At 35.7% G+C, this 144,179-nt stretch overlaps 1 protein-coding gene across 8 annotated transcripts; it reads left to right on the plus strand.

Annotated features, from left to right (window-relative positions):
• Positions 1-28,457: 28,457 nt before the first annotated feature.
• LOC145689943 (uncharacterized) lies at positions 28,458-101,057 on the plus strand. 8 transcript variants are annotated; one of them, XM_081764306.1, is made up of 3 exons: positions 28,458-28,577; positions 67,597-68,479; positions 92,520-101,057. In XM_081764306.1, the coding sequence occupies exons 2-3, from the start codon at positions 67,932-67,934 to the stop codon at positions 93,961-93,963; spliced, it is 1,992 nt and encodes a 663-aa protein (XP_081620432.1). In that variant the 5' UTR covers positions 28,458-28,577; positions 67,597-67,931; the 3' UTR covers positions 93,964-101,057. The 8 variants fall into 8 exon arrangements, with proteins under 8 accessions (XP_081620432.1, XP_081620429.1, XP_081620434.1 ...); XM_081764303.1 differs by having other exon boundaries at positions 28,573-28,709; XM_081764308.1 differs by lacking the exon at positions 28,458-28,577 and adding an exon at positions 36,876-37,099.
• Positions 101,058-144,179: the final 43,122 nt, after the last annotated feature.

Raw genomic sequence — 144,179 nt, forward strand, 5'->3', positions numbered from 1 at the left:
ATTTTACAGGCGGATTACAAGTTACTAATGTGAGACAAAAATGCAAAGCTCTTTATATGCGTAATGGATTGAAGTTATTTATTGATTCTGACTCACACACATCGCAATGGATATCGTGCTGGACGGTTTCATTAACTGAAAATAATCCGCCATACATTCGCTTTTTTCGTTATTGCCCTGCATATGTGCGGGAACTCATTTCCGCATGGGCATATGTTCCACCGTTACCCGAGGCTTGCACCATGTCCACTAAAATGTTGTATGGTACTTTACTCACCAGTGTTATGTGTCATGCTGTGCCCCGAATTTGTCATAAGTTTCCCACCTATGACTGGCATGTGATCTGGCGAAATGTGCACACCAAAATGTTATCTTCGGACATTCGTAGTGTTTGGTTGTCTTTTATTCATGACTTACACCCTACCAATGAACGACTTCATACTATTCATCGTTCTGAATCTCCTAATTGTGTGCACTGCGGTCGACTGGATACTCTTTTACATCGTGTGTCTGAGTGCACTGATACGACTCGCATCTGGAACTCTTTATGTGGATTACTTGCAGTGATTTGTCGTAAACCAGCTAACTATTTTGACCGCCGTATACTTGCCTTTCCGGACTACGTGTGGTACCCCAATACAAAACTCAATGCCGTTAATTGGCTTATCGGGCATACTATCTATTATACTATGTCCTATACGCCGAAGTGTACAGTGGAGGAATATTATTTATACTTAAAATATGCTCATCAGACTTTTCCTATGATCAATCTGCATGAAACATCTGTGTTTGCTAATTTCCTCAAAGTGATCTTGTAAGTTTTCATAGTATACTGGTCTCATGTAAGGTAACATCAGTGTTAGCAATGTACTAGTTATTACAGTTCAATATATATATATATATATATATATATATATATATATATATATATATATATATATATATATATATATAAGTGGCTATCAAAAAAAAGTGGTAGAGCGTTCACCTCTGGTGCTTGGGGTCCCGGGTTCGATCCCAGCCCTCACCAAGTGAACTTTGTGGTGGACAAACACCGTGTGGTTGGGTTTTCTCGGGGTTCTCCTGTTTCCTCCCACTTTCTTCATTCCACCATTTCATTCATTTCTCATAATCACCGTCTCTTTTTGCCTAACCAGCATAACCGTGGGACGTAAAACTCAAAGATTTCTAATGTGCAACAAACGTCCATTATTCGATCTTTCGAATGGGCAACACTCCTAAATTTCACCGCATGTTTTATGATTCCAACTTGCACTTTGCAATTGTTCCCATGGCTCATGTTTTCTAAATTTATTACGTTTTTAAGAGTTGCGATTTGTCAGTTCATGAATAGTGTTGGGATAAGATTCCACAATCTTTGTGAATTTTGAAGATTTGCAATGTAGTTATCTATTTCCTTCACCTGCCGTTCAAAAACTCGTTTACTGACATGAATAATCGCACAACGAAACAACTCCAACTTTGCATTCAAGTAATACCGAAGACGTAGCTTGTAATGGATAGTAGATGAGATGAGAAATCAAACAAAAATTCATTTCAAAAGAAAACGAAATATCATTGTTGTGTAAACCAATGGAGTCTTGTTTTGTTTTATATTTATTTCTTTATTTTTTGTCTATTTATTTATTTATTTATTTTCTAAGGCATATTTTTAGCTAGTCAGACATAAATGTCATTCGTTTTCTAGCGACTGTTGTCGAAGGCGGAAACTCGATTATGATACACCTCTTAATAAACAAGTTAACTCTTTTCATATTATGGTCATGGTACAGTTCGCAGCATAAAACCTGCAACATGAGCATGCAAGTTTACTGTGAAACGACGAAGTCTTTTGCTCCAAAATAATTGTGCATGAGAGGACGCCGAAGTTTCTCCTGGCGTGATTCGTGCCATTTAGAATTATATTGTTTCCCTGGGCTGTTAGGCGTAGTTTCACAATAAACTTATGTGCTCATGTTGAGGGCTTTTTGCTGCGGACTATACAAACAGCGTGTTGGGAACAGTCATATTTCGCCTCTTTGATGTATCATTGCTGCTGTTCCTCTAAAATTGTATTTATTAATTTATTAATAATATGTTATTGTTTGCCATTTGCACAACATGTAGGCTACATTTCCTGATAATTTTGTGTTCATATAACAACAATTTGTTATAATTTCATTTGTATTTCTTCACGTCACATACGTTCATAGGATTCTCATGTATTCTGGTTTGAAATAAATAATTACATCCTTCTTTTTATAATAATCTTTTTATCCTTCTGAAATTACTCTTGACAATTATATTAACAAGTATGTAAGTATTAGTACAACGTATTTTTTTTATCAGGAATTCTTCGTCTGTCAATTGGCAGACTTATCGCATTTATGGCCAATTAGGTCCGGTTTCGAGTTCAAATAGATGACAGTTTCTCAGATGTAAGCCGAGAAGTGGTTTGGATTGTGCTTTAAGCTTATGTTACCCCTTCCAACATAACCCCGGCTGTTGCATAGCAACTCCAAGACGAAACAAACTTGTTTCTCTCCATATGTGATATAAATACACAGAGCAAATTATTTCACTAAATAAAAGGTTTAAACAAAAAAGGTCTTTGTTTTTTTTTCAATAAAAAACATGGTTTTTGCAAACCCTGGCTATGAGCGAGTTTGGCAGAACATGAATTTGACAACTGTTAATGAAAGGTTTGTATTTTAGTAGGTACTATACTCTCGCCCTATATTAGGTATTAGTATGTAGCACTAGCCCAGTTTGAGACAGGAAAGATCCTTCGATAATTCCACATGCTCTCTGATGCCAGCAGACTTCTTTTTATTGAAAATTAAGAGTTCTTGCATTATTTGAAATGGAGCGATCTAAATACAACTTTTCACATCGGAAGTAACAAACGTAAGTGTGTTTTACGATTGTGAAAGTAAACACACCTCTCTTTAACTAAATTGAAGTCAGAGGGCGTCATTTAGAGGGATCAGGGAGGAACAGCTGTCCTCCCTGGGTTTGAGATTTATATAGATTTTATCAATAGAATAGTAGTACATCAGTGAAAGATTGCTTAGCCCTACTGAAGATTTCGTGGACGAAGTTATTGATGTGTATGCAGCGAAGACGCCAAGGCGAATAAGAATCAGAAGTATCAGAAAGATGAGAACTTTTTATTACAATATTTCTACGCATGTTTGTTTCAGAAAAATTAAAATATTTGAGTTATTTTTAATCTTCTTTTATCAAACTTCTACATTAATAACGAACAGTAACTACTGTAAATAGGAAATAATAACAAAATAACATCTGTAAATAGCAATTAAAGTTTAGTCTAAATATATTTTTAATATTTTAATAATAAAATATTATAAAATTAAGCGATTGTTTTTTTCTTAATTATAATCTTACATTGAATATTTATCCGAAATTAGTCTCAATATTAGGTAAGATGTGAAGGTGAATGGAATTATTAAATGTGCTGCTTTCTTGCAAAAATGCAGAAAAACATCCCTCCTCCTCAAAGAGTTCACATTCCCCCCGGGTGAGAATGTCTGAATTCAGCACTGTATAGATGTTTGTCGAGGTTCTATCAGTTTATGGACTCTGGTTGCAAGATCATTTATGTAGACGAAACTTAACAATATATACGAATGTGATGGAAAGAGGTTGGAATGACTGTTCTTGCTCTTGCGCTCTCAAACTTTCTTTCTCCAGAGGGAAACGTATCATGATTTTGCACTCGGGGAGTGCAGAAGAATGAGTTCAGAATTGTTTCTTACAATCAGAAACATCGGCGATTCAAAAGCGGATTCTCACAATGACAGAAACACAGTTTTTTAAAAAATAGTTCAACCACAGATTAAAAAAAAAACTTACCAATTGATAAGAAATGTATGACAGTGTTGGATAATGCAAGCTACCATTCACGTCTTAAACGCCGTATAGTCACAATGTCTACGAATATTTCGGACGTAGTGGATTTAATGAATTATCATAGCATTCATGTTCCACAATACCTCTCATTAAAACTACTAGTAGAGGTGATCAAAGACTCGAATATAGAGAAAGAATTTGTTATTGATAATACAGCACAAGAACATGAAGTTTTACGTTTGACACAGAGACATTTCAAAAATAGAACTTCACAATATCGATAATCCTGTTTTCCTGGATAGTATGATAGATTATTCCCCGTGCCGATATCTGTTTTGTACAAAATTTGAGTGATTGATAACTATCAATTTTAAAAGTTGCAGGGGCGTTTACAGATAAATTGTTTACTCTGTATATGTACTTTCGTGCTTTGAACTTGTCATTGCCGCATTCTTGACTGATCATTTTCTGATAGGATGCTACGACGTCAGTTATAAATATACATGTTCTACGGTAATTTCCTTTTATATTGAAAAAAGGTGCTTATGGAGTCTGTAAGAAGGACGTAAAATAATATGTCTGAGGATTAACAATTCAGATATTTGTCAATTCTTATGGAAACTCATCAGATACCTGCATTGGCAATGGTCAGGCGGTGACTGCAATGTCTGGCTATTGGTGTTGGTGTGTAAGGCTAAGTTCCATACTACGTTAGAAGCAGTAGAACTGCAGTGTTCAGCGAACTAAGTACAAAGTGATAGTTACAATGGGCGTCGTCTTATTTCCAAAAGGGCAAATTTTAGGCGTGGATTATGTAGTGAAACAGAATGACAATAAAATATGCATTGGGTGTATCGTGATGGGACAGACTCCAGAGTGGTGACGGTCTACAAAACTTAAGCGGAGGAATAGTACTCGAAATAAAACTCTCAATAACACGTCACTCCGAGAATTAAAGTGGATTCTCACTCAGGACCATAGCGCGACTCTGAGGCAAGTTACTGAACACCGAATAGGATCTCCAACAGCCTGTGCCAACAATCACAGGCCACTTAGAATTTCATGAATGAGAGAAGGCTCGGATTTCACAGGTGAAGAGACTCGTAAAGGATCGCAATGCTTTGACATGGCAATAGTGGTGTCACAAACCTGCAACATGGGACGTTTATGACTGGAAACGCCATTCGCCTTGTTTGAAACAATTGGCCTATTAATACGTGACGCATGCCCAAAGAATCGGTTGAACCAAAGTGTCTCCAATCAACCGTGAAACATAGCAGAAGGACCGTAATGCTGTCTGTGAACAGCAATATCCTATTTTTCAGTAGGTCCTGTGCTGACGCTTACCTCGCATGTCACTGACGTGATTATCACTATGTTAAGGGTTACCTGCATCCTATGGTCGATTTTTTCTAGCTACTGACAGCATATTGTAGGATGGCAAATAATGTGCCCAAATTGTGCAACTAGAGCATTTGTACGTTAGTTTGCGAAACATTGGGATGAGATTTCGGACACCTTGTCTGGACAGCCCAATCCCGAACCTGAACGTAATTAATAATCTGTGGTTAGTCTTACAAATACAAAGCCGACACAATTTTCGCCTTCTTCTCTCAAGGAAGTTAATGATGCCCTGGACGCGAAATGCCGTCATATTTTACTTAACACCATTCACCATCTCTGAATCTATTCCACGTTCCGTCAGAGCTATTCTGAGGGTGAAAGGAGATAGAATGCGGTATTAATCTGGTTATCATGCGTTTTTATTGAATTGATAATTATGTGTATAGTATTCCTAAGAGCAGTTTCGGTTAGTAAAGAGGAATTCAGGCGAAACGGTCGTATATGTATTAGTTTACATGAGGTAGAAAGGAAAAATTCACAATTTAATTAGGTATAATAGTAGTTGCTGGAACATATCAGTGTATGTAAATAAATAAAACGACTTAATGCTAAGTAGTTTTAAGTATACTGAACATGTGATGTGTGAGAATTGCTTTTCAGGTATTGAAATGTAGCTAAGCAATTTAAATAAGAGCGCAGTAATCCGAGTTGCAATTGAAAATTTCTTATGTACTTTCAAAGCTTGCACCAATCTATAGAAAAGTAGTGACAGATGTTATCAGAGGACAAAGAAAGTTGCTCTCATAAAATTGCTGCTTTCGAGTATGCACCTTTCTTAGACTCTTACATCAAAAGGACAATAAAGTTGTATCTTTGTGATTGGCTGTAAAACATCCCTTTGGAATTAAAATTGACTCATACATCAATTGGTGCCGATGTCACATTCACAAGTGATGCTAAGAAGAAGAAAATTTCCCTTGTCGCAGGGAGAGTTAAGAAAGATTTTTTTAAAGAGGAGCGAAAGGGAGCATATGAGATACAATATAGGGAAATTTAGCTTTTCAATATATGTTACATTACGGTACGCACTACGACAGTACGACTAAAGACAGCGGAATTCTTTCCAGAATCCCACCGTTTGCATAGAATACAAATACTCGTATAACAAACTCTTCATTGCTGTCCCAACAAGCCATCCGCGATCTTTCTAGAGAATATCATTCTCAAATACAGAGGATGGAAAAAAGTATGGAAACATCTGAAAAGAGGTGACCATTTCAAACAAGATTTGCGTCTCAACGATAGATGTCGCTGTGGTTACCAGCTCATACTTAGGTATACAACAGTGCGAAAAGAACAAATGGGTCATTTACAGTTAAGAGGCCGATCCGTGCAGGTTATCGTGAATCATGTCTGAACTGACTGTTTGAAAGATGACAAATTGTGGGTGTGCGTACGGCGATAGTTCCCGTGACGAAAGTAGTGGAAATGTCTGGTGTATCAAAAGGCACAGTCCCAAAGATCATTGCCGCCTACGAATGTTTCGGAAAACTGCATCACGGAAGTACCAGCGTGGACGCAAGTGTGTGTTGCGTGACAGAGACAGACACACAAAGAGTAGGATTGTGACCAAACAGAAAATCACAACGACGCCAAAAGTAACAGCTGAGCTGAATACAACGCTTACAAAGCGTCTTAGATCAAAACAACCAAAAGAGAACTCCAGACGCAGGATATTTACGGCACATTTGCAAAATTTCCAAACCACTCGTGACTCTTGACCATACTGCTAGACTGAGACTGGTGCAACGCCCATAAAAACTGGACAATGGAGAAGTGAGAGACTCGGCTAGTTGGATGAGTCTTCCTTTAAATTGTTTCCGAATGCTGACCGAGATTACAAGTAGAGAACGCCAGCACAAGCGTACGATAAAGACTATATATTACCGAGAGTGAAGCATGGTGATGGTTCAGTGATGATTTGGCTCGCAATATCCTGGTATTCTGATGGCCGCATCTTCACTTTGTGTGGACATGTCACTGCTAAGGAATGCGTAACAATTTTGAGTGTTCAACTGCATCCCATGGTACAAACATTGTTCCGAGATGATAATGTCATGTTTCATGATGACAGAGCCCCTGTTCATACAGCTCACATCGTCCTGGACTGATTTAATGAGCATGATGATGAAGTGTCACATCTGTCATGGCCTCTATAATCCACAGACCTCAACATCATTGATCCCTTGTCGTCGTCAGTTTTGAAGACGTAGTTGCGAGCCTGCTACCTGCCACCGTCGTCTCTATAACAATATGCAGCTGCTCATGCGGAATATTGGTATAACACCCCTTTGATAACCATATGTATGATCTACATTTCTCAATTCCCCGTCGAGTGCAGAACGTTCTACGTGCCAAAGCTGGTCTTACTCGCTATTATTAAAAATAATGAGCAATTTTTTAGGTGTTTACATATTTTTGTCTATTCCCTGTACGCCTTTGAAATACGAATGGATCAAGGAACGAAAAGAAGTCAACTGCACCGGTTGCTTATGAATTGGGTGGCCATAGTAGAAAGAAAATTTTTCAGGGATGGTGTTACAAATGGTGACCCCGCAGTGCTTCGGTTCAATGACCGAAGGTAAAGGGCTGAGAACAGTCATCGTGGGTAAATGAAATGCACATAATCGAAGTTGAAGTACTACGATTTTGTTGTCCTTTGATCCAGACAGTGGACCAATGCAAAGAAAAGAGTGGCTGTAGAAAGAGAATTTTTGATCATATCTGCGAGAAATTTAAATCTAAGGCCATGTCCAAAAGATAGAAGTGTGCATTCTAAGTACGCTTATTTCCGGAAGTGACGTCACCTAGTGTGCGTCAAAAGGTCCAAGTTCACAAGTCTGCGAGTGCATAGTACGTAGTGTGCGAGGATGTACACTACGTTAGCACACTTGCGTACTTAAGATGAGAGTTCTTCGTAGTAGGAACAACAATAATGTCAAAGTGACTTAATCAAATTTTAAAATACGTGTTTTTACAATTTTTGTTGAGGTGAATATATTTGTCGGCTGATCTAATAATAGTTTACTTGATAAATATACAAATTAGTGATTTTACAAGTGGAATATAAAAATTCTACGCAAAAAACAAACATTTACGTTGTGTTCTTTGAGTATACAATGGAATTTAAAATAATATAGGGAGAGAAACCAAATAGTTTCTTTAATAATGCTATAGAGGTATTTGTGTTTAAATATTACATGGTTTATGTAGCTTAATTGAAATAACTCCACTATCGGTAATAGAGCTATTTGCACGTAAATGGCAAATTTTAATGGCGTATGAATTAAAATGTTAAGCTCTAGCATATAATAATGAATTCCTAGATTATTCATTTCTCTATAGCTACAGCGACAGCTGGCTGAAAATATTAATTCGTAGGTAGATGGGCCTATTTTTCTAGTTTTGATTCTAAACAAATTCATTTCAAATCTACGATATTTCCTTGCACTTGAGAAACTGTAATATACCAATTTCCATACATTTTGCATTTTTGACAGCTGCCCAAAAGTGAAATACAGATCCAAAATTTCTTTCTTGACATTCATCAAAGATTTCACAAATTCCTCTTGGTAAGTCTTTACTTTGGCCATTTCATTTTTTTTTATTCGATTCAGGGATTTGATCTTTCGGTTCCGGTTTTGAAATCTTGCCTGTTAGCTCATATATACATATAAAAGTTAGGAACTTGGTTGGTTCCTTTCTGTACCAAAGTTTAATATTTAATTCACATAGTATTGCGAGCGAGCGTCAGCGAGTGAAGGCAGGTTAGAGGCTCGCAGGGCACGTTCTTTTCAGTCTTGATTACGAATCGGTTCATTGAATGAAATGGCCAAAGTAAAGACTTGCCTTCCTTTTAATTCATATAATCCCATTACGGTACCCATTATGAATTGATTATGAACAAATAATTCCTTCCGTATATTTGAACAATGAGAACCACTACATTGCATACTGTATTTTTTTTTTATAAAACCGTCTCTTCATTTTCATAAAATTCTTATTAGATTAAAAGTAGCTTTTTATGGTTATATTTGGACGAGGGGATTTGTTTCGTTACTGAGTAACCATCTTCGTAATGGGATGCATGTAGGTGGGACAGCAGATATATTTCAAGAAAGATGTAGGACGCCGAAAGCATAGTGAAGTGCACGCTAATGTTGAAGTGTATACAATGTACATAACTCAATTTAAGCGGGCTTATAAAATAGTAATCTTATATCTTTTTAACATATTACCGGTACTTTGATTAGGGATATCCACCTTGAGTACACGCGATCCTTATAAATTGGTATTTCATAGTGACATACAGCTTTTTCCTGTAAATTTTGATCCTCATATTGTTCATCTCCACCACTTTTTTCCTTGTCATCCTTGTAAGTGTTAATTTTTGGTGTAGATTAAGAATATGGCGGACTATTTTGAAGATTTACGGGTGTAATCTATAGATTCACAAAGAAAGAGTAACATATAAGGAACTGCAGCATTAGCAAAATGTGGTAGAAATAGTCTAATCAGTATGCCTGTAACTGAAGCAATACAGTAGAACGACGACAAGTATAGTGCCATTGTTGTGTATCTACCGTACATAAAGGAATTATACTCAATATGAACTCTCTCCCAAAGTAGTTTTGAACCACATTATTGTAGATAGCGCTCCCCTCGGTACCTTCGGTGTCCTAACGCTCTTGCAAATTGCCTACTTTGACCTGCAATAAAATTCCTAAGCTACTTCGCAACAGTGTCATCAGCGCCCTAACCACTAGTGCTACTTTTCTTCCAGGGACTAATAAATATTCCCTCGCGCAAGCATGCCTAATAAAATAGAACATCGCCAATAGTTGAGTGGTTTTTATGCTGATAAATATTTGCAGATACGGCAAAGCTGCTGTTGGCATACATGAAAATAACTGAAGTCACTTTATGGTTGCCACATATTGTCAATCTGTACGATATACTTATGTTTAATATAACTGAAAAGTCATTTATATATATATATATATATATATATATATATATATATATATATATATATATATATATATATATGGTCAATTCCGCGGTAAGTCACCCTACGAAGGGAAAATTTGAAGTTTCACCTTGGCCTAGATAAGTATTGAAATTCATTTTTAAGAATGCTGAATTTTTCATACATGAACAAGATGATACCAACGTTGATTTGTAGATGGCTCTGCAGGAGGTAAAATATGACCACTTTCATGTCGCAGAATATCGTACGTAAATTTGGATTTTAACATAAAATTTTTTAATGCTAATTCCTGTACGTAAGTGAAGATCGCGTATGGAATTTATTAAGATAATGTTTGTGTTTACATCAATGACATTGTTTTGCACATAATTTAATAATAGCAAGAAAATTATAATAATTGATTTATTCAAGTAGGCTGTCGTGTAAGTCACAAGAAAACATGAATAAGTTTATGTATTTATATATATAATTAAACAATAAAGCTGTAATTCTAAATTTTCTTCATATGGACAGACGGTAATCAAAAGCCGTGCAGAAAGTTCCGAAATAATATGTGTAATTCCTTTAAATACATAATATAATATGTCGTGTAGGTCACATTTCTTTCCCTGTCGTGTAAGTCACATTATGCGTGTCGTGTAAGTCACATTTTGTTGCATTGTTACCACATTGCCAATAGTAGGTAACTGCAGTAAAACGTATAAATAGTGAATTGATAACTCAATTAATGTATTAAGTGCCATGTTAAGTGTAAGAGAATGAAAGATAAGGAGGATAAAAGCAATATTATGAAGTATGGGTGTAAAGCGTACTTGACTGGAATATAAATGTAACAAATGAATGAAAAGTTAAGCAATATGAATCAATGTGATCTAGAAAGAAGTTTTAAAAAACGTGACAGGAAGTATCTATTGTCTCTCGAACAATGCCGGCATATGTGGTTCCGAAGTTTCTAGCTTCAGCTACTTTCAGTACTATTATTGGTTTTCTCGTACTCTTTCGTTGTTTTGGAAACATGCTTGTAAATTGGTATTTATTGCCTTTAGCCATCTAAAGCTCAGTCTGGTATAGGACGGAGGTAGGCATGTGGGAAAGGATTCGTTCAGATCTATTGAAAGAATATCATCTCGATATTTGCTTGGTGGGAATGAGGAACACCTCAGAAAGGATTGCCAGCTATATGTTTTAAACCTGCAACCTACCAAGCCTAATCTAGCACGCTACTACCTGTACTTTGTCACGCTTCCTTGGTAGAAAACATGCTTATTCCAACAAAAATATGTCACAACAAAGTTTACTTTAAGATTATGAGATTAGGACATGTCAAATGTGTAACACTCGTCTTTTCTATTGCATTTTCAGATATGCCTAGTTCAGAAGCTGAATGAAAACGGAAATAGATAGAGAAGTTGAAAAGAATGATATTGCATCTAACGGATTTTAGTGGAAATTACTGTTTTATGTACCAAGAAAAGATACAAACCACTCACTGGATATCACACAGTTGTACAATGTAAATTCCGATAATATATTTTCCTGAAGAAAATGAAATCATAGAACATGATTCGTGCGTAATTATATCTGATTGTATGCATCAAGATATGTTTGCAGTTGCTTGTTTCAATTCTACACTTATGGAAGATTTTGAAAGTCGTCATCTGGGTTTTCCGATCAACAATGTGAATTATCAGTCGGACGATGGTGCACAACATTATTCACTTTGCAGAAAGTTGAAATGTCTTGGCATTTTTCAGCTACGAAGTATGGGCCGAACATTAATGTAATATACTATAGTAAATTTTTGAGTGGATGCGCCAAAAATGGAAACATCATAAGAAAGAAATATGTAATATTACAAAAAAAAAAAAAAAAAAAAAACGAAACTAGCACTATCATTGTGTTTCAGCGTATACTATTAAATGTTCTCTCATCTAAGGTATTTCTTCACAACGAAAGAAGTTTGACTTCATTCCAGAACAGTTCATTGCGAAGGAAATAAACGCAGAGAAGTGATGAAAATACTCTACTGGAGACAGGGTATTAGTACTCTTCGCCGGAAAAAGAAGTATTAAATATTTGTTAAATGTGGAGAAAAGAATCAGAAGAATGGTATGTAACATTTCTTCGCCATGAAAGTAAAGAATTTTATTGGCCGCAACAGAAAGATTAGGCCTATGTTGCATTAACAGACGTCGATCAGAGACATAAATTAGAATTTGACAAATTTTGCTCGAATAAAAGAACTGTTAACTTCTTGTTTTGCCTGTTAACTTCCTTTTATCTCTCTAAATCATTAATGCTACTCTATCCGCCAATAGATTTTGAAAGTGTATTTAAACGAAGACATGATGTTAGACTTGTCGTGTAAGTCACAAATTTATGTCGTGTACGTCACGTTATATTTGTGGCATATATTTTAATATAAATACAGAAAATATAATAATTTTCTTTTGGTCTTGTAGCTTGGTATCTACTTAATGTATAAAAAAAGTTTTAGCTTCCTTGTAACAATAGAAGAACAGAATTTTCAGATAGTTAACCGTTATTCAAAACACGATGTCTCCTACTGTCGTGTAAGTCACGTATATATTTAGAGACTTGTTTCAGCCATTTTGTTTACATATTTAAATGCTGCAAATAAAAATGAATGAAGGACTTATTGCCCCTTATTTATAACCTAAAACTTGCCCATGAAAATATCTTATAACTTTTCAAATACATAATATTTACTGCCGTCTGGCGTCTGTTGTCGTGTAAGTCACAAATGGAATTAGCCATATATAAAGATAATTTTATCAGGACTAGCTCGAGAGAGTAATGCTCCCGGAAGTAGAAACGAGAAACACATTTCTGATTGGTTGGCGTTATCCACTTCTTACTACGTTGCATTCAAATAGCAGACAACAAACGCTTGCTGCTGTCGGCCTCAGTGGCCGAGTGGGCTAGCGCTATATGCTAGTAATAAAATCCTCTTTTGGCGCGAGTTTAAACCCCGCCCCAGGAAAGTTTTTTTTTTACATTTTTAAAACACTTATTAAATTAAAATAATATGAAAATAATACTTAAAAAAGTGATTTATTTATTTTTTTGCAGATAAGTAGTTGTAGTACTTATGCCCTTGTACTCCATGATATAGGGTCGTTTTGTTCCCCTTGTACTTCATGATATAAATTTTGTGACCAACTTAAAACAACTGGCTAGGATATCGCGTAAAACAGCTGTCTAGAGTAGCGCGCGGAAAAAGTAGGCCTACTTCCGGGAGTATTACTCTCCCGAGCGGGTCGTATTTTTTCTAGTACGCGAAATTCTCCCTTCTTTTATTATCAATGTTCCATATTCCACCACGATGAGGCGCTGTAAACAAGTGTGGATCAAAAGCTAATTTGACGAAGTGTATACTATTTAGTGTGCACTCCATTGGTAGACTTCAATTGTGCTTCCTCGAAGTGTGCACTATGCACTTTTGGACACGGCCTAAGTTCCTAATACCAGTGAATCACAATCACTACTCACTGCTTAATGCTTTGTTAAAATGTCTATTAGTCCATTAGTCGTTTGCAACATTTTCGTTTCTATCGTGATCCGTTCTCTTTCTTGCACTTTATAATGATATGAGTTTTCGCTTTTCAATAGTACTTTGTTTTTATGTTTATAAGTCGAACGATAAAAAAAGGAGCATTTCGTCGGAAAAGAAAGCTACGAAAGTTAAAAGAAGATAACAGCCCAGCGCAGGCTCTAAAAAGTTTCTTTCCAGCTCTGCACCAAATTTCGAAAGTGATAACCATAATATTATCACTAGAAAACACTAAGTAAATATACTTTTAGGAAACTTAGGAAGATACTGTTCAACATGGTTATTTTGCACCAGATTAAGGGAACTTTAAAGAAACTCGCATGTAAGTTACAAACGTAATGATTTTGAACACAGTATTTTAAACAAGTAGTGCTCCATGCTGAGTTGTTTTGGCGTATGATTAGCGTCATACTAAAGGTCTGACTACAGCAGGCAGCATATGTTGGTCCAACACTTTAGTATTCACTAATCACACGTCACATCGATTCTGCAAGAAGCCATAATACTAGGTATATAAGAGAAACTTTAGTGCAAGTTCATTAGTAAACATTCAGTATGATCATAGTGAGAACTTATTTGTTTGGTTATTCCTTATGTCCAAGAATATCATCCCACCCGTAATCAGTGAGCGATTTACGGGGTTTGGGACTTTCAGGCTGATGCCCACCCAAATTGCATAATTTATTTTTTTTAAATGCTAATGTAAGTCATTTCTATGCGTATAATCATCAGGCCTCCCCAAAAGTCTAGTAAGTGTTGAAAAAAAACGAAACCATTCTCAAAAAACGAAACCACCTTTATCTGAATCCGCTAGTGTTCAATAATTTATTTTTCAAGAAGAAATCCATTCTGGTACCTGCCGGAAACCGCCTTCTACTAGTTTTATCATTTTTATGACTAGAACGTTTCACATTCCAATTTCAACTATTGCATCGAAGTCTCTTTATACAGGTAGTATTTTACGAAACTGATTTAACTTTGACGGAAATTCTTGTAGGTGATATTTTTCAAATTATTGAATAGAAAAGGTGCTTCTCCTGGTGACAGGCTTTAGCTACAAGTTATTTTATACTTGAAACGGCAGCGCAGAACTGTTTGATTTTTGAAACGGTAATCAAAAATGGCAATGCTGCTTTCAGTCGCTCATGTTAACTGCATTTAAACTCTTTCATCCTGTCTGCCGTCTTCTGAGGCACAGTTTTACAATCAAGCGTTTTATCCATTGCAGTGTGTATACTATATATATCTGTGGAAGTGGAATGAAGAGAATTGAATTTCTATGTAGGTGTAGTCAACGTTCTTGTTTCACATTGCTGGTGTTCAGTGCAGGACTCGCCACGTTGGCTACTCCGCAATCGGCAAGGGCCGGAGCCCCGAGGTGCAGGACCCGTAGTCCTTGGCAGAATTTTTGCTATTGTAAATGTTTTCTTGAGTTTTCCTACCAAAAATGTTGCGGTTCCGGTACATAAATTCCCGGAAAACTCCCATTTGTGGGAATCTTCCCGGGCATTTACCCATCACTAAGTATACCCACTGGAATGGATACATATGCTAAACTATCAGAATGGCAATTGGTAATTCATAATAAGTATCGATACTTGTACCATCATTCTAATATCAATGTTTGTAGACAGCATGGAGTTTTGTGTAGGAAGAACAATATACAAATACTGAAGGGAAAACATTGAACAGAAACGTTTTGTTCGTATGTTGAACATACGTTTTTGTATGTTGTGCAAAGTATCCTTACTTATGGGGTTACTTTGCACCAAAGTTTACATTTCAGTAACTATGATCATACTGAATGTTTACTAATGAACTTGTACTAAAGTTTCTCTTATATATCTAGCTATTACGGGCCTTATGCAGAATCGTTCTGAAGCGTGATTAGTGAATACTAAAGTGTAGGACCAGCATATGCTGCCTGTTGTAGTCAGATGTTTAGTATGATTCTAATCATACGTCAAAACAACTCAGCGTAGAGTGATTATTACAATAATCACTCTACGCAACTCAACATGAGGCCCTACATGTTTAAAACGCAGTGTTCTAAATCATTACGTTTGTAACTTACATGCGATTTTCTTTAAAGCTCCCTTAATCTGGTGCAAAATAACCCCGTTGGACGGTATCTTCCTAAGTTTCCTTAAAAGTATATTTACTTAGTGTTTTCTAGTGATACTATCATGGTTATCACTTTCGAAATTTGGTCCAGAGCTTGAAAGAAACTTTTTAGAGCCTGCGCTGGGCTTTCGTAGCTTTCTTTTCCGACGAAATGCTCCTTTTTTATCGTTCGACTTATAAACATAAAAACAAAGTACTATTGAAAAGCGAAAACTCATATCATTATAAAGTGCAAGAAAGAGAACGAATCACGATAGAAACGAAAATGTTGCAAACGACTAATGGACTAATAGACATTTTAACAATCATTAAGCAGTGAGTAGTGATTGTGATTCACTGGTATTAGGAACTTAGATTTAAATTTCTCGCAGATATGATCAAAAATTCTATCTCCACAGCCACTCTTTTCTTTGCATTGGTCCTCTGTCTGGATCAAAGGACAACAAAATTGTAGTACTTCAACTTCGATTATGTGCATTTCATTTACCCACGATGACCGTTCTCAGCCCTTTACCTTCGGTCATTGAACCGAAGCACTATGCGGGGTCACCATTTGTGACACCATCCCTAAAGAATTTTCTTTCTACTATGGCCACCCAATTCATAAGCAACCAGTGCAGTTGACTTCCTTTCATTTGTTAATCGATTCGTATTTCAAAGTAGTACAGGGAATAGACAAAAATATGTAAACACCTGAAAAAATGCTCATTACCTTTAATAATAGCGAGAAAGACCAGCTTTGGCACGTAGAACGGTCTGCACTCGACGGGGAATTGAGAAATGTAGATCATACATATGGTTATCAAAGGGGTGTTATACCAATATTCCGCCTGAATAGCTGCATGTTGTTATAGAGACGACGGTGCCAGGTAGCAGGCTTGCACCTTCGTCTTCAAAACTGATGACGACAACGGATCAATAATATTGAAGTCTGGAGATTATAGAGGCCATGACAGATGTGACACTTCATCATCATGCTCATTAAATCAGTGCAGGATGATGTGAGCTGTATGAACAGGGGCTTTGTCATCAGGAAACATGACATTACCATCTGGGAACAATGTTTGTACCATGGGATGCACTTGAACACTCAAAATTGTTACGTATTCCTTAGCAGTGACATGTCCACACAAAGTGAAGATGCTGCTGTAGTGCCCTTAGTAATTGTGTTATTTTATAATGGTAATACTTTTAAGTAGTATTGTTAACTCTCTTTTGTAAGATCTGGCAACATTGATACTTCCGCTTCTGTGGAGGGAAGACGAGCGGGTGACTTCCGCTGTACTACGAAGAAAGAGATTGTGTACCGCATGGCTTCTCGATATCTGTAAAAATGAAGCCTAAAATTATAGTTAATTTAGGCCTCTCGTAGCCATCCTCCTTTCATTAGTAATCAACAGTTTTGACAGAGCAACATTGAGTGTAAATGAAGTTTTACGGTTACTTTTTCATCATAATTTTGGTGTGCAATTTCCAAGAGGAATTTATAAAGAAGAGCAAGTGGTCTCCCACGTGTTTTGTTACAGCTACAAGTTTTTGTCTGTCAGTGTGTGCCTCTCCATTAATTATATTTTAAGTTTCTGTGATCGTCCTAGTGACATTCTCCATTTAATACGATAATGGCAATTTTCGTGAAGTTTTTCTTAGTTGTGATAATGTATGAAATCATAATGAAGCACTAAAAACTTCTGTGGGAACCCGCCCCATGCACGCTCTGTCCGGTATCATATCAGTGAAGGAAGCAATGTATTCAACCTCTAGCACAGAATCATCAAGAGTCCAGATCTTTACAAGGATTGTAACGAATCAGCAATGTACCTTCCCAGGAAGTAACTTGGTTTTCACGTGCAAACGACTTAAATGCTGATTCCCATTCATATATTTGCTACAACACTACTTCCTTGAACTTAAACATGTACTTCAACAAAATATGGCTTCTTTACATTCTAGTGTACTTGTTACTGTACCAAGTATTGGATTCTATAGCTACTTATGGCATTTTAGTTGCAAGTAGCATGTTTATTCCAAACCAATATCCTTTCATATGTGTTGTTGTGAACCAGTGCAGTCTCTTAAGTGAGCAGTGTTAGTCTATTAACAAGCAGCTTGTAGAGTGGTGCAGAATTTATGCCAAACGCATATTCAGTTGGAATAATTTAGAGGCATTTTAGTGGCCCATAGCCCAGGTGAATGAGCAGCATGAAGAATCTACCCGTTATTTTCGCCGCCGCTCGCTCAGTGTTTAGTCGAGCGACAATGCAGTTCTGGGACATGTTATTTTACACTACAATACATTTCTTTGGAGTTTTCATACTTCTTTCCATTATTAAGGAGTTACCTTGGAGCCCCCTTTGGTTCCGCCCAGCCTTGGCTCAGGATCAACTGGTGGTGAGATGAGATGCTGTTGTGTTAGTGTTTCGTATATGAAGATGGGCAGTTTAAAGGTGTTTTCCTGATAAAGGTTGCCTTCGTAGCAACCACATTCGTCATTTTTGATGAGTATGTTGTTTTTAGTTATGTTCAATTATGTTTGAGCATGTTTGTGCGTATTGAAGCTCACCTTTGATATAGCCTGTTAATTTATCAGGCCCAGTTAAGCTCTTCGAAAGCTTACTTTTTCTAAGCCCTCTTTAGTGTTTATAATGTTCAGTGCTCTCTGAGTTGAGTGAAAGTGGCATATTAGCCAGTGCTTTCTCATAATAATAGTGAATCCTCCAGCTATCTCTCCAAGTTCATTTCAATGGTGTTCTTTGAAGAACTGTGTTTACAAGTGTGGTGCACTACTTAATTATCTTGTTTTTATGTTGCTTCATAGCTGCAGTAAGCTGTATCCTCTACTATTTGTCAGTGCTACTTCACGAATAGCTGTTTTGTGTTCTCACTGGTGCTAGGTGTCCCTTATTATCTCCATATAATGTTCGCCACTCGCATTTTAGTGCAGTTGTGTTGTTTACACAAAAGTGTCTTTATCTTATCTTATCCTATTGAGCATCAATCCTGAATACATGCATCATTCATTAGTAAGTATGCTTTGTGCATATTCTCAGGTAAGAATCACAATGTTGAATAAACAAGCTTAACACTATAGGTGTTCACGGCAGCTTCACTCTCACTGGGGTGGAGCATAATGTTGCCAGTTCAATCAAGAAAAGGGCACAGAATGCCCATATGTGGAATGTAAATCTCATAGTAACAGGTAATCAGTCTCAATGGGTTATTAGATGAATGTGTATAATTTTATTGCATACCTTTTCTTAGTGGTAACAATTTTAATACTGAGTTTTGCACTTATGTTTGGATAGTGCACATGTAGGCGCGCCCCTGATGGTGGGTATACGCGGGGTAGTACCTTATAGCTATATTATTATCCTTGAAGTGTAGTTGCAGTGTACAACAATTAACAATTATGATACGATATTATCTTTTGCATAATAAATGTAAACTATTTCTTTCATCATCTTCAGAAGTGACAATTCTTCTGGAATTTGGTAAGAATCTAACTTGCATATTTTTATGAAGTGTGTTAATGTTTCAATCATTATACAAGGGAGGTGAAGATGGTTGTCCCTCCTCAATTGTTTATAGCTGCAAGAATTTTGATGTAATCATGCGTCAGTAACTGAATATTTTCACGCATGACTTTTTTTTATTGTTTTTATAAATATACGAATATATGTTCTCATGCATGATAGTATATGTATCTGTTATGAAGTACCTGTTCTATATCAAGCTTCCATGGCCCTAATACCAACTTTTGATCAAATAATAAATAATCTTTTCCATTTTAAGTGTTGTTGTTCAAGTGCAAGTCCCTAGTAGCTAGCTAAGTTTAATTTAAGGTTAGCTATTTCTAAATTATGGTATATGCAGGAGCAAGAAGAGGAAGGGGGGTTTGTTCATGCCTTCTCGTAGAGCTGGTGTGGGCAAGCCTCGTGTTGTCGGACGTTGTCTGTGCGCCCTATACTTCATTACCATATCATCTTTCACAGACTGGCGACCCCTTGATACTCAGTTTTCTGGATTTTCTTTAGTCTGCGTTCTAAGTACGTTAGACGCCTTCCGCTCTGTAGCACTCAGAAGTTCCGGGCCATCCTCTGGGGCGCTACACTGCCATCAGAATACCAGGATATTGCGAGGCAAATAATCACTGAACCACCACCATGATTCATTCTCGGTAATATATAGTCTTTATCGTACGCTTGTGCTGGCGTTCTCTACACGTAATCTCGGTCAGCATTCGGAAACAATTTAAAGGAAGACTCATCCAACTAGCCGAGTCTCTCACTTCTCCATTGTCCAGTTTTTATGGGCGTTGCACCAGTCTCCGTCTAGCAGTATGGTCAAGAGTCACGAGTGGTTTGGAAATTTTGCAAATGTGCCGTAAATATTTGCGTCTGGAGTTCTCTTTTGGTTGTTTTGATCTAAGAGGCTTTGTAAGCGTTGTATTCAGCTCAGCTGTTACTTTTGGCGCCGTTGTGTTTTTCTGTTTGGTCAAAATCCTACTCTTCGTGTGTCTGTCTCTCACGCAACACACACTTGCGTCCACGCTGGTACTTCCGTGATGGAGTTTTCGGAAACATTCGTAGGCGGCAATGGTGTTCGGGACTGTGTCTTTTGATACACCAGACATTTCCGCTGCTTTCGTCACGGAAACTCCCACCGTACGCACACCCATAATTTGTCATCTTTGAAACAGTCAGTTCAGACATGATTCACGATAACCTGCACGGATCGGCCTCTTAACTGTAAATGACCCATTTGTTCTTTTGGCAATATTGTATACGTAAGAATGAGCCGGTAACCACAGCGACATCTATCGTTGAGACGCAGTTCTTGTTTGAAATTGTCACCTCTTTTCAGTGTTTTCATACGTTTCTCCATCCCCAGTATTTGACAATGGTGTTCTATAGAACGATCGCGGAACTGGCCCGTATTCAGGGGGCGACTAGGGAGGGCTCAGCCCCCCTAAATTTTTTGCAGCCCCTTAACTAAAATCATAGTTCGAATTAACGGGAAATGCCGGGGAAATTCCCCTTCGGTAAAAATTTATGCCCGACTCGTATCACAGAAGTAACGTAACATCCCGGTCTGGGATAATTTTTCGCCTTCTACATTTACAGCAACAATACATAAGCACCCCCCTTTCGTTCGAAAGTCTAATTCGAACACTGACTGAGATGTTGAAAGAAATTGTATTTCCAAATGCACTTTAGAGTGCTAAATTAAAATTTACTTTGATTGTCCTCATTTAAAGTATTGGCCTATTTATGCGCTACGCTTCTTTGTATTGCTAATATTTCTTTGAGCGTTAGACTTTTTTTTTTTTTTAATGCTTCATGTGCAAACGATCCTCGCTGCAGGAGAAAAATAATTTATGGTTATTCTTTCGGCAAACACGCATTTGTGTTCAGAAACAACATACTTTTACCTTAATCTGCGGATGAAGAGTTTACTTCTTCCTGTTTTTTTTTTTTTAATTTGCAACTGAAAACATTCTTTTGCTGTGAGTCGTTGGCTTTCGGTCAGTATATGAGAGATTGAAAAGACAGCACCCCTCAACAGGGGGTCGTAACTGCTTCGCTCTAATAATCACACAGGTGTATGGGTTTGTTTCGTGTATATTGGGCATGGAGAGTGAGAGGGGGGGGATTTTGACTACGTTTTATGTCACGTGATAACGGAGTGAGAAAAGTTTCCTTTTCTGAATTGTATTTACTCTTGTTGTGTTGTGAGTTGAACATGGTTGTAATTGAAAGTTGATCGATGCTGGTTTCTGAAGATGCACCAAATTGACTTCAAGAATGAGAATTGTAGTGTAGCAGCAACTTGACTATTTGTTAAATAACTTGGAATAAGTAAGTAATATTTTTAATATATCTTTAAACTAAAGATAAATTCGATTCACTTAATCTTTATCGGGGATGAATTATTAGATACTTTACTAAAATAATTTAATAATTGTTGCCAATCTTTTTTGCCAGAATCAAATGTTCATGCAGATCATCAGACGTAAGCCTAATCATCCAAAGTTACTATTTTGTAAAAGAATACCGTGCAATCTTCTGGTATGTAAACAAAAAATGCAGCGGACTAAACGGAGGTAGTAGTTGCACTTATAGGAAAAACAGAATTTTCAATTAAAAATTGAACCTTATTGGATGACAATATGTATAATGCTTTATAAATCTGAAATTTGACCTTTGACTTAAAACAGGGTGCGTTGGAGAGATTAGCGTCCCTCTTCAGCAGGGAGGCTAGGACATACTTGCAGGGAGGCTATATAGACACGGGACTTATAGCTTAAAATAACATCCAAATCACTATCGGTTTGAATCCGAGGACTCCCAGTACGGCTTGAACCCGAAACCAGACGCGCTGAATCCATGAGGCTACGGGGTAGCCCACAAAAGTAGCAATTTGTTAATGTAGTTTCATTTTGAAGACAAGATATCTTCAATAGAAATAAGTAAATAGCTGTTTAAATCATCAGTTTTTAACTGAAACTTTTTTAGTACCTACGGAAGCAACTGATCTCGAATTCTTATTTGTACAATGTAAAGAAGAATTTCATGTATACTTTGATATGAATTGTACTATACAAAGAAAATTTAATGAACTGTTACTTCTCTTATCAATTTCGTTTCGAGAAAGGAGGTAACTGCGCTAGAACAAGGAACTTTTTTGGAGTTATTTCTTATTTCAATGCTCGAGTACCAAAACATAACAGATTATTTTTACTTAAACATGACTTTAGTAGCAATTGCCCTAAATGATTGTTGATGGTATGTTCCAAAGAGTCTAGAGCAGTGGTTCCCAAAGTAGAGTCCGTGGACCCCAGGGGCGGACCGCGGACCCTAAAAATTGAAATGTGTTTTGATAAAATGGAACTCACAGCTGTTATGCAAAAAGTATTTTTTTCAGTTGCTAAAAGAAATCAATTAGAAATTATACCTACGTTTGTAAATTTGAATATTTTTTTTTTACTAAATTTCTGCCCTGAAGCCGGTCAACTGTTATATAGGACTACTTCAGGTGAGAGGAATTCCTTCTTTGTTAGGGCATTTTTTAAAAAGGAGTTGTACATTAACTACACCGTGCCGATCTTATTTTGTTGAGTTAAAACAAGGACATCACCAGAAATCTCGATCTGGACACAATTGTTCTACGATTAGCAGCATCCAGAACAAGGAGACGTACTTTGATTGTGTTGTTAGTGATTGTTCAAAAGCTCAACTTGTTTCTACTATAGTGTGCGAACATGAGGAGTGTATATATGCGTGTTGTGTTTCTTAATATTATGGAATTTATAAATTTGTAGATAGCAAAAACCCATAAACATATCATTATTTCTTTCGAACATCACCATAAAAACTGATCAAAAATGTTTAGAAGTACAAGTGTAAAATAAATCGCGTGATATTTGAAGAAATATAAAGTTTCACATCAAAGGAGATGTAAATAATAATACAGGTAAGATGTTAATTTTATTTTTCCAATATGCATATATTTGTTTAGGCCACATGTATTTCAAAATATTGATTTAAGACTTTGAGACCCTTCTCTGTAGAATCTTTTCGAAGATAGTATTACATATCATTACTCTCTAGATATTTTCAAGTTTCACAAATATTTTTTTTTTCAGTCGATCAAAAATTTAAGAAAAACGTATTTCCTGTACTAATTCTTTGGAAATTTTAATGATTAGTTCGTTCGGCCAACAAAAATTTTAAAATATTTTTTTTTATTTCCTTGAAGATGAGAAAACGGAAGAAATATTTTGTTGCCATAACAAATAAATAAAAAGGAAACACACAGTATTCTAGCTTTCAGGTACAGTTGTACTGACGTTATAAGGGAAAATTTTAATAATAATTCCTTCACGCTGTAGTTTTAGTTTTAAGAGCATAAGAAATTATTCATCATCATACACAGCGACAGATTTTATATGTATAATGCCTGTCTCTCTCTCTGTGTGTGTGCCCACCCTAATTTACATTTAGTCCCTCCTAAATTTGGAGGCTGGCTACGGGTCTGTCGCGGAAGGGTTGTTGGGAAAGCAATGAAGAGTTTGTTATACGAGTATTTGTATTTTATGCAAACGGTGGGATTCTGGAAAGAATGCCGCTGTCTTTAGTCGTTCTGCCGTACCGCGTATCGTAATGTAATATCTATTCATATTCATATTCATATTTATTTGCCTGTTCATAGCTTACAAATGAGGATAATCCTCAATTAAGGATTACAGTTGTCAGATATGATTTACATTCTCTATATATTATCAGTAAGATAAGTTTCCACAGAGTAATAGCTTTTTTCTAACAATAATTCTAACAGAGTATTTCTGAATATCTGTTTTTCGTTAATGTCCTTATACTTTGTTGGTAATTTCTTATATAATTTTATACAATTCATATACACAGTTTTGCTAAAATTTGCATAATTCTGTTGGATAATATACATATTACAATTCTGCCTAGTATTGTATGAGTGAATCGTATTAGCTAAAGTAAATAAATCCTTGTGCTCGATTACATACATAATTGTACGATATATATATAAACTAGGTAATGTCAATAATTTATATTTTTAAAAAATATTTTTACATGAGGATCGTTCAGGCATACTAAACATTATTCTAATAATTTTTTTCTGTATTCGGAATGTACTAGCACTTCTCGAATTCCCCCAAAATATAACACCATAGTTTATTATTGAATAAACTTTGCTATAATATAAGGATATGACAGCTTCCTTGCACAAACTACCTTGCAATCTACGGAATGCAAAGCAGAGTGAACTGAGTTTAGTATTAATGTATTCAACATGAGTATTCCATGTTAAATCTTCATTAACATATACTCCTAGAAATTTAATAGATGGTGTTTGATATTATTCTACAGTGTCTACAGTTATTGGTACAAGTTCATTTCTTTGGCCCGGGAATCGAAATTTGACAATGTTAGTTTTTTCCTAAATTCATAGTTAATTTATTTATGTTTAACCAGCTAATAATTTTTGTTAGCGTCTTTGTTGTGAGCCTTTCTGCTTCATTTACTGAGTCTCCACTTACAAGAACATTTATGTCATCAGCATACAATGTTTACTTCACACAACCTAGGCTGTTAACCAAATCATTAATATATACAACAAACAAAAGAGGTCCCAATATCCTTGTGGTACCGTCAAATGGGGTTACTTGAGACACTAAAAAAATTATAAGTGTAACTGTTTATAAACTATACGATCTATACTAACACTGGTATAATCAGATGTCCGGTCTGCATACGATATTTAAAAGAAAAGCAGAATATTTTAAGTTATTCTTCTAGATTTTTTACAGGGCGGGGAAGCTTGAGACATTAATCAAAATCGTGTTATTAAGCACGAGAAATCAAACAATGTCGCAAGTTATGCATCCTAAGCGTTATTTAAGACACAGTAGAAAGCAGGAAAAACGTTTTATTGAAAAAACTACATATACAAGGGAAATAAAATTACAAAAAATACACGCAGATATCTATGGAGCAATCTCAAAAAAGTATCTTCCTCTTGAGCCTTTGGAGGGGAAAGTCTTACAGACAATATGTTCCAAATTAACTTCGGTTTCGTCATCAATAACCGGAAAAGCAAATTTTGTTATTCACTGGATTTTGAAAAGTCAATAACTCTTTCAGGATGCCTACACTTTCTCCTGATAAGAAAACTTTTCCTTCCAGGGTCATCAGAAACATTAGTCTCCTCGTAATTCGCAATGAGTTGTAGATCCACGTCTCTCACTGTAGCTTCAAGTTCATCAAAATAGCTGTCTAAAACTTCTTTATTAAGGGCAGCCCTGGATCTTTTAATGTTTTGGCACAGTCTCTGAGTTAGTTCTTCGGAATGTCGTTCCTAAAATGAGTCAACCCAGACTGGGCCTAGAAGATTGTTTTTAAAACGTGATTCCACAACTCCTTTCCGGTCAAGATACCCCTTCACAATGAGACGCGCACATCAAACTTTGTTAAGTGAAACCCCCACTCACCTGCCAATTTGATACCTTCGCTGATTGTGTTCTCTTCATCAGGATTAAAAACACATGGCCGTCCATATTTTCCCACATGCTTACTCTTATACCTGTGAAGAAGCGAGTGTTTGCTAACCCCGTATTTTTCTGCAACTTGCCTCAATGAAGCACCTCCCTTTAGAGCCGCGAGAGCTTTCTCCATCTGGTCTTTTGAATAGTTCCGATAAGGTCTGCTGCCAGCTTTTCGTATGTACTTTCGTGCGAGTTTGTTAAGAATAGACCTGAAACGAAAAAGAAATGCCGCTATTAGAGGAGGTAGTAATAGGACTGTGTTACATTAAACTTAAAATCAACAAAACTAAATTTTATACATGGAATTATACCTCGTTTTTCTTCTAATTAGTTATTTACTTCCCAATTAAAAACATTCAAGTGTGTCATTTTACCCCATTTTTTTGGTCTCAAATTACCCCTCATCAACCCACTTCGGAAAAATTTGATTAAGTATGAAAAAGGCATGGCGACACTGGACAGATGAATATTCAGTCATCTATTAAACACATTAGGGTAGGCTCTAGTCGAAAACATTTCGAATTTCAACAAATCCCTTACGAAAATAATGGACAGTTAGACAGACAATCAAAATAGACTCCCCAAAAGCTCATTTACATTTCCATATAAATCTTAATTGTAAAATAATAACTGGGTAATTATTACTTACACTTTTCTTCAGCACCTTTCTAAAGTAGACCGGCTTCAGAAAATGCTTCAAATAAAAAAAAAAAAAGAAAAAACAATATAGCCAACACAGCCATTTGAAAAGAACATATCATTTTGTCTCAAGTTACCCTTAAGTCTCAAGAAACCCCACTTGACGATACTCCTTTTGTTACTTTCATTAAAGATGATTTAAACATTTTTCTTCTGCCATTTACCTCTTTACAGATGCCAACAGTTTGACTACGTTCAGATAAATACGACTTTATCCAATTGTTTGCCACACCTCTGATGCCATAAGAATAAAATTTTTCTAGCAAAATACCATGGTCTATAGATTCGAACGCCTTAGATAAATCAACAAAAATACCGATTACATGCTTTCCTATATTTATATCCATTGCTACATCAGAGATGAAATTAAAGATTGCAGTGTTGGTTGACTTCTGGCTTTGAAACCCCGTGTTGACTTGTGGATATTATATTATTTAAAAGGAAAAAAGTTATTTAGTCGCGCTTTCATTGCTAACTCAAATATTTTAGAAAAGCACGACAAAACTGAAATAGGACGATAATTATTTAACTCCAATTTACTTCCCTTTTTATACACAGGTGTAACTCTAGCTAACTTAAGCCGCGTAGGAAAAATTCCTGTCAAAAATGAATGATTTATTATATGACAGAGTTGATGTGCAATAAGAAGAGAACTTTCCTTTACAATCATGGATGGCACTTCATCCCAACCTGGAGAGCTGGAGCTTTTTAAGCTTTTTATTATTTGTAAGATTTCCTCTGGTGTAGCTGGTTTCAGGAAAAGCGACTTAGTTATTCCGCTCTGTAGCTTAGAGTTATTTTCTTGATGAGCTATTTTGATTGGGTTAAATGTTTCTAAAGTTAAGAAATATTTATTAAAATGATTTGCAATCTTATCTGGGTTACATACTACTTGATAGTTTATTTTTATTGCATCAATTCCTGTTGTTTTTACGTTATTCATCTTACCATTAATTAACTTCCACATAGCTTTACTTTTGTTTCTCGCTGCTAAGATGTAATTTGTACTGTGTAAAAGTTTTGCTGTTCGTATGACTCTTTTGTATGTCTTTCTATAGTATTTTACATATTCAATAAATTGAGGTGTTACATCTTTACACGTTTTTAGTTTTTTTGATAACTCAAGTAGTTTGAGTTTAGAAGTCCTAATTCCTATAGTGACCCATGGTATCCCCAACCTCCTATATTTTATCTCATATGCCAAGGTGACCAGATGTCCCGTTTTAGCCGGGACAGTCCCTTTTTTCCAACCGTTGTGCCGTTTTTTTCTGATTCTCGAACGGGACGGCTAAATGTCCCGTTTTTAAGTAAAAATGACCTAGCTGTCCGGTAATTATTATTCAAAATATAAATCGTCAATGCAAATTGTACTCTCATCCGTACCAACACTCGTTGCCAAGGTTCAACCGTGTCTAGAACTTCTGAATTTTTAAATGGGAATTGAGTGTTCGTGGTTCAAGTGGAATTGAGTGGGAATTCTGAGTGTTCAACTAGTTAACAGAATTGCTGGGTAGAATTTGCAATCGGGAACCATTATTTGTTGTGTGGTACACGTAAAGTTAGAAACGGTGTGTTATCACTCTTACTTGTTTATTTTGTAAATTGTGAACACTGCTGAGTCCCAAGTCAGATACCCCCCCCCCCTCCGTAGCCGATTCGTATGCGTCCCGTTTTGGTAAGTGGAAATTCTGGTCACCTTGTCATATGCTCCCTTGCACTCCTCTTTAAAAAAATCTTTCCTAACTCTCCCTGCGATACGGAAAATTTTCTTCAGATTAGCATCACTTGTAGGATTCAATATCTGCTGTGTTTTAGCGACATGTTGGCAGTATCAGTTGGTAACAGTGAAACTATACTTTGGTTTTTATTTATTTATTTATAGAATGTTCTGTTGACATTGGTATGAGGGTGGGAGTTATGAACAACTTCCTAGGGCGTCAAAGCATTGAGAGAGAGGGAGGAGTGTAGCAGTTAAGTATTATAATTTGTGATATGCACTGATCTTTTCGTTCATTTCGCAGATGTTTTAGTGTTCTACCAATTCTGTTCCAGTTACTTTCATTTGTTCTATCATCAATAGTTAATTATTTCATCCGTTGCTAATTAGTATAAATTGTTAAAAATATTTTGTCCACATTTTTCTACATTATGTTAGTCGTTCAGATTGGGAATATGGGTGCCATTGTATAAAATTATTGTGCAGATTTATTGTAAGGAGATCTACATAAATTCAATCTAAATATAATTCTTTTTCAATAAAACTACTCTCAGTAATTCTTAAATAGAGTAAACTTTTCAATGCAGTCTTCAGCCGGGGAAGGTTCTGGAACACAGGTCCCCCCTTCTCATTTAGCTATAATAAGGACAGAAAATAACGAGCCCTGCGGGGCTCTAAACCGCCTTCACTCGCTGACGCACGTTCAGCAATACTTTATGAACTTATTATTAAAATTCGGTACAGAAAGGAACCACCCTAGCTACTAACCTATATCGGGGGAACTGTGGGTAATAGTATACATGAGAACCCCCTGATCTGCGTTTCTTCCGTGTTCTGTTACCACTTCTACATGAAATACCATAAATTTTCTACGTAGTAAAATAGGAAGAAGTATCCATGTGCATAAGACATGAGATATGCGTTAAATTGCTCTCTCCCCACACACATAGTCATAGATAAAGTACAAGGGCACTACACATGCAGATATAAAGTATAGGTACGTCTTTTTCTTTTACTTTCGTATCAGTCGATAAGTAAATAAAAGTCGCTTTGTTACCCCCTTTGTAAGTTCGTACATACTCAATGAATAATCCCTAAAAGTATGAGCGTCCTGCTCGTTCGGGAACTGATGCAGCTTCATGTATACTATATCGGAACTGTGTTCTAGAACCTTCTCCTTCAGCTGCGCTTCGATAGATAGGACAATGTAGTCTATAATAGGTTAGACTTTCTGTACTATGTTTCTTAGTATGTACGCAATTCATAGATAACAATAAAATAGACTGTTTACCCACTGGTTTATTAAAATATTATTACAAATTTGTTCTGTAAATATTAGAAGTTTGTACATCCGTGTACCAAATCTGCACCAAAATAATTTTACTTTAAATAATACCCAAATATGTCCTAGACGGGGGATGCAAATATTAAGCAGCAAATTGTACTAATTCAAGAAAAAACCGACTAGCCCACATCCCACAATAGAAATCTTTTATTTACCTTTGGTATGACACAAAATACTCGCCGCGGGCTAGTGGTTATTTGCATTACTGGTCTACTCTGCTATTTTCTTGGTGCTTCGAGAACTAACAACATACAGATATCTAGTGAAACTGATATGCCATAAATAGGGAAAAGAAGCCGTGACAAAAGAAATACGGAGCAATGTGTATTAGATACATTAACCCATTCAGACCTGGCGGTCACAATTGTGTACATTAAATTTCTATTGCATTAATTCTACTTAAAGCATTGTTGTGGGCATACAGGCCGATTGTTTACATTTGTGTAGCTTTGCTTCACTTGTTATACAAGTAGCTGCTGCGCTCTAGTGAGTAGTATGTGATAAAAGTATTGTAAATAGTCCATGGTGTTGCAGTTTTATCAACAGGTACTACCTCGTCGATTTTATTACAATAATTAGAAGTTTATCGTTTGTGATCTATCTTTTTGAAGTGCTTGCGTGTGTTTGTTATTATCTGTTATCTTTTGTGGTAAAATTACAAATATGACAAGCAATTCGTTATAACTTTATTTGTTGGTGAAATATAATGTACACAATTGTGCCCAAGAGGATCGTAATGAACAGATGCGTTAACAATGAAAGCTCATTGAGTATGTGTTTTTGGGTGATAATATTAGTAAGAATTGCTTTGTTTTAACTTCGATCGGACTTATATCAACATGAGACCAAAATTTTCTTATAAATTATATGGTACTTTGAGGTAGTGTGTACACGAATTAGAATCATGGATAAACCATCTGGTAGCAGCCCATTTCTCTCCACGGAGAAAATTTTAGATGTGTTGGAGAAAGGTGACATTCCTGATTTCGATTTATCTGAAGATGAAACTGAGGAAGATTCACCGGTTATTTATTTTTAAAAAATATCAGTGTGACCGATAGCCTTCTAAATATTTAATGTACACAAATGTGTACAACGGGTCACCAATGCTATATAAAAACTAAAAATTTATATAACAGTTGAGTCCAGATGTACACATTTGTGCACATAAAATATCTGGAGAACTATGGGTAACAAAAACAAAATTTCAAGCAAAATGGCATCAGAAGACCCCAATGCGTTTAAAAACCACAACAAATAATTTTTTTCAAGCTTAAAAAAAATTCAGGTCTGAAGGGGTTAATGTAAATTAGGTAAAGTTACTGCAATACGTAACGTTGGTTACTACAATGGCATATGTAAGGTGACAGTTTGTTAAGTTTGTAGAGTAGTTTAGGTTACGTTAGTGGCGTAAAGTTGGTGGGGTTAGTATAGAACAAAAATCTATAATTCCGTTCCTTTCCCGTGGTTCTTAATAAGTATTACTTGAGCCACAATATATGTAAAAGAACATTAGAACGTAAATATTATTTATTTTTACCTTCGATTAGTATTCAGGATACAAACTTTTAATTCCTTTAACATCAATTGTTCTGATGACTTCCTAATCTTCTACCCATCAACTTTCTATTTATTTAATTCAATACGGTAACTAAGGAAAGAGAATAATAATTAATAAATTACAATTTCCTTTTCTTCCTTTACAAAATCTGCTCAGTTATTGCAGCTCTGATCTTATTCCTAAGACCAGTACAGATAGATAATAGTACAACATAATAATGAAATATACAACAACATACAACATACCGTTGTAAGTACAAAGCTGGCTATGTTAGTAAAGAAGGTGGTACTGATTAAGAATAGTCCAATAAAAATGGCAATTTCACAGTTAGAATAAACGAGTGTGTATGAAAGAGGATTTGTCTGATATTAAAATCCGCTGTTGAAGAAATTTTTCACTATGTAGAAAATCAATGTTTCATGTGTATGAATACGGATTTTAGCAAAATTTACGTACATAATTCAGTACTCTGCATGGAATGACGTTAGATTAGATTAGAACGAACATGTTTATAAGGAACAAAGTTGACCTTCGGCACAAATAAATAAGTAATACAGCATTTTTTTTTAATGTTTTGGTAGTGTATAATCATTACAAGACCTTACGAGTGTTTAAATTCTTGTGAAAATTGACTAATTACATACTATTTCTCACCGGCGAAGTATTTCTGCATAGTTGGAAAGAACTGTATTTTATAATATGGTACCATCACATTATAAAGAGGTAAATTCTAATACTCAAAACAAAATTCGTACTCTGTTACTTTCTAAAGCATATTATTCAGTTCAGGAATTTGCAAATGATAACGATGTATAAATATAATGTAATGATGTAACAAATTTAATATGTGATGTTTGTTATAATTTTGTACTTCAAATGGTGTAATAAGCTGTAATTACAATTTTCATTTATATACTTGACAACTGTAGAGCTTATAGGAGATACTCTCCATATTTTAGTCAAAACAGGCAAAATAAATAAATAAATAAAAATATATTTGCAAGTGTAGCGTTAATAGTATGAACGTCCTGCTCCTTCGGGAACTGATGCAGCTTCATGTATACTATATCCGAATTGTGTTCTAGAACCTTCTCCATCAGCTGCGCTTCGGTTGGGATTTGTATCAATGGGAAAAGCACTGCGACTGTACTACCTTTGCCCTCACGCTAGTTGCCTTCTAAAGTATCTCGCACTGGCCCGACGTTTTCAACCATCTTCAATTTGGTTAGATAATTTTCCTGCTATTTAACTTGAATCTGGCAGAGTTCTTTTTTTTTTTTTTGTATTAATTTTTATGGGATGTGGCTGGGCGCTTTATTAGTACTCAAACCCTATAACTTTTCATGAACTATTTGGGATGATGTGTCAAAAGATCTGCACGACTTCGTAATAAATGTGTAACGTTTATTTATAAAACTATGACAGAAGCTATAGTAGGCTGAAATCAATAAGTGCGTGTGGAATATGACTGGATATTGTAATAATTTTTCTCGGCGGAGTATTTTCGCACGACAGGAAATTTCCATTTTATAGTAATTACAAATATACAGTTCCAAGTTTGAAACTATTACAATCTCTCTAACTAGTAGACTTTTGGGTAGGAGGGAAGATAAACGGGCACTTGGATTTTCGGTTCAAAATTGGTCATAACATCTTCCTTTGGTCGCAAATAGTGTTTCCTGAAAATTTCAGACCGCGGAAATTTCAAAAAGGTGCCCAAAATTACTATAGAATTTACCATATATGGGCAGGGAAGATAAACGGGCCCTCGGATTTTCGGTTCAAAATTGATCACAACGTCTTCCTTAGGTCTCAAATAGTGTTTCCTGAAAATTTCAGACCGCGGAAACTTCAACAAGGTGCCCAAAATTACTATAGAATTTACCGTGTATGGGCAAGGGAGATAAACGTGCCCTCGGATTGTCGGTTCAAAAGGACTACAACCTGTTCCTTAGATCCCAAATAATGTTCCCTGAAAATTTCAGACCGGAGAATCTTCAAAAACTTCCCGAAAGTCACGATAGAATTTACCAGATATGGGCAGGGAAGATGAACGAGCCCTCGGATTTTCGGCTGATATTTGATCAGAATGTGATCTTGAGGTCCCAAAAAGCATTCCCTGAACATTTCAGCCTGCGGAAACTTCAAAAAGTGCCCAAAATTACTATAGAATTTACCATACATGGATAGGGTAAATAAACGGGCCTTCGGATTTTCGATTCAAAATTGAGCACACCGTGTTCCTTAGGTCCTAAGTAGTATTTCCTGAAAATTTTAGACCGCGGAAACTTCAAAAAATGACCAAAATTACGATAGAGTTTACGATATATGGGCAGGGTAGATAAACAAGCCCTCTGTGTTTGGGATCAAAATTGAGCACATCTTCCTTACGTCCCAAAAAGTGTTTCCTGAAAATTTCAGACAGCGGTAATTTCAAGAGGTACCCAAAATTACTATACAATGTACCCTCTATAACCTCGTATAGACAGGTTAGAGAAAAGGGCTCAAAGCTTTTGGGTTCAAATTTGATCTCAAAATGTTGTTGAAGTGCCAAATAGTGTTCGTAGAAAATTTCAGAACGCGGAAACATCATTTGAGACCTAAGAAGAACATTGTGATTAGTTTCGAACCAAAAATCCAAGGGTCCGTTTACCTACCCAACCAAATATGGTAAATTCTATCCTAATCTTGGGCACCTTTTTGAAGTTTCCGCGGTCTGAAATTTTCAGGAAACATTATTTGGGACGTAAGGAAGACGTGATCAATTTTGAACCGAAAATTCGAGGGCCCGTTTACCTTCCCTGCCCATATATGGTAAATTCTATAGTAATTATGGGCACCTTTTTGAAGTTTCCGCGGTCTGAAATTTTCAGGAAACACTATTTGAGACCTAAGACGTTGTGATCAATTTTGAACCGAAAATCCGAGGGCCCGTTTATCTTCCCTGCCCATATATGGTAAATTCTATAGTAATTTTGGGCACCTTTTTGAAGTTTCCGCGGTCTGAATTTTCAGGAAATACTATTTGAGACCTAAGGAAGATGTTGTGATCAATTTTGAACCGAAAATCCGAGGGCCCGTTTATCTTCCCTGCCCATATATGGTAAATTCTATAGTAATTTTGGGCACCTTGTTGAAGTTTCCGCGGTCTGAAATTTTCAGGAAACACTATTTGAGACCTAAGGAAGACGTTGTGATCAATTTTGAACCGAAAATCCGAGGGCCCGTTTATCTTCCCTGCCCATATATGGTAAATTCTATAGTAATTTTGGGCACCTTTTTGAAGTTTCCGCGGTCTGAAATTTTCAGGAAACACTATTTGGGACCTAAGGAAGACGTTATGATCAATTTTGAACCGAAAATCCGAGGGCCCGTTTATCTTCCCTCCTACCGACTTTTGTAATATCAAATGCTTTTGCAATATCATCGTATATGCGCATACACGTCCTAGCCAGCCAGCGCACTTGCTCCCATCTGCTGCTGCTCTTACCGATCTAGATAGCATTCGTGCTTTTGCTGCACACATAGAATAGGTTGGTTTACATTTTTTCCGTGAAATTTTTTTTCTGACACTAGTCCGAAAGTGTAATTTTAGTCGTAGTGTGTCCCATCAGTTTGTACACATATTATCAATCTATGCGGAATAATTTGGGCTCGTGCCCACAAAATATGGCTGCAGAATCGCAATAGTTTATAGTACACAGATTGAAGGAATATATATATATATATATATATATATATATATATATATATATATATATATATATATATATAATATTACAATTGCAGTTTGATGCAGGATAAGAATAGTCCCTCAAATTAAAAAAAATGCTTGTGCTTTTCTTACTTTGCTTGATTATATTAAGATGTTCTGGAGCCGATTTCTGAAAGCTACTAGAGTGGTAAACTTTACCATACACTTGTGATAGTAGTGTAATGTTCAAAAGTAAAACAAACTCTCTGCAAGCATGTATACAGTTTAAGAATACAGAACTGGCAAATACACAATTGCAGTTTACGTTATGCTTCAAATTCAAACCAATAGAAGAAACCATTTCATTGCTTTTCAAGTAGTGAAGTCGCTGACATATTCAGTAGCTTGTGAGTTCAATTGCTGCACAAAATTTATACGTAAAATATTTTTTTGCTTGGATTGTTTAAATCTAAATAGGTACTCCGATGGTATGTTATTGTTTAAGAGTAAATGAGAACCTAAGGTTGACTAGTATTATTGTAAATCAAGAACTGAATATACCATATATATTACTAAGAAAGTAGGAACATAAACATCTGGAGTATTGTTAAATGCATGGCAGATCTGATGGAGTGGTACTATTTATAATATACCTAGCTTTCTTACAAGAGTAAAAGTGAAAGATGTATGTTAATATAACTTAATACATTTTTTCTAGTTCTTCTCCTGAAAGAATATATGCTTAACTTCCAGAGAATTCTCTACTCCTATGAGATTTGAGTTTTCAGTTCAGAATACTAGGTTTAATTTATGTAACGTAGCATTAATATACTTTAATTGAATAAAAATCTCACGATTTTCGTGCGACGCCAAGGAAAATTGTGAAGATAGCCACCTAGCACAAGTTGGTTGCTTTTTTTTATTCACTAGATTTTACGACGTAGGGCCACACTGCATTTCGAACAATAATCATACCAAGTGGGAATGTTCACGACGTAGTATTTTGGGAGATAAACTAAATCATTACTTTTTTTTTTTCGATATTCGTGCGGTTGGTCATACAACAGTTTTGCTCGGGTGATTTTTACAGGTTTGTTTTCCAAACAGAAGGAAGAACTAGAACAGTGATGGGTGTACTTTGGGAGAAGAGAGAGAAAAGGAAATGAATTTTAATCAGCCCAATATACTTTTTAGAAATGAAAATTGCACATATGAGAATTCTTGTAATACTAAACTCTGTTACTAAATGAAGTCTCTGTAGTCTGGTACGTACTGGGATGTAGTGGTTCTCTAAATTAAATTTACATATTCTTTTATTGGTGTGTTCGAATACAATTTTCCGTGCAGTTTTACTATACAGATCCGCACAGTTCATAAAAGAACATACTTCTTTTTGGTTTCATTTTGTATACCTTCAGCTATCTTTTTCGAAATGTGCTTATGCGTTCTTCGGTTCATGTTCTCTTTAAGAGGTCTCCTGCGAAACGCCAAGCAACGCGTAGTTTTAATATAGAAATCAATAATATAAGAAGTAGTACTACTACTCGTACTCCTCTTCCTCCTCCTGCTCCTAGTACTACTACTACTTACTCCTACTTCTCTTACTATCGATACTACTATTATATTTACTCCGCCTCCTACTAGAACTACTACTACTACTGCTAGAACTACTTACTTTTCTGCTAATACTACTACTAGTTACCATTACTACTGCTACTACTTACTCCTATTTCTAATACTTTTGCTACTGCTACTACTACTACTACTTAATATTATGGATCCATGTATTAGAACTACGCGTTACTTGGTGTTTCGTAAGAGATCTGTTAAAGTGAACCTGCACCGAGAATGGAAGAGCACACCTCGAGAATGATCGCTGAAGGTACAGAAAATGAAGCCAGTGGGAAAGAAGTATATTTTTTTATGAATTTCCGTGCGGGTCCGTATAGTAAAACAGCATGTAAGTGCAGTTTCAATATACGGATCCATAGATTTATAAAATCTACAGAAGAAATTTGTAATAATATTTTAATAGAGTACCGTGTAAGTAATAGAAATATGGTGTGCACTTACATCTGAGATGTGTATTTATTTGGAAATATAGAAATTAAAGTAGAATTTGAAATACAAATTATCTTCCATAAGCTAATATGAATTTTTGGCAAGTCTGTAATTTCCCCATTTCGTGTCGAGAACAGAATCCGATCAACCCCTGCGGGGCTTCTAACCCGTTTTTACTATTACTAATACTACTCGTTCCTACTGCTGCTACTACTTACTCCTATTCCTACTCCTACTCCTACTATTCTTTATTTTATATATTTATTTATTTGCCTGTGTTGTGTACAAATGAGAGTATTCTCGAGTACACGTACAGTTGTCAAAATTACAATATAATTATATATATATATATATATATATATATATATATATATATATATATATATATATATATATATATATATATATATATATATGCTATGAAAAACTTTCAAACAGAATAATACATATTGTTGTTCTTGTGTTGTATTGGTGCAGGTCTTAAATGAGTTGTGAGTTTCTTTGATTCATTCATATGAATGATGGTGTTTCAAGAGTGTATATACACTTCAATGGTAATATTTTAATTTTCTGGAACAGTGGTCTACTTGGTGTATGAAAGGAACTGATAGTATTATTCGAAGCGCTTTCTTGTGCATTGCGAATACTTTTATCGCATGACAGGTAGTTCCCCAGTAAATGATTTCATATGATAGAATTGACTCCATCTTTTCATACATCGTGGTTGACTTAACAAACTAATTTAGTTCGCAAGCTTGTGTGCAGATTAAGAAAGCAGACGTAGCAGATATATTCAATGGCAGTCCATGTTAAAATTAGAAACACTACATTTTGCAATATTTACAGAGAAAATTGAACACTGCATATAAAGACCTATTTCTAACGAATAGATATCAATGAGGGATTGATATAAAAAACTAATGACAGAGTTGGATTTTCTTTGCACGTGGAGGGTAAACAATGTTAGGCAGCAAAAATTTTTCACGAGAGTTTCATTACCAGAAATTTTGTCAGTAAAATGATAGCATGGAGATTGTTAAATAGGATGTTCCCAATTTTAAGTATTATATTTGAAATGAGAGAAAACGTTTCCTGTAATTTTATCGGAGAAATGTTAGCAAAATAGAAGTTTCGGATACTCGACGGAAAAACAAACACCAGTAGAAGAAATGCTGAAAACACATTTGCTGAAGCAGCCATTATGTTCTACTGGTGTTTGTTCATGTGTCGAGAAGCAGAAGCTTTGATTTTGCAGAGTCCAGCATAAACTGAATTGTTTTCAAGTTTGATTAAGATAAAGTAGACTTGTTTTGGCCATTTACTTTGTCTCTCTTAGTTCAACGAAGCTGAAAAAAAAGTGCCAAATATCATATATGCTAATATTTCTGTGATACAATTACCTGAAGCTTTTTATTTGACTTCAAACACAATATCTAAAATATGTAACTTTCTGTACTTATGCAGGGTTTCAAGCGAGGAAAGTCAAAGATTTTGGGAGGTGATAGGGGAGGTCGTTCAAAGCAAAAATAGGATCTATTCCTCCTCGTTCCGGAGATAGGGCTGGGGCTGATTTTCGTTTAAAACATTGTTACACCCTCTGTAGTTGGAACTAAGTTACATATTATCCTCGTTTGAAAGTTATAAATCAGGCTTGCAGTTGGTATGCACATTTTCCCAGTATTGCATACAAGAGGGAAGCAATTGAGGGAAATGTTTCGAATTCCGTTATAAAATTCTCTTTTTAAAACAATTTTGCACTGATTTTGAGTGGAAACGTTGTCGCTAGAGGAACAGTAGCTGATTAGGTGAAAATGACATAGTATACAAAAGATCCAGGTGAGGTTTCAAATTTTTAGCTTCATTAGAAACCGTAAAAGAAGCATTCCTTTTAACTCCTTACTTTAATAACATATCAATGTTCCAACTTTCCATAGATGACATTGGGTACGAATATTAATAAACGAACGTTTTTATGCAAGACTATTCCCTAACATACGAGAGGTCGACATTTCTATGCAGGAACACTAATTATAGTTCTAAACAACAGATGGCAGTGAATAAAACCCATTTAAATTAAAGTTTTAGTACAACATACTAGCCCAGAATGTGCATTGCAATAGGATTGTTGAAATCATAAATAATTACCTCTAAGACACAAACATTTTGCTTGGTTCACGTTCACCCAACAGAGAAGTTGCTGTTGTTATGCCCAATTGCCTCGAAATGTTTTTGGATTTTTCTGCTGCAAGCGGCGCACCGTAACTCATTAAATTGAAAGGGCGCTTTATTAATTTTGTCTCATGTGTGCAAGTGATGGCAGGAGTTTCTGTACCGTGAGGAAGTGCAAAGTTCTTGTGTGTAGGCTGTAAAAGAATTTCGAATGTGTTGCAGTAGAATGCCGTTTCAATACACCCACGCTGAAAATGCTAATATGATGTTCGTTTACGTGTTCTGTGATGGTAATGCCAAAGATGATGGTGCGGCCGAAGAATACCAGCGAAGATTTTCTCTCCGCAGAATCCCTACTGTACAGGTCTTTACACGCGTGTTTTCTAAACTGCGGTAAACGGTGAGCTTACCAGCGTAAAGCTAAAATCGGAACAAGCCTCAAAGAAACCTCAACAAGAAGACAACGTGCTTCAGGCTGTACATCGAAGTACAACCACCAGCATTATGAGACTTTCTAATCAACATGAACTTCCACGTACGTATGTATTATCTGTCAGGAAAGTAAATGTACACCTGTTTTTCGAGTCTGGCATTCCTGCTCTCCATCCGTGGAGAGTATGAGAATTAAATCAATCAAATTTTTACTGAGGGGCAAAAAGAAAAGTTTAATCTGAATAAGACATTGCAGAGGGACACAAGCTGTGAATACGAATAGTGCATAGTGTAAATAAAGGACGACACCGAAAGAGAAAGCCAGACACAGCTGTTGAACTTAGAAAAAAGAGTAAAAATTGTTGAAGTGGGAACATAAAACACAAATACAACAAATACGCCGAAAACTAAACATTCACCATGCCATGATCTTGGTGTAGTGGTTAAGGTGCTGGCTTACAAATGCAAAGGTCGCCAGTTCGAATCTTCGGTGAGGACATTTTTAAAAATTTTTGTTTCTAATATACTATGCAGCTCATGAGAGATGGTAAAAGAGGTCGTATTTAGTCTTTCGTAGCAATTATTATTGGTAAGGTTTAGTACTGATAATACTTTTGTCTTTGCGTATTGGTTTTATTCTTTTCTTCATTTCAAAAGAGAAGCATATCCGAACAAATGCCACCAAAATTCCTCATATTTTGAATGTAAACGCCATTTGCAATTAGTAAAGAATAAAAATTGAACGTTCCGATGTAGCTTCAAAAAGTAAAAAGAAAAACATGGAAGTAGACCATACTCATGGTTATTAAAAATACAATTTCTACATGCCTTACGCCTCCCGACCACGTTTCTACGTTAGCAAGTAAGAGGTTTGTTTTTAGGTTAGGCTGGTCAATACGTTTTGCAAAGGGGCCCGGTTTAGCTCTGACGCACCACAGGTGCGAGAAGGGAGCAAAACACTTTTTCTCTCTCTCTCTGTGTGTCTGTTTATCTATCTATCTGTATATATATAACGCTATTTGTGAATGCCGTAACCACCCTAATTTTCAGCGGATTGAGATGAAACTTGGCACAAACATTAATTGTTGAAATATCTTCAGTTCGTTAACCAGAATAATCAGACGAAAATGTTCAAAACGGCGGCCCTTTAAACTCGTAAAAACTTCCAAGTGAACCAAATTTCGCCCATAAATGGGTATTCAGAAAGTTTGAATAACTTTTCCTCTTTTACTGAAATATTTGTGTGCAGAGACTTTTAATCGCATAAAGAATGTTCACGCCCTTTTCGCTACGGTCAGGTTTTATTTTATTTATTTATTTTTTTTTTTTTGCAGGAGGGGGTTATTTTCGTAGTGATGATAGGATGATTGCTAGTGATGATATAAATTTACACATTGAAAGTAAAGTAACTTGTGAAACGTGTTATTTGAAAGAATCATATAATAAATGTGCTTTCCTCTAACACAGAGAGAGCGTGAATGGCGAGGAGTGTTATTTGATTTGCTTTTTAGTAACACATTGCATTGCAAATAAAGGTAGGCAACATTAGTGGTAAGTAAAACAACAACAACAACAACAATAATAATAATAATAATAATAATAATAATAATAATAATAATATTAATAATAATAGGTGTTGTTTGTGGCAAGGCAATATCTTCCTCAATTCTTCTTCAAACGTAATGATTGTAACGCCATATCTCCCTTACAAACAAAATATTAGCAATTTATATCGAAAGAACGGAAAACTGTTGAGTGATGGGAGCAACGTTGGACAGTATGCACTCATAGTACTCAGAAAAATAAGCGATTTCAATGAAAAATGAACGAAGAGTCATTGCCGTGGGTAGTCATGGAGCCAAGCAGAGCCCTCTTTAGGCAAAATGTCGATAACTTATATCGAGAGAACAGGAGGTGATAGTGAGATGGGACCAACGTTGGACACCGTGGACCCATAAGGCGCATCGAAAAAATTAGGGGGGCGGGCGCCAGCCAACCTTACTTATTTCCACATAATAATATAAAATTATATTGTCGAAATACACACACGAGTTAGCTAGTAATATTTCATATTATTATTATTATTATTATTATTATTATTATTATTATTATTATTATTATTATTATTATTATTTATTATTATTATTATCATCGACAGCATCTTTTCATTACGTGTGCATGTTTGACGTGAAGCCAAAGAGAAGATCCATCATTCATAGAAAGAATAAGAATAGCCAGTTACTTGAATTGCGAACGACGGCGAAAAATACGAAAAGAGACAACCTTAGCGAAAAGCAGTGGCGTATTTAGGGGGGTGGCTTCCGGGCTTAAGCCCTCCCCGAAATTTTACTCAGTATACTAAAGTAAATGAAATATCTTGCAGAATTTTCCCATTTCCAGGCAAAGCCCCCCCCCGAAAGTTAGCAAAGCCCCTCCCGAAACAAAATTGTAAATACGCCACTGGCGAAAAGAAACAATACTTTCTCTCAAATGGATAAAAAAATAAAGCCGAAATAGATTCGAACTCGCATGGACGGCGCGAACAGTCAGTTCAGTGTCCACTTTTTTTTTAACTGACTCACCGAATGTGTTTTAGTAACTTACTTATTGCTAATTTTATTTGCTTCACTCGTTAGCTAGAACTTGCTTTTTCTAATAACTTATAACGACAGGGACACGAACACAGAAACATCGAGGACAGTTAAAAATCATAGATGCTCTCCCACCGGGAATCGAACCCGGGACTCCATGCATCAAAGGCGCACGTGCTAGCCACTAGACCAGCCGGCGGGACACTGCTCACTCTCTGTGTCGTTAGGGATTACGACCACTGTATTGCCAGCTATCACTTCTGAGGGTTGTATACTAAGATCACATGTTTCTTCTTTGCTGGAAGAGTTAAACCTACATTCTATGTAATACATGAAATATTTAAACCTACATGCTCTTCATATAATGTAATAAAAGGTCATGCTGGGAATAAGAAAAAGAACATTCCTTGGACAAAACGGAAACTATTGGCATCAGAAATAATTATCTACGAGGCATGCGCAGTAGTATATTTCAGAATAGTTACTGTTTAGTTCAGTAAACGAAGAAAGGGGTATAAAAAAGCAAATATGTCGAGTCAACGAGATCGACCAGAGTTGACAGAGGCGGAGTAGTAATACAACAACTTGGTTAAATTGATAATTGGTTCTTTATTCTGTAGTAGATCGTATCACTCTTTACGGGAGAGTAGAGAAAGACTTAAACGCTGTTATATAGTAAGCATTAGTAACACGATCATACAGACACAAATGGATGTAACTGTGAGTACTACAACTTGGATTTAACGAAAGCCGTTTAGATATTCAGTGGTTTGCAGGGTTGTATAAGACACAAAAAGTTAAGACACAATACAATTCTTCATACCTCAGCTTCCAGTAACTAGATACATGCAATTTCAGGATAGATACTGAAACTGCTGTCGGATTTTAATACATGACGTATTGCAGGATACAAAATGCTTTGCATTACTTGTTTGTTTGTAGACAGCTACTAGCTTAGTGTTCTGAAAGGTTGTGTATAAACTAGAGATAGCCAATTCCGGAATTATTACTTTACGGACTCCCGAAAGTAAAACCGGACAAATTCCGGAATTCGGAAATTTCCCATTTTGGAATAATTCCGGAATTCGGAAAATTCCGATCTTGGAATAATTCCGGAATTCGGAAAAATCCGGAATTTAGAAATTTCTGATTTCGTTTACATCCCGGAATTCGGAACAATCCGGATTTTTTCGAAATCCAGAATTTTTCTCAATTCCGGAATTTTCTAAATTCCGGATTGTTTCCGAGTTCCGAAATTATTCTGAATTCCGGAGTTTAACTGAATTTCATAATTTTCCGAAATCCGGAAAGTGAAAGTTCCGCTTCCGAAAAATGAATTTATTTTGGTTAATAAGAATCGTGGCGGAAATAAGTCTTTGACCAGGTAATGGCGACTTCTTTGAAAGAAATGGGGTGTATGAGAATTCAATCTGTCATATTTGTAGTTTCGTATGGAGAAAAAACAGGAGTGTCTTGAAGCAGTAGCGTAGCCAGGATGTGTGTTTGGGGGGGGGGCAAGTGCTGTTATAGGCACATATAGAAAAATTACAAACAAAAAATATATAAACATAAAAATATATAAAAAATTACAAACATCAAAGTACCAAAGTACAATTTCGGACCTATTTGGGGGGCCGGCCCCTCCGGGCCCCCTTCCCTACGCCACTGTCTTGAAGGTACGGAACCCTTTCCCCGAAATCTCTACTTTTGAGTAAGTTTTGCCAAATTTCAACGGCAAGTTTAAAACTTTTATTATTATTATTATTATTATTATTATTATTATTATTATTATTATTATTATTATTATTATATCAACATCGTGTATAATCTTTAAAAGATATACGGTTTGTATCTGAATAGTAAAAGCTAATTGACTGTCAATCTCGGTCGTCGAGAAGTCTTCAGGAGGGAAGGACATCGGTCACGTTCTGGGTTTGAGTTCCGAAAGGGCAAGTTTTCGGGCTCGAGCCAAAAATTGTTAAGAGTTATAGGCTTCAGCCAATCATGTTCAAAACAGCTGGGACCGGGTTTAGGGCTCTCAACGGCTCGAGCGGCTCGGCTTACACCTCATTCACTATCGAACCGAACCAAGAAGTGAGCCGAGCCAACAGCTCACCCAACCGAGCCGATTTGAGCCATCGGCTTAGTTGAGCTGAATCGAAACGTGCCGATGGACTAATTTCAACTTAGCTGGCTTGAACCGGTTCACATGAGCCGAGTAGGGGACCCATCCCAACGGAGAAAGCTCGAGCCATCGGCTCAATTGAGCTGAGTCGATGGCTCGTTCCAACTGAGACGGCTCGGGTCATCGGCTCATCCCAACCGAGCCGACTCGAGCTGTTCGCTCAGTTGATACGAGCAGAGCCGGTTGATATCGCTACCCGAGTTGGTCTTCTGCTTGGGCTCAAAAATTCGACATTGCAGGTCTCAGCCTTGATTTTAAGAACAACAGTATATACTTATATTGGTGATTACGACATTTGAGGCTGTCTCGTAATAATAAAAAAAAACCTTGTCTTCTCGTTATCTAGACGAGATGAGATACACAAAAATTGCCCCACGAGATGCACTAAAATTACGAGAAGAGACGCACCCCTGTCGTGAGCAGCACTAAAAAGTATTCCATATTAGTGCTTACATTTCTCATGGCTTTCGCTTTCCAGTCTAATCAGGTCATTATTTAAAAAAGAGTTAAAACGAGCTGAACGAGCGAGCGAGCCATTATCAAACTCCACTCAACTCGAAACTCGCTCTGGAAAACAGCTCGACCTTGATCGCTACGCGGTAAACGATTCGTCTTTAGTCTGGTTACGTTAGGTTTCTTTGTCTCAGCTTGCAAACTTGTATGTTATATTTCTTCGATTCAAAATGTCTTTCGTATTTCTTTTATGATGTCCGAAAAGTTTACATTAATAACTTGTGTTTTCCTTGAACCGTTGGTTCACAAGTTTGTATTTTCTCCACACGAAACTACAAATATGACAGATTGAATTCTCATACTCTCTATTTCTTTCAAAGCAGTCGCTATTACCTGGTCAAAGACTTATTTCCACCATGATTCATATTAACCAAAATAAATTCATTTTTTGGAAGCGGAACTTTCACTTTCCTGATTTCGGAAAAGTATGGAATTCAGTTAAACTCCATAATTCAGAAGAATTCCGGAACTCGGAAACAATCCGGAATTTAGATAATTCCGGAATTGAGAAAAATTCCGGATTTCGAAAAAAATCCGGATTGTTCCGAATTCCGGAATGTAAACGAAATCAGAAATTTCTAAATTCCGGATTTTTCCGAATTCCGGAATTACTCCAAGATCGGAATTTTCCGAATTCCGGAATTATTCCAAAATCGGAAATTTCCGAATTCCGGAATTTGTCCGGTTTTACTTTCGGGAGTCCGTAAAGTAATAATTCCGGAATTGGCTATCTCTAGTTTATACACAACCTTTCAGAACACTAAGCTAGTAGCTGTCTACAAACAAACAAGTAATGCAAAGCATTTTGTATCCTGCAATACGTCATGTATTAAAATCCGACAGCAGTTTCAGTATCTATCCTGAAATTGCATGTATCTAGTTACTGGAAGCTGAGGTATGAAGAATTGTATTGTGTCTTAACTTTTTGTGTCTTATACAACCCTGCAAACCACTGAATATCTAAACGGCTTTCATTAAATCCAAGTTGTAGTACTCACAGTTACATCCATTTGTGTCTGTATGATCGTGTTACTAATGCTTACTATATAACAGCGTTTAAGTCTTTCTCTACTCTCCCGTAAAGAGTGATACGATCTACTACAGAATAAAGAACCAATTATCAATTTAACCAAGTTGTTGTATTACTATTCCGCCTCTGTCAACTCTGGTCGATCTCGTTGACTCGACATATTTGCTTTTTTATACCCCTTTCTTCGTTTACTGAACTAAACAGTAACTATTCTGAAATATACTACTGCGCATGCCTCGTAGATAATTATTTCTGATGCCAATAGTTTCCGTTTTGTCCAAGGAATGTTCTTTTTCTTATTCCCAGCATGACCCTTTTATTACATTATATGAAGAGCATGTAGGTCTAAATACCTCATGTATTACATATAATGTAGGTTCTTCCAGCAAAGAAGAAACATGTGATCATAGTATACAACCCTTAGAAGTGATAGCTGGCAATACAGTGGTCGTAATCCCTACCGACACAGAGAGTGAGCAGTGCCCCGCCGGCTGGTCTAGTGGCTAGCACGTGCGCCTTTGGTGCATGGTGTCCCGGGTTCGATTCCCGGTGGGAGAGCATCTATGATTTTTAACTGTCCTTGATGTTTCTGTGTTCGTGTCCCTGTCGTTATAAGTTATTAGAAAAAGTAAGTTAAACGAAAGTAACTGGCTATTCTTATTCTTTCTACGAATGATGGATCTTCTCTTTGGCTTCATGTCAAACATGCACACATAATGAAAAGACGCTGTCGATAATAATAATAATAATAATAATAATAATAATAATAATAATAATAATAATAATAATAATAATAATAATAATAATAAATATTACTAGCTAACTCGTGTGTGTATTTCGACAATATAATTTTATATTATTATGTGGAAATAAGTAAGGTTGGCTGGCGCCCGCCCCCCTAATTTTTTCGATGCGCCTTATGGGTCCACGGTGTCCAACGTTATTCCCATCTCACTATCACCTCCTGTTCTCTCGATATAAGTTATCGACATTTTGCCTAAAGAGGGCTCTGACGTGGCTACATGACTACCCATGACAATGACTCTTCGTTCATTTTTCATTGAAATCGCTTATTTTTCTGAGTACTATGAGTGCATACTGTCCAACGTTGCTCCCATCACTCAACAGTTTTCCGTTCTTTCGATATAAATTGCTAATATTTTGTTTGTAAGGGAGATATGGCGTTACAATCATTACGTTTGAAGAAGAATTGAGGAAGATATTGCCTTGCCACAAACAACACCTATTATTATTATTATTATTATTATTATTATTATTATTATTATTATTATTGTTGTTGTTGTTGTTGTTGTTTTACTTACCATTAATGTTGCCTACCTTTATTTGCAATACAATGTGTTACTAAAAAGCAAATCAAATAACACTCCTCGCCATTCACGCTCTCTCTGTGTTAGAGGAAAGCACATTTATTATATGATTCTTTCAAATAACACGTTTCACAAGTTACTTCACTTTCAATGTGTAATTTTATATCATCACTAACAATCATCTTATCATCACTACGAAAATAACCCCCTCCTGCAAAAAAAATAAATAAATAAATAAATAAAATAAAACCTGACCGTAGCGAAAAGGGCGTGAACATTCTTTATGCGATTAATCGGGTCCAATATTTCAATAAGTCTCTGCACACAAATATTTCAGTAAAAGAGGAAAAGTTATTCAAACTTTCTGAATACCCATTTATGGGCGAAATTTGGTTCCCTTGGGAGTTTTTACGAGTTTAAAGGGCCGCCGTTTTGAACATTTTCGTCTGATTATTCTGGTTAACGAACTGAAGATATTTCAACAATTAATGTTTGTGCCAAGTTTCATCTCAATCCGCTGAAAATTAGGGTGGTTACGGCATTCACAAATAGCGTTATATATATACAGATAGATAGATAAACAGACACACAGAGAGAGAGAGAGAAAGTGTTTTGCTCCCTTCTCGCACCTGTGGTGCGTCAGAGCTAAACCGGGCCCCTTTGCAAAACGTATTGACCAGCCTAACCTAAAAACAAACCTCTTACTTGCTAACGTAGAAACGTGGTCGGGAGGCGTAAGGCATGTAGAAATTGTATTTTTAATAACCATGAGTATGGTCTACTTCCATGTTTTTCTTTTTACTTTTTGAAGCTACATCGGAACGTTCAATTTTTATTCTTTACTGATTGCAAATGGCGTTTACATTCAAAATATGAGGAATTTTGGTGGCATTTGTTCGGATATGCTTCTCTTTTGAAATGAAGAAAAGAATAAAACCAATACGCAAAGACAAAAGTATTATCAGTACTAAACCTTACCAATAATAATTGCTACGAAAGACTAAATACGACCTCTTTTACCATCTCTCATGAGCTGCATAGTATATTAGAAACAAAAATTTTTAAAAATGTCCTCACCGAAGATTCGAACTGGCGACCTTTGCATTTGTAAGCCAGCACCTTAACCACTACACCAAGATCATGGCATGGTGAATGTTTAGTTTTCGGCGTATTTGTTGTATTTGTGTTTTATGTTCCCACTTCAACAATTTTTACTCTTTTTTCTAAGTTCAACAGCTGTGTCTGGCTTTCTCTTTCGGTGTCGTCCTTTATTTACACTATGCACTATTCGTATTCACAGCTTGTGTCCCTCTGCAATGTCTTATTCAGATTAAGCTTTTCTTTTTGCCCCTCAGTAAACATTTGATTGATTTAATTCTCATACTCTCCACGGATGGAGCGCAGGAATGCCAGACTCGAAAAATAGGTGTACATTTACTTTCCTGACAGATCATACATGATGTACTGCGAGGAGCAGGGCTTCATCCGTTCCATGTCCAAACGTTCCATCTCTATCCAGGAGACGGTGAACTAAGTATTGGTTTCTCGCAATGGGTACAGGAGCATCCTATTGTTTTACCGTTCAGCTTGTTCGCCGATGAGGCCAATTTCACCAGCAATAGAAGAAAAACAAAACACCAGCAACTGGCATCGTTGGAGTGACGAAAATTCTAGGGCAACCACATTAAGACAATATCAGAAATGATTTTCTATAACGTTTGGGCGGGAATTATCTGTGATCATATCATTGGTATTATCTCTCTGACCCAGAGTTTTTCTACCCCACAATATTATATGTATTTCCTGCGCCATGAATTACCGGTAGCACCGAAAGATGTGACTCTTCAAAATCGGGCATCTATGTACTTCCAGCACAACGGTGCTCCTTCTCATGTAACAAAACCTGTATGTCAATATTCCGACTCCAAGCTTCGTCATCAGTGGATGGGTCGCGGAGGACGGAGGTTGATTATTCACTGGCCGCCCTGCTCCCCGGATCTTACACCTTTGGCTTTTTGCTTATGGGGATGGTTGAAGGACGTAGTGTACATAGGAAAGGCCAACTAACGAGAAGAGTTAATTTAGTTGATTCGAGAGGCATTCAACAGCATCAGAGAGCGCCGAAAAGATATGCATCGGCCAACGCTACATGTACTGACGTTCACTGCAAATTACATTGACGAAGGGGGTGATATCTTTAAACGTTTGCTGTACGTGGAAAATAATTACGTTGACGCTAGTAGTTTTACGTCTCTATCTGTATGCACATTATTGTTTATGTATTAGAAGTAATTATTTTTGATTTCGACAACCCTATTGCAGTGGACTAATTCAAGTGGGTTTTGTTTCACTGTCATATGTTGTTCAGAACTGTAATGAGTGTTCCCGCATAGAAATGTCGAGCTCTTGTATGTTAGGGAGGAATAGTATTGTATTTCTAATTTTGCATAAAAACATTCGTTTATTAATATTCGTAATTATTGTCATCTATGGAAAGTTCGAACATTGTTATGTTATTAGAGTAAGGAGTTAGAAAGAATGCTTTCTTTTACGGCTTCTAACCAAGCTAAAAATTTGACACTTCCCTAGATCTTTAGTATACTGTGTCATTTTTACCTAATAAGATATTGTTCCTCTAGCGACACTATTTCCACTCAAGAACAGTGCAAAATTGGTTTAAAAAGGGAATTGTATAAGGAAATTCGAGAAATTTCCCTCAATTACTTTCATCTCGCATGCAGTACTGGTAAAATCTGTATACCATCTGCAAGTCTGTTTCATTAGCTTTCAAACGAGGATAATATGTAACATAACCCTAACTACAGGGTGTGCTACAATGTTTCAAACGAAAATTGGCAAGTGCAAGAGGCAAAAAAACTTACTCCCACCCTTATCTCCGGAACGAGGGGGAATAGACCCTAAGTTCACATAAGCATTTTTGCTTAGAACGATCTCCCATATCACCTCCCAAAATCTTTGACTTTCCTCAACGGACACCCTATCTATCTATGTATCTATCTATGTATCTATCTATCTATCTATCTATCTATCTATCTATCTATCTATCTATCTATATATATATATATATATATATATATATATATATATATATATAGATAGATAGATAGATTGTGCTCTATCATTTTGCTTCGGTTGGAGATTAAGGAAAACAATTTCAACAACTATTTCTACTTCATTCATTGTATTATGTCCTTAAAAACATTGGTTATTTCGGTAACAAAATTATCTACATGCTAATAGGTGACAAAATTACCGGTAATGAAACCACAATATTTGAATTTCCACTGAAAAATTACCTATATTATACGATTATAAGTGCTATAGGACAATTAAAATTTTATGTAAATCTAAAAGGATTTCCATTTGATTTTGCTTTCAGTCAGTTTTTACACAGTGTATATAAGCTGTATTTTATTTACAATTGTAACTTTGCTAGTGTGAAAGTATTACAAGTGCAATGAAAGGTGTTGTCACTGCGAAAAACCAAAAGAAGGTAATTGCAAATGCAACACAGAACACTGACCAACTTACTTACCCTACTAACCTTTCCTTGCGAACTTAGCTTACGCTCTATACACTTTACACTCCATAACGACGAATCTGTTCGTGAGATAAGGTAAGTACTAACGTGAGGATCACAATGTATTTCCAATATCGTAGCTAACGCGTCTACTCTCTATGGACGCAACCGTGTGCTGTTGCTCGGGCTTATCATATTTGTTAGATAGGATTCGTGGTTTTTGTGGTCATCTAGCACATTCTTTTATTGTAGTATATGTCCAAACGGTATATTAATACGTAAATCATAAACGAAGTGTATTTTTCTTAACAACTACTTCTCGTGCCCCCTTAACTTTCATCTATGCTAAGTGGGGTGTTTTCATATCACCCAGCGTAAAGACTTTAGAGTACAATAAGATAAGGGATTGTGAAAGAATTATAACTTTGAACAATTACTTTGAGTTGTTTCATAAACGTCGTTTGAGCTTGACTATCTTTAGAACAAAATGCAGTTTTAGTTCTTTCGCATACAGAACCGTATTCAGAGAGGTTTTCACGTTCATTTAGCGTCTTATGAAGAGTCACTAATGCACGATGCTATCTTTTAGTGAAACATTGATGAACATGTCCATGATTTCCATCGAAAGAAATAACCTCGTTTTTTCTGCAGGATCGTCCAAACACTTTATGGCAATTGATAGAAGCGAGAATAGTTCTCTCTTTTCTCTATTACTCCTACTGTGTTGAGATGTCCCTTCGGAATAGTCCTACCTCGCATTTTTCGATCTAAATCGTGGATAATGTCACGAATGTCTCACGAAATACTGAAGTTATCTTTACACGTTAGTCAATCTCGTAATTTGACGCTAATTACATGTAAACACGTCTCTGAATACGGCTGTAAATGTTTTTTGGTTTGGATTTATATAGAACAACACCAGGATAATAGTGCAGAGGTAAATAATCCTTGAGAAAAATATAAGGTTAAAGTGAGTAAATATATATATCAGAGCCTGGAGAAAATTGTGGGCAAAGAGTGGTCATAATTTAAACAGCTAAGAGTGGGACCACACACACGCACAAAGAATATTGCAGTAGAAAATTATCTTTAAATAAATTACTGTTTTCAAAGTGAAACAATACTATGGAAATGTAAAACAAACGTTTTTTTATGTAGTTGAGAGCATAATGAACAGTGTTAGGAAATGAAAGTTACCAACCGTGGTTTTTATGATAATGAAAGCTGTGCCAAAAATATTGTAATAATCTTCTTAATGTTTGGAAATGATTTACTTATGTTAATTACTCCTATCATACTTCCTTCAAGTTTGTATTCCATTTAATAAGATAAGTTCACTTACTAAGTATGAAAGTCACTAAAACTATGCTTTCTAAAAATAAAACAAATGAGCTACACAACCTGATGATACTAGAAATCCCGTTTCTTATATCTGGCCCCGGAGTTAGGCACATATTAGGCCACTAATAGAACGCTTAGCTCTGGTGTGTGGGGTTCATTGTTCAGCACCTGGGCACGTAAATCCAATACCTGTTGAACATCATGTCTGAGTTTTCTCGGTTACTCTTGTTTCCTCCCTGATGGCGCGATAACTCACTAGTAGAGCGTTCACTACTGGTCTGTGGGGTCCTTGGTTCGATATCAGCTCGCACCAAGTAAACTTTGTGGTGGACAAACCGTGTGCGAGTGTTTTCTCGGGGTTCTCCTTTTTCCTCCTTGAGTGGCAGATCCAGGATATGATCAGGGGAGGGGCTAAACTATAGTTTGCAAATTTATCCAGTATAAAGCGTGATTGAAACCCATTTTATTCAGTGTATATCTGAGCGTCAAGGGGGGATTATAGCCCCCTTTGAATCTGCCTCTGTCCTCATCATTCCATCATTTCATTTTTGATCATTACCGTCTCTTTTAGCCTAGCTGGCATAATCGTGGGACGTAAAACAAATATTTCATTTTTGTTTCCTCCCACGTACCTATTCCACCAACTCGTCCATCATCATTCACTTCTCTGTTTATCCGTCTCTCTCAGCTTAAAAAAAAAAACATATTTGTAAGGCGTTAAACAGAGATTTCATTTCTTATCTGTCCTCTTGAAGAAATAACATTGAAAAGTCACTGTATAGTGGCATTGTATTTTTGCATGGGTGTATTCTAGCATTTGGAGTTTAAAAGCTGTTTACTGTTCAATGGTAATTTAATCGTTATAGTTAAAAAAAATATGCACGTATAAAAATTGTGACTGTTATTCTTTTAAAAATAATTGAGAGAATTTTGTATTCTCAAAACACAAGTGTCCCGAATAGTCGTGACGCATTGTCGCCCTATATAAGCGGTATCTTTTAAAAATTGTATTATCATCCTATTTTTCCCTTAATTATTACCCTAGTTCAGTCTATTATTATCTTGGCACATGCTCAAAAAGTTGTTTAGAGATCGATAATATACCTAGAACCTGAAATACCAAAAGTTAACGTCTCACGATCTTTGACCTACGGCAAAGAATCGGGGAAGATAGCATGTATAATAGATGAAATTAGTACGAGAAAAATTGAAAATCCCGGAGAAACCAACTGCACGATGTTTCTCTACCCGAGAGCCAATTTGGCATGGACTGGGATCGAACTACGGACCGATGTGTTGAGATTGTGAATATAATGTGACAACTGGCATTCCGCGCATAATTGATTTGAGAGTTGTACAGCGGTATTCTTACTCTATCAGACGAAATGAAAATTGTAGTGACTACGCTCAGTTCATCACTTAGGATGAAAATATGTCGGTTTTCCGTTCTTTATTATGAAGCAACCATCTTCAGTGATCGTCTCCAAAGGGGGGGGGGGCAAATGGCAAAACCCTTTTATTTTGACGTTGTTTACTCGAAATGTCACATTTTCTTTCTTATAGCGTACTAGTTGAAAGTTCTACTATCATTTCCTTAAGATAAAACTACTAAGGCCCATATTTATAAACACTCCTTGAACTGTTCCTTGACTTGACTTCAAGGCTTCCTCGGATAAGTGTTCCTTGAAGTTCAAGGGCTACTTGAGAAAAAGTCATATTTATGAACCTTCCTCGACTGTTCCTTATCGAAGGTTGATTTCAAGGTAGACTCAAGGAAAGACGTCATAGAAGTGATGAGGACATAGCCAACAGCCAATGAGAACTCATAAAATAAAAGAAGTACGAAATTCGCATTTTGTAAATTATTCCTTTCAAACTACTATGTTTCCTCAATGATTTGTTGCTTGCAACCTTCCATTCTTGTTTAATATTTTAATGTATTATGTCAGTGCTTGCACTAGTAATCAATATGATATGCCCAAATGAACTAGCAAACACTTATGAACAATATGTGCATCTACAATTAGAGTTTGGCAGCTCAACCTAATATTTAAATAAGTTAAGTAGAAGCCTAGTAAAACGAACACTGTTACATACTTAAAAAGTTTTTTGCCGGCAAAATCAAACTCCCGCAAATTTTACAATTTTTCGTAAATACCTCGAAAATAAGTAACACGTCAAATTTTGATGTTGCAGTCTGGTTTGGTTGTTCAGAGGTTCGTTCTCCGTGTTTTTTTCCATTCTAAGGGTTTTAAAGACCATATGCAAGACCCTTTCTCGTGTTTTCAGTTGTATGTAATATGGTATTGCAACTATCAAATTTCTTGTGTGTGCTGGAGTAAATAGTTAAACAGGAACTTCCTATGTTCTGCTAGGCTTACTAGATAGGCCTAACTACACATAAACATCCTCAAATATAAATAAGTTATATATCCGCACTGCAAACAAATCATTATCAAATTATACAGGGTGGACACAGGTTCCTTACTCCTGAAAATAAGTAGTTGAGTTGATTTTGAGTTTAACGTCCCTTCGAGCAGCGAGGCTATATGAGACGTGGATCTACTGATTAACATGGAATCCGAACCACATGAGCTCCCGCCAGGAATCGAACCCGGGTCTCCCACGCCAAGTGAAAATAAGTAACATAAACCACTAAACCTACGTAAATAACTACACGGAAAGAACTGAATGACATGAACAACAATGCTTTCGATAAGTTTTACTGAGGTAGGAAACATTAAGTCAAAGAATCAGTCTCTCGACCGTCATTTTCATGACAAAGTCGCCAGGTTCTGAGAGACATTTTGAGGAGCATTTCAGGTGTAACTTGAGTGAAAACTTCTTTCACAGCTTCAGTCAGTTCGGCAGTGGAATCCTAACGTTTCTGTGCAACGATGCCCATAATGAACTCCCATAGCGCACTATCACAGGTGGTGAGTTCTGGGTTTCTCACAAGTACCTAACAACTTCCAATAACACGTTCTTCAATACTGTAACTGGAACAATGGAAAACAATCTGAAACAATGGAAAACCTTACATTTGTATTTATAAAGGAGTAATGGGAAAACTTACATTAGCATTTATCAAGGGTAACAGGAAAACTTACATTAGCATTTATCAAGGGGTAACGGGAAAATTTACATTAGTATTTATCAAGAAGTAACGGGACTTTCTGGCCACCCTGTATTACTAGACATATACTTTAATACTAAATACGATTTCCATAGAAAATGACGTCAATATAAACACAAAAAATTTAGGCAATATAAACGAATACGTATTATAATCCTGCAAGTGTCTTAAAAATGAACATGAACATCATCATCATCACAGGTATTCTGCCATTATTGGCAAGTCACTTGCTGGAACTGAGAAGCTTTCATGCTCCACGGTCTTTCGCTAACCTCTTCATCTTCCCATACGATTTCTCTGCTTTTTTATCATTCATTCATTTTAGTCTTATTCGCCCTCTCCCTCTCTATCCTTCCACCATACCTTCTAGCACGTCCCTCAGGATCAGTTTCTGTTCCTAATAATATCTAAAATTGTTGTTTTCTCTCCTACCATTTCTAACACTCATTCGTTTTCCGTTCGATCCAACTAATTATCTCCATTATTCTCTGCAACCACTTCTCGAAAACTTCTAGTCGTTTTTTATCATTTTTGCGTAAGTCCATGTTTCTGCCCATACAGTACAATACTCCACACGCAGCAGTGTATGAATCTTTTTCTCAACTTTTTATTCATGGTTCCACAAAATAGTATTTTCTTCTTCCTAAATGCTTCTTTCGCCATTCCTATCCTTACTTTTTCTTTAATGTTCACATTTCATATCATTATTAATAATACTACCTAGGTATCGAAAACTAATCACTTGTTCTATTTTCTTACCTCCTACTTCTGTATTTGACACCAATCCCTTCGTTCCAATCACCATAGCTTTTATTTTTCTAACACTTATTTTCATTCCATATTCTTCACAGCCCTTCCTCAAGTTTTCTAGCATCTTAATGTTTTCCTCTTCAGATTCTTTTTCAAACGCCATATCATCTGCAAACCGTATACATTTAATCATTCTACCTCCTATCGAAATGCTGTCTTCATTTTGTTAGCTCTTTTCACTATTTCTTCTAGATAGATATTAAATAGTATAGGAGAGAGACAGCATCCCTATCGAACTCCCCTTCCAATTGGACTCTCCGCTGTCATTTTCTCTTGTATTCTAAAACTTACTTGTTGGTTCATATATAAGTTTATTATGAGTCTTCGATCTTTCCTTTCCAACCAACTTTCTTTAGAATTTCCAACTACAATATTTCCAATTCACACGGTAAGAAACCTTTTCTAGATCAATAAATATCACTTACACCTCTTTCCCTTTTTCTATAAATCTTTCACCGATCACCCTTAATAATCAAACTGCACCTCTTGTGCCCTTACCTCTCCTGAACATAATAATGCACATTAAATAAAGTTGTTTCGTCTTTTAATCCAAATTTTCATATTGAATTGCGGCGGTACCTACTAACGCTATTAGTGCATCTCCCTAATCTCCCAATATGTTTTTTTTTTTAAATCTTGGACGGGAAGAAGCATGAAGAACGAACTTCTGAAGAAAAGACAAAGTTGAGCATCATAATCGCCGTTGCTTGTTTCACGTATGCAGGATCTTTGGGCCGAGTTCAAATTTACGTTCTACCTAAAAGCTATAGTATCTATTTCAGTATCCCTTGAGGCAGAACTTCCAGTACAATCCTCTCTACCGAAATAATAATAATAATAATAATGAAAAAGGTTAACAAAAATATCACAATTACCCTGACGAAGTTATAGCAAACATCTTACACACGGTGCCTTACAGTTTCCTAAGTTCAAGCAGCCAGAAGTCTTGGCAGATCAAATGCCAAAGTAGTAGCCATTATTATTTGAACATATAAAAGAGTGATTTTTTATAGGGTTTACAAATTCAATCAGTTATAATTCTTGATTGGAACCACATACAGACTTGGTTTATATGTCATTATACAGACTGCAAAACACTTCGTTTAGTAGTTGCTGAGGTGACCACACGCGACGTCACCGGTTAGACATTGAAAATGCAGACTTTCGCTGGTGAGCTAAGTGCATATTGGTTTGAAGGACCGTGCGAGTCAGCAACGAGTAAACACCCAGCAGACCAACAGTGTACAAATGGTAGCAGACATTTGTTGAAAGACGTTGTTCTGTGCGACACACAAAGGCTCCAGGGCGCTCACCCGTGACTGACGTGGTGGTGGAAGCAGTTAGGGAGAGTTTTGTCCACAGTTCTCGAAAATCTACACGATGTGCATTACAAGAAACTGGTATCCCTCAGACTACTGTTTGGCTCGTACTGCGTAGACGTTTGTCCATGAAGTCATACAGACTGTCCTTGGTTCAAGCACTGAGTGAAGCGGATAAACATACCCGACACGAATTCTGTTGGATCGCATTAGTGGTGATGAACATTCTTGAACAATGTGGTATTCAGTGATGAATTAACTTTTCACCTTTCCGAGCGAGTCAACACACACAATTGTCGTATTTGGGGAACGAAAAATCCACATGCGTACGTGGAGCTGGTTCGTGTTTGAGGGCCAAAGTGAACGTGTTTTGCGGAGTTTCCAGAGCAAAGGTGAATGGACCATTCTTCTTTGCTGAGAGCACCATCACCGGTATCGCCTATCTTGATATGCTCCAGAACTTCCTTGTTCCACAGTTAGATGAAGATGACCACGATAGCCGCTTATGGTGGCAACAAGATGGCGCCCTGCCGCACTACCTGATAGACGTAAGAGAATTTCTTGATCAGCGTTTCCCAGATCAGTGGATAGGTCGTGGTGAATCAATTGCTTGGCCGCCACGGTCTACAGATTACACGCCACTTGACTTCTTTCTGTAGGGGTTTGTGAAAGATATCATGTACACCCCTCCCCTACCTGATGTTAATGAACTGAAACATCGCATCACAACAGCCATCACGGACGTTACCCCCGAAATGCTGGATACTGTTTAGCAGGAAATCGACTTTTGTTGCAATGTGTCCAGGATGACCGCAGGTGCACACATTGAACTATACTTGATTTGTCATTAAAAAAAAAAAAAACACTTGAAATGTTTTGCAGTATAATAACATGTAAACTAAGTCTGTATGTGCTTCCAATACAGAATTATAACTGATTGAAGTTTTAAACCCTATAAAGTATCACCCTTATAACAAGTAGTCCTGAGCAACAGACTGACTAATCAACGGCAAGGCCAAACCGTTTAACCTCGAAACTTCCAATTTTGAGAGTGCATAGAAATGACAGTGAAATGAAATCTTTCAGTTTAACTTTCCACGATTATACCCTTTAGGCTAAGGGGGAGTGATAATTAAGGCAAATGAATGATGATAGAAGGATTGGTGAATGAAAATATAGGAGGAAACGGGAGTACTGTGAGAAAACCCACTAAAACGATGTTTTTTTGCCACAATCTTAATTGGTAGGGAGTCGAACCAGGAACCACACGCACCAGAGATAAGCGAGTGCTCTATCCCTGAGCCACCGTGCCCCGCGTATAGACATGTGACATAAGGTACCGATAAGGGAAAATTTTTGAAAATTCGATGAAAAGAGGGAGAAAGAAATGATACTAAAATATCTTGCACTAATGAAGGTTAGAGACATATAATTTGTTATTTGAACTTCTCATTGAAAATAATTAGACACGTGTTTCAGATTTGTTTGATATTTTATCTAGAAAGGAAAATAAAGTGCTGAGAACGAAAAAGATTTAGGAATTACAATTTTTGAAATAAGATCCCCATATCAAGAAATCTCTGAAGTTTAGTGACATGAAATTTGTCATACGAACTTTTCATTGAAAGTAATTACTCATATGTTTAAGCGTTTTTTCGATACTTGACCTAGAAGGGAAGTAAATGGTTGAGAAGGAAAAAGGACGAGAATTACAATTATTTTAACAGCTTATCCCATAAATAATGTCGTCTTTTCGATGACTACTATAATAACGCCATCTGACGACAGACTAGTGAAGTAGCACGTGGCTAGTGGAGTAGACGGCACGTGAAATGACGGCAAGCATCCAGAAGAAGAACGATTTGTTGCTTGTGTTTGATTATGGCAGCGTCGGAGGAGCGGATAATACGGCATATTATGTTGAATGAATAACACTAGGGATATCAGTCAGCGTAGCGACACGAAACGTCAATTTCGTATATAGTTAGGATAGTTTGAATGTGCGGAAGTACCAGATTAGTCTGGGGATACTAGCCTCACCGATGAGCAACGAGAAGGGACATCTGTGCAGCTGAGCAAGAACCCCTGCGAACAGCAGCGAACGCAAATTCAATGTATACTGTTGTAGAACTGGGCAGGGAACTCCATGTTACCTATTTCGACAGTTCATCTGCAGGACCTTAAGTACGTGTGAAAGCTCGGTAAATGAGTATCCCATGCACTAACGCCTCAACAGAAGCAGCAGTCAGTGACATCTACAGTCCCTTTTCACCTGTCAAAGACATGAGCCATTTCTGGACAGAATTGTGACAGGGAATAAAAAGTTAGGCATCTACCTTAACATTACTCGCAAACGTGAATGAGTGCCCAAAGAGGGGATGGCCACAGGAACTGGGCCAAAACAGGACCTCCATCCCTGCCAAGTAATATTGAATGTTTGGTGGGATATCCATGGTATAATCTATTTTGAGTTATTGTCACGTAATAAGATCCAATCAATACAGGTGACTACTGTCAGCAACTTGAACCTATGCGGACTGCATTGTTGAAGAAACGTCTTACTCCGGTTCTTGGCAAGGTGTGCTCTTCCACGCTCACTCACGGCATGAAAGACCTGTGATAAGATCGAGAAATGTGTTTGGTAGAAAATCTCCATGCGGCGTGTTTACCACATCTTGCACCAACAGACAACTATCTTTTTAGCAGCCTACAAAACCACCTTTCCGGTGAACATTGCTAGATAAGGATGGCATACGACGAACTTTGACCCAGTTCTTTGCCTCCAGGACTGGTGATTTTTCGGCGGTGGATTCAACAACCGGTTGACAGGTGGCAGAGTGTTGTGGAGTCCGATGGAGACTACTTTCATAACTAACAGTAGTGTTATAGTTGTTTTCCTCACGGTGCAAATATATGACATTGCTTATGGGATGACCCAGTAATAATAAAGAATTCCGAAATGTGGACATCTGAGTATAAGAAATTAAAAGCCCTCACCCCTTTCTCTTCTCCCTTTCCAGTCCCCACTCCCATCTTTCAAAATAACTAAATAGGTGTTTCATTTTTCATATTTGTCGTAGAAGAGAAACAAAGAAGGGAGAAGAAAAAGGAGTGAGGCTTTTTAACTTCTTATACTCAGATGTCCACATTTCGGAATTCTTTAAGGTTAATGATATGAAATTTCAACAATTATAACTCCTCACAGAATTGAGATAGAAACCTCATTCTGATCAAACTATAATGAATGGCAAAAGAATCTTTAGTTAGTACAAATCTTATAGTGTCGCCATCTTTAAACATGGTGTCATTATACTTGCTTTGTGACGGATAACTTAAACTATTAGAAATAAGGTAAAAATGCCTAGAAGTAAACGTTATTGAGTAGAATCTCACTTTTCTAACTAAATTATAATACTATTATTTCCCTGACCTTGAAACTGAGGGAATTAGTTCATTTTATGTACAGTATGCGGCAAAACAAACAGTACTGAAATTCGCGCACAGGTGGCGCTTAGATGTAATGTGGTATGAGCTGTGAGTGCCACATGTGTGCTCTGTTGTGTGTGGACTAGCGTAGTGTGCTGTTGGTGCGAAGATAATGTTGCTCACAACAGAGGAGAAGATACTTACAGTCGAGCAATATTTCCGTTCATACGGTGTATGGCAGTGTCTCACTGCAGGAGATTAGCGTGGACGTCTACTGTATTGATCTGGAGTGTTAGCTATGGCATATGAAAATGAAGATTTCATCAGTAACATATGGTTCAGTGGTGAAGAGCCATGTGTATTTTGATAGCCACATCAATCGACAATTGATTATTGACCCTGTCTTGCATGATTTGTGCGGCTTTTACCGCACGAAAAGTCTGTCGTTTAAACAACAATGGATCCAGCAAGATGAAGCTGTGCAAGAACATCTAACCATTTCCAATGTTTCTTCTTAAGTAATATTTTCTGTTTTCCATTTTATGTGGGCCACTCACCACTTGTACATTAACACTGAAGATGCATTTCTTGTTTCTAAATGTTTCACTGCTTTTCCTGCGAGGATTTCTTTTGGGAATATAGCTATCTTACAACTATAGGAAAACTAGCCATTTGATGAAATTGAACTTGAACTGTGCTCAAACAATCAGGAATGGGGAATTAATCAGGTACATCAGGCGACGAGCAAAAACTGATGATACTTTCCTGACAAGTTGCCAATTTGTTGGGTGGCTCATGAAGTGGTATCTGTAAAACAAGCAGAAATACATTACAAAAAAAAAAAAAAAAAAAAAATCAGGAATATTCTTTTTGGATTTTTTTTTTTTTTGCTAATTTAGTAACTTCAAAATTTATTCAAATGGTAAAACTGATAATTATTCGATGCAACTTTCCCGTGTGAAACAACGCTACCTACAATTATGGCAAGTCACATTTGTGTTTACTTTTGATTGTAGGAATGAGTAGATGAAAAATTGTAAAAGTTCAGCTAATTTTTAATAAAATCCCTTTTTGAGCAGCCTCACTGCCGTTAAGTTTAACAACTCTAATTTACAGTTTGTTTTGTTTATTATCTGTAAAATAAATTAAATTAATCAGAAAATGAAAATTATAACTAAGTTTCTTAGATTATGTTATTTTGCATCAAAAGCTGTAGCTAAGACTCACCTACATAATTTTATCAATTATCAATTGTGAAGATGCAATGAGAGAGTAGGAAGAAATACCTACGTGTATATTCTTTTCTTTAACAACTTGTGTAGTTCATCTTGTTGAAAATCATGGAACCATGAATAAATTGATTTATTCTGATGTTATTTTTGTTCTGAGCTATTTTCTAAAAGTATGATATAAATTAATTACGAAAGTGACTTTGATATTAACAAAGAGTATTGCGAATTATGCGGTTGATTCATCAGAGATAAACTTTGATATCTAGCACTGAATCGTGGTTTCCAGCTGCAAAAACTTTCAAGAAAATAAAAGAGCAATTATGGAAAAGATTAAAATGTTGATTATTAGGAAAGATAAGACAAAGATAACAACATAAATCTTTTTTGTATAATTTGCCATTAAAATATAATCATATAATCGCTGGTACCCACTGTTTATGTGACAAATAAAATTTTGCTGTGAAATGTTCAACATCATTAAATAATCGAAATTGCATCGTGTATTTGGTGATGTAACATTTTATTGGGGACTTTAAAGTTTTATATTTTCTATTATAGGAAGTGTAACCCAGTATATAATAGTATGGTCTGAAAATAATGAAAGAGAAACTGATTTTACTACTGGTAATATTGAGCAATAAAATATTAAACTAGTTTTTGAAGAAAACATAGTGAAAATGGCAAACTACATTTTTTTTAAATTCGTATGTTATGTGCTTCAAAGAAAATAGCACCTACCTGATAGTTCCCATTCACATAGAATCTTAAAACCGTGAGTACTTTCAGAATTGCTGGTAGTGAACGTTCCCGCAAAATAATATTTTCTAAATCGTCACCCAGTAATGGAAAAAATTGTCTCAGAAATGTTACTTTCGAAAACCTGGAACGAGAAAAGAATACAGTTTAAAACGAAAACCTGCAACAAGAAAAGTAGTTTAAAACGAAAACCTGAAACGAGAAATGAATACAGTTTGAAACTGAAACCAAAATCTACACACTTTGTGTAATAAACCTATGATCAACAGAAATAAAACCTAACCTAAACATTTCCAGTTAATACTTGAAAATCAAATGAGCGTGTTAGCGGACTTTAAAGGTGGAAAGACAGGCCATGACCAGTTTGGAGCAAAAAAGTAAGTGTGGTGTTAGTAGCTAGGTTAGGTTACTGTAGTTTTATTTCATACTTCAAACTGAAATTCTATTTCTGCGTAGAAGTAATGCTACAGAAATGACCAGGGCGAATATATGAACAATGGAAGCGAGACCGGTTTTTGAGTACATGAACCTTTGTACAATACACATGTGCAGGAGAGATGTTACGGAAATAACCAGGCGCGGAGATATGGACAACCGAATAGGCCATTATGTCCGCCCCTCATAATTTCCGTAACATTACTCCTACACAGGTGTATTCTGTGAAGGTCCCTGTACCTCTGCTGAAAATTTCATGAAAAACGAGGAATATTACAATGGTAAATGACACTCAAGACGAGCAGCGTATATGTGACATACAAGAGTATGGAGCAAACCAAAGCTTCAAAAACTACCAACCGTCACTGACGCGCCTGCTCTCTTCGGAGTAGCCCCGTGCTACAGAGCGGGGCCATTAGTTTCGCCCTGCCCTGACTCGTTTAAATAGCATTCGTGCTTTTTAAAGGCTATCTAGCACAAATTGATTTTTGAACTGTCATTCTTACGGCATGTCTGTACAGGTACGTCATATAATATTTAAGTCCCCCTAAAGTTAATCTACACATATGAATGCAATTCCCTCCATAAGAAACAATTTACAAGATACATTTCATGACCAAATAAGTCATAATTAATGAATTCAAACATGTATACTTAATCTGGAATAATACCAAATTGTGAAAGTTTTACATTGTGTACAATTAATGCCTACCTAACCTAATCTTGTGTCTACTTCGGCAGCAAATCGTAAACATTTTACATTTTATGTAATTAGTGTCTGCTTCCCTTCTGTAACACAATTGCATTATACGTTTTGGCTAAAGACAACAAAGCACTATATTCTTAACACTACGCTGGTAACGTTGGGCCTGTGAGACCCAAGCCTTTACAAAAAATAATATAACTTTAGTTGGCAACACTCGAACTGCTACATCCTCCCCCTACCTTCCGCTCCTAAGTTGTAGTTTGATCATACGTAGCCTGTTTTAGTTTTCGCTTGGTCATTGTTGTGTGCCGCGTGCTTTTTCATAGAGTGGGCCAGACAGACCCAACGTTACCAGTGATGTTATTTTTACTAGCACGATTAAATAATATTAAGTAGCGATTTTAGAAGAGAAAAGTTCACATTTCCGTGTGTTGATTTGCATGTTTTTTAAGCACTTGTCGTATAGTTTATATATATATATATATATATATATATATATATATATATATATATATATATATATATATATATATATATATATATATATATATATATATATATATATTCAAGTGAAGCATGGCCGAAAGCTATGAGGCATATGTTCAGAGAATAAGGGACATGTTAGAGCAAGAACTAAGTGATGTAGCTTGCAAAGAAGATGATGAAGATTGTGATCCTGACTTTTGTTTGCCTAGTGATCATTATACTAGTGATGAAGGAGGAAACAGTGATGGAAGTTCTGATTTTGAAGAAACAGTGCACAAATATTTTTAGGTAGAGACAAGGACACGAAATGGAGGAAGAAAAAAGGAAATGTGAATATTCGTTCTCGTCGTGACTGCTCGTATACCGATGTCTGAAGCATTGTCTAAAGAATTGATTCAGAGCCAGTTGATGCAGAGAGCACAAAATAAACACAATCTTACTGATCTTCGAAAATCAGCTCCAAGATTATGTGGATTAACCCTTGAAGAGCATGCTCCTATGCAGCGAGAATTGAAACGAGGACGTTGCAACATGTGTAAAGACAGCAAAACCAGGTACTTTTGCCAAAATTGTGGTAAGTGGATTTGCCTGGGTCACGCAAGAATGTTGTGTGTTGAATGTTCAGATCATTACATGTAAAGATGCCAATAAGAGTGGCTGCAGTTTTTCATAAATTCGATGGAAATTAGTGCAAAGAAAAATTGAAATAAAGTTAAAAGACATATTTTCCTTCAGTTTCAAGTAATATCGTCATTACCTAACACTTTTCATTTTTTGTATCATGTCTGGAATATTGTTTTATGTATTGAATACTGTGTTTAAACCAAACCTAACTAAATAATAGCTGAATGAAAAATGTTCGTTATATACTTTCATAACAATAAAAGACATACATTAATTTTGAATTTGGCATTGACAATAAGTTACTGTACTCTTTCGTTTAATGTAACTAAAGATAATTTCGTAAATGTAAGCTCGAAGTAATAAAACATTCTTCTTTAATTGATTTCAGTGCGTAAAAACTTGAATGGGTCCCGTAGACCCAACGTTACCATTTATGAAAGTTTCCTGAACGTTACCACTGTAGTGTTAATCTAATGATACGAACGTGCCGATATATTGAGATACAAGTTGAGAACGTAAATAATTTCCTTCTGCCAATTTAATTTTACACAAACACAAACAAGTATAAGATTTGTTTATACAAGCAATGAATCTTGGTAATAGGCTATATAGGCCTATAAGGTTCTAATTCCCTTTCTCTTCATGTTCCTAGGTTCCTGAGTTGCATGATTTTCTGTCTTAACCTTATGCAGCACTCATGCATATGGTTCTTATGTTATTGTATCTTGCACTAGATGTAGCCCTATTACAAGGATCTACTGTGAAAATTAATAAGTTAAGTTATCCTAACCTAAACCATCCTAACCTATTTTGTTATTGTAGTTAATTTTTAAAATAACATGTAAGTATTGTGTTAAGAAGTTTGCTGTAAACTTGAAACTATAAATTATATTTAGAATATTTTTTACACATGGCTAAATGAAAATTATGATTAGAGCAATTTAAACATGGAATACAACGCCATGAAGTGAATGTCTCTTGGTTCAAAAAAATAAGACGAAATAGTTAAAACGAAAGGTCCGAAGAGAGAAGTGCCCCATGAGAATAGGATCTACGATCCATAGAGAATACAACTGTAAAAACTCCCAGAAAAGTAAAGGAAAATGAGTGGAACTACTCATACTTTGTGTGTACAATGAATATTTGTTATTTTTGTCAGTATGTTACTGTTATTAAAATTAGCATAAAAGTTAAAATCAAGATGCATAGTTGACTTACCTGTATCTCTCAAAGAATTGATTATCGTTATACAGCTCCAGTGGATTTTCCATGTGCCGCTTATGTCTTGACGCATCACTAGTCATCGCAAAGTAATATATTTTTTAAATATTTGTTCTTCCACATACATGACACATTCAACAAAATCATTTACTTCCATGCCAGAATACGAATATTATATTATTAAAGAACTCAAGGAAGGCTTAAGGTTGGTCGATAGCTACCTTGAGTCAAGGAGAGATTTTCATTAAGGCTTCCTTGAACTCAAGGGTTCCTTGACAACAAGGAAGAGTTATAAATACCGATTTCAGTCAAGGGAGGCTTCTCAAGGAATCCTTGAGTTAAGGTAGCCTTAAGGAGTGTTTTTAAATATGGGCCTAAGTAATGAATGCAAGAGAATGACGAGTAAAGAGTTGCGAAATATTGCAAAAAACAAAAAAAGTGTACGTTAATTAGGTTGTCCATTACGAAGATCGGTAACATTAGTTCAGACGAAAGATTTTAATATGTGAAACGAGTGTTGAAGTGCTCTGCTTAAGTAAATACATAATAAAATTTAAAATTCTTGTTATTAAGTAAATACATAAATAAATCAAATTTAAAAATCTTATAATAAACCTTTTAAAATTAGAGTCTGGAGAGATATAAAAACATTCTTGAACAGTTCTTTCGTGTTTAAAACAACACACTGAAAGGAACATAAGGTAATTATTTGAATATTGTATGTTTAAACGTCTTTAATCCCTGAGATCTTATTTGAACAGTTTTCAAACGCATCATAATTTTGTACACATTTAGAAGTACAACGAGCAGAGGGATTTATGGTCCAGCGTAAATACTAAGTCTTTTATGACTATTTTCCAGCGGTTCACTTTTTCTCTTCTTTAAAAAAATTGAAATGCTCAACTATATTGAAAAGGTTAAACATCACATTAACGGATGGTTAGTTAATCAAATTTTCACTCTAATCACTACTGTGGAAACTAAAATTTATCTACTTGTCATTCATGACAAAATATAAAAATACTAGACAAATTACTTGGTGCGTCATTAGGCGAAAACTATATTTCGCCGTAGCTACTGCAACTAATGAGGTTGAAGAAAATATATGTTTTATAACTTGAATATATCTTTGTTTCAAATCATACTAAATATTTACAAATGTGACGGGAGCAATAAAAATATTTTTTTTTCTTTGCAGTGATTTATTTTCGGCGGATGGTTAGAACCTCGTCACGTGTATCGCAGACTGGCTGTTGTTTGCAGTAGAGCCAGCTCTTATTCACTTAAAATGTTGGTTCATGTCCGTCTCGTTTCTGCAGTGACGAAAGAAGTCAAATTATGAGGCAAAGGAAGCATACATGGTTGCCAAATCAATGTTAAAACAGTATTATTCTTCGATTGCAATATACTAAATAATGTATTATATTGTTCTCAGAAATAACGTTTTATGTGTTTGGTGATCATTTTTCCTCTTTAATAAAAATCAAGTGAAAAGTTTCGTATCCCTGTTAACTGGTATACAGTTTCTTCGAAATGTTTTCAAATGATAAAATTGCTTCAGGTACGTTCAACCTAAAAAAGGCTGTTGTTGTTTGTGAGAGATTGTCAGTTTCACTTAATACTTCGAAAATATATATGGAATTTGGAGCGCGGAACCAAACTGAAAAGAATGTTATATATACAGCGAGGGCAAAATTACCGTTAGCTGAAGAAGGAAGTTATTTCGGGCATGTGTTTCAAAATAGGCATGATAATAAAGGAGATACATTACCTCTGCAAACTGTTTCAAGGAATCATACTCTACATTCAACTCTTAATAGGCTGGAAACTGAAAGTGTTAGAAATGACTTTAATAATTTTAGTGTGAAAATCAGCAATCAGGAACAACAGCAACAAATGTTGCTGAATAGTGACAAAGGTATATTAGATAAAAGTTTTTGGAGAAAAATTTGTGCAAGTAATTCCCTGTGCAAGCAAAAATCTGAAAATGTCCATAACGAGTTACAAGGAAACACTATTGAAAATAACTTTGATTCCAAACATGATGCGTCAGTAAACTTAAAGGAAGCTAATTTAGAAAGGTAGTATTAGAAATATTAACTCTTGTTTTTGTGTATATTTAGTGATTTATTTCCTCTGGCAGTATTTCGTTCTCTTTCTGGCGAGTTTTTGTTTCCGCTGAGTTCTTAAAATTATAATTATGTTAGTTCTTCAGTGATTAACTAAATGAAGTAACTGTATACAACACATATTTTTTAAAGAAAATTTTGCTATCTGCGATTGCTTCTTGTTTCTATTTTTGCGTTATTTTTTTGAGTTCACTTCTTATTCTTTGCATTAACTTCTCAAATTTTTAGTCACAGGAATTTTTAGCACTACAAAGTATAACATTTATTTTCATAGACCTTTACAGTACTATGTAAACGTTTCTGAGTTCTATTTTGCTGAAAGCTAACTTATTTGCAATACTATAATGTGGTATGCTGTCTTATAATATGCGATAAGTTGTCAGAAATCCAATCTGTCTTCACTTGAAACGAAGTTATTCATTTAAAAAAGGTCAGGAAATTATAAAGCGAAAGAATGTGTTTTTAAATAACATATACAACCTGACTGTGATAAATAATTATGTGAGTGAAATCGCTGGTTTTCCAGGTAAGAGGTTGTCTGTCAAAAAGGCGAGTTCATTCAGTGTTTCAACTTAGGAAGTCTTCTAGATAGAGATACTTTTGCTAGATAGGTATTGTACCATCCATCAGATGTCCTAAAACACTCTCCCCTCAGAGCCATGTCCTAAGGTGGATGAGTAGGTGATGCACTGCGCGGTTTTAGAAACATCAGTTCATCCTACACTTGTCCGACTTATGTTTATTGACAAGTACGTAAGAACTCCTTTCCTGGTTCGTAGCTTAATATTAGGTGTACAATCGGCTTCCATATAGCTTTGCCAGATATGTGTAAAATGATCAGCACTTGGCACTCATACATTAGTTGATTTCGCGATTACTTTAAAGTTATCCGAATTAAACTAATTAATAAGTAAGTTGGTTTAAGTAGTAAATGCCTTAAATTCGGAAATGAGTAGCTGAGTATACATTATGGGAGATAATGTAGTTAATTCATTTCAGAAAGTTATTATTTTAAATCTATTTTCTTCAGTGATGGTCACTCTCCCAAATTCCTCCATAAAAAAATTAAGATAGTTCGCTTTCTTGAGCGCTGGACCGGATGTAAAGTGGAGAAAGCTGTCCGGCAATACATATACGATACTACAGAATTTATAATGTTTCGTACGGCAATAGCCGGCTATAAAGAATTGGGGGTTATTTTCGACATTTGTTCGTGGTATTGCAACATCCACGTAAACAATTATATATTCAGAAATTGTCCTATTTCGTGAAATTACTCAACGATAAGTGTGTCTTCCTAGAGATCTTACATAAATTAATGTGTAAGATGATAAATTGAGAAAATTTCTACTCAATTGATAGAGCACAATAATGTCTACATTGTTCTATTTGCAAGGAAGTGGTTAACGAAGATCAATAATTCTCCCTAATTTCTTTCCTGTCAATCTGCTTAATGTTCTGGTTATAATTCCTTGCACATAATTTATCCTGTCTAGAAAAAATTAACCGGGGAGTACCCCAGTGAATGTATATTAATACATTACCCTTCTATAAGGAAATAAATGCTCGAAGGTAAACCTTCGACCACTGCTACATTCCCTTAGATAAGGGGAACAATTGCTGATTCTAGAGATTGTTCGTGGTGGAGTCTGCTTTAATAGTGCGCAAAGTTTCAACCCTCGGTGCTGCCTATTCTGGGACAGGTCACAATTCGTTCCAGAGTAACATCAGAGTTTTTTTATATAGATAAAATAGAAAATATTCCAGATCAGATTAGTATTGAAAAGAAAAATTATCTTGGTACGATACAATAAATACCGTAGATGTAAGGATAAGCTAAACTTACCTTGTGTGCGGTGTGGTCATTCAACGGCTTCGCTTTAAGATGTTGGCAAGTACTTTCCAGATTGTATGTTTAAAATTCTCACTCCACATGTACATCCAGCGCTTACGAAAGTATGTAAATAAATTTTCTACCACTGTATTAATTATCTAATAGTACAGCTTTTAGGTAGATAATTAAGCCTATCTTTAGTTTTGACGTGGCAGTTTAATCTCTATTTCAAATCATTCAAGAAGTAACGACAAGGAGTAGACAATTTCTATGTAATTTGTAAAATTTTGTCTATAGGATAGTTGGTGGTTGTCCACATGTGCTGACACCATCTGGTACTATCATTGTTGCCATAAGTAGTAGAAATGGATCGATCTGGACCATATTAGACCATAAGAGGGCAACTCAGGAGCCCCTGGGAAATCGAACACCTTGAACCGTCGACCCACGATCTTTTACGACCTCCATTTTAGGGATGTATTTGTTCCGTTTTATGAGCACTTTTTAGGGGGTGTACTCGTTCTCTTTTATGAGCACTTTTTAGGGGTGTACTCGTTCTCTTTTATGAGCACTTTTTAGGGGGTGGACTCGTTCCCTTTTATAATCACTTTTTCAACCCCTTAGCAGAGAATACGAACACACAGCAGAGCAGATAATACATAAGATTCATTCCCTTTTATGAGCACATTTTAAGGGGTGTACTCGTTCTCTTTTATGAGCATATTTTCCAATCCCTAATTGAACATAGCATAGATTACATAAGACTACGAACACAGCAGAGCAGAGAATACATAAGACTACGTAACATAGCAGGGGGTGTATTCATTTCCTTTTATCAGCATTTTTTCAACCCCTATTTTTAGACAATGAATACCTATGTAACATAGTAATGGGGGTGTACATAAGACTACGAACACATAGTAGGGCTGTATTCGTTCCACCCCTATTTAAACATAGCAGAACTAGTAAAAGAGTATGGCTTATTTTCCAACCCCTATTTTAACATAGCAAAAAGTACGAACACATAGCAGAGCAGATAATACGAAACATAGCAGGGATGTATTAGTTTCCTTTTACGAGCATTTTTTAGGGGTGGACTCGTTCCCATTTATGATCACTTTTTCAACCCCTATTTGAACATTTTACCATAGCAGGGATGTACTCGAACACCCTGAACCGTCCACCACACGGTCTTTTACGACCTCCATTTTAGGGATGTATTTGTTCCCTTTTATGAGCATTTTTTAGAGGGTGGACTCGTTCTCTTTTATGAGCATATTTTCCATCCCCTATGATTAAACACACATACACAGTAGGGTGGAGTGAAAAAACTTTTTTTCACCAAGCAAAACGCCTGGGGTCCAGAAAGTTGCGTAGTGGCCTGGTCACAACGGGTGTAAAATATTTCCTTGATTTGTTGATATCTTCAGGTTGCGCATGCGCACTGAAGTTTGGGGAAAATGAGGAAAATTTTTAAAAATGGGATATTTTAATGTATTTTTTTGTTACCAAGCAAAACGCCTGGGGTCCAAAAAATTGCGCAGTGGTCTGGTGACAACGGGTGTAAAATATTTCCTTGATCGGTTGATATCTTCAGGTTGCGCATGCGCACTGAAGTTTGGCGAAAATGAGGAAAATTTGAAAAATGGGATATTTTAATTTATTTTCTTTTATCTTTTTGTCACCAAGCAGAACGCCTGGGGCCCAAAAAGTTGCGTAGTGGCCTGTTGACAACGGGTGTAAAATATTTCCTTGGTCGGTTGATATCTTCAGGTTGCGCATATGCACTGAAGTTTGGCGAAAATGAGGAAAATTTTAAAAAATGGGATATTTTAATTTATTTTTTTGTTACCAAGCAAAACGCCTGGGGTCCAAAAAATTGCGCAGTGGTCTGGTGACAACGGGTGAAATATTTCCTTGATCGGTTGATATCTTCAGGTTGCGCATGCGCACTGAAGTTTGGCGAAAATGAGGAAAATTTGAAAAATGGGATATTTTTATTTTTTTGTCACCAAATGTGAAATGAAATAAAACTGTTAACACCATATTTTTGTCGTCTCTCATTCATTATCGAAATATGTGTATTTATTATTTTTCATTTATTTCTTATTTAAATATTTAACCTAATACGCATTTTTTCTTTGTTGCAGAGAGCGATTGTTGCCGTATAGTTAGCTGAGGAAGTGAAATGAACAGAGTCCACGCGCAACAGTCGCAGTTATGTTCCGAGACAGGTAGAAGGGTAAATGGACAATTACACAGTAAAAAAGAATGACTGAGAAAACTTATAATCTTTCGTAAACGAGACGACAGGTTGACTGCCCGGTTGCTGAGTGCTTCCCGCCTACCGGATGTAGTTCTTCCCACACATCTAGATGTCCTGAAGTACGTGGAATTCAAGCGTGAAGAAAAGAAGCAGATGAGCAAGAAAGACCCGCCTCTGTCTTTCATCGCAGACGAAGTGGCCTGTCAGGTAGAGGAGGTATGGACTAAGGCATCGATTCCGACGGTGAGTCACCAGAGAGTCGTGGAACTGATTAAGAAGTATGTGCAGAAAGTACAGAAGCTGAAGAAATGTTCCTTAAGTCGAAGGAACGTCGACGCTTTCAAGAAATCGCTGGAGACATTTCTAGATGAAAATGGCAAGTTGTTCGACATTGCCGCTTGCAAATGTCAGAATTTTCCCTCTGCCAGTGCGAGAAAGGGAAGAAGGTTCCCAGACAGGAGCAAGAATTCATTGTCGACCAGAGAACAGCTCGACAGATGTTCATTGGGAGACTGGACGTCAAAGTCACCAAGGCCATTCAGAAACGATTAAGTAGGAAGGAGTAAGAAGCAGCCAGAGCAAGATCTTTCAAAAAGCGGAAGGAAGACTCCGGTCCAAGTTCCCAATTTGACACGGAAGCTGACTATTCGGATTCCAACGATGGCGTCGATTGCGCGGAGTCTGCTAGTGCTGAGACAACTGACCAATCAGTAACCTTCCATACCCGGAAATCCACAAAGCAGTCGCCCAGTACCAGTCTCAAACTCCCCACGATTGCCCAGGTGTTAGACAGATGTGGGATTGATGACAGGCCTGCCGCAGCGATTGCTTCTGCTATTCTGCACGACACAGTCCATCCGTCAGCTGAGAGTACGGTCATCAACAGAAGCAGTCAGGCGAGAGCGAGAGAACATGAGGGAGGGTTTACAAGATCCGCCTCTCCAGCTCCAACCACTGCGGTCACTCTACTTTGACGGGAGAAAGGACAAAACGATGTCTGTTGAAATGATGGCTGATGGAAATTACATCGCAGGGAAATTGTGGAGGAACACGAGACCCTAATCAGTGAACCAGGGTCTACATACTTTGGACACGTGACACCAAAATCCGGATCTGCTATAGCAATTACGAATGCAATCCTGGAATACGCAACCGTCGTGAACATGGAGTTGTCGGGACTGCAGGCGATCGGCAGCGACGGTACAGCTGTCAACACAGGAAAACGAAATGTTGTTATTCATTGCCTGGAAGTTCAGCTGGGCAAGCCATTGCAGCGGATAGTCTGTCAACTCCACTTTAATGAGCTCACTCTACGTCATCTAATCGAGTATCTAGAGGGACCTACGAGTAGCCCACGAGGGTATACGGGACCACTCGCAAAGAACCTTCATATTTGCGAGAACCTTCCTGTCCTGGAGTTCCAGCCTATCCAAGGCAGTTTTCCCGACGTCGTCCCAGACCTCATCACCGACCAGCAGTATCTACTCGACATCTGTCGGGCTGTCGCAACCGGGCAATTCCCGTAAGGGCTTGGAGGAAGAAGTCCTGGCATGTTGTCCCATTCACGATGTCCCATTGACTACTGCAAATCGAATCTTGTGGCTGTATGTGGCGAGTGAAATCCCATCTCAAAACCTGGTCATCCTGTCCACGTTCGTGGTCCGCGTGTACGCTCCAATGTGGTTAAATATCACGCGCCATTGGAAGATCACGGATGCACCAAAGAATCTATGGCATTCCATGCAGTTGTCGCAGTACCTCGATCCGGAACTGAAGAAGGTCGTTTACGACACCATGCAGAAAAACGCCTTCGCCACACATCCCGAAAACCTCCTACTGGCGATGCTGCATGACGAGAGACCTCATATTCGTACTTTGGCCAAGAAACGAATTCTGAAGCAAGAGAGACTTCTCCTGGTCCTGGCGTCTTGGTTCGCACCTTCGAAGTTCCGCCGTTGAACTTCAGCGCCAAGGATTACACAGACATGATGTTTTGGCAAGACCTCGCTGTCACCGAACCGCCACTCGTTATTGGACTGCCAGAAGATAGCCTGAATCAAGATCAACTTCAAAATCTGTGGTGGAAGGATCTACCGTGGCATACGCAAGCAGTCGAACGATGCATTCGTGTGGTGACAGAAGCTGAAACTCAAGTCTGTGGACAGGACAGGCGCGATGGTTTCATCCGGGCACGTCTTCTGAATCGGCTCGTGATGCCGAAGTTTGAAACTAAGAAAGACTTTCGCCCCTGTTAATCATTACCGGTAATTAATTAATGAATAATTAGCTAATTGCTTCTTAACTTACTCTTACAAACAATACATGAATGTTGCTAACAGAACTTCAGTGCACGAATTGGGCTTAATGGAATAATATCATTTATTGGTAAAGCAAAAAAGGATGTTACTTCAGTGCGCATGCGCAACCTGAAATATCAACTGATCAAGGAAATATTTTACACCCGTTGTCAACTTTTTGGACCCCAGGCGTTTTGCTTGGTGACAAAAAAAAATAAAAAATAAATTAACATATCCTATATTTTAAATTTTCCTCATTTTCGCCAAACTTCAGTGCGCATGCGCTACCTGAAGATATCAACCGATCAAAGAAATATTTTACACTCGTTGTCAACAGGCCACTACGCAAGTTTTTGGACCCCAGGCGTTTTGCTTGGTGACAAAAAAAATAAAAGAAAAGAAAATATCCTATTTTTTGAAATTTCCCTCATTTTCGCCAAACTTCAGTGCGCATGCGCAACCTGAAGATATCAACCGATCAAGGAAATATTTTACTCCCGTTGACACCAGGCCACTACTCAACTTTTTGGACCCCAGGCGTTTTGCTTGGCGAAAAAAGTTTTTTTCGCTCCACCCTAATACACACACACAAACTTGGTTGCGAATGCCAAATCCAATTTAGTAGAAATGACACACATGCGCAGAAACATCTACATTTCCGATTTGATACGCCCTTTGAACCGATTTGGAAAAAACTAGACATAAGGGAGTTTTCGGACATGCTGATCACGAATATCATATTTATTTCTACCTGGGTCTTATAGTTTATATGGGATACGCCCTTTCTATTACAATTTTAACCGATTTGGATAAAACTAGACATGGGAGTTTTCAGACATGCTGATCACGAATATCATATTTATTTCTACATGGGTCTTATAGTTTATGTGGGATACGCCCTTTCTATGACAATTTTAACCAATTTGGATGAAACTCGGCATATGGGGGTTTTCGGACATGCTGATCACGAATACCATTTCTATTTTTACCTGGGTCTTATAGTTTATGTGGGATACGCCCTTTGTATGACACTTAAAACCCAATCATTCGTAAACGAAGCAACATATTTTGGTGTTTCCACATTTAGTAATTGGTCACCAGCAACTACATGTTCCAAAAATACTGACCATCGAGATCAAAGGTCAAACTCGAAAACGGAGCCACATATTGAGGTGCTGTTTCCACAGTTGGCAATAGGTCATCAGGTACTACATGTCGCAAAATTAGTGGCCATCGAGGTCAAAGTACTTAAAACCTAATAACTCGAAAACGGAGCCAGAACATAGCAGAGGTGTACTCGTTCCAACCCCTATTTTAACATAAGAGAAATAGCAAAGACTACCAACATAGTAAGGGGTACCCTTCAATTAACATAGCACTATGTAACATAGCAGGGGTGTACTCGTTCCTACCCCTATTTTAACAGCAGACAATGAGCACATTATAGCAAAGGTTACAATCAAACACCCTGAACATTTTACCATGGCAGGTAATACGTAAGACTACGTAACATAGCAGGGATGTATTCGTTTCTAACCCTTTAATTAACATAGCAGAAATTACATAAGACTATGCAACATAGCAGGATTGTACTCGTTCCAACCCATATTTTAACATAACAAAAATAACAGACAATGAGCAGAAGTAGCAAGCAAAGATTACGAGTGCAAATAGTTTAAACTCCTCCTTTTGGTTTGTTAAACGTCAACACTGTATGCAACATTGCAGAGTTAATAAAAGAGTGTACAATATTCAGTGGTGCCCACCCCCCCTTATGTCCATGACGCACCCCCCCGCAATTGTCTATCCATAGGTATTCCATGAAAAAAAAACTTTTCGATTAATTTTACCCCCCCGTCAAACATATTTATATAGATTTTTAACCCCCCCCAAATATTTCAATGACGCAGTTTGCGTCATAGCCCCCCCTTGTGGGCACCCCTGCAATATTTTTCGACCCCTATTCTAACATAGCAGATGTCTTATACTACTTAAATAAACGAAGGAATATATTTGAGTCGTCTCTATTCAATTTTATGCGAAATGAGAAATGCCATTTTTCTAGACCATGTTCTAATATTTAAACAAACGAAGGGGTGAATTTGTTTGACCTATTCAATTTTGCAGCAAGAGAAATGTCATTATAACTAACTGCGTATTTTAAACCATTTTGCACTATTTAAATAAACAATCGGATAAATTTATAATAATCAGAAAGGAGCATTTAACTGGCTCAGAAGTTCAATACTATTTTGTTCTGTTTAAACAAACGACGGTCTCTTGAGTGAGCTTTCCAATTTTGTAGCAAGAAGAAAAAAGCGAAGAAGGACCATTTTTTAACTAACTCAGAATTTCATTTCATTTTGTAATACTCAAATTTAGATGGAGTATTTAGTTTTGTACGAACGCGAAAAAAGGAAAGAAGGTCCATTTTAACTAGTTCAATATTTCTGTACAATTTTGTACTACCCAAGTAAACGAAATTTTATTTTTGTACCAATCAGAAGAAAATCAAAGAAGTTCCATTTTAACTAGATTAGCATTTTATACTTTTTTGTACCATTAAAAAAAACAGAATAATTTGATTATTCTAAGTTTTTGTACTCATTCGAAGAAAAGCGAAGAAGAACCATTTTATGCCTTTTTTGCCATTTAGGGAGAGGAATAAATAAATGTGGGTGTCCTTATTCCTTTTGTACCAACGAGAACCATTTATAACAGGCTTAGATTTTTATGCCTTTTTGTAATATTTGTACCAAACAGAAAAAAGCTACACAAATAAACAAAGGAATAAATTTGTAATAACCACAAAAAGCGAAGAAAGACCATTTTACTGACTAAGCGTGATATTCCATTTGAGCTACTTGAAGCAACACATTTGAGTGGCCTATTGAATTTTGTACCAACGAGATATCTCATTAGTAACTAGCTCAGAACTTCCAGGCCATGTTTTACTATTTAAACGAAGGGATAAATTTGAGAGAGCGAACATGGACTCAGAATTTTATATCATTTTGTAATACTCAAATAAACGAAAAAATATATTTGGATGGATTATTCAGTTTTGTAGCAAGCAGGAAAAGAAAAGAATTAACATTTTTTACTAACCAAATAAACCAAGGAATAAAGTTAGGTGGCCTATTTACTTTTGTACCAACCACGAAAAAAAACGAAGAAGTTCCATTTTTACTAGCTCAATATTTCTGTACCATTTTAACTAGCTCAAAGAAACGAAAGAATAAATTTGAGTGGCTTAAGCAAAGAATTGCAATGTTAACTAGCTCAGCATTTTGTACCTTTTGTGCTATTCAAATAAACGAAGGGTTAAATTTGAGTGACCTATTCAATTTTGTACCAAGCAGAAAAAATTGAAGAATGAATAAGTTTTGTTGCATTCTTGTGTATTAACATTTAAAAAATGGAGGTCTATTTTAAATAGCTCAGTATTTATGTACATTTTGTACTACTGAAACAAACGAAGGAATAAGTTTCTACTAACGAGGAGAAACGAAGAAAGACCATTTTTAACTAAGTCAGAATTTTATATTATTTTGTAGTAATCAAATAAATGAAGGAATAAATTTGTGTGACCTATTCAGTTTTGTAGGAAGCAAAAAAAGCTCCTTTTAGTTTTGTACCAACCACGATGGTCCATTGTAACAAGCTCAATATTTCTATACCATTTTTTGCTACTGAAATAAATTTGTGTGGTCTATTTTATTTTTGTAACAATCAGAAGAAAAGTAAAGAAGGTACATTTTAACTAGTTCAGAATTTTATAATTTTCTGAGGGATTCAAATACACGAGTGGTTCATTTAGTTGTGGTGCTACATTTTGTATATTTTTGTGTCACCCAGAGAAAGAGCCACTTTAAAGTAGCATTGCTAAGTACATTTTAATTGCATCTACTGTCACTAAGTAAGGCTCATAGTTATATGGGTATTGACGTGTGGTTAGCGAATAAGGTCTTACATTTAGTATAGGTTTACAAAATACTAACGGCGACGCTAAAGTCCAAAGTTTCGCGGTCACTAACTAAAAATTTGAACATAAGATTCCCTTGGTTACAGAAGAGAGTTGCGGCATAATTCAATTATAACTTTGTTCTGTAGAAGATACTCCATAGCAATTGGTGTTATTAAGGGATGAAGACGTACTAAAGGAAACTGATGAAGGACGACGGATCGTGACAATAATAGAAAAGAAGAAACTGCATGCTTGGCCATTTTGAATGACAGTGCTGATAGAGGAAAGCCAGAAGAAGAAGAGACCATGTCAAAGTAAGAATCAGCTCATCAAAGAAAAGTTTTAGAAGTTCCATGTTCCACACCATCTATGAAGAGTGCTTTATTATTCTTTCTGTTGCTGCAGATATTGAAGATTCTCAATATAAACGCACTTTAAATAAAATGAAAAAAAGGAACATTAAGAATGAGTTACGTAACATTTGTATCGCTAGTATAGTGAGGGTCCTAAGGTACTGCCTATTGAGCGCAAAGTTTTTTATATAACACAAGGCACGTTACCAGTTTGGAAGGCAATCGGCTAATAACATTATATTTAGTGTAATTTTAGTGTAGTGTAAGTATATCAAAATTTATTCCTTCGTTTATTTTAGTAGTACAAAATGTACATAATTGTTAATGCAAAAGTAAAGAAGCCAACAAAATTTATTCATTCTTCATTTTTTTCTACTTGGTACAGAATTGAATAAATCACTCATTATTAACCCTTCGTTTATTTGAATAGCAAAAAATGTACAAAATGCTGAGCTAGTTAGCATTGACCTTGTTTGCTTAACCCACTCAAATTTATGCTTTCCTTTGTTTGAGTTAGTTAAAATGGTAGAGAAATATGGAGCTAGTTAAAATGTACCTCTTCTTTTTTTTCGTGGTTGGTACAAAACTAAATAGGTCACCCAAATTTATTTCTTCGTTTATTTGATTAGAACAAAATGTTAATTCTTTCCTTTTTCTGCTTGCTACAAAACTCAATAGGCCACACTAATTTATTCGTTCGTTTACTTGAGTATTAAAAAATGATATAAAATTTTGAGTTAGTTAAAATGAAACTTCTTTGCTTTTTCTGGTCAGTACAAATTTATTTATTTATTTATATAGTACAGAAAGGTATAGGCATTCTGAGCTAGTTAAAATGGCATTTCTCATTGGTACAAAATTGAATAGCACACTCAATTTATCCCCTTGTTTACTTAAATAGTACATGATTTAAAATACTTAGCTAGTTAAAATGACATTTCTTGATGGTACAAAATTGAATAGGTCACTCAAATTTATCCCTTCGTTCACTTCTGGTGCTTGGGGTCCTGGGTTCGATCCCAGCCCCCGCCAAGTGAACTTTGTGGTGGACAAACACCGTGTGCGTGGGTTTTCTCGGGGTTCTTCCGTTTCCTCCCACTTTCTTCATTCCACCATTTCATCCATTACTCATCATCACCGTCTCCTTTAGCCTAACCGGCATAACCGTGGGACGTAAAATTCAAAGATTTCATCGTATTTTTTATCCCTTCGTTTGTTTAAATAGTACAAGATGGTCTAGAAATTCGAAGCTAGTTTAAAAGGCATTTCTCGTAGGTACAAAATTGATTTGATCACCCAAATATGTAGCTTCATTTTGTTTGAGTAGCACAAAAACTTATAACATGCTGAGCTAGTTAAAATGATCTTTCTTCGCTTGTTATTCCTTTATTTCTGTAGCACAAAAATTATCAGTTAGTTAAATGGTATTTCTTTGCTTTTTATGTTTGGTACAAATTTTTCCCTTCGTTTTTGTAAATATTACAGAACGGTATAAAATTCGAAGCCACTTAAAAATTATCCTTCTTCGCTTTTTTCTCGTTGGTACAAAAGGAAATAGGACACCCCAATAAATTTATTGATTTTTTTAAATTGCACAAAAAGGTATAAAATACTTATCCTTCTTCACCTTTTCTGGTTAGTACAAATTTATTTTTGTTTACTTGATTAGTACAAAATGTTATTTCCTTCCTTTTTTCTGCTTGGTACAAAACTAAATACTCCATCCAAATTTATTTCTTCATATATTTGAGTATTACAAAATGATATAAAATTATAAGTTAGTGAAAAGTGATTCTTCTTTGATTCTCTTTGGATGGGTACAAAAAGAAACAGACTACTCAAGTTATTCTCAGTATTTTTAAATGGTACAAAAAGGTATAATATGCTGAGCTAGTTAAGATGGCTCTTCTTTCGTTTTCTTCTGATTGGTACAAAAATAAAATAGATTACCCAAATGCATTCCTTCGTTTATTTGAGTAGTACAAAATTGTACAGAAATATTGAGCCAGTTAAATGGACCTTCTTCACTTTTTTCCGGTTCGTACTCCATTCAAATTTATTTCTTCGTTTATTTTATTGCAAAATGATATGAAATTCTGAGTTATTTAAAAAGTGGTTTTTCTTCTTGCTACAAAATTGAAAAGCTCACACAAAGGTCTTCCCTTTGTTTGTTGAAATAGTACAAAGGGGTCCTTTTTTCTCTATTTCTGATTAGTTGAAATACTGCATCCAAATTCATTTTTTCGTTTTATTTGAATAACCCGAAAAGGTACAGAAATTCTGAGGTAATTAAAGAGGTATTTTTAAAAAATTTGGTTCGTTAATACAAAAGTTAAGCCACGAAAATTGTTACTTCCTCACTTTTTCTACTTGGTACAAAATTGGATAAGTTACACAAACTTATCCGTTGCTCCGTTTACGAGTTATTCTGGTTTAAATATTTGACCTTTGACTTCCATGGTAAGTACTTTTGGGACATGAAGTAGTTGCTGACCTATTACTAAATGTGGAAACAGCACATCAATACATTGCTCCGTTTACGTGTTTTTCTGGTTTAAATATTTGACCTTTCACCTTGTGGTCAGTACTTTTCGGACATGTAGTAGTTGATGACCTATTACTAAGTGTGGAAAGAGCACCTCAATATGTTGCTCCGTTTTCGGGCTATTCGGATTTAAACTTTTGACGTCAATGGTCAGTACTTTTGTTACATGAAGTAGTTGGTGACCTATTAATGAGTGTGGAAACAGCACCTCAATATGCTGCTTCGTTTACGAGTTATTCGACCTTTGACCTCGTTGGTCAGTGCTTTTGGAACTTGTAGTAGTTGATGACATATTACTACATCTGGAAACATCATCTCAATATGTGACTCCGTTTACGAGTTATTCTGGTTTTGACCACGATGCACAGTAATTTTGGGACATGCAGTAATTTACGAATATTATGTTACACAGGCTTAATAAAAAGGAACGAATAGTCTTTGCTATGTTACATAGTCTTATGTAGTTTCTGCTATGTTAAAAAAGGGGTTGAAAAAGTGTTCATAAAAGAGAACGAATACACCCCCTAAAATGGGATCATAAAAGGGAACGAAGCGTTATGTTAAAATAGGGTTTGGAAAATAAACCATACTCTTTTATTAGCTCTGCTATGTTCGTAGTCATGTAATTTCCGCTATGTTAGAATAGGGGTTGAAAAATACTGTACACTCTTTTATTAACTCTGCAATGTTACATACAGTGTTGACGTTTGACAAACCAAAAGGAGGAGTTTCAACTATTTGCACTCGTAATCTTTGCTTGCTATTTCTGCTCATTGTCTTTTATTTCTATTATGTTAAAATAGGGGTTGGAACGAGTACAGCCCTGCTATGTTACATAGTCTTATGTAATTTCTGCTATGTTAATTAAAGGGTTGTAAACGAATACATCCCTGCTATGTTACGTAGTCTTACGTATTACCTGTCATGGTAAAATGTTTAGGGTGTTCAGTTGTAATCTTTGCTATGTGCTCATTGTCTGCTATTAAAATAGGCGTTGGAACGAATACACCCCTGGTATGTTACGCAGCCTTATGTATTATCTGCTATGTTCTGGCTCCGTTTTCGAGTTATTAGGTTTTAGTATTTTGACCTTTGACCTTGATGGCCACTAATTTTGGAACATGTAGTACCTGATGACCTATTACTAAATGTGGAAACAGCACCTCAGTATGTGACTCCGTTTTCGAGTTCTGCTTTTGACCTCGATGGTCGGTGTTTTTGGGTCATGTGGTAGTTGATGATCAATTACTAAATGTGGAAACAGCACCTCAATATGTGGCTCCGTTTTCGAGTTTGACCTTTGACCTCGATGGACAGTATTTTTGGAACATGTAGTTGCTGGTGACCAATTGTTAAATGTGGAAACAAATCTCAATATTTTGCTTCTTTTACGAGTGATTGGGTTTTAAGTGTCATACAAAGGGCGTATCTCATAAACTATAAGACCCAGGTAAAAATAAATATAATATTCGTAATCAGCATGTTCGAAAACCGCTATATACCGAATTTCATCCAAATTGGTTCAAAGGGCGTATCCAACATAAACAATAAGACCCAGGTAAAATAAGTGTGGTATTCGTAATCAGCATGTCCGAAAACCCTCATATGCCGAGTTTTATCCAAATCGGTTAAAATTGTCATAGAAAGGGCGTATACCACATAAAATATAAGTCCTAGGTAGAAATAAATATATTCGTAATCAGCATGTCCGAAAACCCCTGTATACCGAGTTTCATCCAAATCGGTTCAAAGGGCGTATCAAATCGGAAATGTAAATGTTTCTGCGCATGCGTGTTATTTCTCCCAAATTGGATTTGGCATACGCAACCAAGTTTGTGTGTGTGTGTGTATGTGTGTTTAATCATAGGGGATGGAAAATATGCTCATAAAAGAGAACGAGTCCACCCCTAGAAATTGCTCATAAAAGGGAACAAATATATCCCTGCTGTTTCGTATTATCTGCTCTGGAGGTCGTAAAGGACTGTGGGTGGACGGTTCGGGGGGTTCGAGTACATCCCTGCTACGTTACGTAGTCTTATGTATTATCTGCTCTGCTATGTATTCGTAGTCTCTGCTATGGTAAATTTTCAAATAGGGTTTGAAAAAGTGATCATAAAAGGGAACGAGTTCACCCCTAAAAATGCTCATAAAAGGAAACGAATACATCCCTGCTGTTTCGTATTATCTGCTCTGCTGTGTGTTCGTACTTTCTTCTATGTTAAAATAAGGGTTGGAAAATAAGCCATACTCTTTTGCTAGTTCTGCTATGTTTAAATAGGGGTGGAACGAATATAGCTTTACTTATGTGTTCGTAGTCTTATGTACACCCTCGTTGCTATGTTACATAGGTATTCATTGTCTTAAAATAGGGGTTGAAAATAAAATGCTGATAAATGAGAATGAATACACCCCCTGCTATGTTACGTAGTCTTATGTATTCTCTGCTCTGGTATGTGTTCTTAGTCTTATGTAATCTATGCTATGTTCAATTAGGGGTTGAAAAATATGCTCATAAAATTGAACGAGTACACTCCCTTAAAAAGTGCTCATAAAAGGGAGTGAATACACCCCTTCTATGTTTCGTATTATCTGCTCTGCTGTGTGTTCGTAGTCTTATGTAATTTCTGCTATGTTAAAATAGGGGTTGGAAAATATGCTCATAAAAGAGAACGAGTACACCCTTAAAATGTGCTCATAAAAGGGAATGAATCTTATGTATTTTCTGCTCTGCTGTATGTTCGTATTCTCTGCTAAGAGGCTGTAAAAGTGATCATAAAAGGGAACGAGTCCACCCCTAAAAAGTGCTCATAAAAGAGAACGAGTACACCCCTAAAAAGTGCTCATAAAAGAGAACGAGTACATCCCCTAAAAAGTGCTCATAAAAGGGAACAAATACACCCCTAAAATGGAGGTCGTAAAAGACCGTTCAAGGTGTTCGATTTCCCAGGGGCTCCTGAGTTGGCCTCTCATGGTCTAATCTGGTCCAGGTCGATCCATTTTCTACTACTGCCATATTATGCCATAATGGCAGAAAAGAATTCTTTACTAGACGCAGTTATAACGGCCTTAGGATGTTTGGACTAGGAGCCAATGTGTCGTTCTTCTTTCTGATCGATACATTCCGACCCATCCTAGAAATTAACGTTTCCATTTATTAACTACTGCCCTAATTCGTGATTTCTCACATTTTGTGAAAGAAACTAATCACTTCCATATATCACTTGGATTCGTAAGGACAATTCTCGAATTTCTACACCTGCCTTATACCCAAGAAAAATTTATAGACGGTATTACATATGGCACGGCTTTGCGGACACCATTTATAGTCATATAGTATTGATATAAATACTAGATCAACCCAGGGACGGATTCAAAACAAACTTGTGGGGTGGGTTCGGTGTATTGTAATACTGCTATTGAGAGATACTTGTAAGAGCTCCAAACTCAGGGATAGGTTTTATTTATATATAAAACAAGAAAATTTCCCGTTCTGGGGATGGAATCGATTGCCCCTGGATCAACCCAGAACCAGTTGCTGAATGATTTAAATGTAGTTCTGATTATGAATGTTATATGAGCAATGGTGGAAAAAAGTTAGGAATTATCAACTATGTAAGTTATGAAAAGACATGTATTTTTTGAGTTTAATGTCCCGTGACTATGCTTTTTAGGCTAAGGGTAGGAACATGCCGAAGATACCTCGCGATGAAGGTCGAGGTTTAAGTAGCGGTCGCTATTTCGATGTCTAGGTCGCGATGGATGAAGGGCGCACGTAGCGAGGAGGTCGCAACCTCGCTGCTAAGTTCTCACAAGTAAAAGTTCTCTCCCAAGAATCTGGAATCCGAAAACTGCGCATATATTTAGATAGAGGAGAGCCACGAGGAAATACTGGTGAAATATGCCCGGCCGACAGCAAAGGGTACATCCAATATGGCCGCCCGAAGGTCATGTTAATCGACTTTTGCAAGCAACCTCTCATCTACTTCCCATGGGCAGATTGACTTAATGTTTTGCACATTAATATATGTATGAACACTACACATCTATTGATTTAAAATTTAGCGGAATTGACGTATTGAACCCAATATGAAGCGCCACTTGCGTCTCTGGCATGTAAAATTTGGGGGGACATCAAAGAAAGTGATTTAAATGGTAGTACCTAGCCCAACCTACTTATTATCTTCGATTTCATTTGTCACCTTTCTGCTTAACTTCACGGACCCCCTAAGGTATATCAAGGACTGTTATAATCGTTTCACAGCCTGAATATTATATTCGAAATAAATATAGTTATTATTTATATGTTATTCTATCGTTAGTAAACAAATTAAATTAAAATAAAATATTGAATAATTTGTACTACAAAATATTTTCGGGGGGGACGCGTCCCCTCGCCAGAGATGCTCATGTGAAGCGCTTCTATATGCATTGATGTCTGCCGCTATTTGGCTTTCGAATTTTACTTCTTCTTCTAAATCTTATCGCAGTTACCTGTGGTTGGCTTTTCGGATCGCTGCTCTACAAATATTTCAATTCTGTGCCATATCCACCGTGACAGCACTCTGCCGCATATCTTCCTTTACACAATCTTGCCACGTCTTCTCCGAGCATATATTCCCGATTGTTGCGAGAGTACATGTAAGACCTACTACGTACACTGAAAACAGTTTCTACTTTGTTTCCTGTATCTACACCATTTGGTCTAATACTTATTTTTATACGCTACAAGTTATACCGTCAAATTTTGGTGAAATATATGGCACTCTGACGCCACAATTTCACAAAACATATGCCGTAATTTCATCAGTATAATTGCATGACTTCAACAGAAACATTCCATTAATGATAAATGGACCAATACATTGTTTGCTGTAACAATGTACAGAATAATTCATTATGTAACAAAAAATATGTTTTTGGTTTGTGCCGGGTTCAAATATAGGACCCTTGGATCGTAAATCACGATTTACCTGTGTAGCCACGGTGCCAGTGTTCTCAAGGGCGATTTTTGTGATATATAGTTTGCAAATTTTAAGACGCGTATTCTAGGACGTTTGTGGCTAGTACGTTCTAGACCTTCCCAAATGAACAGTATGTTTGCGTATAACACTTCAAACAGATAACACAGGCACTGGCAACATTTTTAACTTTCTGGCATTTCACCTGCAAAATCTGTTCGAGTGAATTGTAGGTGATTTTCATGCGAAACCACCTGAACTGTTTACGCTGTTATTTTATATGCGTATTTCGCGGCTATATTGGATACACGATGTAGAAATTGCGATCCATTTGTATTATTATCCTCACCTACTAGTGGTAGTCGAACTTCACACCAAATTTAGTTTTTGCAGTACGAGCTGTTTGGTTCAGGATTTTGTTCGACCATATTGGTTTTCAGATAGCGATATTTTGAACCGTTTAATGCTTTTCGTACACATCTAGTGATACCGTGCTTCCAGAGTACAATTCGTTTTCCAGACACGAGTCGTTGACATTGGCATTTTGATCGACCGTATCGGTTCAATACGTCAAAGTCCGCTAAATTGCAAACCAATAGATGTGTAGTGTTCATACATATATCAATGTGCAAAATATTAAGTCAATCTGCCCATGGGAAGTGGATGAGAGGTTGCTTGCAAAATTCGATCGGCATGATCTTCGGGCAGCCATATTGGATTTATCCTTTGCTGTCGGTCCGGCATATTTCACCAGTATTCCTTCGTGGCCCTCCCTTATCTAAATATATGCGCAGTTTCCGGATCCCCGATTCTTGGGAGAGAACCCTTACTTCGCAGTTTAAGGAGAAACATTGGTGTGAAGCAAGTGAAATTATTCCGTCAGTGCATAACAATCACTGCAAAGCCACATTTTGAAATTGAAAGGACCAGTTTATAAATAGAGATGGACGTGAGACGAGATATGAGAAATACCAAAGTCTCGTCTCTTGTTTCACAAAACTATTTGAGTCTTATCTCTTGTTCATCTCTATCAGTATTCTAAATCAAAGACCACCTTTTATTGAATTTTCTGTGAAGAAAATTCTTTCCTTCAGCACTCAGGGGAGAAATCGTTTCCCAGTAAAATTTAATAAATAAATAAACAAATCAGGTATGTCTTCAGGTTTCGAAGTGGATGAGGTTGTAACTGCAGCAAATGAAGTTTCGTCACTGCAATTTCATTATTAGACGTTTCCTCCCTATGGATACGTGCCTGTCTTTTCAGGTATTTCTTTAGTTTATATCAATAACCAATTTAGAAAAACAAACTTTTTTGTGGATCTCAGAATGGGGGGGGGGGGTTAAGCATAGATATGATGAACTGTAGCGTTTTTTTCTTTAAAAAAATTCAGTTTACTGACTTAAGCCCGAAAGCCCCCTCCCTGTGACTGCCACTGCCTTATATAATACTAAGCTACAGTAAAATTCTCAAATAACTTATCTGACATTCCCATTTCAGTTGCTATTTTCTTCCATTCTCTATTTAAAACGTGTCTATTATGATGATTGTGTTTCTTATCCATATTGCTGGAACATTCCTCATTAGTGCTATTAATATGTCTTTCATAGTGAAATATGATAGTGCAGGAAAAGCTATAAAGCAGACACATACACAATACTCTACAAACGAAATTCTAAACAAATGAAGAATTTATTCCATGTAACGCTTCAGGGAGAGCCAATGAGAACAAGAGCCACATCAATGCTTCCGCCGAACTTCGATGTAAAAGCAAACTCAGTTGTTCATTATCGCGGCCACTAATTCACCCTAGCGGTCGACCTCTAGGTAGCGTACATCTGCGGCTTGCGCTTACTTATTTGAATACATGGGTTTGTGCCAGTATCGAGTGTGCGACCGCGACTTAAACCTCGACATCGATCGCGAGATATCTTCGGCATGTCCCTACCATAAGGAAACGATGGCTAAAGCAAGTGATCATGGAAGAATTTGAGGGATGAGAAGGTGGAAGGAAACGAATAGCCCGACAAAACCCACGAACACGATGTTGTCCACCACAAATTTACTTGGCCGGGGAAATGTAGTTACGAAACGATACCATAATATAAGCATTAGATGCAAGGAACAGAAATAAATAGGTATATATATATATATATATATATATATATATATATATATATATATTAGGGTGGGCCGAAAAAACTTTTTATCTTTTTTTAGTCGCTATAGCGCGGAAAAGTTGCCTTTGGTACTGATTAGGAAAATTAAGAAAAAAAATTGAAATCGGTTTACTTCTTCTGTTCGCGCATCGTAGTTAAAGTTTACCCAAAATGACGAAAATCTTGTGATTTTTAATTTCTTTTGTCTGATAATAAGTAATATTTAATCGATCCCATGATTTATTTTTGTTAATATATATTGTAGTAAAGTATAAAAATAATTAGTGTGTTGTTTTGTTTTATGATTTCCAATTGCACAACTTTACTGAAAACTATTTTTTACAAAGAAAGAAATACTTTTTCATACTTTATGTCTGGGGTAATTTTGCACATATGAGTTAAATGATTTGTTTAAAAAACAAGCAGATTGACAGGAAAATATTTCACCCCAGTCTGGCAATTTACTAGATTTAATCCCACTTCCCCTCCCCTTCTGCAAGATAGCATGACTTTGAGAGTTTTCGAGCATTGTTGTTGAATGTTGAACGCTGCAAGTTTTGACACGCATTCCGTGTCCGTCACGTCCTCGTCATTTCCTCACTTAGTGATTAAGTGTGGCATTGTGACGAATAATAAAGGCAAGACAGGCAAAAACTAAAGGAAAGACAATCAGGAACTTCATACCACCCAAACTCAATTTTTGTGCTAAAGATTATACTGAAATGATTGACTGGTCGACCTGCAAAGTATCTTGTTCTCCATTGTTGCGTCGAATCAAAGATGATGGAATCAGACTCCTTATACCGACTGGCATGGTACCCGATTGGGAAGTTGTAAGAGGATTCCCTTGCCACAAAAGCTGTCGAGAGACATGTAAAACTGGTATCAGAAGCAGCTGGCAAAGTATGTGGTGCTCAGTCAAGAGATGGATATATCAGGGCAACTCTGGAATCCAGAGCTATTATGCCACACTTCAGCCAAAGATCCCATTTCAAAGTGAATCTTCATTGCTAAAACAAGTGAAAAAAATGCACAAAAATCAAGGATTAACTAAAAAATATGTAAAACGCACGTGCATTGGATGGTTGGTTGGGAAGGGTGTGGGTGGAAGTCGAACTGCAGCCACCTCCTCATGGTGACATCTGGGTCATTCCCGTTTACGAATGGGCGAAGAGCTGCAGATGAAACTATTTAAATTTTAAGTACAATTTTTAAAAATAAAAAAAAGTTGCATGAACGTTTTTATAATGTTCATTTTGCTTTTTAAACCAGTCATTTTCCTGAAATAATCCAAACTGTTATACAAATAAAAAATGTTATTTTTTGGAAAATAATTTTCAGTTATAAATTTAAAAAAAATACAATAAATATTTTTTAAAGTTTAATACAATTTATATTACAGAAAATAAATCATGGAGTCGATTAACTATTATTTATTTATAAGTCAAAAGAAATTAAAAATCATAAGATTTTCGTCATTTTTGGTAAACTTTAACTGCGAACAAAAGATGTTAACCGATTTGAAATTTTTTTCGTAATTTTTTAAATCAGCCCGAAAGGCAACTTTTCAGCGCTATAGCGACCAAAAATAAATAAATAAAATAAAATAAAATAAATGTATTTTTTTTCGGCCCACCCTAATACATATATATATCGAATTCCGTAACACTCTGAAGGAAGATCTGCGGAACTTAGCCATAATTCAAATTTGGCTTAAAATGCGGAATTGAAAAAAGATACCAGCTCAGTACTGATATTGAATTCAGAGAATTGGTGGTTGATGTTCGCTTGATAATAACAATATTGTAGTCAATGTCTATTATAAAATGAATATGAACAAATTTAAATATTACATGAACTGGTAAGAAATGGGAGAGAAGTGAAACAATAAGTATATTAAATGCGGAAACTGCATATTGCCACTTCTGGTGTAACATTTTAACCCGGCAATTATTACCGAAGAACGTAGGAATCAACGAAAAATGATTGAGGGCATTGTATAAATGCGATAGTTGTTTAATAAAAAAGCGAAGTCCGAAATGATTGGAGTCAATGCTTTTGTGACACGCTACAACAACGAGATCGCTACACTGGAGTATGTTAAATGATGTTGCGGTTGACAACAGGGAAAAATTTTCCGTATCGTGGATAATAAAATTAACATCAATCAACCATGGACTTGACACATTTTTGGCATGAGGACAATGCGCCTGATGAATGGAGTACTAATTGGGCAGCGTTAATAAGTAGAGTTTGGGGTAGACCGAAACTATAAGAATATATTAACTATATACATAATTGAAATCGTAACTGGATTTGTTTATCACAGAATAGAATACAATTTTCTGTGCTGGTTTTGCGATGATGGTCTATTGGGTGTTTTAATCTTTGAATTAATATGAAATCCGCTGGGAGATCCAGGGATGAATATAAAATGTACGTTTGAAAGGAAAATGAAATGAAATCTTTAAGTTTAACGTCCCACGTTATGCCGGTTAGGCTAAAGAAGACGGTAATAATGCGAAATGAGTGAAATGGTGGAATGAAGAAAGTGGGAGGAAACGGGAGAACCCCGAGAAAATCCACGAGCACAGTGGTTGTCCACCACAAAGTCCACACGGCGCGAGCTGGGATCGAACCAGGGACCCCAAGCACCGGATGTGAACGCTCTACCACTGTGCCACCGCAACCCCACGTTTGAAAGGGAGTTCAATAGATAATTATAGTAACTTGATGTGGAATTAATGAACAAGAGGGTAAGCAGACAACGTGTGCTCGCAGCTGCACTAGGGAAAAATGGAATGGTATGTAGGTAGTGGGAAAAATGATAATAAAATTTAGGAAAATTAAATAGCGCAACGTTTGAGAGAAGTTAGTTAGCTTGTACTGGTCAGAGTAAATCTCTTCGTTATCGCCTCAGTTTGAGGCGTTTAATTGAAGCCTTATTAAGCTATAAAGTATTGAAACCATAATATTTATTTGTGAGTATTATAGACAATATTTATTTATTAGTATTATTTTCTCATTTATGAGCTATGATTGCCAGTTTATAGGTTAAAATGTAAGTGTCGATGGCTTCTCTCGAAGCTTAGCAAAGGTTACTAGTGTATCACAGATAACATTTTGAGCAACTTAACTAATCCTGTGATACGAGGTAAATTAAAATTTTTGTTGCAGGAATATACGACATCCAGTAAGGTTTCAAATTAAGGTATTATACATTCAATGTATATTTCCCATTATACGGGACCATTCTATGAAAAATAATTGTAAAGAATCACTAATTTAATATTTTGATTCAGTTTTTGTTCTTTGTACGTTTGAAACTATTTTCTGAGACAATCTTTTTTCTTCCATAGAGAAAATTACATTTCTTCCTTTACGGTACTCAGTACTTTAATCACATGTCAGTTAATTTACATTCAGTCGTAATATATTACACGATACAAATATTTTTTTTTTTGCAACAATTTACTATACATCCTACCTATTTTATATATGTTTCTTTATTTGAATTAAGTGATTTTCGACACCAGACTATGCTTTCCATTAGTATATTTTGTTATAATGTAGAACACAATGTAATGTAGAGCACTAAAAAAATTAATTTTTCAGTTATCGCCAATATTCACCATGTAAAATGTTTGGAAATGAAATTGAACTACATATAGGAACAACAAAATTCGATTCTAATGCGTCTCACACAGCTATGGAAGATAGTAAATATCCAGTAGTTGTTCTTCAACCATTGAAAGTAACGCATGTAAGAAAAAGTGAAGAAACTTTCTTCTCCATGTACTCATGTGCAAAGGTGGATAATTCAGCAGCTTTAAAGAAAAGGTCAGATAAATCTTACAACGATAGAAATATTCATTTTACGAGTCGCCCTTTCAAGTGTAATGATTGCGAAAAGTGCTACCTGAGAAAAGATTATCTTGCAAAACATATTAATATTCAACATCTTGGTAGAAAAATTTGGAAATGTAGTTATTGTCAGAAACGATTTCCTTCGAGAACGACTGATCACCTCAATACCCATAAAGGTATACGGCCTTATACCTGTAATACTTGTGGTAAGTGTTTCTCTCAGAAAGGCAATCTGGAAAAACATATGGTTGTACACACTGGAGAGAAAAGATTCCATTGTGAAACATGTGGAGCAAAATTTACGGAAAATGGAAGTCTACTTAGGCATAAAATATTACACTCGGGTAGAAAGCCATTCCAATGCAAATTTTGTGGTTCAGTTTTTTCGTCAAAAGGTAATTGTTACAAGCACATGAAGAACCATGTTTCTCGTGAAACATATGTTTGTGATGTATGTGGCAAATCTGTGAAAACAAAAACGGGACTTAAATATCATATAGAAATGCACATAAGCAAGAAGAAGTTCAACTGTGACAAATGTGGTGTTTTGTTAGGTTCGACAATATCCTTACGCAATCACATGAAACTTCATTTAAAAGGGACAAATTACACGTGCAGTGAATGTGGTAAAACGTTTCAGTGCAAACCCTATCTCAAACAACATGTAAAAACTCATAGTGGCATACACCCCTATGAATGTAGATATTGTTCGAAGCGATTCACTCAGATAGGTGCGCGCAATTTGCATGAGAATATCCATTTAGGAAAGAGAATGTTTTCTTGTACTCTCTGTGACATGAAATTTCGCCAAAAACATAGTGTAGGACTCCATATGAGAATCCATACGAATGAGAAGCCTTTTGAGTGCAGTGTCTGTGGTCGAAAGTTCGCCAGAAAATTCATTCTCTCCGAACATATAAAATCTCATACAAATCAACTCGAGTTCAGGTGCGAAGAGTGTGGAAAACGATTTCTGTCAAAAAGTAATCTTAAGAATCATTTGACGGTTCATATTGGAGAAAAACCCTTCAATTGTAATGAATGCGGAAAATGTTTTAGGTTAAAACACATGCTTCAAAATCATACGTTAATTCATTCCCGTGAACGACCATTCTCTTGTCAATTGTGTGGAAAAAGTTATGTCACGAAAGCACGCCTTAATTTCCATATGAAATCCCATAATCAAATATGATTAAGACACATCTAAACTCTTGCTTCCGATGTGCAGTGCATTTACCATTGTAACTTTTTTTTACTGAGGATGGTTAGTTGCATTATGTACGATATAACAATTTTATTCATAGTATTTTTACAGTTGGTTTGTACACTACTAAAATATAAGTGGTACTCCCTGGAGTTTTTTAGTTTCCATAAGAAATGAAAGGTTTAATGCATTTCTGTAAATGGAAACGAAATGTTGTATGAGTAATGATGTATTTTACAAATCCTGCTGTATAGTCTAATCGAGTTTAAATTAGGAACTACTAAAATGGTGCCACGAAGTGAAATACCTAGTTTAGTATAGTTGTATGTTCATTTCATTTGTAAAGACAGACATTTTTGTTTAAAACTTAAAAATTAAGTGAAACTATCTTCGTGTTATATCAGTAGCTGGTATAGACACAAAAATTATATAGTTTAATAAAGTATGTATATTATTTATTTTTACATGGACATTTAAATTCTGGTCAAAATTCCCTAAGTTGTTCTTCAAATCCTTACAAATTCGCTTATATCTCGCCCTCGTTGTTCCTCCTTTTGTGACTATTGAAACTGATAATATCGTTGTGTGCATATGCTACTGAGTCTTACCTGGTCTCATGGGCGCAGAGCACACTGAACGTTCTTGTCCAGGTGAGGTTTCCGTACCTGCAAACCTAGAACGTATCTTTATTGTTATGTTATTAGGGAGAGCATTTTGGGTGAATGAAAGGTACACAGTTTTCGAGGAGGAAATGTGCGAGTATAAAGGAAACATTCATTCACAGCAAAGACAGTGTGTGAGGCTTTAAAGCGAGTGCCTTTGTTTTCTAAACCGAATCTAATTTGAAATTTAATTTCCGATAAAATTTTGGGTTAGTGTTAGATTGGAAACAACACAGCCTAAAAGGAAACATTCAGATATGAGAGCAGAACGGTGTGTATATGTAATAGAAACTGCAACTGACTCGGATTTGCCAATAAATGAGTACTACTTATGGATTTAGTTCTATCCATTCCAGTTCATTGTAGTCGGTATTAACACTCACACTAACACTTCACTAATACACAGTTCTTGAAGGTTATTCAGTGACACTTGTTTTAGTTCGAAGAAGGCGGTGGAAGGCCTCTAGTCCATTAAACATCTACATTGCTTGGAGATCAACTCTGGGTGACGACCAGTTAGGAATCTGGACTCCAGCTTCGTAGACTGCGAGGCAACCATCTCTTCCTACTTTTCTGTGTGGGCGAAGTTTTCGACAATTTTCTCTCTTTTGGGAGGACCACGAGGGTGTCTCCTAAGGTTCTGAAGTACCCTAAAAGTCTATGACAGTCCTTTTCTCATTTTGGATATTTTCTTCTTCATATTCGTATATGCTTTAGTAAGAATAAAACAAATCGGAGTATCTCGCACACAGAGATGTTGCGCGGTTGAAATATCGAGGTAAAAAGCTTAGTGTTACAAGTTGTTGCTTCTATTTGTAACTTCGCTTGGCGTTGTTCGAAGGATCTGGCGTCCCTATCTCAGCAAATCAATTGCTTGTGATGAGAACGTTCTCTTCAATGTGTTTCCATCTTGTGTCTGCAGTTTCATTGTACGTTTTTTTTCTATCTTCTGCTCTATCTGCATGTTTGCTTCCGGCTAATGTTGAACTATTGAAAGCCAATTACGTGAGACACGAAAAGAAATCGTTTCTATGCAATGGAAAATTAAATTTAGAATAATCGCGTTTCTTGATTATTTCCTTTTTACTCTTTCTGATTTATTTTGTTTTCCTTTTAGAAATTACAAATTAGATCTGTTTTGTGATATTATTATGTACATACTGTAACTTTCTAGCTTGTACGGTCATAAGAAAGCTCCTATACAAGAAAATAATTTAAAGTTACAATTTGATACGAGACGTATATTTTAAATATAGAAAGATTCAAAGAAGAGACACAGAACTAAGAGAAATACTATACTTACAAGTAGACAACGAAACCTAACCGTCTGTTTTGCGTATTTGTTAATTGTTTTGCTGGTAGGTTTTTTTTTTTTTTTTTTTTTTACATTTCGTTATTTTGTGACTCTGAAATCAGTAGAACGATTACAATGTCGAACATCCATCGAAGTCAATATGGTATAAACAGCAACATCTGAAAATATTCTGCTGGTTTCCTTGAATGAAATTAACGAAGTTAACTGTCTTTTTCGCTTACGTGTCGATTGCCATCCCCCATTTCAAACAGTAATTTCGTTTGCTTATGTTGTGGGTCCAGGTAAATGGGAACGTTGCATTTTCGTTTAACATTGGGGCATAAAGATTATATAGCTCGTCCGATTAAAAATTTCCTTCACTTTAGAATGAGAACACCGTATTTGAAGACGGTTTTCCCTCTTACATTTTTTTAAACTCCGGTAATAGCAGAATTGCCATATGGATTTATATTTTACATTTTATTGTCATGAAATTATAGACAATACCTGCAGTATTGTGGTAACTATAGATATTCATTTACATAAATGTGAACAGTGGAAAATAAGATCCAAATTACCATTTTTCAACTTCTCTTAGTGACTTTTGAAATAGCGCAACAAAGGTACCAACAATGTAAAGGTAAACTAAAATAGGCTAGACTAGACTAAACTAGCGTGAAGATAGACGGTTTAGAGCATGGTAAGGAACTGACATTTTTCCTAAGTGAAATTATGCAAAATGAAAAACATGTTAATAGCTACAAAAAGCAGAAAACATGATTTATACCGTTACGCCACCCATACCGACTGCCAGGATAAACACAGGCCTACGCCACTTCACAACCAAGGAAAGTCAGTTGATCGACTTAGTGTTACGCGTATAAACGAGATGACTCACGTGTTTTCTTACTTTCATTAAGAATTCTCAGATTACTTGACTGATTTTAAAACTTCTTTCATCGATTATAAAGATAAAGAATACAGATGGTGTAACGTGTATTTTTTCTCTGGAATACTAGGCTAAAAACAGCTTTTAGCCCATAATAGTTTTCTTATATTCAAGAAGGCAGTCTGGGCAACTCCTGGACCAAGTTTAAAATTCTTTCACCGTTGAATACTTTTTAACATAGATATGGTGGTAAACTATACTATATTCCAGAGAGCGGTGCCTTGAGAAATTATAGGGCAATTTTTTATAAGTAAAAATAGAACTCCGAAACACAAATCTGATATTAAAGATTATTTCATCATTGGGAAGCTGATTCAATGCAAATCTTCATAGGATGTATTTTATTCTAGAATATTACCCCTCCAGCGCTTGCACTGCCATTGTTTTGTATATGTAAGAAGCAATCTGAAGAAATACTGAATCGCTTTTCTTAAAATCAACAGTTAGAATTCTAATACATATATTGATTGGGAGCACCTGTGCTATCATACGGAATCAGAAGGTAGAAGGAAGTATTTTTTTTTTTAAATATGTATGAATATTCTATATACAGGTTGAATGAATAATTTGTGGCCCAAATCACCATAGCTAAAATGTTCTGAGTTATTGTTTGCAACAAATGATAAAATCTATTTTTGTCGTGAATAGTATTAACCTTGAAGCGTCCATTGATGCAACTGCTGCTTTGAGGTTTTAAACCTCAATAGTCCCGCCCCTAAATAAGCTAGGAAGATAAATTTGGTATCAATGTGTAGCTGAAAGATGAGGGATTTTGCTAATATGTATTTCATATATCTCCAAGAGTACTACGGCGGAAGTTGGAAATAAAGTTTTTATTTTTTTAAATCAAGTTTTTTGCGAGCTATTTTTGTTCTTGGGGTTACACTCAAAAATTGATATATTAAGCAATGAAGTAGCCCACTATATTGTAATACTCTACATGTTGCTTATGTGGGTGAAGAAGAGGACAAATTTGGCCATTTTTTTGAGTCTTAGATTTTAAAGTAAACTATACTTCTTGGTCTAGAAGCTAACTCTTGTTGCTGTACATGATACGTAGAGCAAAAACGATGTGCATATAACGTGGCACTACTTGTGGGGGAAACAATCGTATTTTTCTCACATTAAAATGTGAGTAAGCAATCAATGAAAACAAATTCATGTACTAGTAATGGTGTCCATTTTAAAACCATTAACCACCCCTTTTCCCTTTTATAGAATATTTTATTTACAATCAGGAGCCAGTAAATCCACTTCCACCTTATTGACCTATTTTAACACCTACAGTAGAAATGGTTGTGAATCCTTTGAAATCTTTACGGTATGTAAAACAAAACGAGACTTTTAAAGGAAATATTGTATATGGTATTTTTTTTTTAATGAATCACAGAAAGGTAGGGAGGCTAAAGTGACCCTTCGTTTTTGTCAGAGCTCAACTCCAAACATTGAGGATAGTGTGAAAGCCTTAATACACAAGTGCACCTTATAATGTAAAAATTCAGTATCTTTTAAACTATGTATGGGCTTAAGTGGGGTATTTCTCTCCTTGTGACTATTTTTAATCCTGCGAACTGACGATTGTGGGATAACTTCAGAGACAATATACATAATATTGTAGCAAAATCAAATAATTTTTAAAGCAGGTTTGATTTTTTCTTTTATATCGGTAAAGGTGGATTTCATCCATCCCTTTATTCTCAAGTGATTTTAGCTCCATCCATGAAGATGATTCGAAAGCCTCATACAAAATATGCACCATACTGCATTAAAATCAAACTTTAATTTACGGATACTATCATTGAACGTTTTCTTTAAAAAAATAATATATCATTTCTTCCTTGGAGGCAGGGCCGGCTGTAGACATTCTTAACTGTAATGTAACAATATTTCAGCTCCCACACCTAAATGATAATACAAAGTAGAAAGTTGTAATGGAAAAAAATCTTCAAACATATGTTATAATTGCACATTCTTCAATATCTGTAGTCTCCCTGTGGATATTAACGAAAAGTGGAGAAATTACGACATTGGGTGTGGATGAATACTAAGCAAATTTCCGACATCAATAATTATTGCATACTTTTATTAAGGAAGCACAGGACACTACTAAGATATATAATTAAGATGTATTTTGACAAGTATAATTGGAACATAAAAGTCGAAACAATAAAAATTATGAGCTTCAAGTCTAACATTAGCACAGGTTTAATTCTGACAGGTATGCTCTTATGCTTCATTAAAACCATATTTACATAGTAATTTCTAATGATACGATTATGGTAATTAGCTTAATTTCTCGTTTTCTTTGTTACTGAAAAGTTCATCTTATAAAGACACTGTTTTGACTTTCAATTTGGAAAAATCTCTTATTGCATCCGTATGATCTCATTGAGTATGCCATTTTCAATGGCTATCACAGCTAGTCCTTTTAATCGTTCTTGGGATATAGTTGATCTCAAATAATTCTTTATTAATTTTAGCTTAAAAAATCCCCGTTCACCACTGGTCACGGACACTGGGAGAGTGAATAATATTCTGAAGCTTACAAAAATTTTTGGAAATGAATTCACGTAGCCATTTTTAATATGAAAAAGAATACTTGGCATAAGAGATAGCGGAGGTCAATATATGTGCAAATATTTGGAGTTTGTTGAAGAGATCTTTTGCATCAATGTTCCTCTGCATCACTCAACATAGTTTCAAGATTCATATTTCCTTCCTTCAAAACCTCTTTATCCTATATTTGAAGATTGTGTATTTGGTTTAGATATTTCAAAGCATTTACTATTGTTTTCCATATGTTGGAATCTTTCTTGTAGTGATGTGATACCTTTGTCAAGCATAACAAATAAAAGTTGACTTTGAAAGACGGTTTTCTTTTTTCAACAGGTTCATCCTCAGTTTCAAAAGAGAATTCCTTTTTACGCATGTTCCTTGGCGGATTTGAGTTTATTTTTGAAACTCAACACTGACTCCGATTTTGTCTCCAAGCTCTGTTGCGTCTGCAGTTATACCATTCATTCCATCATCAGACCTAATTTTTTCGAGAAACCCTTGGACATTTTGATGAGATTCATTGAACTCTGTAGATCGAAGGTGACATTTTGTAACATTTTATTAACCATGTTAATTTTAAACAGCATCACATGCCACGTGACTATACAGCAAACAAACTTGAAACTCTGCAATTTTCTAGCAGTTCCCAAAGCAGTGTTTCTGCCAAGTGCGTAATTTTTTTCCTTTTGGGAGGCTTTAATTTGCTCTGAATGGTACTTTAAGGATAATATGCGCTTCATACACAGCATAAATTTGCTCTGGATAGGGTAATATGACATCAATTTTCTCTCCCAGGGAGTGCTCTTGACAGGTTTTACTGTGAATGATGGTGAATGTTTAGTTAGAATTCTCCAGTTGTAATTTAATGCTGAAAAGGAGTTGTACACTCAGGGCAGACGGGTTGTAAGCGCCCGGGACGAGAATTACCAGGTTCCCCCCGATCGTGTTACGAAAAACAACGAGAGTTTATTCTGTACTCCTAAATATAAATATGGAATGTAAGATCACAATTTAAAATAAAAGAAGTCGGTATCAGTCCAGTCTTTTAAAGTGAATGGCTTTTGTAGTTAAAACATAAAAGTTAATGCAAAATGGTTTTGAGTTATTGAAATTGAATTCTATTGTTTATTTTGAACTTGGTACACATCAACATAGTAATAGCATAGAATGTACAAATAAATATTCAAATATGAAATTCCAAGATAAAAAGAAAATCTCGCAGAGGGCCGCAGAGAGTTCCAGTTAAATAATCCTAAACGATGTTTCACATTACCGGTAATTTTCAAGTTGAGTGCTCTGTCGGAAGTTCCTGAAGGATCTAATCTAGGTAACCTCTTCTGTCTTCTTGTTATTAACGATATTTCTCTATGTATTAAAACTTCTCAAGTTCTTTTTGCCGACAATCTCAAATTATACTCCAAAGTCAGTTCAATTGTTGACTGCGTGAAACTCCAGCAGGCTCTACAGAGAGTTCAAACATGGAGTGATAATAAATTAGTCCTGAACATGTCCAAATGTAAATCTTTATCTTTCACGAGGAAAGAAAATTGAATTAATTTTATCTGTACAATAAGTGGCACTTCCTGCTTACACGTCTACCCCAAATACTATCAAAGATCTAGGAGTTATATTTGAATGCAAATTAACCTTTCTTCACCACGTTGACGCAGTAACGAGTAGTGCATATAGAAACCTAGTTTAATTTATACAATAGGACAGGATTTCTAGAAAGAATCAACATTTATAAGGTTATATTTTTAGTATGTGAAGTCACAATTAGAATACTGTTGCACTGTTTGGACACCAAATGTCACTAAATACTCTAATGCATTAGAAAATATACCGTCTAAATTTTAAAAAGTATTTCCATACAAAAAAGTTTCTACCCAAAACATGTCTGCTATAATAACTTAGTAACGCATTTTAACTTTCAAACATTAGAAAAGAGAAGATGGTTGATTGATCTGTTGTCCTCACAAATTATTAAACGGTATAATTGACTGTCCAGAGTTAGTTTCAAAAGTATTATTACGTGTCCTAATAGGTAAGGCTAAAACAGCAAACACTAGGACATTCTATTCTAGAAAAGCAAGATCTAACGTATTCCTTAAGTCTCCTCTGTGGAGAATGTGTGCTTCATATAACGAAATGATTAGATTTCATGTAGATGTATTTAGTATGTCCGAAAACGAGTTTAAAACAATTGTCAGGCAATAACTTCTGCATAATTAACCCTTAACTAGTCGCGTGAAAAAAGTTACTTAATTAGTCGCGTGCGGAATTTTGTTCCGCATAATAACTACATAGTAAAACTCGTGTAATATTTGTTTTTTTTTAAATTTTTATTTAATTTTAGGTTAAAATATTTGTTTTAATGGTCGTCTTAAGTTATTTTATGCTACTGACTAATTATCCTCCTCCTGCAAGTTCAGTCCTCCTGCAAGATACAGGAGGCCCAGCAAGGCCTTTATTTCTTTAATATTAGTATTTTGAGCATCTCTTTCTCTGCTATAAGCGTGTTTCAATGCACTGGTTTGTAAATTCAACGATTCTCTCCAGCATAGGCGTACTAAAGAACAAACTCCAAAATTTGCTCGGCGTTTTCACTTCTTTAGCATGTCCTTTGACTCCTGGTAAATGGGTCAAAATATTCTGACTTCTTCTTCGTATAATTTGCCGTGGAGCATGTGCGTACCATTTAGTGACATTGTCCTTTCCTAGAAGATATGTTCCCCGTGCAGTAGTATTTGAGAGTGATTTCACATGATCTGCTTGTGGCAACACTCCACCTTCATCTGCTGATTCTTCACTGGCAGAGATATGGTCGCTTTCTTCAATGATATCTTCTTCATCGCCATCTTCCAATTTCGGAACATCTAAATTGTCGTCTTCAGCCAGAACTTCCAGTAACATGTTTCTAATTCTGTCCACATCACGTTCATGATTATCCATTTTGAAAGAAAAGACTAACTCTCTTCTCTATGTATTTATTTTCAGAGCGCACAATGCACATATAAACCGCTTATAACTTCAGTTGCTTACAAATGAACTGTACCTGAAAATATATTTTTGTAAAATAAATTTTAAAAAATAGTGGTGGTGGCGCTTGCTTGTGATATGTTTCGTAGTCACCGAATCGCTTAATTGTTGTCGGCTAAAAACAATAAACTGAAAGAAAGCGTAGAATTTGTAGGAGAAAAAAGGGTAACTTATTTAGTCGCGCGCGGAACTTTGCTCCGCAAACTGCATCACTCCAAAATAAATAACAAAATATTCACTAGTGTCTTGGGCAACAATTCAAATATGTATTGTTGTTTAATCATGAAACTTTAAAAGACAGCTAGACAAAAGTTCAAAAGCATACGATCGAAAGTAAGGAAAACAAAAAGAGAAATGTAAAAGTGCGGAACAAAATTCCGCATGCGACTAATTAAGGGTTAAACGACTTATATTTGTGAATGTATATATTAATAAATGTATGTATAATAGTGTATGTTAGATAATTATGTACACGACACTATAACTAGACATTAAGTGTTGTTATGAAATAAATAAAATTTACTTAACCATAGCCTAATCATTATTAAAATATGTGAATTAACATTAGTTATTTTTTAAAAATTTCATTTACCAACACAATCTGGTTGCCTTGAATGTTGATTTGTCGTCCAGCGCCCGGGGTCATTGCCCCGGTTGCCTAGCCCACGCGATGGCCTTGTGTACACTTCCTTAGTTTTAATAGAAAAGTCTTTTGCAAAGGGGATGGACAGAGCAGCATCGTGTACTACTAAATTTAGGGAATGATTCCCACATGGTACAAAAAAGGTCCGAAAGTTAACGTCTGATACTCTCTTTTGAACTCAATCCGCCTTATGCAGAGTAGTTTTGAAGCATGATTAGCGTCATACTAAAGGCCTTACTACTGCAGGAAACATATGTTAGTCGAACTCTTTAGTATGGCTCTAATCACACTTCAAAACGACTCTGCATAAGGCCCAGCATCTTTTTCTTCCATATTGAAGCTATTGTCATACCTCTGTCCTCTCATGTTTTTATAGGGATATTGCGCTTACACAATTTTTCAGGTAATGAATATGTTATATCTTATCTGTAGTACTTGTGATAGACACAAAGCCTAAGAAATGTTCTTTAGCATTTACATCCTCATTGTTAATAATTTTTAAAAATCTTACTACCATTGTCATTTGATCAAAGTAGCTTAAATCTGTTGTGGAATCAAGTATGATTGAATGAGTATTGCATTATCAAGCTTCTTAAAATTGTCTTGAATCTTGGTAGACAGACGTCCGATAAATTCATTTTGCATTGTTTTATCTAAATAATGTTCATGTTTTTTGTCAGTACTGACGATTCTCACATGTTCAGACACAATATTGTCAAATTTTGTAATGTGTTCTACCAATTTCAAAAACATTTCAATTGTTACTTTTATTAAGAGTTTCATTTTTACCTCTAAACTCCAAACTAAGAAATCGAATTATATAGAGTATGCATTTCACCTCATATTCATAAAATCTTCCTTTTCCACTCTTAAAAAATATTTCTTAAATCTTTCTGTGCCACGAGAAATTTTCCTCGAACTATCATCACGTATGCGTGTGGGATTGGCGCCAATTGTTGTAGAGTCCATTTCAATTGCTTACAAGCAACCATAGAAAGATTCGACTTAATTGTCCTTTTTGATGTATTTTATCTGTGTCTCAGTCTGTACAATATTTATTTGAAGGTATTTGCGAAAACTTTTATAGGTAACATTTTCTCGAATAAACATTCACATTATAATACACAAAATTCCTATTCCGGTTTGGCGCCCCCTTTGCGTAGTTCGCAGAATTCATGATCCGACCTTGCTTGGAGGATTCTTAAACCTTAAATTATAAGGGACAATGTGTTTTGTGAAAATGGAATAACATTTACGTAGTTATTCTGCAAAATTGTTTTTATGTATATGTTCAACCATGGGACAAATTTCACGTTTTATTTTTATCTTATAGAATTACGATATTTGCATAAGGTGAACCAGGCAGTCTTGGGAAGTAACGTAACGCGTTACTTTTTAAGTAACGTTTCCTAGTAACACGTTACATTTTTTCCAAAGTACCTGTAACGGTAACGCCTTACAAATTTTTTAGGTAACGTATCAAGTTTGTGTTACTTTTTCGCGTTACATTTCGGATGAGTAACTACAATATATGTATTTTTTTTTTCGGAAACAAATGTTTCTTTCCTGTAAGTGAATTTCTCAGAATGGAACAATGGAGCATGAACGATGTCAGTGACCAACAATTCCTGCACTGTTCGCCTTTTCCCATTTCGCCTTATGACCTCTAGCAATGAAATTAGCATGTAAATCTGTTATCACTGTTCATCTTAATGCAAGGCGGAATGGGAAATCTCGATGTGCATTTTCCCGTTTCGCCTTACGAACTTTACGTTGGTAGGCTTGGAAATACATTCATAGATACAATTTGATTAGTTTATTTACGTAACAAAATATAGTGCCACTTGCTGCTTTTGGAAGATGAGGACAGCCTCAGGGAAATCACGTGTACTGATTGCAAGCACCTGGAAGATTTTGTCTTAGATTTTGACAGCTCCAAATCAATACATTCAGTGAATGAACTACGAGTGCAATGGTACTGGTAGTCTATTTTACTTTGAATGGTGTTGTTTTTATAAAGATGGAGAACGAAAATATTTTATCGTTCGAACATTTGAAAGAATACTTTTTCTTAAAAACTGAAGATGATGGTGAACAGCAGTGGCGAATTTAGGGGTGGGGCTTCCGGGCTTAAGTCCCCCCCCCCGAAATCTTACTTACTATAGTAAAGTATATAAAATATCTTGCAGAATTTTCACATTTTCAGACAAGGCCCCACAAATACAAAATCGTAAGTACGCCACTGCTGAACAGAATTTAAAAGTCAAGTGGTGCCCCGGCGGGAAATATTTATCAACAATTAGTGTGCTATAATGAACGACATTCAGTAAGGTTTTAATATGAATAAAGGGTGTTCTGATGAGCAGGCCTACTTTATTGATGTAATGTTGATGGTATGTAATATTAGGGTTCTTTTAGATCAGTTTGCTTATCCTAAAGTCCCGTTGATTATAGAGTTTGGAACAACTAGCTTTAAAAAGCATGTATCAATTTTAGAGTTATTGGCAATTTTGATTCACCCCCAGCTCATGTGTTCTCATTTCGTCAGTTTTAGTGTAATGTTTCTCTATATTCTGTGTTTTTAATTTACATAGCAACATTGATATTATTATATAATTAGTTTAGCAGAATAATAATAAGCAACCACTTTTTCTAACGCATAGGGATGGGCACGAGTCAAGCTAAAACTCGACTCGAATACTCAACCTAGACCCTCAACCCAAATTCAGAAGCTCGTGAACAATGTCCTTTACTCCTAGACTTCACGACTACCGAGGTTGGCAATCAACTACTTTTTTAGTATTCATATATAAACCGCCTATCTTTCATGTTTATACACAGTGTTGTTATATTAATAATAATAATAATAACAATAATAATAGAAGAAAAAGAAAAAGTAGTAGTAGTAGTAGTAGTAGTAGTAGTAGTAGTACCACTCATTATAATTATATTGTCTATGTAAGATACTTGAAGGGAGTACTCGAAACTATACACCAGATTTGACTTGAATAGACCCGAATTCGAGTCGAGTTGGAGAAAATTTTTCAAGCCGAGTTCTCGGGTGGAGCTCAAAGATGTCTGTTTCTAGTCGAATCGAGTTTCAAAGAAAACTTGCACGAATTCACTCATGCCCATCCCTACGAGTAACGCAGTATGGCATTTTAGTCAATGTTACATTACATTAAAATGTTCATATAGTTGCCAAGTAAAAATTTGTCCTTGCATTTACATAAATCGATTCAGAACGTGCAATAATAATAATAATAATAATAATAATAATAATAATAATAATAATAATAATAATAATAATAATAATAGCGGTAGTAATAGCAGTACGGAAAACTGAAGTAATAAGATTTTTTCCATATATTCAAAGTTTCGGACCTAAAAGTAACGCGTTACTTTCGAAGTAAAGTAACAGTTACTTTTTGAGGCAAGTAACGCGTTACTAACGCGTTACATTTTAAGAGAAAGTAAAGTAACTTGTAACGCGGTATATTTTTACAAGCAACTTACCCAACACTGGAACCAGGCAACCCTTCTCCGGAGCCTCGTGCATGGCAATCCTTCCCCTAGCTTCAGAGTAATACTCTTGACTTCTTAAAAACGGTTGCGAGAAATAGACAGTTCAATCAAACTCTAAATCTTAGAAAATACCGAATAGTCAAACCGATTACAGTTCTGTAAACCTATGTGCAGGGTAGCAGAATATGTAACATGAATAAAATATATTTGCATCATTCCCTGCATATACTGTTGAGTGTATTAGTGAGTCTCGTTGCCCATCATTCCATTCTGTAGTACTTCTAATTCCACCAGCGAAGTGCTCTGTAACGTCACCAGTACTAGCTTTATAACGCCGAGCAAACTTCGAAGTTTAGTCAGAGATCCAGTTCTGGGAGAATCTGTTATGAGATTAAAACAGAAATGTTATCAACTGAATGGAGGATTTGAGTCAATAATTGAGGATACTCTAGGCAACAAGTGTAAAAGATTGTTGGTTTAATATCGAAAAGAGGCTGAAATGTGGAACATCTATTGACTACTTACCCCACGTTCAAATTCGAGAACTATAGCGCTGAGGAAAATGATTAGAGATGTTATTTATTAACCATTCTTTAATTTCTAGCTTCATAAATTTAATATTCAATAATAATCATTGAAGAAATATTCAACATTAGATTACAAAGCAATTATTATAATTGTCGTGAGGATTAGCAAAACACGTCGACTCGATCGAAATTCTATGTCTGTCTGTGATTGTCCGTCTGTTGCACGATAATTGTCAGGATACTTTTCCGATTCTTGGTGTGTGCCATTCCTGGACTTGCAATAATAACCATGTTGTTTGGGATTGCAAAAGAAGTATAAGGGGGTAAAAGTCATCCCATGCTGCAATATTTAGACATGCTTACAAAATATATTCTTCAATATAACCTGCATGAATAAATTATTCGGTTTTCAAAGAACGTAGTGTATATTTTCACCACTTCCTTTGATTCTGATCTAAATAGGTTGAAAATGAGTGGATAAAAGGGAGTAATTTCCCCCTAATTTGAGAATTCCTTATGTAAATAATATGACAAAGTTCTCCCTTGACTTTTTTTTTTTTTTTAAATATTTGATTGTGATGCAGTATGGCGTATATTGTATTTCAAACTTCACAATCATTCTTACTGCAAGGAGTTATAATCGGTGAAGAGTGAGGAATTAAAACCCTCCGGATATTTCAATAATAAGTTCCGGTATAATCTTCATTACAATTATATATATATATATATATATATATATATATATATATATATATATATATATATATATATATATATATATATATATATATATATATATATATATATATATAGGGTGTTAATGAACTGTACGAACAAACTGTAAGAGGTGATTCCTAATATCAAAATAAGAAAAAAGTTTATATGGACCTGTGGCGAAAAATGCATAGTTTCAGAGCTAGGGCTGTTCAAAATCGCGAAAAAGTCAAATTTCAACAGGTCCTATTTCAAATTCCAGAAACTGTAGATGGCGGTCCTTTTCAGCGTAAAGGAAGCCATAGATGCACAATCCAATAGTGCATATTTCGTGAATTTTCAAGAGGTATACAGAGTATTCCCTACAGGGTGTAATTTTCAGATATGCTCTCAATAGAGTTTTCAGGTATACTCTGATTTCAAGTAGGACCCAAAGTAGGCAGGAAATTACTCTTGATAACAATGGACATCCAATACTTCGGAGGGAAGTCGGAAGTTTTAGGAACCGGTAGCTCCATGTCTTTTGGGTACGGAATAATATGTGATGCGATGTATTTATGTCACGTTATATTTCACGTTTTCCTCACTTATAAGCGTGAAAGAAAATATAGCAGCATGCGTTTTCCTGAGTACGAGAATCCGTGTTGCTGACAATCCTCAACACTTCCAACATCGCGCCAAAGGATTCTGTGTTTACTGCTATCAAGGCTTATGAGTTTGTCTACTCTGGTCAAATCGTAAATCAGAGCATATCTCAAAATTTTGTTGATGTCATGTCTGGGAATTCCACCCTGCAGGGAATACTCTGTACGGCCAATGAACATTAATGAAATATGCATTTTTAGATTGCGTATGCGTGACTTCATTTACGCTGATAAGGCTCACCATCCAAAGCATCAGGAATTCGAAACAGGGCCTGTTGAAATTTGACTTTATCGCGATTTTGGACAGCCCCGCAACTATGCATTTCCCCACAGGTAAACATGAACTTTTTGTCTTATTTTGATGTAAGGAATCATCTCTTAAAGTTTGTCGGTATTTTTCATTATCACCCTGTATACATACATTATATATATATATATATATATATATATATATATATATATATATATATATATATATATATATATATATATATATATACAGAGAGTGAGAGGCTTTTCTGTTCGTGAGTTTACCGCACTTAGGGGTGAACTATTCCTCCTCGACGATTTATAAACCTACGGCTTAGTGTCAAAGGAATACGAAAATTGTAGGAATACGAAGGAGTAGGAAAATTGTTTTGAGATACAAACATTCCTGACATTATTTGATGTCGAATGTTTCCTTCTGTGAAATGATTACAAGTCAAATTTCGTTGTAAAAAAAATGGTTGGTCAAATAAAAAAGCATTTTGAATTATGTAAAACTAAAGTCAAGAACGAAGAAAATCTTTTCATGATTCTAAAAAACTAACTTTTTGTAGATACGTTCTTAAATGCACGTATCTATACTAAAATTCACCTTTAGATCGGAACAAAGCGGAAGTGAAGTGCAGTGTTGTCGCTGTTTAACGCGAAGGAATGGTATCGTCTGCCTCAGACCAAGCAGTTCTAATCTCGCGCTCTGGAAAATAGGATAAAAAGGAGGAAGAGAAAAATAAAATGAAATGAAATCTTTGAGTTTTACGTCCCACGCTTATGCCGGTTACGCTAAAGGAGACGGTGATGATGAGTAATGAATGAAATGGCGGAATGAAGAAAGTGGGATGAAATTGGAGGACCCCGAGAAAACCAATGCACACGGTGTTTGTCCACCACAAAGTTCACTTGGAGGTGGCTGAGATCGAACCTGGGACCCCAAGCACCAGAGGTGAACGCTTTACCACTGAGCCACCACGGCCCCGAAGAGAAAAATAGTTTCATTATTTTGTTTTCTAAGATACTAAATAAAAATATTATGATGTCAAATAACATTAATAACGTTCACACTGTAACATTAGGTTCGTAATAAGTTATCTAACGTGAACTATGAATTTCATAGTTTAATTGTATACTGTGGGAAAGTAAGGCAAATTTATGGAAATGAAATGAGACAAATAAATTCGTCGAAGAACTTACCATGTAAGATTATTCTTATAGAATACTAACCCCTAGGTCCTTTTGATCTTCCATTCCTTCGTCCACTGCATTATCAATTGCTCCCTCCCAAATGTCTCAATCATTCTCCTCTTCAGAACAAGTAGACGTGTCACTCTCGAGATTTATTAATATCCTACCGTGTAATATTTCGATAAGACCATGTGGTTCCCACATTTCCTTTTCAACATTTTTTATGTCTTGTACGTAATTTATGCAGTCTTCAGTTGTAAATCTTTCCTAGACCTCCCTGAGCAATGTCTGGATATCACTTAAACTAGCACGAATTTGATTTTCCCCTAATGCCAAAGTGATTTGACAACCCGTGGCAACGTCTCCGATCGTTGTAGTCGGATTTCCATTAAGACTGCATGAATGCATTGAGTCAATGTTCAAAAGCCATACCGCTATATCAGACACAGCAACACTGGAAATCCGACAACATTGACACCCACCTCTACCAGAGTCTACCTTTTGGTCAAAGAACAGTTGCCAGTGCAGTGACGATGAATGTTCTTAGAACTCGTCCGAAAGGGTGTCCTGTAATTCAATCAGAGATTATCTTAGTCGGACAGGAGGTATTTATGATTTTGTTCCGGGGGCTGTGCTAACTTTATTCCTTGAAATGTGAAAATTGTAAACTTCATGTTCATGCACTAATATTTTTCGAGAATTGTGCTTAGACTTGTCCACTGTACTGGGGAGTGGGCTGCTTTCTCTTTCGCTTGTGAAATATATATACCAGTAAAAAGACATGTGTGTTTGTATATGTTATTTAAGAGCTAAAACATTTGTGAAAATGAAGTACAAATGTTGAAGACAGTCCTGCTTTCCTGATTCTTCACAATATTGTTTTTCAACTTCATAAATATCTTAATCACTGCCTAAAATGTAGATTATGCGAACGCCTTTGTCCATCTCCCCAATGTTGAATACATATTTGGTACCATATGAAGTCCATTGACTCCGGAAACGTTCCCATATTATTTACTATACATTTGTCAAAAGTATTTGTGCCGCACGATCTTAATTGTCCTGCAACCATTGCTATAGAAGATCAATAATAATAATAATAATAATAATAATAATAATAATAATAATAATAATAATAATAATAATAATAATAATATCCACAAGATTGATGAAACGCTCACGGATGTTTGTGAGTGTTTTCCAGTTCCAATTCTCATTTCAGGTTGATATATTTGGGAGGAAGGAAACTTAGGTTGATCTGCTATCTCATGGCTAAGGAATTCGGTTGTAATTCAAACTGACTATATTTAATCTGGGACAACATGAAAGGAGGGGCGTCGTTTAGGGAGACAGGAGGGGGCAATTGCCCCCCAAGAGTTTGAGGAATACACATATTTTAATTGATTGTCTACTCTTACAAAACGTGAAAGTCTTATGTTGGAGGTGCTCTTGAACCCCACAAGCGAAGTCTGAAACGATTTCCCTAAATGAAAGGTAGAGTGCATATCACATGATCAGCCCTTCTGTGTTATAGTTGTTATTCAGTTACATCTTGAAGAATCCCTTTTAACGTAATAACTCGTATATTGTCTAAGAATTGAATGTCACAGTGGTGCAGAGATTATCTCTCTTTCTATAGTAGATGCATGTGAATCAAGTTCCTCCGGATTCGCACGGCATTTTGTCAAATGTCATGACATGGGGTTGAAAAAAACTGCAGACCATCATCTACCTAACTTAAATATAAGGAATAACCTTAAATAAGTAGTAGATATGTCAACAAAGCATTTATAATATAACTAGCAGCGTTCACCCCGCTTCGCTGCGGTCACCCCGGAACGCAATAAACTTTGTTACTTAGATAATTTTTACCATAGTAGATTGCAGTAAATGTTAACATTATATCGCCTGTCATTTATGTTAACCCGCCGAGTGACACGGTCATGCGGGTTGCATATAAATACGTTTATTTTTACCTATGATGAACTAACAAAGGATTTGTACGTTATGGACACTTGAATGGTCAATTATCTCAAGACACTGGTAATTAAAAATTAAAGTGATATGATAAAAACCATCTAGGGTCCAAATCCTAATAACCCCCCAAAAATAAAAGAAATTGGTTCAGCCGTATTAGCGTGATGAGGGAACAAAGGATTTGTGCGTTCTCTTTTATATATATAGATAGATGTTTACTTCTTATAACCACTGATATCGCTCAAAGCTTAAAGTGACATTGCTTCCTTAATACTTGGTACAAAGAAAACTACTTATTTATTCCTTTCAAATATTTACGCATAATTTGACACATCTAAAGATCATTCTGACGAAATTAAAAAAGAAAAACTAAGTGGATGTTCTGTGGAGCTAATGTAAAATCATACTACTATACGAACAAACAAACAAAAAAAAATATATGTACATGAAAGCTTTGCCATCCGCCACATTTCATTTCCGCATACGCCTAGCTTGTTCTTCCGTCTCTAAAAATTTGAACACGCTCACACACATTAGAATAAACAACATTTTCAACCTGACGGACTGGCAACCCTGCTAACTGTCGTTATTTCCTCTCCGATCCTAACCAGTATTTTACTCAGTGATGCTAACCTCTGGGGAAAATCCCATATTGTGGGATTTTGTGACATAATTTTTTAAAAAATGGTAGGGATAAAGGGAATTTTCGTCAAAATTGACCGCACATACGGGATTTTTCATATATTTATTTCACCGACGCTAACAAAACTCTCTATGAACGGGAAGTAGGCTAACGACGCTTGAATAAAGTTAAATCAGTGATATTTGTCAAATTTTGTTAATGGAAAATGCGTGTTAGTGTGAAAACGATTTATATAGGAACTTGTAAAAATCATGAACGGAATAAAGTAAATTACCTAACGAGAAACAGCCAATTTCTAAAACGTCCCACACAGAATTTTTGGAGAATTAAATTTGTCTAATTGCAGTACATTTAGTAGAACATTATAGGACAAAAGCGTGATGGAAAAACTAAATTCTGGCAACAAAATGTGCTTCTTTTCTTCAACGATTTCACTAATCTCTTTTAACAAATGAAAATAGTTTTTATGAATTTATAAGATCGGAATTTACGAATAATTCACCAGAACATTGAAAGAAGTAAGTGACGTAAACTACTTGCAGTTTTCATATTTTATAATTTTTTTGAAAATGCTGTAATAAGTATAGTGCCTGGGAAATTTAGAAACAAAACGAGAACTTCTACCTTTCAAGATTGGGTTTCATATGGTTACATCTTGGCATCACTGATTTTAGTATAGATACAACAATCTAAGGCGTCGAACTATGCTCTACTGTAATTTCGTAAAAAAAAAAAAAAAAAAAAAAAAAAGACACACACACACAGAGCGAGAGAGCAACAAATTGGTGGAATATGTGTAGGATGTGCCCTTGAAGGGATCGACACATTCTGATAGATCTGTTTATTACCTGTTCGTCATTGTGTCGCGTGCCAAGTTGTCCCTCTTCTAAGGGAAAGAAACATGTAGCATGTGGTTAGGATTGTTGGCTGGTTTCTTGCCCTGTCCCTTTCTCGGATCTTCTTTTAGTTATTGCAAGTACTGATATGTATGCTAGGACCAAAATATTCAGATCTTTTCCCATCGTTTTCTATGCGAATAATAATAGCTGGCCCTATACACAAAATAACATGAGATAGTCCAATCATGGATCTTGAACTTTTGGATTTTGTGTTTAGTTCTTGCCTTTAGCTGGTAAATATTGATTTGTTGTAGACAAATATCTGTGAAGTGATTGAAGCAGTGAAAATAATGTTTTTAAGTGTACGTTTCATGATTATGATCTTTAGTCTAAAGGAGATGGATGATAAATGAAAGCCAATGATTATTTAATGATTGGTTTAATGGAACTTCAACAGCAGTGATAGTATTAAATAAATTCCTCGGATGATTTCAATACGCAGGAGTTACAACATCACTGATAAAATATTGACGATCCTTGTTCAGCACAATAGAAAATTTGCCTCGGCGGTAATTTTGAAACTCCGGTGCGGAAATTCCTGAGGTTCCGTGTGATGTACTAAAAACCTGAAAAAACGTCCGGACAGAATATTTTGAGCAAAAAAGTCATGACGATGGATGGAAAGAGATACCCTTGAACCAGAGGTGAACTCTGTACCACTGAGCTACTGCGCTCCCCCAAAACAATTCATTGCATAAAGAAAATCACGAGCAAATATAAGATACTTTGCAACTTAATTAATAAGACATATTTTGCAATGGAGAATTTCCTCGTAGCTATATGATTAGCAAGTTACCCTAACTTTAAAGCAAATGCAATAATACTCTCTCTCTTCTTAAGCTTAACTTTCCTCTTAACCCCTGTGATTGCACCTTTTACAAGACACACTTGCAGATTGAGTACAGTGTCACATTAACCTTAACCGGTGAGTGTACTGCGTTCAAATATTGGAAGGTCGGTATGCCTGTGCGGTCGGTATGAATCTGTTTTATATTCTTGTTAATAGATGGCAGTCCAAAACAAGAGACTGTAACTAAATTAAAAAAAATATTTTTATCTATCCCTACTTAGAGGGAGCAGAGCCTTGTACACTAGACCCTAGATCCGAACCGTAGCATTTTATAGCGGAATATACACGCTCTGCTTCCTCCAAATAAGGATTAAAATCTAAAATTTTTTCAAGTGTTAGATGTGATGAATTTTGCAAGTTTTATTTCATGCCCAGCGACACCCCTTGGTCTATGCAACTAAAATATCTTACTTTGCTGGCATTTGAATCATACGCCGATGAGCTACAAATCCTGTAAGTTTTATTTCAATCTCTCAACCTCTTCTAGGCTAGACTCAAGCCCCGAACCATAGGATTTTATGGTGGGATATGCCCACTCTGCTCCCTCTAAATTCGGATTTAAAGAATGAAAAGTCTTTAAACGTTACATTCAATAAATTTTGCAAGTTTTATCTCATTTGGAAAATTTTTGAGGGTCACGCCCCTCTTTCCCCTTGGTGTGTGCAAATAAGAAATGTTGTTTTTCTACCGTTTTAATCGTACACCGGTGAGCTTTAAATCTTGAAAGTTTTGTTTCAATCTCTCAACAACTTCCATACTAGATCCAAGACCTGGGTCATAGGATTTTATGGGGAAATATGCTCCTCTGCTTCTTCTAAATAGTGATAGAAACAAATTAAAAATTATTTCTGTCCCCAGACCGTTAGATAGGATAAATTTTGCAAGTTTTATCTTATTCTGAATTTTTTTTACGATCACACCCCTCGTTCCCCTTGGTGTGCGCAAATAAAAAGTGTTATTTTTCTGACGTTTAATAGTAGGCCGATGAACCTTAAATCCTGAAAGTTTTGTTTCAATCTCTCAATTCCTTTTATGCTAGACTCAAGACCCGATGTCTCCCCGTTTCGCCTTATGTCTTTTTTTTTATTACTTCAGCGTATGGTCCTAAGATAGTGTATATTAATTTGATTGTAAAGCAAAACAGGAATTCTAGTTTTGGCTTTTCCCGTTTCGCCCTACATCAGACAAGGGAATTTTCAATTAATGATAGGGAAATTTCGTTTCACTTTGCTAAACACAAAGGGTAGTAGTATTAACCTTTGAATGAATAGAACAACATGTAACAAAAATAAGTAAAATGCTCACACAGCCTTGTATTTGTATGTGTCTCACATATGAAGAAGAGACCGGTGGAAGAAACAACATCAACAATTACTAAGATATATATTTTGGACGCCCCGCCCTTCCTACCAAGAGCGTAAGTGTCCATGGAAGCAGACTGTATGGAATTTGTCATCATGAACATACGCATACTCTTGGACGCGTACCGGCTGTATAAACAAGATGAGACATGCCTTTCCTCTTCTTCTTCTTCTTCTTCGTCTCGTGAAAATTGATCGTTGCTTGTGAATATGTGTGATGAGGCTGAGAAGCTTTCCGTAGAAAATGGGTTCCACGCGAAAGTTATTATTGAAGAACTGATGATGATGATGACTAGATTCATTGTGACCTTGGGTCCTATGTACTATAGTATATGATAGGTGAAAATGTGGTTGAGATAATTATTGATGAAGCTGCTAATTTCGAATTAACATAATCTTTTTAATGCTCTCTTTCTAATCGAGAATTGAAGTCGGACACTGATGTAAGTATCAAAGGCAATATGTGCCATTTCATTCATTTCTGATCTTCAACGTCTCCTTTAGTCTAGCCGGCAGAATCGTAGGACGTAAAACTGAAATATTTCATTTCATTTAAAATGTTGTGGTCACCGATATACTGTAGTTCCTTTTACCAAGGCTGAGATCTGCATGGCAGGGCGTCATTTAGGGGGGCACGGAGGGGCATTTGCCCCCCGAGTTTGAGATGTATATAGATTTTATCAATAGAATAGTAGTAAATCAGTGAAAAACGCGAAATTTTACTTATATCAAGGGGTCTTGCCCCCCCAATCAAAATCTGAAATGACGCTCCTGCTGCATGGTCAAAATTTTGAGCCAAAGCAAAAGCCTAACCATTGTAGTGATGTCAATAAGGTTTAGCGTAACTTTCGGATCGAGGTCAAATACTTGCTCCTGCGAAAACTCAAACCCAGAACTTCGTGAATGTTGTCCTTGTCTCTTGAAGACTTCTTGACGACCGAGATCTGCTGTGAACTAGTTTTTAGTATTCAGATACAGATTGCCTATTTTTATGGTTATGCACGGTGTTGTATGGATACGATGTTCTCCACCATAAATTTACTCGCGTGAAGATCGAACCAGGGACCCTAAACATCATAGATAAGCTACTTTATTATTGAGACACAGCGTTCCAGGTAACAGAAAGAGATGAAATCTTTCAGTTTAAAATCTCAAAAATATGACTTGCCCTGTCGAAAATTAAATCTATGATCCGTGGAACTCTCGGAGGTGCAATGACGAGTTCACAAAAGCCCTTCTGTAATTAATAAATAAGTCTAATTATAGGAAAGGGGGGCAAGAGCACGCAAATTTTAATTAAACTTATATATTTTGGTAAAAAATAGTTACAATGGAAAACTTTTACATGGAACACAAAACTTGAACTCTCCTTTACGAAATGTGAACTCAACTTTTATGGACCTCTGCCCTTGGAGGAACTATAATTCGTAAAACGAAAACATTCAAATTCGTACTCTTGCCCCTATATGTGGGGCAAGAGTACGAAATCAAAGGGGCAAGAGTACGTATCCAAAAGAGCATTAACAATTATCACAGATGAAGGTGCCTACTCCTTTATATCATGTGCATTGTTCATGCCACCATTCATGGCATCTTGCGCACTTGATCCAGTCTTCTATTGGTGGATCACTGTAGATGATATTGCATAATCGACACTCTTACACTACTTCCTCACTGACCTGAGGAGTTGTAGCTACAACTTCCGTTATAGCTTTCTTGGTGCAAGATGATGTTTGCTTTGCTCTTTGGAGGGCGCCGTTTCGGAAGTAAGTTCTGCTTGAAAGGAGAGGATTGACATCGAGAAGATAAGATTTTTTGGTTGAGTCGGAGGACTGACAACCACCAAAGAAGTGCATGATGTGGACGGTTCACATGGGCCCCTGCTTACCTCCAGTAAAGATCCAGCTTTACTGGTTGGAGGTTTGGTAACCGATGAACAAGCAGCCAGCAGAGAAGTGTTTGATGTGGACAATCTGCATGAGCTCCTGCTTGCTTCTAGTGAGAATCCAGCGTTACTGGTTGAAGGTTAGGTAACAGATGTATGAGAACGAGCAAACAGCAGAAGAGTATTTGAAGTGGACAGTCCGCATGAACTTTTGCTTGTTTCTAGTGAGGATCTAGTGTTACTGGTTGAAGTTTTGGTAACAGATGAATGAAAAATAGCAACCGGCAGAAGAGTGTTTGAAGTGGAAAGTCCGCATGAGCTCTTGCTTGCTTCTAGTGAGGATCTAACGTTACTGGTTGAATATTTGGTAACAGATGAATGAGAACGAGCAACCGACAGAAGAGTATTTGAAGTGGACAGTCCGCATGAGCTCTTGTTTTCTTCTAGTGAGGATCTAGCGTTTCTGTTTAAAGTTTTGGTAACAGATGGAGGAGGACGAGCAACTGGCAAAGGAGTGTTTGATCTGGATGCGCCGCATGAGTCCCTTTCTACTTCCAGTGAATCATCCGATGAACGATTTTGGGCTCTATTCAGGTCTGATGCTTGATTTGTTGCTTCAGGAATGCTTTCGTCTTCAGACCTGGCTTCTACATTTAAGTCTAACACATCCACAATAGAAGGAAGAAAATCTTCTTCAGTGAACACATCTGGATTCAGTAGGACAACTCCAGATTCTTGAAGGCTGATTACCAATGGTTGCAGCTTTGTAGTAAGCCTCAGTAAGCAAAATCGCAACTTGGAATTAGGCGCGATGGATGATTCCTCATCCATTTATCACACACTGTTGAATACCAAGATTTCAGCGGGTCAAAAATGGAGCGATCTAATGGTTTCAAATTATGGCTGGGATTTGGTGGTAAACTCAACATCACTATCCCATTTTGCCTGCAGAAATCAATCCCTTCGATTGAAATGTGAGAGGTCTGATTGTCAACAAGTATCAATACCTTTTTCGTAACCGAATTTGATCGCACATGTTGGTGTAAATAATATAACCATTCTACGAAAAGTTGTGAGGTGATGAACCAGAATTAGATATTCCCACAGAACCCGGAGGCGAGCCATCGAATAATTCTTTTTTCATTTGTTTTGTGGGAAATATCTGGGGAATAAATGCACCAGATGCACTCACCAGGAAACAGCTGTTACAGATGGTGATCAGAAAAATGAAAACATCTGAACGAACTTGCAACTTACCAGATTAATATGATGTCGGGCCACCTTTCGCCTTCAGAACAGCCTTGATGCGACGTGGGATGGAGGCATAGAGGTCGTGAATGATAGCAAGTGGAATTTTACACCATTCCTCGTGCAGGTTATCGGCCAGTTCTATGAGAGAGGATGGAGGTGGAAATCGTCACCGGAGTCGTGTTTCCAAGACGGACCACAGATGTTCAATTATGTTGAGATCTGGGGATTGGGCGGGCCGGGGAAAGTGTTGAACTTCATCCCGATGTTCCTCAAACCACGCTGCAACAACGCCAGCTGTATGAATTGGTGCATTATTATCCTGAAAGATGGCGTCATTGCCCGGGAACAACATCCGGACCATAGGATGCAAGTGGTCTCCTAAAATTGATACATAATCGTTGGCAGTGATTCGTCCGCTAAGTGTGACCACAGGACCCAATGAAAACCATGATATTGCGGCCTACAGAATCACCGAGCCGCCGCCATGTTTCACAGTTGGGCAGAGACACTGCAGATCATAAGCTTCTTTGGGCGTTCTCCACACATAAACACGGCCCGTGGTTGGGAATAGGGTGAAGGATGACTCATCCGACCATATCACACGTTTCCAGTCCTCAACGGTCCAAGTTGCATGGTCGCGGCACCATTTGCGGCGTGCGAAAGCGTTATGGTCCCTGATGAGCGGTTCGGCCAGTGCAACACGACCCCGTAAATTCATGTCATGAAATTCGCGGCGGACTGCGATTGTCGAAACAGGGTGGGGGAGGTGCTGATTGAGTTCCTCCGTCACTTGCTCCGCAGTGGCACGACGGTTCTGCGTGACAATGCGCATTAATACCCGGCATGACCTGTCACTCATGATTTTCTTCCGCCCACTGTTCCGCTTCCCCGATGTGGTTTTCCCGTGTGTTGTGTAGGCCGTCATCACCTTCGACACTGTCCCACGCGACACACCTAACACAGTAGCCACTGCCGTCACACTCACTCCACGTAACCGCGCACCAACAATTTGCCCTCTTTGAAAATCTGAGAGTTCTCCCATTTTACACTACCTCCGTATGCTGCAGCCAGTGGACACTGCTGTTCCACTGCGCCTGACGTAGTATGGAGACCGACCTAACACACCACCACCAGCGGTCCGGCGCTGCGGGCGCCACGACACCACTGCCAACCCATACATCTGACTTGTTGCCAACTACAGGTGTTTCCATTTTTCTGATCACCATCTGTGTGTTAACTCCAAAATCACTAGATACAGTTTTATTCACAACTGATTTCTAGTCGACTTTTGGAACTTTATGAGGAACCGTATTTATACCAGTTTCGTACATGTAGATATCCCGTGGAGCAGAGCCGTTTTGCCTTACAAGATCTTTTAGACAATTAAAGCATTCAACTTGTGGCTTGCTAAAATCACGAGCTCTCCCCAGACGTCTTTGAAGGTTGTCGCAAAGCAATTGTTAAATGTCTACGACGGAAAGACTCTGTCCAATTTCTTCCTGCCATTCGATTCACATAGCTAAATGATATGGGGCAACTAGTTACGTTCAGCAAAATTGTATGCCATTCTTCTTAGATCTTTTAAAGTTGTCATAGAAGAATTGATCCAGTAATGTGATATATTCTACTAATTCGTTCTCCATTTCTTCGGTAAATAGGCCTACTGGCTTTATTGTGCCTAAAGACGTTGCAGATTCTCATTAAAAAAGGAAAATCCTTAATTCTTCTTATATCAGTAATGGGAATGCATATTACACAAAAAGAAATCAGATAATATTTAGACCCTTTATAAAAATATATTTCCAAATTCAGCTTATTCCATCAGTTACAGAATGCTTGTCACCTACGAGAGTAACTTGAAAACTTCTCGACCTATCCTTGATGAAGCTACATATTGTCAAATGTTAGGTTGGTTTAGCTTCATATATCTTTATAGGATCCCATACCAATCATTGGACTGATACCGCCTTATGCAGAGTCGTTTTAACGTATGATTACTAAAGGACTGACTACTACAGGAAACATACAGTAGTCGAACTTTTTAGTATGGCACTAATCACGCGTCAGAACGACTCTGCATAAGGCCCATTGAAATTTATTACTGAAGACTACTGACATTTAAGATAAAAGAGGACAAAGCGTAGTATTTCTGAAACCTGAATAAAATAAGCAAGCGTAACGTTATTCAATTACTGCAGATTTAACTATCTCACCCGTTTATCTGTTTCGAAAACTCAAACACCACCTTAGATACTGTTATGTAAGGAGTGGTATTTATAATAAAACTTAATCCCTCGTACATAAGAAAATATCAGGATTCTTCAGAATTCTTAACGTTAGAGGCTACATATGGGAACCAGTATTCGTAAAGTTTGCCGTCACTCTCTATTACAACGGAATCTACATTCTTTTTTGATTGTTAGATCTAAATTAAATTGGATTCTTTTCCATAGAACAGAAGGGGCAAGAGTACGCACGCGTACCCTTGCCCCGTAGGTATCTGCGCACCCTTGCCCCCTCACTACACAATAGACTTTCCCGTGATGTTGTACAGCCAACTGTTGGAAGAAAGGCAATTTACTCCATCGTGTCAAACAATGGATATGTTAAAAACTAACGCTTTATAGTACTTTGAAATCGTTATAAAATTGTGTAAGTTATTACTTAAGTACTTATGTCCCAATATTATATCAAACTATTAGAAAAACATAAATAATTACCTAGATAGCTTGTAGTTTGCCGCAGCACACTCAAACTTGTTTAGGTTCTAGACGCCATTAATATCAAACTCCACGTGACGCATTATTGCCATACGCGAATATATTCACCTGATTTTAGGGAATCGTATCCTTGCCCCCCACGTACTCTTGCCCCCCTCTACTCTATGTGTATGTGGCTCTTATCTTCACAAGAATAAAACCACCAATATTCTTTTATTTTTGAAAGTTCTTGCCCTGGTTACAATATAATATTAACGAACTTCTATTCACCGGAAGTATTTGTTTTCATAGATTTGGGGCATAATTCAATATACAAACGTAAGCAAAATTTCATTTAAACAGACGGTTAGAAAAGTACGAATTGTGGGAGATTAAGAATTGTACAACCGAACTGCAACCGAATCCTATATCTGAAAGAATACCATTCTAACAAATGCCACGATTACCATATATTAGTGCATATAAATGTTTTGTTCCTCACTATAAAATCAGTATTGTACAAAGGAATTACGTTTAAGTACATTCAAACATTGGCTTGTTTCAACAAAACAACGTTCTGAACAATTAATGATGCTGGATTTTTTTGGACGAACATAGGAGACCAAACTATATGCTTCTGTTGTGCTGGTTAATTAAAAGATTGGACTGATAACGATGGTCCATGGATAGAACATGCGAAATGGTTTCTTAATTGTCCATTTCTTCACCTTAAGATGGGAAATGCGTTTATTAAACGAGTAAAAGAAAAGTACTCTGGTATAAAAGTATTTCGTAGTGCTCCGAATAATGATATACATAAAAATGTCTGTAAGAGTTGGAATAATGAAATTGCCTTTCAATACAATTTGAAGTGAAATTTCAATAAATGTCCATTACATACTTTTTCTTTGCAAATAACTGTAAAAAGTACATGCACATATTCTAAAGTTATCAAAACGATGTGTATTTATGCAAATAATTCACGTATGTGTTATTTTGTATATCCTGTAGGACTTTTATTGATAATGGTGCATTAGTATCGTATTTGAAAAGTGGAAATGTATGTTTAACATATAAAAGAAATAAAAATTAATTTATTGGTATTTATCGTAAAATGCACGATCTTGAATTACTGAATTGATATCTTTAATGTAAGTGTATAGAACATGTATAAACAAGGTGAAACATGATTGTTCCTTTTCGTCCTCCTCTTCAAGCATGTACAGACATCTGATGCATAGTATCGTTACTCTGTGATCACCTACTGGAGGAACATCTCTTTGAGTGCTTGTGCATCAACTATGGATAAAAAGAAAGAGTACTTATTAAATTTTGAATATAGTTTTAGTTCAATGAAAGCAAATTAATTTTTATTGGACTACATAGTGATACATTTGAACCAGTGATTCGTGTTGGTAAAGGCCTTGTGTTTGGAGTGAAGTTAAATTTGGCAGAATGGGAAAAACTTGTAGATTTGAACCCGTTTGTTTCGGACTATTTAAATTTTCAAGTGGAAATTATATTTATAAATACTCTTTAACGGAATAAAGAACTGGTGGTGCGAAAACTAATGGGTGAAAAATTAGTAATGTTAGAGAAGAAAGGAACACTTCATGCTCCTCCAAAGACTGTGTACTTAACTTCAAGTGATTGGATTTATTTCATGAAATGTTAACATGTATTGAACATGCTGTGAAAAGCAGTAAAGTTTGCAGTGTTGTGCTACGCGAATATTTTGTTTTGTGTACAGATACTATTCATAATCATGTGCAATCGCAATGTCTGACATCCACAGGACTTGCTCGAATTCATACATGTGTTGATAAACAGAGTATTGTTAATGGAATGAACATCAGTTTTCCTAGAGTGTCCCTTCATGAGGACGGCGATGTGAGCATTACTTGTGAAATATTTAAATTGGAAATGAAAGTATTTTGCAAAAAAAAACTCAGATTCAACTATGGCTGATTTATTTGATAGCAAAAGTATATTGGTTTGATATATTTTCGTACAGACACAGCCAAGGTTGGCGGAAAGCGATACTCATCCGTTGAATGGTATCGAGGAAGTAGTATTCTGTTCATAAAGAATAACAAGAAGAAAATAATATTTTTCATTTATACTAAGGAGTGTAGTACTAAATTTAGTGCGTTTAATAATAATAATAATAATAATAATAATAATAATAATAATAATAATAATAATAATAATAATAATAATAATAATAATAGTGAAATTGAAATCTTTATTTACAATAAATATGTATTTTGTTATCGTTTAGTCGCTTAAATATGATAGGATGTTTTTTATCAGTGTACTAATGATAATATCAGAGTTGGCGTGGGTCAATAAAAACTTGATCCACAACCCACCGTGATCCACTCTGACCCACTATGATCCACTCGGACTCACCCTAACCCACTACCCACCATGAACCACTCTCATACACTGTGACCTACTCTGACTCACCAAAATCCATTGTCATCAGCTCTGAACACGATCCACGGCCTCTTTTTGTACTGACTAAAGTGTTTCCAGGTGTAATAAAACAAGACTGTGAAATTGTCACTAATCGGAGTTTGAATTTCTAGTCATCGCTAAAGCACTACTCTGTCACAATAACGGTGGATGTGATCTTTACGATATATAATGGTAATGTGTTTGTCAGTGAGGAAATTGAAACAGTTCGAGGTGGGGACGGGGGAAATTAGTGTGTGCCGAAAATATACTTGTACTAAGAGTGTATTCTTGCATGTGTTAATGTGTGAACGCATTCCGAGCAGGAAAATACCCCTGTAGAATATGGAAAAGGTTATGATTTCTTAGTTCACAGTAGTTTTCTCACAAAAGACTTAAAAAGTCAGTTTTTGATAGTGTATAAAGGTGCTCGGGTACCCTATGTGAGAGGATCTCCATAAAGTATGCTCATAATTGTAATTTGTGTAATCACTAAAACACCACTTTAAATTTAAGCTACAAATATGCATAATTGCAATTATTATGAATATTTATTCAAAGTAGTTTACCTAAAACAAAGAAGAGACTTACTATAAAAATTAGGTACAAGGTTGAATAACAAATAAGCCATTAGTAATACAAGTATACCTTTTCCATAACTCGTAATTTTCCAAATTAAAACAAATCAGAAATCGGGTTTATTTCCTGTTGGTAACTTTTTCGTGGTCAATCATCCACAACGGAATGATGTCCATCCTTTAGCCAAGAAATAACTAGCTCGTCTACTTTGAGCTTGTCTAGCGGTGGGCTATTAACACTGATGAACAAAAAGTTAGACAATGTTTGAGCACTTAGGCTATTTCTAATATCAGTCATCTGTAAATACATAAGGGGAAATCCCCGTTCGCACTCTGTCGTGAAAATTGATAATACTCCTACCCGATTTCTGCAACTCCTCATCGACAATCTGCTTGTTAGACTTCAGTCTGATAATGATTTTTCTTGGTCAGTTTTGAAATACTCAGCAAAAAGTATCTCTATCACCATAACATCTTATCCATATCGACCATGTCAGTTTCCAATGTCGACTCATGGAGAACAGAAACTTCATCTACCACGCCTCCGACATGGAATCTTGTGAATAAATTATCAATTAAAGCCTGATAAACTGATGTTTTTTTATTTGTTTATAAATTTAATTTTTGTAATTACACATGAACGTTTGATGACATTATCAAGTTCTTTCCCCCGTCTAAAAAGCGAAAGGGAACGGGGTTCCTGGAAAGTGTTCAGAGGTGAATGGGAATTTCTCTCGTTCTTCCCCTTCAATTACCGCCCTGCTCTTTGCCATGTGCCAAATTACAATGAATTTCAATTAAATTATCATATTATTTCCTTGTTGAATTATCGATAATAAATAATGAAATAATATCATATGATTTCATTATTTCCTTGTTGAATTATCGATGTTTTTCAGTGGAAAAAAAGCTGAAACTTGAAAGTTCCAAATCCAGGTAAGTAGACCAACGAAAAGGAAAAAAGTGTAAAATTTTCCATGTAATTATGCGTACAATCCAAACTTTAAATTTCCGTGTAATTTAGCTTACAATACAAATTTTATGTCTATTTATCTCACAACTTTATGGGTTGATTGCACTGTGCTGTAAGAGCTCCACATAATAAACATAAGCTTCAGCAATTATAGTAGAATACAATGGATATATGAAGCCAAGCACTGTATTTTTTGTTTCTGATTTTTTAATTAAATAATATCGATCGTTTTCGATCATTTTTACAAACCAACTCACTACAAATTTTCCATATATAGAAAGTGCCCCCCCCCATAAAGGAGAATTTTAAAAAGTGCTAGAATACATTGTGTTTATTTTCAATAAAGAATTAATGCACTGAATTTCAGCTCCGTAAGTTTAACGGCTTGCGAGATACTCATTTTTTTTCGCAAATTTCGGATCCTCACTATCTTCTTAGGATATTATGCATTGTAATGAAAGCAATATAACATCCCAGTTTGAATTAAGGCCTAACTATATACAAAAGTAATTTCATTTGACTTTGCAATTTGACCGTGGTGATCAGGCACACATAGTTACATAGGCATTCAATTTTTATATAATAATTTATATACTACAGTGATTCAAAAATGTATTTTTTCCAGTAGTTAGCTCCTCAAAAAACTCACAGGTCTCGAAAGCCAAGTAGTAGTATAAGTCCTATTGCTATTATTATAATTAAAAATATCAATATCCAAAAGTGCCTGTAATTCTTTATCACTTCGTTAGATATACTCACCTCAGGTAAGAAGACAGAAACAAGGAAGGGAAACGAAAGTCTTGAAAGTAAAACGAAGACAATTTTACCAGTCTTTAGAAGATACTGTCTACAATGCCATGAGCAGAGTGGGTCGGTACATCATACTGAGTCGGTGGGTCGCAGTGGGTCAGGTGGCTGATGGGTCACAGTGGGTCATGGTGGGTGGTGGGTCACATGCTTTTCACCCACGACCCACTGACCACTCGGAAAACTTGACCCACTCCATCTCTGGATGGTATTATTCTAATATTTATCTTGTAGAAGTAAACAAAAGTTATTTGGAATGAATGATCTGAAAAGAAATCGTACGGACGTCTTTTTCTATAAGGAGACGCTGCGCGCTTATCTCTACTGGGAAGGTCTTTGGTTCGATGACAGTGAGACGTACGTTTGCGGTGAACAACATTGTGTTCGTAGATTTTCTCGAGTCCTTTTGTTTCCTCTTACATATTATTATTATAAAAGCTAATGTGTGATATAAAACGACGATGTGCATTTACTTGTATTGTAGAGATCTTTAGTTCGTAGTTTATCGTTGCACGATTAAAATTTGTTCTCAAAAAGGGACTCGGGTGGGAACTCGATTCGAGATAATAACCTTTGACTCGAGTCGAATTTGAGTGGAACGACAAAGTGGACTTCTGTGCGTAAAGAGGAAGATTGATTTATACTGAACAGTGTGGCTATAAATTCAATAATAAAAATATAGTAAAATTGAAATGTTTTATTGTAGTTTTGTGTTCGTTTAATACACTTCAATCTGATAGGGTTTTCTTATGTTAATTAAGATTTCTGCATTCTAGTAAACACTAGTCAGCTTTAGGACTTAGTTGTTGTCTTCGATTTTCTTTGTAGTGTACCCCAGAACAAAATTGTATAATAGGGACGTCAACTCATCTCCTTGTTACAGCCCATTCTCATAGTGAAAGTTAGTGAACAAAAATTTATTACTTTGAGGTTCATTTAAACATCTCTTAATTAATCTAACTAACTTTTTCGGTATTTAAAATTCTGTAAGAATATTATACATTGTTTCCCTCATAATCGACTCGAAGACTTTTGTCAAGTCAATAAATAATTAATGTGCCTGTATATTGCATTGTTACTTCTTTTTGAGTATTATTTTGCTGATTGTATTATTAAAATTACTATCACTAAATTATCAAAATCACAGATTTTTGAAAACAAAAAACAAAACTCCTTTATTTTGTGTCATATACGACGCGCATGTTATACTCGTAAGTAAACTAAAGACGAATCAATTACCGCGTACTGGTGGCAGCATAAAAGTTGCAAGGCTACGGAGTTCAGTTTTAGCGACCCTTCCTGCTGACCCAGACAGCAATTTAAACTTGCTGCAAGTTGCCACAAACTTGCTGTTGCAAGGTAAATTAGCTTGCCGCAAGCTATACTATGCAAGCCAATTAGCTTGCTTTAAGCTTGTAGCAAGCTAGTTAGTTACATCTGGGCAAGGCTTAGGGCAAGCTTGTCTTCACAAGTTAAACACAAGTCAAATTATCTCAAACGCAAGCCAATTTAAGCGTATTCTCATCAATGGCAAGCTTTATTAAGCTTATTGCAAGCGAAACACAATCCAAAGAAGTTATATGGAATCTTGCACTAAGCGAATTTAGATAAAACAGTATGAAATCAGTATAATTTAACCGTCTGACTAAATCTATGCTACAATATATTGTTCCCTCACCTCCCCAATTATTGGAGCATATGCACAACCATGAAAACACCCAAGTCTCCCATTCGCTTCTGCATAACATCAAAATAAGCATAATTGTTACGGTTTAGTTGTGACACGTAACGCGCCGTTGCTTCTTACAAATATCTAACATGTTGCTATATTAGTGGCGAGTACTTGAAATTTCTACCTTTTTATATAAAAACGCAGAAAAAAGTTTATACTTTAAACACAGCGTTCAGATAAAGTTTATAGTAAACTGTAAGTTAAACTTGAAGTTTATATTAAAATATCTGCAACAGTTCTGTATTCTTTCGCGAAATAAGTAGGCTCAAATCTGCTGCCATCTATGTTCACATTTATGCTTTATACGTAAATACTACAATTCGTTAAGCCTCATAGTTACCGAAATATGAGTAAATAAAGAGCGATATTATAGGTACGTGGGACTAGAGTACTAGAGTACTAGACGGAACAATTAAAAAAAAATAATTAAGTTTGTCCTTTATTCAAGCTGAATGCTAACAAGACACTAACAACGCAAACACTACCTTATCGCCGAAAGTAAGGAGGTCAGCGTCACGTGGATTTTGAGAACAACTGAAAATCGAACGCGCGCTGGCTTTTTACTTCAATCTAAAGAAAAGCGTCTCGCAAGCGAAGCGTGGGTTGCCCGCACTACGGCTTGCGCTAAGCAGAAATAAGCTTTTGTGTATAAGCCAAAGCGAAATAAAATCAAATAAAAGCGGCAGGCAAGCTTGCGGCAAGGAAACATGCTGTCTGGGGAGTTTCTTCACCTACTCCAGCTGTCAAGAGTTTTTACAGGATGCCCAGTCTTGTATATAAATTTCCTTCTAAAAATCACAGTTCAAGGGGATAAAAAGATGCAAGTGATGGAATAAATATTAAATGGTTAGTATGTACATACTTTCAATTACAACAGAAATTCCATTATATGAACTAGCTAATCCTTAGTATCCTATAGGTTTAAACCTGATAAGCTAATTTCGTAAAAATATAGTAAAGTTATTTTTATCTAAAACTGGAGATAACCCCGTTCGAAATTATCTTTATCGTTGACGTAATTAATCCTTATTACGAATAAAAGGAAAAAGTGTCATCCTGTGAGTAATGTCAATTCTTAAAAGTTCATAGTCATGCTTAGACACCAGTAGATATTGCTAACGTACACTCAATTTGCATATAAAACTATTGTGACGGTTTAAATGCAACTTAAGAACTGTATTCTTTCAATTTAATTATTTTAAAATAGGACAAGGCCTGTGATCATACTTAGATTTGAGCATTAATACTCGTATTTGTGAATTTCTGCAGCAACGTATTGTGAGGATGTAATTGCAACTCATAACTGTGTTCTCTCTATTTAAGTATTGAAACTGTATAATAATGATGAACTGTATGCTTTGCTGATTATTATTAAGATAAGGACCGTAGGTATATTTAGATTTGAACATTAATTTTTGTGTAACCTCAAGTTAGTGGCCAAACTTAAAAAGTTAAATGTAAACAATTAGAGTGTACAGTTAAGCAATTTTAACCTATAGCGTACACTAAGCTGAAGGCTTCGGAGGGGTGGGACAACTAGTAACAGAAAACTTATTTTAGCCTCCCCCGCTGGTCTAATAGCTAGCACGGACCTGTGGTGAGCGTGGTCCTGAGTTCGATTTCCGAAGAGGGAACATTGAAATTTAAACGTACTTCACTTGTTTGTATTCCAGTTTAAACTGTTGGTTCATGCCCCAAATAGTCTAAACAGTACTGTAAAGAAAATATTTCAGTTTAACGTCCCACGATTATGCCCATCAAGAATATGTGTTTAAAAGTAAATACAGAAAAAACTAAATACATTTAAGTTAGTCGGGATTGTAGTAGTACTGTATTTTATGGACGAGTTAAAATACCAAATAATACTTCCGACAAAACAGTTACTTTCAAATTGTCCACAGCAAATGAAGAATAGGGTTGGGCATGAGTCGAACTAAAACTCTTTTCGACTCGAGTCAAAGGTAATTTTCTCGAGTGGAATTCCGAACTGAGTCTCTTTCTTTCGAGTTTGATAAATGGCTCGTACCTACAGTTCGTTTTAATCCGTTTTAAGTTCAAGTAACAATACTGACTACAATCCGACAAATGGGAATAGTCGACCTTCACGAAATTCGTCACTACGACTGGAATTCGACTCGAGTTTCGAGTGTAATCAAAGGTAATTTTCTTCAGTCGAGTTCGCTTTTGAGCACCTAGACTAGTAATACATGGATCTACAACTTAATGTACGATTCGAACTAGATCATGAGGCAGAGTCTGTCAATGATAGAATATGCTTAGGGTCCCTAGGTTCGATCTTGAGCGAGTAAATTTGTGATGAAGAATAGCGTATCCATTAGTTTTCTTGAAGTACTCTCCTTTCACATTGTCATTCCATCGTCATTCACTTACCTTAAACATTTGTCTCCTTTAACCTAAAGGGCACATTCGTGGGATGTTAAACTGAAAGATTTTGTGTTTCTCTTCTTATGGTTAGCTTTGGAATTTTCTCATTTTAATAATAAAAAAAGAAACGAGAAATCGTCTTAGACGGGCCTTAAGTAGAATCACTTCCACCAGGAAATCTTAATTTTGTGGCGAGGCACGTCCCACATAATTCTGTTCCTTCTCAGTCAGTGTACCATCCACTCTTTTCTCCTGTACAATTTTTTTAAATCTTTCCCACTCGTTTTCCATTTGGTCAAGTTGATTCGCGACATTCTTCTTCATATTTACATTTCAAAAGCCAACAGTATTTTTACATCACTTTTGTATAACGTTTATGTAACTGTTCCATAAAACATGTTATGAGTCTTTTTCTTACTTCTTATTCGAAGACCCACAAGATAAGACATTTCTTGTTTAACATGGTTCTTTCGACATTACTACTCTATCTTTGTTTTTAAATCACGTACACACTTTGTCCTATCTAATAATTAGCGAGATATGAAAGTAGAAACAAAATGTACAAATGCAGGGGAATTGAAAGTCTTACTAGGAAGATCTAAAGCTGAAACTTCAAAATACTATTACTTGGGTAAACTAGTATTGCCAACGAAACGGGATACTTCTCTGCACGAAAAGAGAAGGTGTCGAATCGACAACTACATTTTCAAATTCGAGATGATACAGAAACATCCGAGACTCGAAGGCAACACTAGTTCACTCATGTTTTAGATCTCAAATACTGTTTTGATGTTACATGAGGTATGTATAAAAACTATAAATTGATAACGTAATTGTACGAACACGTTGCATTTTCAAATTCGAGACAGTACAGAAACATCCGAGGCTCATGGGCAACACTAGTTCACTCAAGTTTTAAATCTCAAATACCGTTTTGATGTTACATGAGTCATGTATAAAAACTTTAAATTGATAAAGTAATTGTACGAACACGATGAATAGCATTTATCAAGGTTTAAAGATACACTAACTACTGCACAATACACTTCAATAATAAATACAGCACCGTCTATATATAATATAATTATATCTCACCCTTCGTGGACCTCTAGTAAAGCGAAATGATACTGATAACTTCTAGATGGAACCAGGGCACACATTTTTGCTTAAATTTCCAAAACGACAAAAGTTTTGAGAACGGAGACGAGACAGAATACTTCGAGATGCAAGACCAGACGAGACTTCTACAAAAATTTATGAGGAGGTCCAGTGTCGGACTGATCTCCATGGTAGGAGTCATAGAAAAGGGCAAAACTTTTATTTTCTTCAACTTCATCATCTATGAATCCGTCTTCAGTTGACATAGTAGGTGTGAGTTGTAGCATTCCAATACTCTACAGTGAGAGCATACAATAGAACATTGAAGACGTGGATTTATGCATCTGCAATCCCTTTGACATTTACATGTAATTAGATTCGAGAGGTTTTCGGGACCGGAACCAAAGAAATTCCATATTCTTTCTGTCAACCCCATTTTTCTGCTGGTAACATATTGCTCTTCTATAGTTGTTGGGCAGCCTCTGTTTTGGGGGAAGACTAGCCAAGTTAACTTTAGTTTTGGCTTTAGAAACGAGTTCACAGAATTTAGTGTAAGTAAATTTATTTAAAGAAATTTCTGTCACTGTAGCTCCGTCAACTCGAATAAGAAATTTTCTTCCTCAGCCGGTAATGTAGATGCTTGTACTGATGGAACACTGAAAACAAACTGCATTTTTAAGTTCAAGGTTACTTCTCAGAATATGGAAGATCATTCTTTTCATGAACAACAATGTAGTGTCACAGTCACTTACTACAGTAAAAACAGAAATTGATCTTTGATATTTTTAAAGCAATGTTGCGCATCGATAGTCAATAGCAGAAAACATTATATAAGAAACTTTGCCTCGTCCTGGCTTCAAAAGGTAGATAGGTATGTCATCGAGTGTAAGTGATGTCAGCAGAATCATTATCTCCTACTACAAGTTGATGCAACGCTACCACACTTATTTGGAATCCGCAATGTAACGACTGTTAACCAATCTATAATGGCACAAATTAAACAGAAGCATTGTAGATCCAACACAGCGGGCGGCTTCTAAAGGGGTCAAACATACCTAAGAAACACCAATTATTTTTCTTACCTTTCTTTCAAATCTAATGATAACGTTAACAGAACCTCTTTAATTCAAAATTATCAGGTGAAGCAAAAGAACAGAATATATGGTTGAAAAGTCGAATACTAAACTCACATAAACAATTCTATAATTTTATTTTCAATAACTTTAAATAGAATTCCAACAATAACAAAAATTCTGAATTTAATTAACGAGTAAAATCCTAAATTTTATAAGTAACTCGAGTATCCTTTTAATAAAACGAGCTCAACAAGTTAAACATTTTCACTTTCAAACATTTTTGATTATTTATGCTCACCAAACTCTAAGTACAATAATCAAATAAATTTCCTTTTTCCACCATTTTATTTCATTTATCAACCAAAAGCAAACAAAAGTCAGCCTTCAATGGTTACCCAAGTTTACTGTAGAATAGCGAATTCTCGGAAAATTTCTTAATAAATCAAATAGGAATAATCGTTGAATTTAATCGCGTTAAGGAATTCACACGTCAGTCAAGGCTTCAAAGTCGTATTTGTTTCATTTAAATTAATTAATCTGAGTGAAATTCTTCTAATTTTTCGTCATTATAATCTACAAGCTGCGTTATCGTAAACTAGCAATTCAACATCAATGCACAAAAGAGGGACGTTAAATTTTCCGGAAACCAATCGAAAGAAAGGAAAGCTAAACAAATCGGATTTCGATCTACAGCCAAAATTGAGACTTCAATTAGTCGACCACACATACATAAATTGGACAAAGACAAAGGATTATTCTACAGGTTTGACCTAATTACACTTACCGTATACTGCTCCCAAAGGTTTCCTTTCTTTGGCTTCAATTATAACACTCAACAAATGGGTACTTCTAATAGACAAGCAGCCAAGAAACGAAGGCAAACAACACATCTTCAGCAAAGAAAAGTTCTGTCCTTTTAAACCACTCTTCTAGATTATAATAATAATAACTCCAAGATAGCTTTTAATTTTCTCTCTCTTAACTCAAAACTTTAATCACGGCAGTAGATGTATACTCATACGTCCTTTTTTTGACCTTGAAAGTACTTACACTTTTTGGTACATACTGTCGTTGAAGTAATGAATATTGTAATTACTCTAAGTACTCTCATTGAAGTACAAAGGTTCAATTGTAATTGAATTATTACAGCTTTTTTTACCGGTACTTTAGGAACAATTACTGACATGTAATTATGCTGTACCGGACTGTAGTCTCATTATTTTGCGTACGTAATAATGACCTACATATTTTTTGTCCATTTTTTCTTTTATATGCGTTCCTTTGTAAAGCATGTTAAAGTGACAGGATAAATTATTTTTTGATAAAGGTTTAAATATGAAATTGAACGAAACGGTCGGCTGTGTTTGTACTTTATGTTGATTAATTATTTCTTGTGTACTTTGTATCATTTTGAATGTCTAAACAGAGATGGCTCATATATAATGATCTTTGCATTTGGTCTTTTAAAGTGATAAGTTGAATGAATTTGTAATGGGGGCGTGAGATAGAATTAATCGGTAGATTTTGTAGTGCTTTGAATTATAGCGACAAATTTAAATAAAACAACGTTAGTTACTGAAAATAAATTGTTTTGGGTTTAAATGAGAAAATAATGTTAATTTAGTTCTGAGTATAGTGGACATTTTAATATAAAGGAAGTAATTAATAATGTAAAGAATTCACGCATGGTTCTTGAAATGTATAATTAATGTCAACCGTTTGATTTTAAAAGACTTTTTTGAAACGGAAACGGAATCCTTTAAAGATTAATTGTTTGGGTAAACAGCAGGTAAACAAAACTGCAACCCGGCAGGTTTAGGACGCGACAGGAAAATTAATTCAGAGCGACAAGGGTTCTTTAAGAAAAGAGACCGCCATCTGTTTTAACATAAGTGCCCGCAGGGGAGGTTGGGCGACACAGAGGATGTAATATACGAGTTACGGAGAGTGAGAAGGTTCTAGAATTTGGTAGAACTTTCTGGATTTATTTTTGTTGGTATATAAACTTTGATGCAAATCAAGTGATTACATTTGAAGAAATGAAAGTGCATGATGCGTTTGAGTTGGTGGATTGTATTATATAGAAGTTAACAGAGAAGAAGAATTTATCTGGCTTTGTGTTTTTTTTTCTTGTTTTATGTTTATGTTTTCTTTTTTTCATATGAGAAGGGACATTGGAAATGAAATACACGTAAACACTTGTAATTGTTGTGGGTATAAGGGGGACGGAAGTGTTTGTTTTTTTATCGGGAATTGATTGCGGATTTTACGACATCGAAAACTATATGACTCGATGTACTTATATGGAATTATAAATTAACTAAGGTGTAGTTTAATGTAATATGGAGGCTGCAGGGATTCAATATTGGTCATTGCACTTGGATTTGAACTAAGATTTTCTTACGTGGAAAACCGTACGCTAAATCTTTTGCTCGATGGAGTTTTTTTACTTATATGGCACTAAAATTGAACACAAACTGTGACGTTGCCGGGAATCGAATCATGATCTTCCGCGCCGAAAGCCAAACACAATAAACAAATAGCAAGGAATTTTGAATTATTCGGACCTTTCCGTCAGTCGGACCTCGGACAGTCGGACCTTTCCGTCCGTCCTGACATATTAAAAGAATAGATGCATAGACACACAGACAGATAAATTTCATAATAAATATGCGATTATTTTTTTGCTCATAGGACCTAACACCTCTTCAAAATATAAGAAGTTAGTCTTACATGAAAAGACCATTAAATGATGGGTGAAACTGATTATTTATGTAATATAGTATTAATTGTTTATTATTTTTGTGTGTGGTATTAACATTTACAGTAGGGGAAAGGAACTGGGTAACCTACACCTGCTTTGAATTTTATCTTTAGTAATATTGAACTGAACATAAGTTTGAATTTTGGTGACGAATAATATTTTTATGTTTGTTAGCATATGTCAGTGGTTCCCAACCTTTTTCATTTTGAGGCGCACCTGGAAAAAATGTTAACTTTGTGAAATGCAGGAGCTGAATAAAGCTTGGTATGTGATATGTTTTAATTGTAATACTTTTGTAATCATTTTATGAGAAAATTTAGATTTTTCTTATCGTTCCTTGAAGGTACAAATAATCGTATTTGATTTGGAGTTTAGTGTCCCTTTTCAGTACCATAGTTATATGGGGACATGGACCTACTGATGAACGTTGACCCCGAAGCACATTGCCTCTCGCCGGAATCGAACTCGAGTCTCCCATACCAGAGGCGCATACGCTAACCACGTAGCCACAAAGAAGATTTATTCGTGTTTAAAACCGTTACGTGAACTAAAGTGCGGTATATAGTTAATTTCTTTTGGTAAGATTCGTGTTTTACATTATATATTCACCTTGTGATTTACAGCGGTCGTAAACTAATAGATAGGAGTTTTGAATTGTAAATGGGAGGAAAGTATTTGAAAATGTTATTTTGCTCAAAGTCACGTCTCAGTTTCATTAATTGAATGCCGGACAAGCGCCTTTTGTATGTATAGAGCATATGGCTTTTTACTTTAACGCCTTAGGGTTACATTTTCTGGCTATGAAAGATGTGAAACTAGTTTAAAAAGTAAAACGATTACTATGGTTTATATGAAAGAAGCACCGTGAATCAAACTTGGACCTACGTGTACGAAAAGCGTCCATGCTAACTATTAATTTATCGGAATATATTAGACAGTATGGAGAACAAGAATTAGTACCAAGAATGTAATTTTACGTGCGTATGTGACATACAGGCTGAGACGTTTTTATACTAACATTATCAGTGAGATTATTTTGTTTCGCTAGTATTATATATCTAGGTTTTAGGGTAAAGTAGACCGGTGAAAGCGAATACTTATAAGTAATTTATGACGGGAAGAAATAATAGTGGTAGAGGGAAACAGACATAATGTTTCTTCGGATGAAAGGAAGACATTTCGTATGAGGCATAACCATACTATTTTATTGAGGCATTAGATCATAGATTTTTAGTTCAAGAATTTTAGATGGGGATAATGTAAAAGTAATTAGAACATGATACGGTATTAGTTAACGAAGAATCCTCTACATTAAAATTCTGTGTATGAAATTAGTACACAGTACTAATACTGCGTACTGCAGTGTGCTAAAATGAACCGAGAATAATAAGTTGTCTAATATTAATTACGTTGATTGCATGGTTTAAAGGCACTTTTTAAATATAGAAAACATATTTGTTTCTCGCCGAGCGACTTTGTATGAGAAGTGATTAGTAAGAGGAGATATATATGTAATAACAGGTAGTGTACGTCAGGGACAACTTGTAGTCATCTAAACAAGGAAAAGTAGCGACAATTTTTGTTACGGAATATAAGAGATAAACGTTTATTTGGCAGCGCAGGTAACGGCATCTAATAGTGTGATTAATGTACTTATTATTAGAATTAGCCTTATATACTGATTATAGTATTTAAGTTTATGACAAGATTTACTAGCTTTGAAATTCTGTAGGTCGTTCGCAAATTTCCTGTACACTAGCGCCATGTTTGCCGTCAGATACGAGGTAGCTCAGATAATAACAAGTATTGGCTTAACCGACCTATTAGGAATTACCGTGACTGAGTAACTGAGACGCCTTGCTGTTACAATAAGGATAGTAGTTTTAAATCGGTAACAATATTTACTGTATAAAGCTGCGAGTTATGCAGGCTGGGCATATAGTGAAGTCTATTAATGTTATATAGAGACTGAGACATGCTGTTCATTATTAGGATAACAACATGGTGCACTGTGTGTAAATCAGCAATTCACAACTTTTAATGCAAGTTGGCTACTAGTATGTAACTGACAGATTGTTAGAATCTTGCAGATGCTCGCTTGCTGCTAACTTAGAGATCAGAAAACTTTTAAAGTTCCGCAAGTCTAGTGCAAGTGAAGCGCAAACTTATGCTATGTAGGATGTGACATACTCTGCAATGAAGCAGAAACGGAACTGGTGGGTTACATACCTAGAACAGATAGAAGATGGACGAGAAATAACACACATTGGATTTTCTAGAGATAAGAAGCGATGTACATATAAGACAATCGAATAAAAAATGTATATATATAAGCTGTCGTTTAGCAGAAACTGTAGAAATGGAAAAGATCAGCTGATGGAAACATGTAGAACAAAATGATGGAGACCTTCGTTCAGGAGATGATTGATATCATTTGAATACATATGAAAGTTATACTTTTATATTTAAGCTGAACGTTACAATTTTTTTTACAGCGATAGGAAAATGATCTAGCAGTTGGCAACACTGAAAAAACGTTAGAAGCACAGACTGTGGATGATTTAAATTATTTATTTCTACGTCCTAATAGTTTTTAGTCTCACATACATTAATTGTATTGTCGTTTCTTTACTATAAATATGAACATGCAAAGCATTTTGTTTATAGGGTTAGTTTTAATTATTTTATATTGTACTGATTGGTATATTATTTCAATTACTAGAAGATAGTTGAAAAGTTTTGTGTAGCTAGACGACTATGGAAACCTTAGAGTATTGTGATATGAGCATGTTTTAAGTTACAGAAGAAGGGTGAAACAGAATCATGATGAAAATTTGTAGGAGAATGTGTAAGGAAATAAGAGATTCGTGAATTTAGAGAGACAATTGAAATCATATTTAGTTATTAAACTAAAATATTTGATAAAGATTTTTGAAATTTTCTATAATTTTATCTGACATATCCAGTTAAAAATGCGCACGTTATTAACAAGTAATGTAGTTAGACACGTATTTGAAGACATTTAGTGTTACTTTGATACATTTTTAAAGATATGCCTGAATATTATTTTTAATGATATATAATTGTTTTGACTATATAGCTGAAATGCAATCATACTGATATGTATTTTGGCTATATGTTTTGTTTTCCAAGGTCCTAATACGTGATATAAGCTATTCAGCATTTTTTATGAACTTATTTTGTTCATCCACTACTAAATTACATCCATCAGTTGCACATTTAAATCAGTAAGTTTTTAACTTATGAACCAAATAGTTATTAGTGTGAAGAATACGTTACATCATAATAAATTATAATTGAGCAAATCAATTATTTCTAAGTCTTTAGCAGTGGAGGTTCAGATGTTAACTATCTCAATTGTTCAAAATTGGATTCCAATTGTAAGTGCACTTATGATTACTTTTGATATTTTAGTTTCATATTTAAGTATAAAGTTTGTTTGTTTATTATCTATATAAGTAAATGTTTGTATTCATACTATTTAAAAGTTCCTATAATACATTTTCAATGAAAGTAAAATTTTCTGCATTTTAGTTTATCGGAAGAAACAATATGTAGTGTATTCCCCTGCAAGAGAAATGTTTCTGAAATTCAGTTTAACAGAAAAAGTTGGTAACAAAATATGTTAATAAAAAATTTTTAGTGCAAAAGTTAATGTATATTGTAACCAAAACGTTTCTACATTTTAGTTTCTCAGAAGTTAGAAAAAATGTAGTGTCAATTTTCTGCAAGAAAAGTTTCTGGAATTTAGTTTAACAACAAAAATAAAGGTTTGTAACGAAATGTTGGTAAAACATTTTGTTAGTGCAAAATTTATTTGTATAGTGTTGTAACAAAAAAGTTACCGAAAAGTTTATTTATTTTTAGTTTATCAGAAAAGTTAAAAAAAATATAGTATAATTTTCTGCTACAAAAGTTTCTGGAATTTAGTTTTAACAAAATGTTAGTAGCATAATATGTTAATAAAAGTCTTTAGTGCAAAAGTTAATGTTTAATGTTGTAACAATAAACATTCTACATTTTAGTTTTCTAGAAATGTTAGAAATATTATGTAGTGTAATTGTCTGCAAGAAAAGTTTGTGAAATACAGTTTAACAAAACAGTTAGTAACATAATGTTAGTAAAAAAAATTTAGTGCAAAATTTTATCTGTATAGTGTTGTAGCAATAAACATTCTGCATTTTAGTTTATCCGAAGAAACAACATGTAGCATAATTTTCTCAAGAAAAGTTTCTGAAATACAGTTTAACAGAAAAAGTTGGTAACAAAATATGTTAATAAAAATTTTTAGTGCAAAAAGTTAATGTTAACGTTGTAACAATAAACATTTTGCATTCTAGTTTATCAGATTCGTTAGAATCAATATATGGTGTAATTGTCTGCAAGAAAAGTTTCTGAAATACATTTTAACAAAAAGTTTGTAACAAAATATGTTACTAAAATTTTTAGTGCAAAATTTATCTGTATAGTGTTGTAACAATAAACATTCTGCATTTTAGTTTATCCGAAGAAACAATATGTAGTGTAATTTTCTGCAAGAAAAGTTTTCTGGAACTTCGTTTAAGAAAATAGTTAGTAACATAATGTTAGTAAAACACTTTTAGTGCAAAAGTTAATGTTTAATGTTCTAACAATAAACATTTTGCATTCTAGTTTATCAGTAACGTTAGAAACATTATGTGGTGTAATTGTCTGCAAGAAAAGTTTTCTGGAACTTCGTTTAACAAAACAGTTAGTAACATAATGTTAGTAAAAAAATTTTTAGTGCAAAATTTTATCTGTATAGTGTTGTAGCAATAAACATTCTTCATTTTAGTTTATCAGAAGAAACAATATGTAGTGTAATTTTCTTCAAGAAAAAAGTTTTCTGGAACTTCGTTTACCAAAACAGTTAGTAACATAATGTTAGTAAAACACTTTAATGCAAAAGTTAATGTTTAATGTTGTAACATTAAAAAAATCTGCATTCTAGTATATAAGACTCAAGCCAGAATAAGTTTTTCGCTTTGCTCTCAAGCCAGAAAAAGAAGAAACTTATCCACGAAGTGAAATTTCTCGAGTTGGTACTCGCCAAATTTCACAAGTTTCGTGTATACAAGTTTCTTCTTTTCTTGCTTGAGAGCAAAGCGAAAACACTTATTCTGGCTTGAGTCTTATATACTAGAATGCAGAATTGTTTAATGTTACAACATTAAACATTAACTTTTGCATTAAAGTGTTTTACTAACATTATGTTACTAGCTGTTTTGTTAAACGAAGTTCCAGAAAACTTTTTTCTTGCAGAAAATTACACTACATATTGTTTCTTCTGATAAACTAAAATGAAGAATGTTTATTGCTACAACACTATACAGATAAAATTTTGCACTAAAAATTTTTTTTACTAACATTATGTTACTAACTGTTTTGTTAAACGAAGTTCCAGAAAACTTTTCTTGCAGACAAGACACATAATGTTTCTAACGTTACTGATAAACTAGAATGCAAAATGTTTATTGTTAGAACATTAAACACTAACTTTTGCACTTAAAATGTTTTACTAACATTATGTTACTAACTATTTTCTTAAACGAAGTTCCAGAAAACTTTTCTTGCAGAAAATTACACTACATGTTGTTTCTTCGGATAAACTAAAATGCAGAATGTTTATTGTTACAACACTATACAGATAAATTTTGCACTAAAAATTTTAGTAACATATTTTGTTACAAACTTTTTGTTAAAATGTATTTCAGAAACTTTTCTTGCAGACAATTACACCACATATTGATTCTAACGAATCTGATAAACTAGAATGCAAAATGTTTATTGTTACAACGTTAACATTAACTTTTTGCACTAAAAATTTTTATTAACATATTTTATTACCAACTTTTTCTGTTAAACTGAATTTCAGAAACTTTTCTTGAGAAAATTATGCTACATATTGTTTCTTCGGATAAACTAAAATGCAGAATGTTTATTGCTACAACACTATACAGATAAAATTTTGCACTAAATTTTTTTTACTAACATTATGTTACTAACTGTTTTGTTAAACTGTATTTCACAAACTTTTCTTGCAGACAATTACACTACGTAATATTTCTAACATTTCTAGAAAACTAAAATGTAGAATGTTTATTGTTACAACATTAAACATTAACTTTTGCACTAAAGACTTTTATTAACATATTATGCTACTAACATTTTGTTAAAACTAAATTCCAGAAACTTTTGTAGCAGAAAATTATACTATATTTTTTTTTAACTTTTCTGATAAACTAAAAATAAATAAACTTTTCGGTAACTTTTTTGTTACAACACTATACAAATAAATTTTGCACTAAAAAAATGTTTTACCAACATTTCGTTACAAACCTTTATTTTTGTTGTTAAACTAAATTCCAGAAACTTTTCTTGCAGAAAATTGACACTACATTTTTTCTAACTTCTGAGAAACTAAAATGTAGAAACGTTTTGGTTACAATATACATTAACTTTTGCACTAAAAATTTTTTATTAACATATTTTGTTACCAACTTTTTCTGTTAAACTGAATTTCAGAAACATTTCTCTTGCAGGGGAATACACTACATATTGTTTCTTCCGATAAACTAAAATGCAGAAAATTTTACTTTCATTGAAAATGTATTATAGGAACTTTTAAATAGTATGAATACAAACATTTACTTATATAGATAATAAACAAACAAACTTTATACTTAAATATGAAACTAAAATATCAAAAGTAATCATAAGTGCACTTACAATTGGAATCCAATTTTGAACAATTGAGATAGTTAACATCTGAACCTCCACTGCTAAAGACTTAGAAATAATTGATTTGCTCAATTATAATTTATTATGATGTAACGTATTCTTCACACTAATAACTATTTGGTTCATAAGTTAAAAACTTACTGATTTAAATGTGCAACTGATGGATGTAATTTAGTAGTGGATGAACAAAATAAGTTCATAAAAAATGCTGAATAGCTTATATCACGTATTAGGACCTTGGAAAACAAAACATATAGCCAAAATACATATCAGTATGATTGCATTTCAGCTATATAGTCAAAACAATTATATATCATTAAAAATAATATTCAGGCATATCTTTAAAAATGTATCAAAGTAACACTAAATGTCTTCAAATACGTGTCTAACTACATTACTTGTTAATAACGTGCGCATTTTTAACTGGATATGTCAGATAAAATTATAGAAAATTTCAAAAATCTTTATCAAATATTTTAGTTTAATAACTAAATATGATTTCAATTGTCTCTCTAAATTCACGAATCTCTTATTTCCTTACACATTCTCCTACAAATTTTCATCATGATTCTGTTTCACCCTTCTTCTGTAACTTAAAACATGCTCATATCACAATACTCTAAGGTTTCCATAGTCGTCTAGCTACACAAAACTTTTCAACTATCTTCTAGTAATTGAAATAATATACCAATCAGTACAATATAAAATAATTAAAACTAACCCTATAAACAAAATGCTTTGCATGTTCATATTTATAGTAAAGAAACGACAATACAATTAATATATGTGAGACTAAAAACTATTAGGACGTAAAAATAAATAATTTAAATCATCCACAGTCTGTGCTTCTAACGTTTTTTCAGTGTTGCCAACTGCTAGATCATTTTCCTATCGCTGTAAAAAAATTGTAACGTTCAGCTTAAATATAAAAGTATAACTTTCATATGTATTCAAATGATATTAATCATCTCCTGAACGAAGGTCTCCATCATTTTGTTCTACATGTTTCCATCAGCTGATCTTTTCCATTTCTACAGTTTCTGCTAAACGACAGCTTATATCTATACATTTTTTATTCGATTGTCTTATATGTACATCGCTTCTTATCTCTAGAAAATCCAATGTATGTTATTTCTCGTCCATCTTCTATCTGTTCTAGGTATGTGACCCACCAGTTCCGTTTCTGCTTCATTGCAGAGTATGTCACATCCTACATAGCATAAGTTTGCGCTTCACTTGCACTAGACTTGCGGAACTTTAAAAGTTTTCTGATCTCTAAGTTAGCAGCAAGCGAGCATCTGCAAGATTCTAACAATCTGTCAGTTACATACTTGTAGCCAACTTGCATTAAAAGTTGTGAATTGCTGATTTACACACAGTGCACCATGTTGTTATCCTAATAATGAACAGCATGTCTCAGTCTCTATATAACATTAATAGACTTCACTATATGCCCAGCCTGCATAACTCGCAGCTTTATACAGTAAATATTGTTACCGATTTAAAACTACTATCCTTATTGTAACAGCAAGGCGTCTCAGTTACTCAGTCACGGTAATTCCTAATAGGTCGGTTAAGCCAATACTTGTTATTATCTGAGCTACCTCGTATCTGACGGCAAACATGGCGCTAGTGTACAGGAAATTTGCGAACGACCTACAGAATTTCAAAGCTAGTAAATCTTGTCATAAACTTAAATACTATAATCAGTATATAAGGCTAATTCTAATAATAAGTACATTAATCACACTATTAGATGCCGTTACCTGCGCTGCCAAATAAACGTTTATCTCTTATATTCCGTAACAAAAATTGTCGCTACTTTTCCTTGTTTAGATGACTACAAGTTGTCCCTGACGTACACTACCTGTTATTACATATATATCTCCTCTTACTAATCACTTCTCATACAAAGTCGCTCGGCGAGAAACAAATATGTTTTCTATATTTAAAAAGTGCCTTTAAACCATGCAATCAACGTAATTAA

This window comes from Thermobia domestica, chromosome 7, assembly GCF_964235325.1.
Source record: "Thermobia domestica chromosome 7, izTheDome1.hap1.1, whole genome shotgun sequence".
Lineage (NCBI taxonomy): Eukaryota > Metazoa > Arthropoda > Insecta > Zygentoma > Lepismatidae > Thermobia > Thermobia domestica.

Coding starts and splice junctions, on each gene's coding strand:
- LOC145689943 (XM_081764306.1), top strand. CDS start 67,932: ATGTTTTCAAATGATAAAATTGCTTCAGGTACGTTCAACCTAAAAAAG. Junction 68,480..92,519: donor AAGGAAGCTAATTTAGAAAG/GTAGTATTAGAA, acceptor TTAATTTTTCAG/TTATCGCCAATATTCACCAT.